General features: G+C 40.4%; 3 protein-coding genes and 1 pseudogene across 7 annotated transcripts; 3 read left to right on the forward strand and 1 right to left on the reverse strand.

Moving 5' to 3' along the window:
- Positions 1-20,874: 20,874 nt before the first annotated feature.
- LOC307109869 (heterogeneous nuclear ribonucleoprotein A1-like 2) lies at positions 20,875-22,418 on the reverse strand. The gene is given in 3 exon segments (XM_079788829.1): positions 20,875-21,220; positions 21,453-22,239; positions 22,242-22,418. Coding segments are annotated over 3 exon segments (951 nt in total). The 5' UTR covers positions 22,399-22,418; the 3' UTR covers positions 20,875-21,213.
- A 10,465-nt stretch (positions 22,419-32,883) lies between these two features.
- On the forward strand, positions 32,884-35,230 carry LOC307109313 (serine palmitoyltransferase small subunit B-like; annotated as a pseudogene). The gene is made up of 2 exons: positions 32,884-33,111; positions 35,218-35,230. The product of its transcript is annotated as a serine palmitoyltransferase small subunit B-like (transcript).
- A 235-nt stretch (positions 35,231-35,465) lies between these two features.
- On the forward strand, positions 35,466-47,859 carry PRRG4 (proline rich and Gla domain 4). Its single transcript, XM_079788985.1, has 6 exons — positions 35,466-35,884; positions 36,229-36,353; positions 39,134-39,297; positions 40,692-40,740; positions 41,615-41,747; positions 46,478-47,859. Exons 2-6 carry the CDS (start codon positions 36,251-36,253, stop codon positions 46,710-46,712), a joined length of 684 nt encoding a protein of 227 aa, XP_079645111.1. The 5' UTR covers positions 35,466-35,884; positions 36,229-36,250; the 3' UTR covers positions 46,713-47,859.
- Positions 47,860-58,904: 11,045 nt separating this feature from the next.
- On the forward strand, positions 58,905-121,543 carry QSER1 (glutamine and serine rich 1). 4 transcript variants are annotated; one of them, XM_079789312.1, is made up of 13 exons: positions 58,905-59,390; positions 71,932-72,044; positions 72,446-72,607; positions 77,606-81,304; positions 90,394-90,722; positions 91,709-91,825; positions 92,737-92,870; positions 95,697-95,911; positions 105,867-106,004; positions 109,911-110,008; positions 114,982-115,134; positions 116,136-116,231; positions 117,739-121,542. In XM_079789312.1, exons 1-13 carry the CDS (start codon positions 59,200-59,202, stop codon positions 117,877-117,879), a joined length of 5,586 nt encoding a protein of 1,861 aa, XP_079645438.1. In that variant the 5' UTR covers positions 58,905-59,199; the 3' UTR covers positions 117,880-121,542. The 4 variants fall into 4 exon arrangements, with proteins under 4 accessions (XP_079645438.1, XP_079645439.1, XP_079645440.1 ...); XM_079789313.1 differs by having other exon boundaries at positions 90,517-90,722; XM_079789314.1 differs by lacking the exon at positions 105,867-106,004 and having other exon boundaries at positions 117,739-121,543.
- Positions 121,544-133,299: the final 11,756 nt, after the last annotated feature.

Below are 133,299 nucleotides of genomic sequence, written 5' to 3' on the forward strand. Positions count from 1 at the left end.
AAGAACCAAACAGACCAAAGCCCAGACACATCACAATTAAAATGCCAAAAATTAAAGACAAAGAGAGAATCTTAATGGCAGCAAGAGAAAAGCAATTTGTTACCTACAAAGGAGCTACCATAGGCTATCAGCTGATTTCTCATCCAAAACTCTACAGGCCAGAAGGGATTGGAATGAAGTACTCAAGGTAATGAAAAGCAAGGATCTGAAACCAAGATTACTATATCCAGCAAGGCTATCATTCAAAATAGATGGTGAAATAAAGAACTTTGCAGACAAAAAAAAAAAAAAGGCTAAAGGAGTTTATTGCCAGCATTGTAAAAAATGCTAAAAGGACTGCTGTAATGAGAAGAAGAAATAGATCAAGAAACCTAGGCATACATAATTAAAATAGTGCCCTAACCAGTTTGGCTCAGTGGATAGAGTGTCGGCCTGAGGACTGAAGGGTCTTGGGTTCGATTCTGGTCAAGGGCATATGCCCCGTAGGGGGCATGCAGGAGGCAGCCAATCAATGATTCTCTCTCATCATTGACGTTTCTCTCTCTCTCTCCCTCTCCCTTCCTCTCTGAAATCAATAAAAAAATATTTTTAAAAAAAGAAAATTCGTTCTAAAAAAAATAAAATGACAAATAAATATCTATCAATAATAACTTTAAATGTAAATGGATTAAATGCTCCAATCAAAAGACATGGGGTAGCTTAATGAATAAAAAAACATGACCCAACAGTATGCTATCTACAAGAGTCTCACCTCAGAACAAAAGACTCACACAGGATGAGTGAAGGGATGGAAAAAAAATTTTCCATGCAAATGGAGACGAAAAAATCAACACCCCTGGTGTAGCAATACTCATATCTGACAAAACAGACTTTGAAATGAGGGCCATCACAAGGAACAATAAAGGACACCACATAATGCTAAAGGAAACCATCCAACAAGAGGATATAATCCTGGTAAACATATATGCACCTAATATAGGCACACCTAAATATATAAAAAAAAATCTTCTTGAGGACTTTTAGGGGAGAGATCAACAACAATAGTTCTAGTAGCGGACTTTAACACCTCACTGACTTCACTGGATAGATCTTCCAGAGGATTCGTTACAATGGCGCTCTCTTGTGGACATTCTGAGAACAGCACTTCTTTTATGCCTGACTATTAAGTGGGAGGTCTTCATTCATGATGGTCCGTTAATAGAAGCAAAGCTTTCTCCATTTAACCCATGATGTTATCAATCATGTACAGGGATAAATGAGCCTGTAAGATTTTGCCAGTGTCACAAATGACACCGTGACCTGAGGCCAGCATCTTTATTTGCTTCTTCAGAGATTCACTTCAGCAGATATTAACCAATTTTATAATCCATGAAAGGCAAAATTAAAGGATGCCATCCATAAAACAGAATAATTCCTATCAGCAACAAAGTGATGTGTGTATTACCTTATAAACTATATGGCTATATAGTGTGGTGATGAAATGAAGTAAAGATAGTAATAAGCAAAGGCCTCGGACAAACGCTAATATGCATTTAATCACACAGCATGAAGCCATTTGTAACTACAGTTGAATGCGTATGTACATAAAATACATGAGTCAGGTCCTTATTGTTATACTATAACAGCATCAATTTCACACTCTCATTTCACATAACGATCGGTGAGCTTTGACATTAGCTAAAACATCCAAAAGAGTATAAACAAAATCAACAATAGCTTTACAAATACCAAAAAAATGTATTTTTTAGTGACTAAAATATTTTCCTCAAAAATTCTGTTAAAGAGCTATAACTTCCAAGTTTCCTTTTTTTTTAATAGCCTATAAGTTGGTATCATCATATTACTTTATTCTCAGGAATACTCTTAAATCTTGAACTAAATGCTAAATCAGTCTTATAAGCATATCTCCTTCATAAGTAATTATAAATATAAAATTTAGATGTAAAATGAGTGACACTTGTCACAAAAAGTGAATCCTTGTGTGAAAATTGTATTAATGTATATGTAAGCCAGTGTATATATGTGTATGTTTTAAAATTGTGTAAATGTATTTTTAAAGTATTATATGTATACAAGCTAGTGTATATATTTCTTTAAAAGACTGAGAAAAAAATTACCAAAAAATAATCATATTCTATCTTGTATTAGCAATGGTGTGTTAACCATTATATTGTAAGTTCCTTAATTAGTGTCCAAATCTCACTCATTTTTATATCCTCACACTGCCCAATACAATAATTTACAAAAGTCGGGCACTCAATATTTGCTGCACTGAATTTAGCAGATCACTTGTATACTCTGGAAAGGTGGGGAGTAGGATACTGGGAAACTGAGTCAAATAAAGTCACATGTGTAATCAGAGTGTTTCCTGTAACTGTGATAAACTTTGATAGATATCCCAATACTAGAAAAGATCTAGAGAATAATAATTATCTAATGAGGGAAAATGGAAAAGCATCCACATATTAATTTTTCAAAATATATTTGTATTGATTTCAGAGGGAAAGGGAGAGGGAGAGACACAGAAACATCAATGATGAGAAAGAATCACTGATTGACTGCCTCCTGCATGCCCCACACTGGGGATGGAACCTGCAACTCAGGCATGTGCCCCAAACAGGAATTGAACCACAACCTCCTGGTTCACAGGTCGACACTCAACCACTGAGCCACGCTGGCCAGGCCACATATGAGTTTTTTAAATTAGACTTATTATATAGAGACAGTAAAAAAGAGAGTGACATAATTTAATAAATCTCTCTGTTCTAGAAACTGAGGTGACACAAATTTGAGTTAATGTTGTTTACCTTCAAGATTTGGAAAGATGAATAAAGCATTTATTCAAATAAGTGTAACCCCAGACATGATAACACTAAGCATGATATAAAAGACATTATAGCTAGCCCTGGATGGTGTGGCTCAGTTGGTTGACCATCATGCCATACACTGAGAGGTCACTGGTTCTATTCCGGGTAAGGGCACAAGCCCAGCTTTCAGGCTCAATCCCCAGAAAGGGGCATGTAGGAAGCAGCTAATCAATGTTTCCTCAATGTTTTCCTCTTTCTATCTCTCTCCCTTCCTCTCTCTTTCTCTAAAATCATTTTTTAAAAACACACCATAGATTTAAAAGGGGGCGCTAAGTGTTCAGAGAGTTCAAAGTACACAGTGCCAAAGCCTCATTTATGTTATCTATAAAATAAGAATGGTAAACTAAGTTTAAATTTTTATTTGTTAATTTGTAAATAAGCTCATTAACTGAAATAGTTATAAGTGCAATAGCAAATTGGAGTAAACGGTATCAAGGCTACTTGTAGCAGTATAATTCTGATCTAATTGAGCTCTGAAGAAGAATTCTTAGGCTTATGGAGTATTCAAAAAATAGTTCAAGGGGAAATCGAATTTGGCAGCAGGATAACATGGTAGTTCTTATTGACACAAATTGACCTGGAAAGTAAGAGATCCCTGATGAGCAGTTCTCACAAAATGAGATATGAAATGAAATATAGGTAGTAGTTTAAGGTTAAAAATCAAGGAAAGGTAGGAGATAAGAGAGAAATGGAAACATTAAGAAGCTAGTAAAGATCAAGTGATTAAATCTGAAAAGAGGGGTAACTGAAGAAGTGAGGTCTTGGAGTTAGGTAGAGCAGAAACACATTGTTGAATGATTAACCTTAGGAAAAAAAGGAAAGAACACACTCTTTTCTTTCTTGGAAAGTAGAGTGAAGAATAAGGTAATAGGGCCAATGTACAAAGATTGTTGAGGTTATAGAAGGGAATAGAATATTATAAAATCAAGTGTAAACCTGATATTAAATTTCAAAATACCAGAACTAAGGAGAGTCTGAAAATATTATTGTAAATAAATAAACCAAAAAAAATTTCATTCATTCAACAAACATTTGTTGAGCCCTTCTATATTCAAAACGTAATGATTTTTTTTTAAAAAAGAGACCTTGTCCTCAAGGAACTATGGTAGAAAGAGATACAAATATGTAAAGATAATTATAATACAACTAGAGGCCTGGTGCATGAATTCATGCACCAGTGGGGACCCTCAGCCTGGCCTGCGGGATTGGGCCGAAACTGGCTCTCTGGCATCCCCAGGGGGGTCCCAGATTGTGAGAGGGCACAGGCCAGGCTGAGGGACCCCACCAGTGCACAATCGGAGCCAGGGAGGGACGCGGGAGGGTGGCCAGCCAGGGAGGAACTGTGGGAGGGCTCCAGGGCATATCCGCTCAGTCCCAATTGGCCGGACCCCAGCAGCAAGCTAACCTACCGGTTGGAGCATCTGCCCCCTGGTGGTCAGTGCACGTCATAGCGACTGGTCGATTGGTTGACTGTCTGCCCCCTGGTGGTAAGTGCACGTCATAGCAAGTGGTTGAGCGGCCTTAGCATATCATTAGCATATTATGCTTTGATTGGTTAAAAGGATGACCGGACACTTAGCATATTAGGCTTTTATTATATAGTATGTGCAATGGTAGAGATCCCAGAGAGTATTATGGTAGGAAAAAGAAGGGGCTTCTAATCCAGCAAGGTTAGCAACTACCTGGAGAAAGTGACTTCTGGGCTAAAACTCTTAAAAGTTAAGAAGTTAGCAAACCGAAAAATTAGGTAAGCATATTTTAGAGTAGAAAAATAGCATAAGCAAAGGCACAGATGGAAGAAACAACATTTTAAATGAGGAATTAAAAACTGTGAGACTAAAGTCTAACAAAAGGTTGGGAGAAGATGCGATGGAGCTCACAAAGCAGGCAGGTCTTGAGGATCTGTAATGCCACATTAAAGAGCTTGAACTAGTTAATACTTATACTAGTACATTCTGCTCTCTCATATAGAATGCCTTCCTCTATCTTTGTTTAAACATATTTAAAAATCAGATCAAATTCCATCTTCTCTGTGAAGTTCTTATGAATCCAGCTCACACCAATTTCTCCTTTTCTGGACTGTACTTGTTGCCTGTACCATATGATCAGCACTTTAATGTGTATATTGCCCCATTTTCTTATTGTCTACGAAATTCTTACTGTCTACAAATTCAGGCAGGGGGGTCCCCCCAGCCTGGCCTGTGCCCTCTCACAGTGCGAGAGCCCCGCGATCGATCGCCCCAAAGAGGTAGGTCCCACCCACCCACCTGGGCTCCTCAATGGATTGCCCCAAAGAGGTAGGCCAGAGCAGGGGGTCATGCCTCCGCACAGAGCTGTGGGATCCCCAGGCCTCACTGCAGAGCCGCGGACGTTGCCTCCGCACACACAGCATCAAGCCCCCACCCACCGGCACATGCACGCAGCCCCGCCCACCTGCGCACGCCCGCTGTGCACACAGCCTCCTGGTGATCGCTCATTGTGGCATGAGGGTGTCACAGCGTGAGGGCATGACAACCACACAGGCTTTTATTAATAGGACTAGAGGCCCGGTGCATGAAATTTGTGCATGGGGGTGTGTCCCTCAGCCCAGCCTGCACCCTCTCCAATCTGGGACCCCCCCCCCCCGTTTAAACGGGCAGTCGGACATCCCTCTCACAATCCAGGACTGCTGGCTCCCAACTGCTCGCCTGCCTGCCTTCCTGATTGCCCCTAACCACTTCTGCCTGCCAGCCTGATCACCCCCTAACCACTCCCCTGGCAGCCTGATTGATGCCTAACTGCTCCCCTGCCAGCCTGATTGCCCCAACTGCCCTCCCCTGCAGGCCTGATCACCCCTAACTGCCCTCCCCTGCAGGCCTGGTCCCCCCCAACTGCTCTCCCCTGCAGGCCTGGGTGCCCCCCAACTGCCCTTCCCTGCAGGCTCGGTCGCCCCCAACTGCCCTCCCCTGCTGGCCATCTTGTGGTGGCCATATTGTGTCCACATGGGGGCAGGATCTTTGACCACATAGGGGCAGCCATCTTGTGTGTTGGAGTGATGGTCAATTTGCATATTACTCTTTTATTAGATAGGATAGAGGCCTGGTGCACAGGTGGGGGGCTGGCTGGTTTTCCCTGAAGGGTGTCCCGGATCAGGGCAAGGGTTCCCTTGGGGTGTGGGCTGGCCTCGGCGAGGGGCCTGTGGTGGTTTGCAGGCCAGCCATGCCCCCCGGCGACCCAAGCGGAGGCCCTGGGATCTGGGATTTATTTATCTTCTATAATTGAAACTTTGTAGCCTTGAACAGAGCCCAGGGCTGGCCAGAATGGGCAGAAAACTTGGCTTCCTCCATTGCCGGGGAAACCCAAGCCTCCTGCTCGCTCAGTGGCTGGCGGCCATCTTGGTTGGGTTAATTTGCATACTCTATCCTGATTGGCTGGTGAGCGTGGCTTGAGGGTGTAGGGGAGTGATGGTTAATTTGCATGTTACTCTTTTATTAGTGTAGATTACACATACTTTTGTGCTTTTTACATCAATTTATAGTGCTGCCATTAATAATGTTATTTTTTCATTTACTGTTTCATGTTTGTAGAAGGTTTATTAGGCTGCAGTGGAAAATATGCTTTGGGAACATGATATATATTGTACTAAATTATTATAAATTATGCAAAATTACTAAAACATTGAGTTTCTTGAAAGAAAATATTTTATACTATTATGAGTAAAATATTCTCTATTCACAATAAAACCTTTGCCAAATTTCTCATTTTAAAAAAGGGAATAGGGATTTTGTATACAAATTTCTAAATTTAGAAATATTTAATTCTAAAAATGAATGGTCTGAGACATGTGAAGGAAATGAGAGAAGTGGAAATTCTCTTCATAAGGATCATTATGGAACATGAAATAAACTATTAATGGTATTTTAAATTTAACTAATCTAAAGCAATACAAGAGCGATCTTTGGATCAAGTACATAAACACTAATTTTGGCCACCTTATAAATAAAATGTAGGAAAATCCTTTAAATACTTCTTAAAACAGTAATAACCTTTAAGCTAAACTCCAAACTTTTCAGGCTGATTCTAAAACAGCTGGAAATTTGTTGCTCATTGAACTTAAATTAAAACTAATAGTTTTAGTTGTGGTTTTTTAAAATATATTTCTTTATTGATTTCAGAGAGGAAGGGAGAAGGATAGATAGAAACATCAATGATGAGAGAGAATCTTTGATCAGCTACCTCCTGCATGCCCCCTACTGGGGACTGAGCCCGCAACCCAGGCATGTGCCCTTGGCCGGAATTGAACCTGGGACCCTTCAGTCTGCAGGCCGACACTCTATCCACTGAGCCAAACTGGCTAGGGCAATAGTTTTATTTATTTATTTTTTTTATATTTTATTGAATTTTTACAGAGAGGAAGGGAGAGGGATAGAGAGTTAGAAACATCAATCAGCTGCCTCCTGCACACCCCCCACTGGGGATGTGCCCGCAACCAAGGTACATGCCCTTGACTGGAATCAAACCTGGGACCCTTCAGTCCGCAGGTCGACGCTCTATCCACTGAGCCAAACCGGTTTTGGCAGCTAGGGCAATAGTTTTAGTTTTATATAAAATTAATCAGTGCCAGAGAAAGTTCATAAAGGATTTTCTTTTTTCTTTTTTAACATTTTTTTAAAATATATTTTTATTGATTTCAGAGAGAAAGGGAGAGGAAGAGAGAGACAGAAACATCAATGATGAGAGGGAATCATTGATTGGCTGCCTCCTGCATGCCCCCAACTGGGGACCGAGCCTGCAACCTGAGCATTTGCACCTGACCGGAATCGAACCCGGCACCCTTGAGTCCACAGGCTGATGCTCTATACACTGAGCCAAACTGGCTAGGGCAAGGATTTTCTTTATTTTATTTTATTTTATTTATTTATTTATATTTAAATATATTTTATTGATTTTACACAGAGAGGAAGGGAGAGGGACAGAGAGTTAGAAACATCGATGAGAGAGAAACATCGACCAGCCGCCTCCTGCACACCCCCCACTGGGGACGCGCCTGCAACCAAGGCACATGCCCCTGACCGGAATCGAACCCGGGACCCCTGAGTCTGCAGGCCAATGCTCTATCCATTGAGCCAAACCGGCCAGGGCTATTTTTTTTTTTAATATATTTTATTGATTTTCTTTTTTACAGAGAGGAAGCAAGAGGGATAGAGAGCTAGAAACATCGATGAGAGAGAAACATCGACCAGCTGCCTCCTGCACACCCTCTACCGGGGATGTGCCCGCAACCAAGGTACATGCCCTTGACCGGAATCGAACCTGGGACCTTTCAGTCCACAGGCTGACGCTCTATCCACTGAGCCAAACCGGTTTCGGCAGGATTTTCTTTATTAACAGAGAGTTTTCATTGGTCATACAAAAACTAAGAATGCTGAATGGCTTCCTGACATTCTCTATCATGTCGATATTAGCAAATAGAATAAATGAATTATGAAAATTACATGAATAATGTACAATAAAAATTTTCACCTAAAATATTCATATTATAACAAAAGAATTTTAATTACCTATATAATCATTTCCCAAAGTATATTCTAAAGGGCACAAGGTGCCCTCGCTGGTTTGGCTCAGTGGATAGAGCGTCAGCCTGCGGACTGAAGGGTCCTGGGTTCGATTCCAGTCAAGGGCACATGCCTGGGTTGCAGGCTCAATCCCCAGTGGGGGGAATGCAGGAGGCAGCCGATCAATGACTCTCTCATCATTGATGTTTCTTTCTCTCTCCCTCTTCCTTCCTCTCTGTAATCAATAAAAATATATTTAAAAAATAAATAAACAAATAAAGGGCACAAGGTCCACAAGGTACATCTCTAAAAACAGGTTCCCTGGTCAAATAAATCTGGAAAATGCTGCATACTAACTCCCCATCTTAGAGATTAACAGTACCATCAGCATAGTTAGAAGCTGTTTAACTTTAACCCAAATTTCCCAAGTTGATCTTGACCACGGAACACTTTTTTAAAAATTCATAATGCAAACTAATACTCTCAGGAACATGTGTTCCAAAGAATGTAATCTGAAAATTCTAATCTGTAATTGATAAGATGTTCTCACTTTGCTAGTGGCCTGATTTATGAAAAATAATTTCCCAATAAAAAACACTATCTCACCAAAACCGTTTTGGCTCAGTGGATAGAGCGTCGGCCTGCAGACTGAAGGGTCCCAGGTTCGATTCCAGTCAAGGGCATGTACCTTGGTTGCGGGCACATCCCCAGTGGGGGGTGTGCAGGAGGCAGCTGATCGATGTTTCTCTCTCATCGATGTTTCTGACTCTCTGTCCCTCTCCCTTCCTCTCTGTAAAAAATCAATAAAATATATTAAAAAAAAAAAAAAAAAGAAATACTATCTCGCCCTAGCCGGTTTGGCTCAGTGAATAGAGTGTCGGCCTGCGGACTGAAGGGTCCCGGGTTCGATTCCGGCCAAGGGCACATGCCTGGGTTTCGGGCTCAATTCCCAGTGAGGGGTATGCAGGAGGCAGTCAATCAATGATTCTCTCTCATTGTTGATGTTTCTATCTCTCTATCCCTCTCCCTTCCTCTCTGAAACAAATAAATAAAATAAAATGAAATAACTTTAAAAAAAAGAAACACTATCTCCATTCAACTATTACCAGGCTGATAAAGAATATTAACTTCATCAAATATATTTACCATCACATCAATCACTTCCTTCATCCATAGTCTTATACATTTACCTCAGTGTATTCCATTACTATGTGCTTCAAATAAAAAATAGGACCCAAGCCCGGCTGGTGTGGCTCAGTGGTTGAACGTCGACCCATGAACCAGGAGGTCTAGGTTCAATTCCCGGTCAGGGCACATGCTCGGGTTATAGGCTCAAGTGCAGGAGGCAGGAGGCAGCTGATCAATGATTCTCTCGCATCATTTATGTTTCTATCTCTCTCCCCCTCTCCCTTCCTCTCTGTAATCAATAAAAATATGTATTTGAAAAGAAATAGGACCCAAGGCCTAGTGCAGTAAAATTAGAGATTAGTGATCCATTTATGGTCCAAGAAATCAATGTAAAAGGTCTTTTATTTTTAAAGACTTTTTTAAAATGAAAGGCTAGGCTAGCCCTGACTGGGTAGCTCAGTTAGTTACAGTTAGTCATCCTGGTTGGATCTCTGGTCATGGTACACACAAGAAGCAACCAATGCCCGACTGGTGTGGTTCAGTGGTTGAGTGTCAACCTATGAACCAGAAGGTCACGGTTCAATTCCCGGTTGGGACACATGCCCGGGTTGCAGGCTCGATCCCCAATTGGGGTATGCAAGAGGCAGCCAATCAATGATTCTCTCTCATCTTTGATGTTTCTATCTCTCTCTCCTTCTTCCTTCCTCTCTAAAATCAATAAAAATATATATTTTTTAAAAGAAGCAACCAATGAATGCATGAATGAGTGGAACAACAAATGGATGTTTCTTTCTCTCTAAAATTAATAGAAAAAAATAAATAGAAGGCTAGGCTAGAAAAACATAAAATAGAAAACATAAGAGTAGTATGAAGGTAAGTACTGCCTCATGTGTATTTTATTTAAGTTGTATATACATATATTCACATTAGTCTGCATGTAAAATGCATTTCTTTTTTTTTCTTTTTTTTTAAATATATTTTATTGATTTTTTACAGAGAGGAAGAGAGAGGGATAGAGAGAGTTAGAAACATCAATGAGAGAGAAACATCGATCAGCTGCCTCTTGCACACCCCCTACTGGGGATGTGCCCGCAACCAAGGTACATGCCCTTGACCGGAATCGAACCTGGGACCCTTGAGTCCGCAGGCCGACGCTCTATCCACTGAGCCAAACCGGTTTCGGCAAAATGCATTTCTTAACATGGGTTGTAATCATAAAAACTTAAGAATGCACCCTAGTCGGTGGCTCAGTTGGTTGGAGCATTGGCCCTGAACACCAAAAGGCTGCTGATTTGATTCCTGGTCAAGATACCGGTTCAATCCCTGGTCAGGGTGGGTACGGGTGGCAACCAATCGATGTTTCTCTCTTACATCGATCTTTTTTTCTTTCTCTCGCTCTCTCGCTCTCTACTTCCCCTCTTCCTTCCCTCCCCGGTCCTTTCTAAAATCAATAAACATATCTTTGGGTGAGGATTAAAAAAACCTTAATGCTATGAGTTCAAAAAAAGTTGAGTTAAACAGGCTCCTTTACTGCAGGACTTCTTAGAGGCTTTAATGAATCATCAAGAGCACTTGTAACCAAAGGAACCTTTTTTTATTGAAGCATCTCACAGGACTAGTATTTCTTGGAACACAAGTTAAGAAATACTGCCTTTTGTAAACCATGCACCCCCTACTGTTTTGAGGCACATTATGTAAAACCAATATAAATTTTCACTTCTTTCAGAATATCCCCAGATTTCTCATATTAACTGCTGGTTCTTCACTAATTGGTCAAATTTACAATGACTTTAATTTGATTAGCACGAAGTAGCACCTGTGTTTTAGTTCTGGTTCTATCACTTATTGGCTTATTGGCTTTGCATTATTATTTATTCTCTTTCCCACAGCTTCCTCAACATACCTAATAAAGAGGGAATATGCTAATTGACCATCACATCCTTACGAAGATGGCAACACCCACAGCCAATGAGGAGGGGATATGCTAATTGACTGTCATGCCCTCAAAGATGGCGGCACCCAGTTCCTTCAGCCCTGCCAGGGCGGCCAGCAGGTCTGGCCACTCCGCATGCCTGCCTCCCGAGTCCCCCAATCCCTTCAGCCCCCCAGCCGCCCAGGGCCAGCCCAAGGCACAGGCAAGCCTCGGATGGTGGCTGCCCAGCCACCCAGGGCAGCCCGAGGCTCAGGTATCCAGGGTCAGCTGAGGCTTGCACTGCCGGCAGTGGCAGCAGCAGAGGTGTGATGGGGACATCGCCTTCCCCCGATTGCCAGGTCACCTGCTGCCCCTGAGGGCTCCCGGACTGAGAGAGGGGGACAGGCCAGGCTGAGGGACCCCCCGCTCCAGTGCATGAATTTTCATGGACTGGGCCTCTAGTATGGTATAAAAAGAATAATAGGAATATTTAAGTCACAGGATTGGGGATTTATTTAGAATTGAATGTGAAAATACACATAAAGGAGTTGGTCCAGCACCTGGCATGTAATAAGCATTCGACATGCGATAGATATTGATTGCTATCAGAATAACACGGCTACAGCATCAGTAATTATGAAATCCAGTGAAAGCTAAAGAAACTAAAAACACTATGCTGCCACCCAGTGGGCACTATGATATAAACATTGACAGTAGGGTCCTTCCTGATATTTTGGTATGAAGCAGTATAAAAACGAAAACATTTCCTCAAGTTACATCAGCACAATTTATAAATCACCAAAATAGTGAAGATAACGTTTAAAATTCAGTAGTACTACTCTAATCCAACCCTGAAACCAGGAAGGATTATCATAAACACTAAAATTGATTTTTTTTAATATATTTTATTGATTTTTTTACAGAGAGGAAGGGAGAGGGATAGAGAGCTAGAAACATCGAATGAGAGAGAATCATCAACCAGCTGCCTCCTGCACACCCCTTACCAGGGATGTGCCCGCAGCCAATGTACATGCCCTTGACCGGAATCGAACCTGGGACCTTTCAGTCCGCAGACCGACGCTCTATCCACTGAGCCAAACCGGTTTCGGCTAAAATTGATTTTAAAAATGGGTAGAGAAGAAAACTGAAAGGCTGCAGAAAAAATCCCACTCACATAGGTTAGACTACTGTTTCAGTAAGGATTTTTCCTCAAAAAAATAAAAAAAGTACAACACAAACACAGCCATAGGCATTTATCACAACTAAGGCAAAATAGCAAATAATCAAAAGTTAAAGGCCTTCATAGTGGAATCTTCACATTTTCTTTCTAATTGGAGTATACCTATTACAGGCACACCTCATTTAACTGACTTTTGTTTTATTGTATGTCACAGATGTTGCCGTTTTTTTATAAATTGCAGGCAAGACCCTCCACCTGCAGAAAGATCACCACTCGCTTTACCGCAGAATTCGGGCACCAAACCCCCACACCTCCGAGGTACCTCTGCCGGGGTGGGGAATGTCCCGTTAGGCCTGCGAAAGACCATTTGGCCTGGCCCTGCCAAGGCATTAGGGGTGACTTAATTAAATGTTTGACCAAATGTAGCAAGCTAATTTTTAAGTTGATAATTTCGTACGGCCGGCAAATGACGTTATAATTGTTCCAGTGGCCCTGGGCAGAAAAAAGGTTCCCCACCCCTGAAAGGCTCCCATAAATGCCTGGAGAGTCCCCCGACTGTTCCCAAAAGTAAAACAATGACAGGAATAACTGAAACCTATACTTCGGCGTTTATCAGAATTGGCGGGAAATTCCACTCCAGTTTGCTGGTGCAAGGCACTTCAGAAGGAATAAAATTACCATCAGAATAAAGACATTTTCTGGAGACACTTTCCTTGGGGATTTACACACTTCCGAGCTGCTCCTTGCTCCTGAAGAACCTGGGCCTTACACTTGAAACATCCTGCGAATTAACATCCCACAAAAGACGTCCAGATGCACACTCGCAGTTCAAAACGGTGCAAATTTGGAGCACCAGACTCGTCTGAAATTTTTCACAAGAATGGCCCACATTATTGCCTTGTATTCATAACGAAAACGCGAAGTTTCAAAATGAAACAAAACCTTAAAAAAAAAAAAAAAAGTAGAGACAGCGTCTGCGCTTCTCCCCAACTGTGTTTCTCTGTAAAGAACAGACAAGACTCACCTCCCTCAGCAGCAGCCTCCACAGCCCCGAGAAGAGCAGCCCAACCTCAGAGAGGCCTGAGGGCGGCGGCTTCTCCCGCGTCACCCAGGCGGGTGGAAGGTTCTAGACGCCCCAGTGCAACAGTCAGGAGGCTCCTGGGCAAGGAACCCGCTCAGCAGCCGGAGCGAGGCAGGGGAAGGTCGGGCCGCCACAGATGCAGGTTAGACCCTGAGAGGAGCCAGGGCGGAAAAGATCAGGACCGCTTCCAAACAGCCGGCCCTCGAGCTGCCACTGCTCAGGTACCTCAGCCAGGGGCCTCGATGGCTCCCCGGGGAGGACTTCCGGTTCACCTTCACCCACCCTCGGGCGTTTCCGGTTTCCGGGCTTAAGATCGCCAGCTGAGCGCGGGTGGGCAATCTTGGGCAGCTGGGGCAAAAGGTAATGGACTTTTTTTAAAAGATACAGGCTTCTGGGGCTGGCTTTAGCTCAGCGGTTCCTTCGAATGCAGAAGTAAAGATACAGGCTTCTGGAAAGCTGGCTCTGGATGTCGGGTGGTTTTCTTTTAAGTAAAACATTTATTGGCCTACGTGTGTGTGTGTGTGTGTGTGTGTGTGTGTGTGTTAATCTTTGGGGCCCTGGCCGGGTAGTTCAGTTGGTTACAACGTCCTCCCATAGACTAAGGTAGCAGGTTCCATCCTGGTCAGGGCACTCACAAGATTCAACCAATGAATATATCAATAAGTAGAGCAACAAATCAATGTTTCTCTCTCTCTCCCTCTCCCCTTCTCCCTCTCTCTCTAAAATCAATCAATAAAACAATAATAATAATAATTTTAAAATCTTTAAAATAATTTTTAAAAATTTGAATGTGTTACCTGTTTGTTGGGAGCAATGCAAACTGTATAGATGAGGACAGGACAGAGAAACTTCTCTACCTATTTACACTTTTTTATGTTTGAATCGTGTAAAGGTGTTATCCATGCAAAAAGGTAAATAGTGATTTTTAGGCGAAATAAATAATAAAGAGGAAACTGTAGCTATAATCATAGTGATGGCCGCACCTATTCCAACACCTAATGTAGAATGCAATATATTTCAGGTCTCCTATATAGTATTGGCTGTGTTATCAAATCTCAAAGAATTGGTCCCTGTACTCAAAAGTTTAACCAGCCGAAACCGGTTTGGCTCAGTGGATAGAACGTCGGCCTGAGGACTGAAGGGTCCCAGGTTCGATTCCGGTCGGGGGCATGTACCTTGGTTGCGGACACATCCCCAGTAGGGGGTGTGCAGGAGGTAGCTGATCGATGTTTCTAACTCTCTATCCCTCTCCCTTCCTCTCTGTAAGAAATCAATAAAATATATTTTTTTTAAAAAGTTTAACCAGCCATGGCCTGTTTTTCTCAGTGGTTAAAGCATCGACCCACGGACTGAAGGGTCTCGGGTTCAATTCTGGTCAAGGACATGTACCTCAATTGCAGGCTCCATCCAGGCCCCGGTTGGTCGGGGAGTGTGCAGGAGGCAACCAATTGATGTGTCTCTCTCACATTGAAGTTTCTCACTCTGTCTCACTCCTTTCCTTTCACCCTCTCTGTAAATCAATGGAAAAAAATCCTCAGGTGAGGATTAACGACAATGAGAAAAAGCTTAACCATATTTCCGAGTAAAAGTCTCTATTTTAACTCTGTCTTTTTACAGGTCTTTGCCCAAATGTTACCAAGTTAGTGAGACCTTCCCTGACTGCCATATATACAATAGTAATACCCACATACATACCCTACTTTACGGATTTTGCTTTATTCTCCATAACACAACCACCATCTAACATGATGTCAGATCACAACCAGAGCCCTGCACGGCACTGCTGCTCTGAGTTGATTTGAGTCCATATATTCTTCTAAATTCTCCCATTTAACTACGCCAAGCACGGGGCAGGTTCCTTTGTCAAAACCCTGCCTACTGTTCTAATTGTTGGGTCCGAGGCCCTCTGCCTAGGGACTGGACCTTCTTGGACTCTGGGTCTTAGATGGAGAAGCCATGAGAGGTTGTGGGTGTATGAGAATGAGGCTTTATTGCAGAAGCCAACGGCCATATAGCTGTCAGACGAAACAGTCCTTTACAACAAAGTCCATACAGGCAGCCGAACACCAGCTGGTAAATACATATCCTTCTCACACAGTACTAGCAGTCTCTGTACCCACAGTTATTATTTGAGCAGCCGCACACTGCCCCTGGACTTACCACCTCACATAGTAGCAGCACCTGAGCTCTCTGGCTCAGCAGCTTCACCTGTCTCCGTGTCTCCGGTAGCTACATCCTCTGTGCCTACCGCCTCTCTATACACCCTCTGCCCAGCACACTGGCTGGTCAGCATAATGAGTTTGCCGACAACTGGGGTAGGGGCTTAATCACAAGGAACAACAACAGCCTGTAATTATTGGAATCGAGAGTCTAGGTCAGTGGTCAGCAAAATCATTAGTCAACAGAGCGGCAAACCTCTCGAGCCGCGTGTGCCGACCACTGACTTAGCATATTAGCCTTTAATTTATATAGGTAAGTTATTCCTAGAAGTGTTATTTGAAATAATTTCTAGAATTTTTTTGCTAGTCTCCTTTTCTAATATATTCACAGTAGATATTTGTTGTTCAATGGAAAACACCTTGGTTTCAATTGAAAATATTTTACAATAAGAGTTTTAGTTCATCACAATAACATCATCATTATGTTAACAAGAACAGTGAAATTAAATGGATCATTTGACTCCATAATTTCATTTTTGAAAGAGCATTCCAAGAGGAATGATCAAATGGAGACAGAAGGGAGAATAACAATTCGTACAAAGATATTTATAGCAGTGCTATTTATAGTAATGAAAAAAATTTAAATAATCATCCGAAAGTAGTTGGATATGTGGAAAACAATATAGTATATCAATAAATTCATACCCTTTGTAACCTTTTAAAAATAAGTATACTGTTTCAATGAATAAAAATGCACTCTCAAATGAAAAAGATAGGACCCAAAAATGGGTACACCAATTGAAACTAAATATATCTTTGAATTCTGAAAAGGCTCATAGAAAACTTTATCATGATGTAACTTCATTTAAATTCATAGAATTCCTTTTCTATTATGAAGGTATTTAATAAAATGTGATAAGTTCTAATGCCTTATTCCTTTAAGTTATAACTATGTAGACTTGCTTTAAGCCAAAGTTGAAATTTTCTTTTATATACATTGACAGAACCCATAGAAATGACTATCCTTGTAGTTCCTCAAAGGATTGCAAATCAAAATAAACTTGAAGTACTATTCTGCTCCAATTATATAAGCGCTATTTTGTTGTTGTTGTTGAATTATAATGCTCTAGTGTTTTTATAACTGATACAACTTCTGGTGCCTTTATAATTGATACAACCTTTTTGGAAAACAATAGGGTAACACACACAAAAAAAACTATGAAAATGTTATTTTTCCCCTCTGACTCTAGGAAATTTGTACAAAGGAAATAACATGAGGAAAACAATTATGTATACTAAGATATTTATCACATTCTATAATAGAATGATATTGGAAATCGTCTAAATATAAAAATCAAAGAAGAGCCCTAGCCGGTTTGGCTCAGTGGATAAAGCGTCAGCCTGCGGACTGAAGGGTCCCAGGTTCAATTCCGGTCAAGGGCACATGCCTGGGTTGTGGGCTTGATCCCCAGTAGGGGGGATGCAGGAGGCAGCCGATCAATGATTGATCTCTCATCATTGATGTTTCAATCTCTCTCTCTCCCTCTCCCTTGCTCTCTGAGATTAAGAAAGAAATTTTAAAAATAAAAGAAAAATGATTGAGTAAATTACAGTACACTAAACTGGAATTTTAAAGATTACACAAAAAGTAATTGAAAAATTATTGTGATGGAACAAACCTCTTTTTATTGTAATAATAACACTGTTATTGTATATAATTTGTATTTATAATATGATTACCATAATTACTTAATTACTTGACTAACATATGATTACATAATGGACTCATACTAGAAACAATGCTGCCCACTCCGCTGTATCTGTCACTGATCTAATTCATGGTATTAGTCAATGATGTGGGGAAGAGGTGAAAGAAAGCCTAAAGACTAAAAGGGGAAAATACTAAAGGAGAGCTTTATTCTACCCATCTGACGCCAGCCCAGGATTTTTTATGGAAGGGCCTGTAAAACTTAGAGGACCTAAGTGAGGACTGATTTTTTAGCTAGACACCTTCCTCCAAGTAGAGATTTTTCTCTCAAGTACCTCACAGATAGAAACTTTAAGACTTCATTCTCGTTCTGTAAGATATGTTTTCCTCTCTGAACACCAGAATTTTTATTCCAGCAGCCATATAGAAACTACCTGGTCCAGATATCTATGTCCAAATACCTAAAAGATACTGTAATGCCGCATAATAAGATGGAAATTATATATTTTTAAATGTCCATATGTACAGTGGCCTAAAAGTGATATCCCCCAAGTGAAAACAATGGTTGGGTAAGTTCTCTAATTTTAAAAATTTGTATCAAAAGTTGGTACATTTTATAGTGAATTCTAATGGAATGGTTTGGCTATTTGTCTTTTAATATATTGTTAATAGAGTCATGCCCTATCTAAAAATTAATAAATATATTAAAACTGTTTAGAATTCCTTGTGTTTCTTTCACTTGCCTGCGATATCCTTATAGTCCTCCTTTTTAGATTTTCCTCCATAGTACTTCATCCCACCCAGAAGTTCCTTTAGCTTTGGCACATGATGCTTCCTCTACCTTTATTGTCACTCTACCTGCCCCCAAAAGCTTCTCTTTCTTTAAACTCCAGCTCTCCTTCTTTAAATTCCACGTCCCACTTTGAAATTTCATGAACCCTCCACTCCCACCTAAGCAGAATTCATCATTCCTCCTTGGTATAATCACTGTATTCTACAAATCTTTGTGGTAGTATTTATCACACTCCACTGCAATTATTTGCACATTCTTTCTCCTACCAAATTGTGAACTTCAGGACAAGGACTCTGGTCATGTAGACTTTTAAATCCCCAAATGCTTGCCCCGGCCGGTTGCTCAGTGGTTAGAGCGTTGGCCCATGCACCGAAGGGTCTTGGGTTCGATCCCTGGTCAAGGGCACATACCTGGGTTGCAGATTGATTCCGGCATGTGGGAGGCAGCCAATCTCTCTCTCTCTCTCATCTTCTCTATTCCACTCTCTAAAAAAAATCAATGGAAAAAATATCCTCAGGCTAACACAGTGCTGGTACACACACACAGTGGTTAAGGCATAAATGGCTTGATACAAATCCTGACTCTGCCATTCACTAGCTGATGACTTGGGGAAATGCATTTTATTTCTCTGTGCCTCAAAATCCACATCAGTAAGTAAAATAGGGATAATGATAGTACCTACTTCTACGATATACATATGATAGATAAGATGCATGAAGTGCTTAGTACTGTGCCTGACAGGTAATAAGCATTAAATGTGTGATGACTGTTATTATTCATTGTTTTTATTATTGTTGTTGTGACTGTTATTTTTAAGAACTCAAGTATTAATTAATTGAATGAATTAACGAATGAGTGAGCTATATGATAGGTGGCTATCAGGCATCTAAGTCCAAGCCCAGTTGATGGGAAGTTTTTCCTCTTTCTCTGCACTCTGTTTTCCTGTCAGCTCTGTCCTCATTTGCCTCCTCTCAATTAATCTGGTTTAACTTTACATGTATGCAAAGGAAAAGCTTTCCTCACTATGAAGTGTGTGTTCTTTTTTATGAATAGATTATGAATTTTTATTGTAATGTGGAATCATTTTTACATTTGACTTAGGTTAAGGCCTCAGAATGTCTTTTTTTTTTTTAATATATTTTATTGATTTTTCACAGAGAGGAAGGGAGAGGGATAGAGAGCTAGAAACATCGATGAGAGAGAGACATCGACCAGCTGCCTCCCGCACACCCCCCACCAGGGGATGTGCCCGCAACCAATGTACATGCCCCTGACCGGAATCGAACCCGGGACCTTCCAGTCCGCAGACCGACGCTCTATCCACTGAGCCAAACCGGTTTCAGCAGAATATCTTTTTAAAAATATATATATTTTATTGAGGAAGGAGAGAGAGAGAGAGAGAGAGAGAGAGAGAGAGAGAGAGAGAGAAACATCAATGATGAGAGAGAATCATTTGATTGGCTGCCTCTTGCACGCCCCCTACTGGGGATAGAGCCCGCAACCCAGGCATGTGCCCTTGGACGAATAGAACCTGGGACCTTCCTGTCCACAGACTGACTCTCTATCCATTGAGCCAAACCAGCTAGGGCCTCAGAATGTCTTAATCCAACTGTAGCCATAATTGCCATAGAGTGAAAGTATGCCATTTTTACTTATTATACCAGTAGTTAAGGGCGTGAGCATATTTACATGTCTCCCAAACTAAGTTCTCTGCAATCCAGTTTTCACATCCTATATTAATAGGCCTGGAGCTACTTAGAATTTGTCATGAACAAGCACAGTGACTCCCTAGGAGAATAACAGAAGATAATATCTACATTGAAGAATAATGTTATATGCATAAAGTAAATGAACAGGTTTCCACAGCGTACGTTAATGCTATAGGAAAACAAGTGCTTATAACTTGTTACAGTCATAGTACTTATCACATTTCATTATAGTTATTAGTTTCCATGCTTGTGAAAAGGGATTGTATCTTATTCATATTTATATCTGCAACCTCAGCACTGTGCTTGGCACATGATATACATTTACTAAATATTTATGGATATATACTTAAATTTAAAGTCAAAGTTATAACCCTAGCCGGTTTGGCTCAGTGGATAGAGAGTTGGCCTGCGGACCAGAGGTCCCAGGTTCAATCCTGGTCAAGGGAACGTGCCTCGATTGCAGGCTTCTCCAGCCCGGGCCCTGGTGGTGGTGGTGGTGGTGGTGGTGGTGGTGGTGGTAGGGTGTGTGTTGGGGGTGGTTTCATGCAGGAGGCAACCAATCAATGTGTGTTTCTCTTACATCGATGTTTCTCACTGTCTTTCCCTTTCTCTTCCACTATTCCAAAAAAAAACAATGGAAAAATATCCTTGGGTGAGGATTAACAAAACAAAAACATTAAAGTCAAAGTTGCATATAACTCAAAGAGGTTCATGTAATAGTTGATTGTGCCACAAATTACGGTAGAAATCTCTCTAAAATTTGCAGTAAACATATTCTTTATTTATTTATTTATTTTAAAAAGACACATTTATTCAGCGTCATGATCAGACTATTACATTTAGCAATCAACAGCATGGGTGCAAAAAAAAAAAAAAATCTACATTAAAACCCTTGGTTGGAATGCTTTACACTTTCCACAGAACAGAAACTAAAATAACCTGTTATACAATTAGTCACAAATACAGTCCTCGAGGTTTTTTTTGCCCATTCACATGAGTATTGTCTAACACATGTCTTCTTTGTAGCAGCTAGGCCCTGCCACCACTGTGCTTGGCTGAGTTCACAAATCTGTTGTAACCTGTAGCTTCCCTGTCACTTCTCTGGCTCTCCTCTCCTGCTAAGCTTTGTTTCCTGGCAGTAATTAAAACCTTCTGCCGAAACCGGTTTGGCTCAATGGATAGAGCGTCGGCCTGCGGACTGAAAGGTCCCAGGTTCGATTCCGGTCAGGGCATGTACCTTGGTTGCGGGCACATCCCCAGTAGGGGGTGTGCAAGAGGCAGCTGATCGATGTTTCTCTCTCATAGATGTTTCTAACTCTCTATCCCTCTCTCTTCCTCTCTGTAATAAATCAATAAAATATATTTAAAAAAAAAAAAAAACCTTCTGCCACTGCCATAGCTACTGCTGCTGCTGGAACCGCCATAGCCACCTTGGTTTCGTGGTTTGGCAAAGTATTGACCTCCACCACCATAAGAGCCAGAGCTTCTGCCTCCAAAGTTTCCTCCTTTCATAGGCCCAAAATTTGAAGACTGATTGTTGTAATTGCCAAAATCATTGTAGCTTCCACCACCTCCAAAATTGCTTCCATCATTACCAAATCCATTATAGCCATCCCCACTGCCACCATATCCACGGCTGCCACCAAAGCCACCTCGACCACTGAAGTTTCCTCCGTGACCGAAGTTGTCATTTCCACCAAAACCACCTCCACGACCACCTCCGAAGTTTCCAGAACCACTTGGACCTCTTTGGCTGGACGAAGCACTAGCCATCTCTTGCTTAGATAGGGCTTTCCTTACTTCACAGTTGTGGCCATTCACAGGGTGGTGTTTCTGAATGACAATCTTGTCTACAGAGTCATGGTCATCAAAGGTTACAAAAGCAAAGCCCCTCTTTTTGCCACTGCCTCGGTCAGTCATGATTTCAATCACTTCTATTTTCCCATACTGTTCAAAATAATCTCTTAGGTGATGTTCTTCAGTGTCTTCTGTAATACCACCGGCAAAAATCTTTTTCACAGTTAAGTGGGCACCAGGTCTTTGAGAATCTTCTCTTGAGACAGCCCTCTGTGGCTCCACAACTCTCCCGTCCACCTTGTGTGGCCTTGCATTCATGGCTGCATCCACCTCCTCCACAGTGGCATAGGTGACAAACCCAAAGCCTCTGAGCGCTTGGTGTTTGGATCTCTCATCCCCACACAGTCCGTGAGCGTTCCCCATGGCTCAAAATGGCTCCTCAGACTCTCATCGGTTGTTTCAAAGCTCAAACCTCCGATAAAGAGCTTCCGCAGCTGCCCCGGCTCGTTGGGAGACTCAGACTTAGACATGATGACTGCAACAGGGGACATTCCAACGATGCTTACTCCGCGGCGTTCACCAGCAGAAAGCTAAACATATTCTTTCTCTAAGACTTTCATTTTTCCCTAATATAATGGGTTTTTCTTTTAACTTTCAATTTGAATCTTAATGAAAAGCAAGAAGATAATCACAGCAAGTTTATAAATTTTATCTTCTTTGCCTCCTCAGCCAGATCCTCTTCCTGACTTCTTTAGTTAGGTTATGCTATTATTATAGACTAGTGGCCCAGTGCATGAATTCATGCACATTGAAAGGAAATTAATTAGAAGAAATATTTTAAATCGCTATTTGCCCTTTCTCTGTAATAGAAGTGTCAACCAAATTCACGATTGACAATGACAGATCGAAACACACACACGCGACTGGCATGCGCAAGTCAACTTAGCCTTTTATATGTATAGAATAAACTTAATTAGGCCTGCTTTCTGATTTAGCCAAACTTTTTCCAGCCCAGTGAAGCACCCCAACTTCTCTTTCAGGTAATTGTCAGCAGCACAGCAGTAAATATCAACACGAAGCAGATTATTATTGTAGATCACACAGGGAGAACAAAGGGTAAAATATTTAACTGCAGCAGTGTTTGACTATATTCTCCACAGTGAGAAAACCTGAAGTCATTGTCAAGTTCCACCATTTCTTACTTCTTTTCAGTCGGTTCAAGTTTGTAAGCTTTCTAAATCTCCATTTTCTGGCTAATGAAAAGAAAATTGGATTCCACCAAGTCTCCTATCTACCTACTCCAGGATTTCTCTGAGGATCAAATGAGATGAGGAACGGGAAAACACTTCACAGACATTTGGTTAAGTGTAAAATGTTTGCACCTGGCTATAAAGCACGTCGTGTTCCTGGGCTGAAGAAATTCCAAGGAGGCTAGTTCTAGGGAGAGGAAGCCGGGCATTGCTACGTGGCGTTATTACCCAGCGCCACAGCCACCGTTTCCAGGCTGGACTGGGTTGTGGGCCGCATTTTGCACCATGGGGTCTTGGCAGCGTCGGCTGCAATTTGGTGGGGTGTTGCTCCAAGGTGGTGGCGGGGCCTGTGTCCCACTTGGGGGAAGCCAAGTGTTGCTTTGTGGGCGCCAGGTTCATGGTGCTCATTTCTCTGTAAATGACCAGTGCACGTCATGGCAGCTCCTGCGATGAGCGTCTGGCCCTGGTGATCAATGCACATCATAGCGACTGGTTGGATGGTCAGACACTTAGCATATTAGCACAATACCATTTATATACCTAAAGCCTGCTTAAAAACTTTTCAAGGACACAGACTCCCTTTATTTCAATCACAGTAAATCCCTCTGACATGAATAGGAATTCCACATAAGTAGGAAAAGGATAAAAGAGCTCTATAAAATATACTCAAATGTTTGTTGGGCTCCTTTATTGATAGAGTTCAGTAAGTCAAATCAAGTGTAAGAAACTGTATCCAAAAATGTGGATCTAAGTTAAATAAAAATATAAAACACAAGGCCAACTTGAGGCAATTTTCTGAAGAAAATTCTTCTGATCAGATTTATTTAACAAATTCATATTCTGGCCAAATGTGGCTTGAAACAACTTTTCTAAGTCAGTTTTTGTTGTTGTTGTTGTTGTTGTTGTTGTTTATTAAATATATTTTGTTGATTTTTACAGAGAGGAAGGGAGAAGGATAGAAAGTTAGAAACATCAATGAGAAAGAAACATCGATCAGCTGCCTCCTGCACACTCCCTATTGGAGATTGAGCCTGCAACCAAGGTACATGCCCTTGACCAGAATTGAACCTGGAACCCTTTTTCAGTCCACGAGCCAATGATCTATCCCCACTGAACCAAACCAGTTAGGGCACTCAGTCAGTTTTTTAAAATTTCACAATGGGCCTAGCCGGTTTTGCTCAGTGGGTAGAGCGTTGGCCTGCGAACCAAAGAGTCCCTGGTAAAGGGCTTGTACCTTGGTTGCAGGCTCCTTCCCCACCCAGCCCCGTTGCAGGGGGCAACCAGTTGATGTGAGAGAAACATCAATGCTTTTCTCTGTCTTTCCCTGTCTCTGCCATTCTCTCTAAAAACCAATGGAAAAATATCCTCGGGTGAAGATTAACAACAACAAAAAGAAAATGATTTTTTAAAGGGAAAGACATTTAATATGGCCTTAATTGCAAAAGTGAAATGATTCGAGTAACTTCTATAAATCATAGTGATTACAATTTGCATGCAGAACAAACCAGATAAATGGTAATGTAATGTCCCATAGAAATTTCAAGAATAGACTAAGCCCAATTGAAACAAAACAGTTCCAACAATCTTGGGATTACACTTGGCTAAAATACACTCTAACAAAAATACTAATAGAGAACTCAAAAAGGAAGAACTATAAATATTCATTTAGTATGTAAAAAAGAAAGCTAGTTAAAACAAGAGGGTATTTTAAAACCATTTTTAAAATGTTAGTACCCACTGTTGACAAGGAGAAATTATAGTCTTGCTTGTCATTTCCCATTTTATATAGGTGGGCATATACATTTATAACCCTTTCTGGAGGTTAATTTGACAGCATGTATAATACATACATATGTGTATGTCTACTCTAGACAAAAAGCCTGAAATGATGTACTCCAAGTGGTATACTTGGAAGTGGAATTAGGTATATTTCTTCCTTGTTCTTGTTCCTTAAATTTTTCAATAAACATAAAAGGATTTCTTGAGGGCAAGGGGAACCATTTCACTTTGTTGAAGTCAACTTATTAATTTTTTAAAAAGCTTATATGAATAAACTAGAATTTGATTGAGCTTCTTAGTGGCATATCTAGAAAGTGATAAATAGATAAAATATAGAAATAGCTGAGGAGACCATTACATCTGCAATTAGAGAATGACACATGAGATCATGATCATGAGATTGACTCATGAGATAGTATCTTTACAAATCAGCAGTGCAAAAGTGCAATAGTTAGGTAAATAAAAATGGATTGGGCAATACTCGCGTGTAATGTTTAAGGACGGAATCTTTACACTTATTAAAGCGAATTGCTAAAATGCCTTTTTAAATGGTTATTACTGTAGTGAATAGAGAATGCCCTTTTTACCACCCCCTTCACAGTATTACATGTACTGAGCAAAAAATGAACCTCATTTTACTTTTCATATCTTTGATGATTAGTGAAACTGAACAATTCTGAGGCTTATTTATTGGCTGTTTGTATTTCCTCTTTTGTGCAAAGAAAACATTTGTAATATTAAATGTGTCCAAAGAGTCATTACAGCACAACAAAATTTACTATGATATAAGTATTTAAACAGTTCAGAGTTCATTAAAGAAAAGGACTGGGCTGTGTGAAAACTTATTTTAACAGCTTTCTTTTGTAAAAGGTGTTTTTTTACTAACTAAATTCTATGTTATTTGGATGTTTTACAAAGAATACGTATTGCTTTACTATTAAGTAATTACAATTTTATCTTTAAAAAAAAAAAGAAAGAAAAAGTATGTCCTTCCTTGAATGAGAGGTTGATACCACGTCAGAGTCAGATCTTGAACTTCACCTTTTCATGACTAAAAGAGAACAAAAGAAACTCTTCATAACTCATGGGGTGTGAATCATAAGTGCAATTATTAAATGACTAAATAGAAGTCTAATGCCAGTGGGGTGAAGTGGAAATCCTATTGGGTAGAAACCAGAAATCCTAGTTTTAATGTTCCCCCTGATTCCCTGATTCGCTTACTAAATTTCATGAGATAAATTGCTGAAAATTCTGCACCTATTTGTCAATGCATTAAACAAAGATCTTAGTTGTTAGAAAAAAATGGGCTTATGTGATAACATATTGAGGTATTAAAAGCAGCTTGAACTGAAAATCTTCATGGACAGTGTCAGCAATTCTAGTCATCAGCAACTCAGGAAGCCTAAAATGTTTCCACAATTATAAGTCTCCTCTCCAAGGCTCGTCTGTTATTTCAGTGTGCATAAATTCTCATAGGCCCATTGAAGGTAGAATATTGAAGGTGACCATTTGGGAGATAACAGATATTTCACATTAATGCTAATAACACTGAAATAGTAATGTATTTTAAGAAACATAACCTTCCTTCAATTTCTGCTATTTCTGAACAAACTATTTCCCTTTTAACATATTTCAGCTTTTTGAGATGATATTCTCAAAAAGATGCATGCTCCATAAATTTGTTTCCTAACATCCATGCAAATATCCTATATAATAAAAGGGTAATATGCAAATAGACCAAATGGCAGAACAACCGAACAACCAATCAAAGCGTATTATGCTAATGACTAGGGTCCCGGTGCATGAAATTCATGCGGGGGGGGGGGGCAGGGAGGGTGGTGTCCCTCAACCCAGCCTGCACCCTCTCCAATCTGAGAGGGCCTAAATGGGCAGTCGGACATTCCTCTCACAATCCAGGACTGCTGGCTCCCAACCGCTTGCTTGCCTGCCTGCCTGATTGTCCCTAACCACTTCTGCCTGCCAACCTGATCACCCCCTAACCACTCTCCTGCCAGCCCGATTGACACCTAACTGCTCCCCTGCTGGCCCGATTGCCCATAATTGCTCTCCCTGCCGGCCTGATCACCTCTAACTGCCCTCCCCTGTTGGCCGGTCGCCCCTAACTGTCCTCCCCTGCAGGCCTGATTGCCCCCAACTGCCCTCCCCTGCAGGCCTGGTGGCCCCTAACTGCCCTCCTCTGCAGGCCTGGTCCCCCACATCTGCCCTCCCTTGCAGGCCTAGTTCCCCCCAACTGCCTTCCCCTGCAGGCCTGTTCCCCCCCAACTGCCCTCCCTTGCAGGCCTGGTCCCTCCCAACTGCCCTCCCCTACCGGCCATCTTGTGGCAGCCATCTTGTGTCCACATGGGGGAAGCCATCTTTGAGCACATGGGGGCGGCCATCTTGTGTGTTGGAGTGACTTATCAATTTGCATATTACTTTTTTATTAGATAGGATATGCTAATGCTGCTCAACCACGTGCTATGATGTACACTGACCATGAGGGGAAAGACAGTCAACTGGTCGACCAGTCGCTATGACGTTCACTGACCACCAGGGGGCAGATGCTCCAACTGGTAGGTTAGCTTGCTGCTGGGATCAGGCCAATCGGGACTGAGCAAGATGGGCCAGACATGCCCTGGAGCTCTCCCACAGTCCCTCCTGAGCCAATTGTGCACGGTGGAGTCCCTCAGCCTGGCCTGCACCCTCTCGCAATCTGGGACCCCTCGGGGGATGTCAGAGAGCCGGTTTCAGCCCAATCCCACAGGCCACTCCCCTTGGGAGGGTGCCAGATGCAGGGCTCATGGCTGGTGAGCGCTGTTACGGCAGCTCGAGCATCTCCTGATCGGAACTGATTGGAGGCAAGCCCGCAGCAGGCACAGTGGGGTGGGGATGAGCGGGAGCGGCAGGTAGGAGCTGCAGACAGTGTTGGACTGCGGGTTTCAGCCTGATCCCTGCAGGCCACCCAAAGGGATCCCATCGGTGAATGAATTTGTGCATCGGGCCTCTAGTATATATAATAATAACATTGATGTGGGTAATCACATGCTTGCTCACAAGCATATCCTCAGGTTTATCTTTAGCACATTGATGAAAAGGAGTAATAGAATCAGGCAATGAGCAAATCTGATAAGGTCATTGATGATTGAAGACTTCTGAGTCTACAATTTATAAAAAGCTATCTGCCTAATGTTATCAAGGCCCTCAGAGAAACCAATGAAAAAGAGGATTTATTTATTTATTTATTTATTCAACAAATATTAATTGAGCATCTGCTAGGTGCTGTGCTGCTAAACACTGAGGAAAATTGTCAGGTTGAACCATATGAAATTGCTAATAGTTAGTATTTTTGACTTACAAAAATGGCAATTTCTTATAGTCCAACCTAAGAAAATTACAGAAATTCTTTAGAGAGGGAAAAGAAATAAAAGAGTTGAGAATCATGAAAAAAACACACAAGTTTCCAAAATGATAACTTAGAAGAAATAAGATGGAATGAAAGGAAAACAAAAAGATAGAACTGGAAAATGGGGGAAAGGGAACATATGAACAAAAATTGAATAATAAAAACATAAAAACTAATAAAGTATTAATAATTAATGTAATTCATACAATATTTATTAAATGTCCAACACTATATAGATAATTTCATAGTAGGCACAATATGTGCCTCAAAAGAAAAAAAACTTTATTCACCTTAAAGATGAAAGACAGATCAATGTTCCCTATATTTTTAAATTCTGAGGATAAAAGAGGGAAAAAAATAATGAAGCAATGGGAGAGCTAAAACAGGGAAAATAGCAGCAGATTTATATATATAAATTCAACACAAATCCAAGAAGATAGTAAAGATGGAAAGAAATAGAGTCCTAATAACAGAAAAAAGATTTTGCAGCAATGTCAATGACACAAGAATGAAAAGTATACATCAAGTTATCAGAGTAGAGAGACCAATAACGATAAATCTAAAAATGTTTAATATATCTTTTGTGACATAGAAAATTTTATTAATTTCCCATTTTGAATAATTGTGGCTGAACAAATTATAAAATACATATTTGTGTATACAGACAAATTCTAAAATTTACATTTTTTAATTTATATTTTGATATGACTTATTTCCTTTTAATTAACATCTATATATATAAAAGCCTAAACGACTGGCTGACAGGCTGACCAGCTGGTAGCTATGATGTGCACTGACCACCAGGGAGCAGACGCTTAATGCAGGAGCAGAAACCACAGGCATGGAAACATGGAACAGACTGATGAATCTCAGAGGGAAAGGGGAAGGGCGGGGGAGGGGAGAGGGCGGGAAGAGATTAACCAAAAATCTTATATGCATACTAGAGGCCTGGTGCATGGATTTGTGCAAGGGTAGGGTCCCTCAGCCTGGCTTGTGGGGATTGGGCTGAAACCAGCTCTCCAACATCCCCTAAGGGGTCCTGGATTGTGAGAGGGTGCAGGCCAGGCCGAGGGACCCCACATGCACCGGGCCTCTAATAAATTATATAATAGCAAGTAATCTAAGACTACCCAGACAGGAAAGAATAATTAGAAACTTATTTAAGTAGAGTATCTTTACTCTTCTATTATTAAGTATGGTCAAAGAACCATAGAATTTTAGCATAGGAAGGAATCTTAGGGTTTATTCAGACCAAGCCCTCAATGTTTCAGAAGAGGACGACAGAGTTCAGAGAAGTGATTTGTTCAAAGTCATCTAGCTAGAGAGAAGCAGACTCAGGACTAGAATTTATTAATTCTTGCATTCACTTAGGAAATCTTGCCATGTGCCAGGTGAGATTCGAAGACTGGTAGATTTTGTTCCTGGCTCTCAGGAAATGTCAGGGAGGCATTGTTGAAAGTGGGTAAAGGAGCGCCATAAATTTTACTAAAGCCATTAGAGTACATCCGTAAAAGAAACAATGCTTAACACCCCACATTTTATATTTCAAAACTCATGTTTCGAGAACCCTTATTTGAGAGCTTCAAACCAGAGTGATACGTAAAATAACAAAGGAGACTTGTCCGCCAAAGACGGATAAATGGAAGCCGGGCTTATACACTTCCTAACAGTTCCCCCACGTGATGTGTGCCTTTAATCCTATCAGTAATATCAACACACTGCGTTATTATCCTTCTTCCATGCAGAATTAACAAAATGCATGATTTTTCAAACCCCCGTTTCTCACGTTGTGGGTAGAACGTATAGTTTTGCAATTGATGCCAAATAAACTTATGTATGAAAATAATATCTATGTTTTCGTAGAACACCTGAACATGAGTTTCCAAAATAGAGGCCAAAAAAGTGTGTGGCAATCAGACAGTAAGACTATGATGATAAAATGAGCCTATGAGTCAAAGAATTAATTATAGTTGTAAAAATGCCAAGGCCTGAACAAAGAGTGAGAGTTCTGTGACCAATTGTGACACGAGTCCCTGTCACAGGCCCCTGTGGGCATCTCAGAACCACGGTGATTCTTATATGCTCCGTAAGGACTTTAAGGATTACTCATTTTTAAAAGCATGACACGTAGTTCTTATTATTACACAGTGTCACGTGAAACCAGATGACCCCTCACACTGTTCTTGATATTATTTGCTTTGTTATTAACAGTCATTGTTCTTAAATGAGAGAAGTCAATATGAACTCTAGTCAAAAATTCCTTTAGTGGACTTTAACCAAATGTTTAAAATAAACATTTACCTATTTGTTGAATCTGAAAATACCTGTAGACGAGCATATAATCACCCTTGAACACTAGGAGTCTTTCCTTTTCCACCTGCTGATTTTACTAGGATAAATTAAAATTGCAAACAATTAATGTTGAAATGTCAAGGCTAAAATGTCACAGAAATATCAAGTTCAGGAAAGTTGCATCTCCTGTTTCGAGTAGTTGAATGGTACAGTCATTACTGTGTCTTTAAGAATATGAATGTGCCGAAACCGGTTTGGCTCAGTGGATAGAGCATCGGCCTGTGGACTGAAGGGTCCGGGTTTGATTCCGGTCAAGGGCATGTACCTTGGTTGCGGGCACAACCCCAGTGGGGGGGTGTGCAGGAGGCAGCTGATCAATGTTTCTCTCTCATCGATGTTTCTAACACTCTATCCCCCTCTCTTCCTCTCTGTGAAAAATCAATAAAATATATTTTAAAAAAAAGAAAAAAGAATATGAATGTGCCCTAACCGGTTTGGCTCAGTGGATAGAGCGTCGGCCTGCGGACTCAAGGGTCCCAGGTTCGATTCCAGTCGGGGGCATGTGCCTTGGTTGCGGGTGCATACCCAGTAGGGAGTGTGCAGGAAGCAGCTGATCGATGTTTCTCTCTCATTGATGTTTCTAATTCTCTGTCCTTTTCCCTTCCTCTCTGTAAAAAATGAATAAAATATATATTTTAAAAAAAAGAATATAAATGTGATCTCATTCTGTAAGAGCTTCATGCCACAACCTTAACATTTCCTGTCACAGCCCTTGCGTCAACCCTCATGCCCATAGCAGGCATGAAAAGTAAAGCAAGTTTCCGTTTCATTGTTGAATTCACACAGGTAAGTGGGCAGGTTATGTGCTCAAACTCAAAGATGCATTATCACATTAACCCACATATTTTAATCTCATTGCTCTGGGGTTTTTTTTTGGTTTTTTTTCTTATTTCTTTTTAAATTAAATAATTCTTTACCTAGTGCCCTCCATTGCTTGGTAATAACTCAAAAAAAGTACTGAAAAGAGTCAAGAGCCAGGCTCCTACTTGGCCAATGACCATCCAAGACCTTTTATTTCATGCTCTCTCTTTGTAAAGTAAGAATCATAATATCTGGCCCAACTCCACAGATGGCCAGAATATGAGCACTTAAAATGCTTTGGAAGAAAGGCATAAGAATATTGTGACTTTAACAAGCAAATGGTACAAAATAAGAAAATAAATACTGCAAGTAAATAGAAGAAATCAACCATCTTGGACAATGTTGTTTCTGACTATGCTCTTCTCTTTGCTATCTACTCTCAATGATATCTACTTGCAGTTCCATAGTGGCTGAAGTTTATGTGCATATTGCCAAATGCTATAATATTCTGTGGGATCCAATATTACAGGGAAACATTCAGGGATGTACTTCACTACTGAGAAACAGACTCATTTCTATATCTGCCTCCCCTCTCAGACTATAAACTCTGATATTTCACATGAACACAAAGCCTCATTTATTTTGGTCCAAATATCCAGATATGTGGGTGGATGCCTTCTACCGAGGAATGTCATTGAAGTGCATATCTGCTGATTCCCCAGCATGAGGCATCTGACCATTTGCCACTCCCAAAATAGTGTAAAGTACTTTTCCCAACTGAAAATAAATGGCTTCCACCCAAAAAAATATATTGAGCACAAACAACATAAAAGGCACTCTGGCCTAAGTGGTTTGGCTCAGTGGATGGAGCGTTGGCCTGTGGACTGAAGGGTCCCGGGTTTGATTCCTGTCAAGGGCATGTACCTTGGTTGTAGTCATATCCTCAGTGAGGGGTGTGCAGGAGGCAGCTGATCGATGTTTCTCTCTCATCGATGTTTCTAACTCTCAATCCCTCTCTCTTCCTCTCTGTAAAAAACCAATAAAATATATTTTATTTATTTATTTTCTTAATATATTTTATTGATTTTTTACAGAGAGGAAGGGAGAGGGATAGAGAGTTAGAAACATCGATAAGAGAGAAACATCGATCAGCTGCCTACTGCACACCCGCCACTGGGGATGTGCCCGCAACCAAGGTACATGCCCTTGACCGGAATCGAACCTGGGACCCTTCAGTCCACAGGCCGACGCTCTATCCACTGAGCCAAACCCGTTTCGGCTAAAATATATTTTTTAAAAACACACACAAAAAAACAGCAACTCAGAGAGGAAAAGTAACCTAGGATCAGCCTGTGCAAAAACAAGGACAAGAATCCAGTCCTGGACCCTTCTCAGCAAGACAGACTTTCCGCAGTTTGAAGGAGCCAACCATGGATTTCAGGTGTGTTAAGGACTCTTTCTCCTGGCTCTACTACCAATACCAGATCATCAGCTGCTGCAGGGCCCTGCAGCCATGGGAGTGATCCAAGTTCAATTCCATCGTACTAACCATCTTTGTTATGATGGTCTATATTGCCTAAGTTTATCTCAATCCACATCTGCCTGGCTTGGGAATCTTTCTCCAAAATGTGTGGCTATCACAGTACACTTTTTAATGGGTGTTGTTTACATTCTATGAATTGGCATTGTATACGTATATGTTGCTTACAACTTATTGTTTGAGATGAATACTGTGTCTTCTTTCACTATCTGATCTAAAAAGCTCTCACTTCTCTATGCACTCTTATATCCTGCCTGAAATTTGAGATAGATGTCTGTTTAGGTTCTTTTATACATCTTACATTGTGCATCAGCTCATAGATAATACAATGACCTTAATCTCACATACCACATTTTCTCAACTTAAATCTATGACTTTAGATTTTTTTAAATCAGGAAATTTCATATAAACTTTTTCTGGAAAGTAGGCTCATAAGAGACTTACTAGAATCATGTTTAAAATGCTCCCTTGTTTTGACCAGTGTGGCTCAGTTGGTTGAGCATCATTCCATGCACAAAGTTTGCTGGTTCAATTCCAGGTCAGGGCACATGCCCACGTTGCAGGCTTGATCCCCAGTAGGGGTTGTGCAGGAGGCAGCCTGTGAATGTTTCTCTCTCACATTAATGGTTCTCTCTCCCTCTCCCTCTCCTTTCCTCTCTTTCTAAAATCAATAAAAAATATTTAAAAATGAAATAAAATAAAATGCTCCCTTGATCCCTATTCTACACTAAAGAATATATTTTTTAAAAAAGTTTGTAGACTGTCAAAAGTATTATATCCTTGTTAATAATGTAAAGATGTGAATAAAAAATATGGGCCCCCTAAAGTTTTGTTTCTTATTCAACTACTGACACCTAAAATTCTTTTACTTTGAGGCAATTATCTCCTTTCAGACATGGTTCCTGAATTGTTTCAAATGCCTCTAAAACTCTGGTTTTATAACAATTTAGTACCATCAATGTTGGTTTTAGATAACTCAGTATTATAATACAAAATAATCCTATATAATAAAGAGGTAATATGCAAATTGACCATCACTCCAGCACAAGATGGCTGCCCCAATGTGGTCAAAGATGGCTGCCACAAGATGGCCGGCAGGGGAGGGCAGTTGTGGGCGATCAGGCCTGCAGGGGAGGGCAGTTGGGGGCGACCAGGCCTGCAGGGGAGGGCAGTGGGGGCGACCAGGCCGGCAGGGGAGGGCAGTTAGCGGCAATCAGGACAGCAGGGGAGCAGTTAGGCGTCAATTAGGCTGGCAGGGGAGTGGTTAGGGGGTGATCAGGCTGGCAGGTAGAAGTGGTTAGGGGCAATCAAGCAGGCAGGCAGGCGAGCAGTTGGGAGCCAGCAGTCCTGGATTGTGAGAGGGATGGGATTGGGTCTAAACGGGCAGTCAGACATCCCTTGAGGGATCCCAGATTGGAGAGGATGCAGACTGGGCTAAGGGACACACACACACACACTTCCGTGCATGAATTTCATGCACAGGGCCTCTAGTTTTAAGTATAAGAAGTAAAATATAATCAAAGTAAATTCAGATGTTGTGACTTGTGATGTTGTCTTCCCTTGCATGATTCTAGGAGTGGGGAGGGAAGAAGAAATAAATTGCTTTTTTTCTGTACTTTCATTCAGTGGAGGGAGGGGAGCATATATGGGACTACAGGAAGAAAAGCTAATAAATAGGTTGGAAGTAATATTCTACCAGCAGGAACTTGATAGATCCAGGTAAATGCTTTGGTATAGTGGCTCCTTTGAAGAGCAAAAACAAGATTTATTAAATTTCCTTCAAAGTGTTTATCTTAAAAACAATTACAAGTTTTTAATTATACTGCCAATTACCAAAGATCAAGCAATGCAGTTTTTCTTTCCTCTCAATGAATACTAATGTTAGTAAAACTTGAAGTTTGGCATGCCAAATAAACTGGCATGTTTGTAAAAAAAAAAGAACACGTGGTTTGAAGACAAACCAGATCTGAATATGTATTTGTTGATTTTTTGCAAAATAAAATTAAGCTTAATTTTATAAATTAAGAAAATGAAAAAGGCAAATTGTCTTATTATCCTAATGGAAATAGTTTTGATCTCGGAGAGTCCTTGAAAAGATCTTGGAGACATCCCAGATCTAGCGAGTTGGAGAACCAATGCCATCGAATAATTTCAATGTCACTTCCCATTTCATATTATTAATAAAGTGAATTTTCTCTGATGCAGATTTTGTTCTTATTCCCAGATCACCCTTTTAGGAATGTTGAGTCAAGGTAACCACAAGCCCCCCCGCCCCGCCCCCAGCCTAGTGGATCCCAAACCCGAAAACCTCCGGACGCCCCGAGGGCGCTCCGCTGACCACTGAGAACTGAAAATACCCCCTCGCAGCCCCCCACCCCACCCCACCCCACCCCACCCCCCGCTGAAGTCGCAGAAAAAGCCGGTCTAGAACCGAGATAAACCAGCCACCCACGCGCTCAGGCGGGGCCAGAACCGGAGGCCGGGTTCGCCGTGGGCTCAGGACCGAAGGTTCACGACTAAGAAAGCGCAGCGCGAGCTCCCGGGAGACGCCCGCCAATCGGCCGCCCGCCGCAGGTAGGCGGCCCCGGGGGAGGAGCGGCGCCGCCAGGTGCTCCCAGGTAGCCGCCGCCCTCCGCTCCCGCAGACCGGCTTCGCGGCCTCCCGGGATCCAGGCAGGAAGTTCCGTCGCGCGCGTCCCCGTGCGGGTCAGGGCACTTCTTCGCGGACCCCAGGCGCTTCCTCGGCCCAAGCGCTGGGGCCACCCCGTCCTGCAGAGAGCGTTGCCAAGATTTGGGGGGGCGCGCAGAGACGGAGGGTCTGGCGGCCGCAGACACTACCCTACGACGGGGCTCCGGCCCGGGAGCGGCGGGAACATGCGCCCGGAGCTGCAGGTGCGCTGCCCCGCGCTGGCCCTGGCCCTGGCCCTGGCGGGGGTGGGTTTCTCGGAGCGGCCACCCCGCAGATCGGGTCCGATTGCAACTGGAGGCGGAGGGTCGGCCGTGGCGGCAGGTGCCTGCCCGGGCGTCGGCCGGGCTCGGGGCGCGGCGCTTGTCCCCAGGCACTTTCGCGGCCGCTTTCAGGGCGCGGGTTGGACCCGGGTGACCGAAACCGCGCGCGGGGCAACAATGGTCCGGTGGCTTTGAGCACGACAGGTCCGTGACTCAGGCCCTACAGAAACTCAAAATGCTGAGCCAGGGGCTTTTTCGACGTGTGTTTCTGTTCGTTTCTGTTTTAGTTTGTTTGGCCGTTGCTGGACTATGTTTACGCTTCTGATTCTACTCTGCCAACTGCCTGTAGCTACCATCGCGTTTCCTCTTTGTACCAGAGGTCCAGAGGAGCCTGGGCCTGCGGGGGGAGAAGGTGAGCATGGCTTCAGTTTCCCAGAAAACCCTCTGGGAGCCCCAAGCCGCCTATTACAGATCTCAAATTAGAAAGCGTAGCATTTGAAATGACATGCCCTCGTCAATCATAGGAGCACTAAAATATTCTTTAGTTTAATTTGTGGTTTATTTGGTAATGTTGTGGTTTGTTAAATGCAATGTATACAAACTGATTTTGAGTTACTTTTGATTATATACATACATACATACACACACACACACACACACACACACACACACACACATTTAAGATCTGGTTTGTGGTGAACCTGAATGGAGAACCTATTTCAACTTCTAAAATCAGTGAGTGCCATTTTTCTTTTCTTTTTCTTTTTTAATTACATGAGGCTATGTGGTAATTATAATGAGCATAATGACTTGTTCTTCCTGGAAAGATAGAGAGTTCAAGATCTGGTCTGGATTTGTTGAGACCCGAGGCAAGTAACGTGATGCATTTTGGCTTGAATTTCTTCATCTGTAAAGTCATGGCGGTGAGGAGTGGAATGATCTCTGAGGTCCTTTTTGATTGTCAAATCTCTGGATATAGTCCGATGGTTGTGAGATTAGGTTTGGGGCTTCCTAACCTGTATTTTCACACCTTGTGGGTTCCAGGTCATAAATAGACTGGCTCTTAAAGCCTAACATAGGGAAAGAAGAAAAAAAAAAGGGGGGGGGGATGCTTTGGCTCTCAGCATCCTTCTCCCTGCCTTGTCATTGTGCTTCCCTACCCAGCCCTAGTACTTTGGATCTGCTTCCCCACACATTCCTGTCCCTTCTCCCTTCTCATCAGATCCTACTCTCAGCTCATTTTCATTTGGGAAGGATCTGTTACACTAATACTCCTGGATGACTTATTAATGATTAATACAGCTTAGTGCGTTAAACCGTCTGGGGGCGGGAGAGAGAGAGAGAGAGAGAACCCTGATGACAGAATTCTAGGCAATTGGATAGGCTAGCTCGTGGTAAAAGGTCAGATTTTGGAAGGAGATCCTTCTTGGAATCTCCCAAGTTGTACCATATATGTACTGGTAAGTTCACTCATACATGAGGTTGGTGATCCATTCTCAGTGGGAACAGATGCTGATCCCCAGAAGCCTTGTGAATGTATTCATCTATGCACACAATAACAGTCAAAAGGACACTCTCAAAAATATCACAAACTCTGGAAGGAATTTAGAGATCATACTTGAATGCAAAAGGCTGACGATATCTGTGGGAAATGTAAAAAGAGGAATCCTCTATGCTTAAAAAGCCAACTTGTTCAGTTATTAACCACTTTGTTAACACTTACTCTGTGCCAGGCCCTATGCTAGGTACTGGAGATGTAGAAATGAAAGACTGTAATCCTTGCCCTGGAGGGCCTCTTCATTGATCTGGGAGGCAGGGTGTAAACAGGAAGTCTCCATAAACTCGGAGGTAGTACCGAGACCTGCAGAGTAGAGGAAAGTGTGTAGCAATAACTCTGTCTTAGGAGAGTTGTATGGCACAGAAGCCAATGCTCTCTATATGCAAATAAGATATATGAAAAGATATATAATAAATGGGAATATGAAAAGTAACTAGGAAAACCTACAGCTAAATTCTGATAAAGGCCAGTGACTTAAAAGGAATTTAGAAAACATGGGGGACCCTGACTGGTTTGGCTCAGTGGATAGAGCGTCAGCCTGTGGACTGAAGGGTCCCTCCCGGGTTCGATTCCGGTCAAGGGCATGTACCTTGGTTGCGGGCACATCCCCAGTGGGGAGTGTGCAGGAGGCAGCTGATCGATGTTTCTAACTCTCTATCCCTCTCCTTCTCCCTTCCTCTCTGTAAAAAATCGATAAAATATATTTTAAAAAAAGAAAAGAAAACGTGGGGGGACAGGAGAGAGGAAGAGAATGAAATATTTGGATTGGTGCGTCTGAAATGGTGAAATGCACAGAGAGCCTCCAGGAATGGTCGAAGGCAGGAGAAATGGAGATGGATAGAGAATCTGAGGAGGCAGATCCAAAGTGCAAAGACCAGAGGGAAAATAGAATCTCTCGTGGAAGTTCAGGATGATCCAGAGCAAGGAAGTTTGCTTCTTTCAAGTATAAGCACTTTCAGGGTTACTTAGAACCCAAACAATAAAAGGCAGTATTGCTCCTAAGACTTAAGGGAGGCAGGGAAAAGTCTGATAAGGCACCGACCGAATTGGAACTTTCACACTCAGGGAAGTGGCAAGCAGCCTCTGGGTGAGGATTTGTACTGGCATAAATATCACTTCAGGAACAATAAAACACGTTTATGCCTCTCTTGTATTCCTTTCAAGTTGAAAGTAGCCTTGCTGAGTGCCATTCGGAAGGTAGGGATATTTTTATAACTCAGCCTATTCAAACAGAAGACTGACAATGAGAAATTTGGCACCGCTTTTTAGTCAATAAAATGTGAAGATCTGGGCAAATCTGAGAAGTAGCAATACAGAAGCAGATTTCTGATTCTCCTTTCTGAAACTAGATTTCATGTAGCTATAGCTAAGTTAGGCAGGCTTTGAGGTACTGCATTGCTGGCTTAGTATTTTAAACCCATGTCAAGCTGAGTAAACCAGACTATATCTATCAATTGCTTCAACTGATAGAATTATTTTTACTGATATTTCTTTTTGGCAACTTTGAAAACCACACAAGAAAGTTTGGTCTAATTTAGCTACATCAAGAGAACTATTCACTCTTTTCATAATTTAAATAGGAATTTTCTTTCTTATTGTTATCAGTATTTGAAATCTTTCTATTTCTTTATTAGTATTTACATCAAAAGAAGAAGCAAACTCTTTCATACATAGACACCTGCTATATAATAGGTTTGATTTGGAGCTCTTCACGCCAGGTGACCTAGAAAGAGAGTGCAACGAAGAACTCTGCAATTATGAGGAAGCCAGAGAGATTTTTGTGGATGAAGATAAAACGGTAATTCGGTTAATGATGTTAATTGTCTGGAAACTTATTAAATCGTACTTAAGAAAATGGCACTTGCAGTCATTAGAGATTTAATGCTTTAAATAAAATTAGGATTCTGTATCTGTTACCTCTTTTCTACTTTCTTAAAAATCGAGTTAGCTTTTACTTTAGACTTGGCTTTATGCTTAATTAACTGGGCTTAGAGTAGTCAGCAAACGATCGATTATGCTGTCATTTTGTGTGTTTAATGTTTATTATCTTCAAAAACAATCATGAAGCAGAATGAATTAAGCTTCAGGATATAATTTGAGTGAGTTCTCTGACACAGGCTTCAACCCAAGACTCTGAGCAGGGTTTTCTGACAGTGGCCTAACCTTTTGGATGACTATTTATATTTCAAGCATTGGCAATTTACTACGTGCCAAGTGCTCTGCTAGAGCCTGAAGGTACAAAATAGATAGTCCCCGCACCCAGGAGTTTATTGTTTGGCATAACTGTGTAAATGTAAGGGCGAAACTTTTAGACGTTCTCCCTTAAAATATAATTAAATCCAGTCTGTTAATCTCGTAAAGGCACAAAACAGAGACAGAACTGGCCTTGTTATAATCTGGCATATTCTTGAAGAATGTTAAATGACCCAAATTCTTTACTTTTGTAGATTAAATAACCCCAGTGCCTTTTTCCCTTCCTCAAAAGTTCCATATTACTCTTTGGTCAATAAGAACCTCACTTGGTATCCTTCAAATGCAGGTTTTAATGGAATGTAGTTCTTTTTCCCCAAAACTGTGCCCAGCCTCCGCGCTAATATCTGCCGCCTGTATTAGAGAAGGAAAACAAAGCCTGCACTTTCTAAGGGTGCCTGTTGAGATTTTATTCTGTTTTTCACAAACCCATTTTGTAATTTTATCATGGTTCCTTAAAATCGCTCCCATTCTCTCATGTAACACTGAACTTAAACAGCCTTGGGGATGTCTTTCTAAATCATTAAATACCTTGCAATAAAACCTAGCAAGCCGAGGGCCCACTTAGCGTCGAAAAATTCAGACTCCTTTTCAAAAATGAGTCTCCTGCCTCAGCTTCTCCCTTTGGTACTTTCACCGACTCTGCAATGCAGTGGTTTCCCTGAGGCCTGAGTGGGAGCTCTGGGCAGGTGAAGGGAGAATCGCAGGGTATAGCGGTGGAGAGGAGGCACTGGCCATAATCCCCTGACCATTCCAGAGCTGGGAGAAACCGTAGTGCGTGGTAGTGCTTTAATTAGAGTGAATCACACCCTTTAGCTTGAATGAACTGGCATCCTACCTGCGGTACATGCCAAAAACTTACCGCCCCTCGTCTAGGTCATTGGGGACCAAATAAAATGACAATGAAATGAAATTGACTTGGAAAATTTATCTTTCTCTTAGCTGGCATTTTGGCAGGACTATTCAATTAAAGGACCAAACACAAAATCAGGTAAGACAAGAATTGATTAAATAATGTTTTTCCCACACCCTTTTTTTTAATAATACATTTAGTTTCATTATTTGAGTTTGGTTGTTGCTCAACATACTTACCTTGTAAATTCAAGGAAAATTTCTCAATTATACACTGGGCTATCTAAGATAGAAAGGCCCCATTCAACTATTTATACAGTGAAAATCAAGTTTGGTGAGATACTCAGGAAATGAGATAATAGGCTTAAAGCTGCTTTAAACAGCTTAGCTAAGTCAAGACTTGCACAGAATTAAAGTTGTACTCCATTGCTTTCAAGTAGTTAAACTGTTTTAATTGTTTTGTCTTTTTTTTTTTTTTACCATTACAAGTGAATGGAAAGCGTATGTTACTAGGTAAGTTAAGATGGTTAGGTAAAATGAAGTAACTTCTAGAGAGGGACGATCCTGCCTTTACCTACTAGTATATTGATCATCTCTAGTTGACTTTTAGTCAGGTAGGTTTTTTGCCAGCTAGCCTTTCATTCCTCTTGCGTAGGGCCCAAGCTTATAGGAAGACTATATTACACAGCTACACTAGAGTTGCTCAATACATTTATCTTAGTAGTTAATATCAAAGTGTGCCTAGTGGAACAAAGTTTATGTTTATCCTGCTTAGTCTTGAATATTATTCATGTAATATGACCTATTTAAAAGAAACAAAACCATAACTAGGGCTTTCATGAAGTGTTGTTTAAAATTCTTTAGGTCATATGTTTAGCACAAATATTTTTTAAAAAGTAATATTAATTATTTGATGCTTAATACTGTGCTTAGACCCAGGGTTAAATTTATTGAAATCACAAATAGGGCTTTTCAGTTGTTATATTTATGTTATTTTAATGATTTTTCTTAAGGTGGTAACAGAGAGAAAATTGACGTTTTGGGCCTTCTGACTGGACTAATTGCTGCTGGAGTATTTTTGGTTATTTTTGGATTACTTGGTTACTATCTTTGTATCACTAAGTGTAACCGGCAAGGGCATCCAGGGTAAGTACCAAGTGAAAATATTTAATTCACTATTACACATTCTGTACTGTTATTTTTAAGTGGATTTAAAATGGCTGCCTGTTTTTTAAATAAACTTTTTATTTTGGAACAATTTTAGATATACAGGAGAGTGACAAAGATAGTTCAAAGAAGTACCATATATCTTTCACCCAGTTCCCCTCATTGTTAACAGCTTACGTTATCGTAGTACATTTGTAAAACTAATAAAACAACATTGGGCCCTGGCCGGATTGGCTCAGTGGATAGAGCAGGGGTCCTCAAACTTTTTAAACAGGGGCCAGTTCACTGTCCCTCAGACCGTTGGAGGGCCGGACTATAGTTTAAAAAAAAAACTATGAACAAATTCCTATGCACACTGCACATATCTTATTTTGAAGTAAAAAAACAAAGCGGGAAAAACACCCGCATGTGGCCCGCGGGCCGTAGTTTGAGGATGCCTGGGATAGAGCATCGGCCTGCAGACCAAAAGGTCCCGGGTTTGATTCTGGTCAAGGGCACGTACCTCGGATGCAGGATGCAGGTTCCTTCCTGGCCTGGGCCCGGGTTGGGGCACGTGCAGGAGGGAACTAATTGATGTGCTTCTCTCACTTCGATGTTTCTCTCTATCTTTCCTTCTCTATTCCACTCTCTCTAAAAGATCAATGGAAAAATATCCTCGGGTGAGCATTAACAAAATAAAAAAAAGTTTAAAAAAACAACATTGGTCCATTAATATTAACTAAATTCCAGACCTTATTTAGATTTCACCAATTTTTCCATTATTGTCCTCTTTTTGCTCTAGGAGCCAACCAAGATAGTACATTGCATTTAGTTGTCATGTGTCCCCAGTTTCCTCTGGTATGATAGTTGTTTGGTTGCCTAATTTAACACAAATAAAAAACTTTAAAATGCTGTGTCTCAGGTCCTTCAAGAGAATACAAGAAAATTCACAAATGTCAGCTTAAATTTTCAATGTTTCCTTTTTTAAAAAAAAAATTTTACTTGATTTTAGAGAGGAAGACAGGGATAGAAACATCAATGATAAGAGAGAATTATTGATCGATTGCCTCCTGCACATCCCACACTGGGGATCGAGCCCGCAACCTGGGCATGTGTCCTGACAGGAATCAAACCCTGACCTCCATAGGTCGATGCTCAACCACTGAACCACGCTGCAGGCCGGGCAATGTTTCCTTCTTGAGCAGGAGGCAGATACCAGTGTCCCCACATTCTTTCCAGAGGCAAGAAGTCCCATAGTTTACTCTGAGTCACAGTGATAATCAGATCTAGCCATGTGGCTACCCAAATAGAAAAAGAATAACTAGCTTTTAAATTCAATTATTTTTACTGATACTTTAAATCAAATACAAATTAATAAAATAAAATGGTTACCACTTGAAGATAATAGCACATTAATAAAGTTTCATGAATATTCATAAAAGCAGTACTTGTTTACATAATAGAACCTCAACGTACTTATAGGAATAAAAAGTTATTAGCTTCTATATTATCTTCTCAGTAAATATAGATGAGTAAGCATAGAATAATGTTAATTTAAAGAGCACCAGATACTAAGCAGACTATTCCAAATTGGTGCTTATATATCCCTATTTACACTTTCAAATGAAGTGAACAAACGCATGATGGTGACCAGATGATGAAAAGGTTATGGATATTAGATAATGGTGATGATTACAGAACATTGTGAATATAATTAATACTGCTGAATTATATACGTAAAAATGGCTAATATAGCAAATTTTGAGTTATATGTATTTTATCACAATAAAATTCTTTTCTGTATTGTTAAGGTCAGAGTTTAGGACAACAGATGTAGAATTAGGATTCATCTGTTGGAGGACCAAAGCTGAAGCCATGAGACTAGGCAAGTTCTGAGTGAGATGAAAGAACAGAGGCAAAGGCCTGGGCCTGTAAGGATGACCACAGGAAGGGTGCAGACAGGAGACATGCCAGCAAAGAGGGCAGAGGACAGGGGCAACATAAATTGTAATTCTGTCCCCAAACTGGACTTCCCAAAAAGCTCCCTGAGGCCTTCATGTGACCTGTGGGCATGGACTAAGGAGTGTGTCAGACAGACTTCTGTAAATCCTGCAAATATCTGAGCAGTGAGAGAATGTAAGGAGAATTGGTTTAATTTTTCTTAAGCCACTATCTTTTATGCTGTATGACGTCTATTAATTTCCCTTACTTAACAGACAGAAAGTATTTCCAAGTATTAAAATTAAAAATTAAAAACCCTGGTCCTTCAAAAGAATACAAGAAGGCTCACAAATGTCAGCTTTTTAAAAAAATAGTTACACTTAATGTTAGTTCAGTATAGTGCTGTACAGTTCACAGATCATTTTTACATCTGTTGTCTCACTTTAACCCTCACAGCGACCCTCTGCATTTTAGGGGACTAAATTTTAGGTTTACCAAGTATTCTCCTTTGTTGGGATTAACTTTCAGACACTTACTAAAGTACATTTCATCTGTTGTCCCAAGAAATTCTTCCAGCAGAGTTATTTGTTTTCTTTCTATATTTTGCAAGTCTGAAATGGGGGAAGGGTGAGGAAATATTTGAAAAAGAAAGGAGTGAAAAATAAGATCCTTGTCAGAAAAGTTTGTCTCATTCCTCTGTAAAAACATGCCAAGAAATTGGAAACAAGATCTTTTCATTTCTTAGTTTCTTATTTTATGGAGTAAAATAGGTGTAATATGATGTCCATTTATTTGAGATGTTATTGGTGCATACTTTCTGATTTCACTCATCTAAGATGTATGTAAGAAATAGCTGTGTAGATATTTAATGGCTTTGATGCAGTTACTATATTGTTTCTATATCTCAAGTTTTCAAAGTTGATGTGGAAAAATTTATTTGTTCAAATAAAACATCTGTTCCCTATAAGCAAACAAATAGAACTTTTCCTTACAAGCTAGTGAATGTGGCAAGTGACTAGCCTACCATGAAAACATTCCAGATTTCTGACAGAGGAGGAATTGTGTTTAGCCCTCTAAGTAAACGTGTAATGATCTCAGTCACCTCTCAATTATTGAAGGGCTGATTATCCAGTTTCTAGATTTACACAGATCTTTTTCTTCTCTCCTTCCCTCCAATTTCAGATCTCATTCTTAACTCTGAAGGAAATGGTGTTTTAAGGTGCAAATTGACTTACTTAGTTTGGAAAAGTCTACAGAATTTTGAGTCTGCTAAACTGTCTCGTTGGGAAGGATATTGTAAATATTGACTAGAGGTTGGGGATTACCTATGAATTTCAATTATCTTGTGAGCCATAACTGTAGGAGGTTAATTTATGCATAGATTAGCCAGCTTCACAGTCTAAACAGATCCATTTACTAATGTTTAAATTACCATTTTGTAATTTACAAGTGAGGAGGGAAAAGGTAGGTTCAAAACATCAGTACCATATTGCATTTCAGTTTTCATTGGCTGGTGTAGCTGACAAAGTTTTGTGAAAATGGTGGGTCTAGAACTAGGCCATATATGTATTTTTTAATTGTTGGGCTTAGATCAATGGAGTGGGAAAAAGACGTAATCTGAGGAAGGGAACCATACCAGTGAAAGCACAGAGGTGGGACAGAATTCATTGCACATCCTGAGGAGTGTTAAAGAGGCTACCTTGGCAAGAGCAGAGAGCTATAAAAAACAGGACGAGGCCAGAATAGGGAGGCTTTGAAAAGGAGGCACTTATGTGAGAACTCGATTCAATGGAAAGAACGCTGCAGGTTAGACTTTCGCAGAGAAGAGTGATGTGATGAAAGAACTGTTTAGAAGGGATCTTACCCATCAGGCAGCAGGACTGCGGGAGGGGGACAAAGGAGAGAGACAGACAGCAGCTGTTGTGATTATCGGTGGCATTGGTTTCCTTGACTTGGCGTTGAGCTGCCTTTCAACAAAACCTGGGTTTGGTTTCACACCATACTTTGAGAAAGTTTTCATCCAGGGAAATTAGCATATCTTGAGTCCTTATGTAGAGGTAGCTATTATTATTCCCCCTTTACAGAGGAGGAGACTGAGTTAGGTTAATTTGCCTTTGGTCACATGACTAAGAAATGACAGGATCCAGCTTCATACCCATGTCTGACTTTAAAGCTCTTGATCTTTCCACTAGACCAAGAAAGACTCTTTCTGTTGTTAGAAATCTTTTGTTATATTAATAAACTAGAGGCCCGGTGCACGAAATTCATGCACTTTGGTGTGGGGGCGGGGGTCCTTCAGTCTGGTCTGTGCCCTCTCGCAGTCTGGGAGCCCCGCGATTGATCGCCCCACAGAGGGAGGCCCCACCCACCACTGCTGGCCGGGTAGCGTGGGCCTCCCTCTTTGGGGCAATCACAGAGCCCCCGGACAGTGGCCTGGGCCTCCCTCAGCGGGGCGATCGTGGGGCAATAGTGGGGCCCCCTGACCAATCGCATCACACCCGCCTTGGCGGCGGCAGTCAGTGCTGGGTCGTTGTGGCACCTGCAACCCAGGAGGGACCGAGAGGTCAGCAGTTCAGCCCGCTTGCCAGTCCCCACCCACCCGAGCCTGCTGCGCGCGAAGCCTGGCGTTGAGTCGTCCGTTGGGTCGTTTTGGACGTTACGGACCCTGGCTCTTTATATGTTAGGATTAGGTTCAACTTTTATAAAATTAGTCAGTTGATTTTTAAATGTTGCCATCTTAAACTAAAACTGCTGCCTTTTCTAGACATAAATGCTGTATCTCTGTTTAGTTCTTCAGCTACCTACGTAAGAAGAGGAAGGCAGACTCCCTCCATCATTTTCAGAAGACCTGAGGAGGATGTCTTGTTTCCATCACCACCTCCAGTGGAGGACACAGGATTACCTTCTTATGAACAGGCAGTGGCACTGACCAGAAAACACAGTATTTCGCCACCCCCGCCATATTCTGGGCCAACAAAAGGGCTTAGGGTATTTAAAAAGTCTCTGTCACTCCCATCTCACTAAGCTCACTTTGCCATCTTGGTGGTATAGGAGATTCATGTTACTTGAATGGTTCATTTTTCCTGAACCATAAAGACACGTCAGTTCAGCCCTTTATGACAAACTGCAAGAAGCAAAGGAGGAATAAGCATGAGTACTACACCACAGAAGTTCTGTTGGCATCTTGAACCTGAACCTGATCATTATCGACCTGATAAGAAGCTTGGACTCCATATCTTTGCAGTTAAGAAGAGAGCACTTTTTTCTTGTTTATATTAATGGTTCCAAAAGAAATTTGTAGTATGGATGTCATAAGTAGAACTGATGAAATATCTGTATCCTTTGTGTAGATAAAGGTTGTAGGTTTTTTTGTGTTGAATATTTTAAAAGAATTCGTAATCATTAGATTATCTTGTCATAATATTGGGCCCACTCTTTATTAGGCTTTCTTGTTGGTTGCAAAACTTCAAAGAATTTTGATTATTTCATTATAAATTGATGGCCTTAATATAATCACTTGGTTTTATATTTTAAATTATAAAATGGCATTCACCATATTTTGCCGGTTTTAGTTGTTAATTCTTGCTATCAGTCATGTTTCATTATGAGTGGTATCAGTAATTTTCTCTAAAAAAAACAAACACTTGCTAGGGAGTTAGATCTTTAGAGGATTGTAATAGCAAGGATTTGCAAGAGTTGTTATACTAACAAATAAATAAACAGGCCTCAAATCTAGGAGTGGCTAGAATTTGATAAAGTTGCCCATGTTACTAAGTAGATTACTAACCTATTTTATTGTTAAACTAGAGGCCCAGTGCATGAAATTCGTACACTGGTAGGGTCCCTATCGGCTGCCGGCTGCTGACCTGGGCCTCCCTCCCTTTCCCCGGCCGGCCCGCCCCCTGGTCAAACTCCCAGAAGAACTCCGGTTGAGGGGACAATTTGCATACTATGCTTTTATTATATAGGATTATCTATATATAACTATATATAATTATTTATCTTGAAAATGTGTTGATTTTTCTAAATAATAGCTTGAGAACCTAGAAAAAGTTATTTACTTTTCTGCTATCCTATCTAATAATAGAGTAACATGTAAATTACCATCACTCCGCTATGCCCACGATTGGGCGGCGGGAGGCTGGGGGGCGGGACTCGGGGTGGCCTATCCGGCCATTGAGAGGCACGGATCCGCTGCCACTGAGGGGGGCTACCCTGCTGTTGAGAGGCACAGGGGGTGGGAGTCCCGCCCCCTGCGCCTCTCAACAGCAGGGTAGCCCCCCTCAGCGGCCGCGGACCATCAAAAGCGTGGGAGCTGGGTGCCTGTCTGCTCCGGCACCAGGCCTTTCAGAAGCCTCCACCGCGCCGGAGGCTTCTGAAAGGCCTGGTGCACCAGCGGACAGGCACCCAGCTTCACCGCGAAAAGCGAAAGCGTGTAGGGGACCCTACACGTGCATGATTCAATCATGCACTGGGCCTCTAGTTAAAATATAATATTGGTTAAAGTTACCAGCAACCCCTTGTATCTCTTAATGTCTGGACACAAAACACCATCTGTAACCATTTTAACTTATACTTTATCTCTCCTTCTAATCCTATTTGTGACCAGTCTCTCCTTAAGAATGTAGTAGAGTTGCCTCAGCCGGTTTGGCTCAGTGGTTAGAGTGTTGGCCCGCAGACTGAAGGGTCCTAAGTTTGATTCCAGTCAAGGCCATGTACTTCGGTTGCAGGCTCAATCCCCAGCCCTGGTCGGGGTGCGTGCGGGAGGCAACCAATTGATGTGTCTCTTTCACATCAATGTTTCTGTCTTTCCCCCTCCCACTCTCTAAAAATCAATAGAAACAAATCCTTGGGTGAGGATTAACAAACAAACAAAAAAGAATGTAGTAGAGTATAAGCTATAAACGTCTGGAGTTCATCTGTGTGCACAAATGTATGTAGGTTGGTGTGTATGTATGTATAATTTGTTTCCTCCTTGCAGGAGCTCAAGAAATACAACTCTTACATGTAATAAAGAGATCCAGAATCACACACCTAAAAAAGAAAGACAAAGAAAAGAAATATAACATACTCCTGAGAAATAGAAAACTCTGTTCTTTATGTTTTTACCAGGCATTGCAGTTTTCTATTAAAGATCATTTGTAAAATTGTATTTTGTTTTATAATTTTTACAGAGGTGAGACTAAAACTCACATGACTTGGATAATTCCTTCCAAATTGAATGTTTAGAAAGTATAAGTCATGTTACCATATGTGTATGTGTCTCTCCTTTAAGACAGCATGATCTTAAGGCACATAAAAGCAATACCTTCACCATTACAGACTACCAAATGCATTATCCTTTTTAGATTCTTGTGTCTCTTGGTTTGCTTGTCTGTCACAAAGAAATAATCTAGTAAAATTACATATAATTAGGAAAAGTGGTCCTTATAAAGCCTCCTATATTACCTATAAAAATTTCACTATTAGTCATAACTTGGCTTTTACAAATAAGCACTTTTTCTCATGTAACTTTGCACCTTGCACTTTGCACTTACTTTTAACAGGTCAGAGGCAAACTCTACTTGTTGCTCACTTTGTAACAGTCAGACTAAGGCATAGGCTAACTTGCCCAAAATCTAACATATTGGTGAGAGCTAGGTTTAGAACGAGCAAGCACACTTTTCTAGGCCCAACTTGAAACTATAGAATTAGACTGTCTCAAACTATGAAATCCATGGATCTTGTTGCTTAATTCTAAATCTACGTGAGGAATTTATAAGCATTTGTCATAGATCTTGTTGCTTAATTCTAAATCTACGTGAGGAATTTATAAGCATTTGTCATATGTAATATATGTACCTATATATAAAAGTATATACTAGTATATGAGCCCTAGCTGGTTTGGCTCAGTGGATAGAGCGTCGGCCATAATGGACAAACGCTTATAATGTTTGAAAGGAAAATATCTCAATGTAAAATTATTGACGTACATTTCTGACATATATCCACCCTTTCCTACCCCTGTGGTATTTTTGGTGGATATTTTTGTTTGATCAATCTGTTCTGTTTGTGCTTCTCCCCTAGGTAACTGATTAGTGTTAACCCTTAAATCTACTTTTGACACAAAGTTTTAGGTTTAATTAGGTGTATTCCCCTCTATTCCAATCAGGAAATGAATGGAATATGGGTATAAAAAAGGAAATTGTACTAGAAAAAGAGAAATACACATTTATAATTTTATACCTTCAGTAGATAGATAATTCTACATGGAATATTCTCTTTTCAAAATGAAAAAAAATTAAAGAGAGCACAAAACCTGACTATGTGAAAGTTTTACATCTGTTAATAATATTCCCTCTGTGTAAAAACAGGGTGGGTGAAAACTGTCAGAACAATTAAGAAGTAGAACAAAAGTGTCCTCTGTGTCTTTGGTTTCCCCTTGGCCTGTAAAATTCTAATCATTTTTTTCTCTTTATCAGATACTTTCTGTGTGTGTACACTTTTCCCGTGTGTACAAGAGAATCTTTAACAAGAAAAGGTTTATTAGTGCTGTTCAAAAGCTCAATTTCATATCATTCATATTGTTTTTGGTCTAATGGAATGTGAATTAATTGTTATTAGCTTGATTTGAAATGTTGCATATAGTGCTTACACTATTAAAAGAGTGTCTAGAATTTCTGTATTTTTTAAACTAGATTCTTTTGTAGATTGCCAGTATGACATTTTGGAACATGTATGACTGATGCCTTCAATCTTCTGAATTGTGTGATTTCTCCACCATTTTTTGTTTTTTAAAAATGTTTTCCTATAGGTTAAGAACTTAAGGCAACCCAGTACAAATGTATCAGTATTTTCATTATCTGGAAAAAGAAATCCATTTTTTAAATGAACATTTTCCCCACAGCCTTGATTATGTTTTGGTTTTAATGGATTTCCTATTACAGACACTTTTCAAACATGTGAATGAACTTTATACTAAGTAAATATTTATTGCTTGTTTTAATTAAATATACTTTTTCCTCACTTAGTGGCATATAACTATATAAATTAAATGTGAACAACACAATGCGTGTTTTCAAAACAGCCCTGACCGGTTTGGCTCAGTGTATAGAGCGTCGGCCTGCGGACTCAAGGGTCCCAGGTTCGATTCCAGTCAAGGGCATGTACCTTGGTTGTGGGCACATACCCAGTAGGGAGTGTGCAGGAGGCAGCTGATCGATGTTTCTCTCTCATCGATGTTTCTAACTCTCTATCCCTCTCCCTTCCTCTCTGTAAAATATCAATAAAATATATTTAAAAAACAAAACAAAACAACGTTTACAGCATGGTGTTGCTGTATATATCTTTCACCCAGTGGGGCCAGCATTCTGTTAAACAATTTAGTTGCGGTTGTGAAAGTGCTATTCTCTTTAACTTGGTTTTAATATTTAATTTATTGTTTGAGGCAATTTTATTATATATTACTCCTTAAAACTGAATTTATTTCTGAGGCCTATGTCTATACATAATTTAAAAATCAAAAGAGACTATAGTAATGTCATACTATAGTGTAGCAAAAAAATAAAAGATAAATTATAGCATAGAAGTACTTCTAGCTTAAGAGAAATACATTAAAAAAAAGAGAGAAATACATTAAGTAATATTAGGTACCAATCACATAGAATAAACCCTGATTATTATTAAATATTACTTCATGTTATACATTTAAATTACCTTAAGTTTTTTTGGATCCAATACAATTATGCATATAAAATTACTTTAATCAAGGGAATGAGAAAACAAGCTAGTGACTAAGAGGAAATATTTGCAAACGATATCTGATAAAGAAGGCCTGTTACCCAAATTACACAAGGAACTCTTAAAACTCAACAATAAGAAAACAACCCCATTTTTAAAATGGGCAACAGATCTGGACAGACACCTCCCCAAAGACAGGGCAAGAGGACAAGGCAAAGGGTATTTTATCAAAGTTGTTGGCAACAAGGGCTCACTCCTGTGAGGACCACTGAAAGAGGTGCTAAATGCCTCCCATAGCAACCCACCTGGGAGCGAGGAGGCTGGGGTGTTTACCCACTGACTTCCCTTCTCTGTTGGATGAGGGTTTCTCCTGATGGGGAGATGCAAACTCCCTTGAGTTTCCAGGTGATTCAGGGGAGTCACAGAAAGCAGGGCGCAGAAAGACCCAGGACATGGAAGTAAGTCAGAACTGCCTCGCAGGTAAGCCCGGGGGTGGGATGTGGGCACCAGAGGGGTGTGCTGCCACCTGACACAAGCAATGTTTCCTCTGAGTTCCTAACGTTCTGAGTGAGCAGCCATATTCCATGAGCAGCAGAAAAATGAATATATGTAAGTATAATAAAGCTGGTATAATGAATAGTCCAGTGCTTAGGTTGTTACTTTCGTAAATGTTCCATATGAGTGGGTTTTGTGTGTGGAACTCTATGAAGAGACTGAATTTCAGCCTCTCTCCTGAAAAGAGAAAGCACGCCTGGAAGTCGAAGAAACTTGGAAGACATGTTGAGCAAGAGACTAAGTTTCTCCAGAGTTTGCAGAAATTTGGGAGAGGGTTTTTTGTGGTTTTTTTTTTTACTTTCACAAGATGTTTGAGACTACCTTATCCTGAACTTAAGAAACTAAGAAATCCATATGACAAAACTGAATCTAATACCAATTCATGACATGCTTAGTACTTAGTATATTTATAACATTAACATGGACACTAATTAGGGGAAGCCTAAATCTTTTCCAACAAGCATCCTTTACCGAGGCCATAACTGGGGCTTTGGGATAAAGGGAACAGAGAAATAAGAGAAAGGAGAGGATATAAACCAGCAGAGTGTGCTTTACACCTAGGCCAGTGATGGCGAACCTATGACACGCGTGTCAGCACTGACACGCATAGTCATTTCTGATGACACGCGGCCGCATGCCGAGGATGAAACATTTGCTGCTCCTGAGGATGAAACATTTGCGACTAGAGTCTTGGAGTTAGTTTTTTCCTCAAAGTGACACACTACCCGAGTTATGCTCAGTTTTTTGGCGAAGTTTGACACACCAAGCTCAAAAGGTTGCCCATCACTGACCTAGGCCATAGCTGGGAGAAGCTAGAGGCTCAGAACACATGCTCTATCACCCTTGGTTTGAGGTTCAGTCCTCCAGCAGTAAAACCAATGCAAAATATTTGCTTCAAGTGTTTGCAGGCAACCAGGACTAATGTGACTTTCCTCAATAGTGAAATGTTTGTATTTTTTTTGGTGTGTTTTTTCCCCAAAGTTTAGCGAAGCGTTTAGACGGTATTTGTTTATTTATTTATCTATTTATTTACTATTAGTGTCCCCATGCACGGATTCATGCACATTGAAAGGAAATTAATTAGAAAAATTTTTTAATATCGCTATTCACCTTTTCTCTATAATAGAAGTGTCAAACAAATTCATGATCGACAATGACAGATTGAAACACATGCATGCGATTGGCACCAGCGAGAGCTTTATATGTATCGCACATGTGCGAGTCAGCCTTTTATATATATAGAATAAATTTGCTTAATTAGACCTGCTTTCTGATTTAGCTAAACTTTTTCCAGCCCAGTGAAGCACCCCAATTTCTCTTTCAGGTAATTGTCAGCAGCACAGCAGTAAATATCAACACGAAGCAGATTATTATTGTAGATCATTCAGGGAGAACAAAAGGTAAAATATTTAACTGTAGCAGTATTTGACTATATTCTGCGCAGTGAGAAAACCTGAAGTCATTTTCAAGTTCCACCATTTCTTACTTCTTTTCAGTCGGGTCAAGTTTGTAAACTTTCTAAATCTCCGTTGTCTTGCTAATGAAAAGAAAATAGGATTCCACTGAGTCTCCTATCTACCTACTCCAGGACTTCTGTGAGGATCAAATGAGATGAGGCAAGTGAAAATGCTTCACAAACATTTGGTTAAACTGTAAAATGTTTGCACCTGGCTATAAAGCAAGTCATGTTCCTGGGCTGAAGAAACTCCAAGGAGGCTAGTCGCTAGGGAGAGGAAGCCAGGCATTGCTACGGAAGCCTGGCGTGCTAGGTGAAGTAATTACCCAGCACCCATAGCGACTGTTTCTGGGCTGGGCCACATTTTGCACCATGAAGTCTTGGCAGCGTTGGCAGATTTGGTGGGGTGTTACTCCGAGGTGGTGGTGAGGCCTGTGTCCCACCTGCAGGAAGCCGAGTGTTGGGTTGTTGGGGCCAGGTCCACGGTGCCGTTTATTTTTAAATGGCCAGTGCACGTCATGGCAGCTCCTGCATCGAGTGTCTGCCCCCTGGTGGTCAGTGTTCGACATAGCTATCAGTCGGACGGCCAGACACTTAGCCTGACTGGGGATCGAACCTACAATCGGAATGATGCTCTAATCAACTGAGCTACCCAGCCAGGGCCTGTTTTTTTCTTTTCTTGTTGTTATTGTTGGTATGTGTGTGTGTGTGTGTGTGTGTGTGTGTGTGTGTGTAAACCTGTGAAGGAACTGTGCTTCTATCAGAACCAATGTTCTATCCAGGCTGAAGATGTAGACTACGGTGGAACATTAGGATGGGCAAGGGAATGTTTTCCATGGCTTTGATCATGTCACTCCCTGCTTTAAAGTTTCTCCTGGCTCCTTATTGGGAGGACGTATACTAAAGTAATCAAATGTGTGGATATCGAGCCAAATATGGACTATTTGAACATCAAAATAAATAATTTTGGTAATGGATTATAATCCTGTGTTCAAGGACCCCCCAATGCCACTCTCACTTTCAATGATTTGCTATAAAGACCCACAGGTTAAGGAAGTTGTGCTGGGGATTACAGTTTGTTACTGTGAAAGAATACAGATCAAAATCAGCAATGGAAAAAGGCACACAGTGTAGAGAATACGGAAAACCAGGGGCAAGTGTGCAGTTGTCCTCTCCCAGTGGAGTCCCGTGGACACTGATCACGTGAAGTACTGCCAACCAGGGAAGCTCACCTCAGCTTTGGTGTCCGGGGTTTTTATTGGTGGTCAGTCACATAGGCATGGCTGACTGCGCTGGTGGCTGAACTTAATTCTCTAGCCTCTTTAGAGATCAAAAGATACTGTGTGGTCCAAAACCCTCACCATAAATCACCATGTTAGTATAAACTATCTGGTGCGGGCCAAGGCCTCAGGTAAACAAAGATACTCTTAACAGGAACGATATTCAAAGTACTTAAAACTTACTGTCCTGGAGTTTGGCAAGGGACAAACCTTTCTTTGGAATGTACAGGGTTTGGACAACCTGTATCTGCTGAGTTAACCTTTCAGCACAAACCCATTGAATAAGAATCCATGAGTCTATATTGAAATAAATAAATAGATAGATAGATGATAAGAAAAAGTTCCCTCTTGTCCAAGAATGATTATAGGAGGGATAATAGATTAGAAAAATCACTATTTGGTTACCATGATAATACTTACTTCAAGCAATAATTATTAATGGATGCTCTAGTGAGTTGATTAGTGGTTGCCCAAAAGGTATGTCCATGTTCTAATTTTCAGAACATGGGAATGTGACTTTATTTGGAAAAAGGGTCTTTGCAAGATGTAATTAAATTAAGTAACTTGAGATGAGATCATCATGAATTACTTAGGTGGGTCCTAAATCCAATGACTATAAGAGATACTTAATGCTTTTCTCTTATAAAAGACAGAGCAGCAGACAGATATACAGAAAAGAAGGAAATGTGAGACAGAGACAGAGCAGAGATTAATGTGGCCACAAACCAACGAATGAATGCCACCAGAAGCCGGAATCGGCCAGGAAGAATTCTCCCCTGGAGTCTCCAGGGAAAACACAGCCCTGCAGACATCTTGACTTCGGACTTCTGGCCTCCAGAACTGACAATAAATTTCTGTTGTTTTAAGCCATCTAGTTTGTAAGAATTTGTTGCAGCAGCCACAGGAAACTAATACAGATGCTAAAACCATTGGTGAAAAAGAGGGATGCCTCAGGAATTTACAAATTCTTAAAGTACCCACAAAATTCGTACTCATTATAAAGAAAAATATAGTAACTCCTCAGTGGAAAAGTAGGCAATAGTCCTTATTGCTGGTCAAACATAGCTGGTTTGAAATTCTACCTGCATTATTATCAATTTATATTAGCTCAAATGACTTTAGGAGTTACTTAATTTCATTAAGCCTCAATTTTCTATAAAATGGAAATATTAATCACCAATACCCATATCTTAAGGACATTTTGAGGATTAAATGAGACAATCCATGTAAAGCCCGTAACACAGAACATATGTATTATTAAAATACACATTGGTTGTTCTGGTGAGAATAGCTATCATCTACAGAATGAAGTTTAAAGTTCCTGTCATATGCCCTGGTCGGGTAGCCCAATTGGTTAGAGTGTCATCCCAATACTCCAAGGTTGCAGGTTCCATCCTGGGTCAGGATACATACAAGGATCAACCAATGAATGCATGACTAAGTGTAACAACAAATGGATGTTTCTCTCTCTCCCTTAAATCAATTAAAATATTTTCTTTTAAGTTCCAGAGAGATAAAAGCTATACTCATTGAAAGACTTTATGATCAGGCCACACCCCTATCTTTACAGCTACTACTTAGATTGTGTTTCATTCCCCGGCCTCCTGGTCCAATCATTCAACCTTGTTCCTTCCAGAGCAGCGATCAGCTAAGCCATTCACCAGAGCCCTGAAGTCCATCCATACCAATAGCTCAGACCACTCCTTCGATATACAAAATTGATGACCAAATATGCTTCTTGAAGCTCTGCTCACTGGGAGGAGTATCTCTTCACGGTCTTCCATTGACACTTCCCAGTGAGACTGTGGCTTCCAAAGAAGCAGGCTTAACCACAGCTCTTTGGACTCCATTGCTGTTTCCCAGGGGGGATGGCAGGCAGCCAGTCAAAGATGAGTTCGGTTAAGGAACTCATCTGTGAGGGAAAGTGGCAGATACAATTGTAATGAACATGATAGTGTTAAGTGTAATATAATAAGCACCACAGGGCAACTGAAAAGGAAGCAATTGGTTTTGCTTTGGGAAGTTGGGGGAATGTCATGGAGGACAGAACGTTTGATCTGGATTCTTGAACAATGAGTAGAAGTTCCACAGGCAAAGAATGGAATAACCATTTTTATTTAAAGCAAGAACAAGGCTCTCTTTTGACACTATCTAGCACAGACTTAAAGCAGCTTAGGTGCGGATTATTTAAAAGAGATAATGAAACGTTTGCAGCATTGGGAGTATATTTCCAGTAGGGAAGAAGACATTCTTCAGATATCCATTTAACAAAAAAGATTTAATGATGTTATTTGTTGGCATGTAACATTGGACATATATGTGTATTGGTTTAAAGTAAACTAAGGAAATTGGTGACAGAGTAATATTATTTTTAAAATACTCATTGAAAAATTTGCTTAATTTTTCCCCTCTGATTTATGTGATATAAACAAACTACATAATGGTAGGAGGGACTATAAAGATTTTATTGCCACTTGTTTGGTATTGACTGCATAACTCACTCTGAGTAACAGTTGTGGGTATCTCAAACTAAGTGCCATAAAACATTTATAGCATGCCTCTCCACTTCCGATACCTCCTCCACAGAGACAACACTTTAGTGCTCAGAAAAATACACATAAACGTAATAGTGAAAACTTTTTTGGTTTATTTAGATTACAGACCTCCACTATGCAGTAAGAAAAATAAATGTTGCAAGGAAGATCCTACTTCTCTGCAGGATCTCAGATTTTCTGGCAAATTCTTTCCCCAAGGAAAACCACTTTTCAAAGATATCCTCAGTAACTTGCATACTGGAATTAACATAAAATTGCACGTTTCAATTCATTTGTAAATAACCACTACTCACTTCCTTGCTTCCCCACCCCAGGACAGGACTCCGAGCATCACAGGTGACTAAAGACTTACAAAAAGGAATGAATAGGAACAAAGGGATGTAGGCGCCAGGAGGAAAACAATCTCTCCGGACAAAATTAATCTCCAAAGAAATAGCTAACCCAATACCGGGTATTACCAAACTTTAAACTGCCTTTAAAATGGTCATCAGAGATAGTGTATCAAGTTTATCGGGTCTTCTACTATGCCTGCCTGATTTGCTTAAACTTTTATGTTAGGCTTATCTCGGGGATAGATTTCTGTGCTTAAGCACATAATAGGTGTTAAACCAGTATTGATTTTTAAGGGCGATGGCCAATAAATATAAACTTTACTCTTATTTTTAACTTTTACTTTATGCCTTCACGACCGAACGATGTTTTCTATGTTCCCTAAATCTCACAAACACAACTCATGCACAATAGACGAACCTCAAATAATAATGAAATTACCGTGCACCAAACAGATAGTAAATGCTTGGGTAAAGAGTCCTGCTGAGGTCCCAAGTCTCAAACAAACTCCAACACAAAATGTGCATAGGGAGTTTAAATTCATTGTCATTACAGTCATCCAGAAGGTAGCTGGATTAATTAATGAAGAGGCACTATTTACCTTGGGATAGAAGATTCTAAAACCCAGAATGAGAAAATCCCCGAGGTGGGGGGTGGGGACAGTTAATAAGAACCCCTGGGAAAGGTCCTTTCATGGAGGATTGAAAATAAAGAATACATTTGAATTTGAATCTCTTTAAATAGAAATCCCCCCCCCACCCCCCGCCCCGAACAGCAGGAAAAGGGTCCCCTAACCCAGCAGCTCGGGGCAGGAAGGGAGTGAACGGAACTGCACAACAGCCCACTCAGCTGTGTCTGGTCTGGGACCGGGCGCAGGGAGAGCAGTCGCGATGTGGGAACTGAGTATCGGGGTCACTCAAAATAATTCGAGGGGCCAGACAACGACCTCCAGGCAACGCGTGACCGGGTTCCCCCCTTCGCAGCCCCCTACCCTGTTTCCCCTCAACCCCCCTCCCTCGCGCAGCGCGACCATCGGGCGCGGCCCCTTCCCACGCGGGGCGCGGCGAGCGGACAGCCTTCCCCGGAGCAGCCGGCGGCGGGGAGTTCGCGGCCCGCGGGCTACGGCTGGCGGGCGCCCCTCCGGGCCCCCCCGGAGCTGGCTGGGCTGGGGAGGCCTCGAGCCTTCACCCCCACGTTAGCCTTCGAGAGGCGGCCGGCGGCGGCAGAGGCCTCGCGGGCAGCCCGCTCGGCCGAGAGCGGCGGGCGCGGGGCGCCGGAGGGGGGAGGCGGGGCGGAGGGGCGGGAGGTGCATCCTGGGAAATCCACCAACATGGGGCGAAGCCGCCGCCGCCGCCGCCAGCCCGGGCCGCGGATGCCGCCGCTTCCCTGACACCCCGCGGGGGCCTCGCCGCGCGCCGCGGCCCAGGATCCCCAGGCACCCACCGGCCCGCGCGACCTCCGCCCGCCCGCCGCCGGGGCCATGTGAGGGGGCAGCTCCCTCCGCCGCCGCCTCCCTCTCTTCTTCCTCCCCCACCCCCTCCACCCCTCCCACTCCCCTCACACGGGGCCCTGGAGGAGCCCCCGCTGCTGCCCGCCCTTCCTCCGCCACCCTCACGATGGACAGGAACTACGCGACCTCCGGCTTCGCCGACCCGCCGCCGCCGCCGCCGCCCGCGCCCCCCGCCGCCCCCGCTTCCAGCGCCCCCGCCCCACCCCCCGCCCCCGCCTGGGCCTACGAACCCCGAGCCGCGGCGGCCGCCGCCGGCAGCAGCGGCAGCAGTTGCAGCAGCCCCAGCCTCAAGGCCAGGTAGGGAGGGTGGGCGGCGGGGTACTGGTGGGCCAGGCAAGGCCGGGGATGCGTTTGGGGCCTTCGCCCTCTGCAGCACCGCCCAAGGGTCCGGGCCGGGTGGGGAGCCCTCCCCTCGCCTCCCCCCCTCCCCCCCGCCGGAGAGGCGGCTGAGGACTCCTCTGCGGGGGTCTTGGGGTGGGCGGGGGCGCCCCGTGCGGGGTTCGCGCCTGGGACTAGTGGGGGACGGTGGGTAGAAGGGAGGGCTGGGCGGGATTCGTGGGTTCCGTCGTCCCCTCCCGGGTCCTGGGCTCTCACATGGTGAAGTTTGGGTTCGTGGCTGAACTGGGCTCTCACGGAGACCCGAGAGTGCCTCCGCGGGGAGGGGGGAGGGGGGGCTCCGAGGAGCTCGGGGCTGTGACATTCCATTGTATTAGAACCGACAATGTGGTCCTGGGGGGCCTGGCAGTGTGAGGGTGGGGGAGACCGGGGAGGAAGAGGCGCCGAGCCGGGTCGCTGACTTTGGGGGACCCAGGAGGGTTGGGCTGCGGGAGAAGCCCTGCGGCGTGGGGCCCCAGGAGGGGTCCCGGTGGCGCGCGAACGCCGCGCCGCGCCGGGTGACATATGTTTGCGGTGCTGGCCAAGATCACGCTCCTTCTCTTCCACGCGTTCAAAGTTACTCTTCCGTCTTCTTCCCTTTCCACGGCAGCAGAAGTAAGGAATCTCTCGGGGTCTCGGGGAGACTCAAAGTTGGGGAGGAATGGGAGGGGGGCTTCCGTGCAGGCCGTAAAGGTGGAAGAACAGGAGCGTGCTTCTCCATTTCGGCCTCTGGAGCTCTGGCCCTTATGGTAGCGCGGGGTTCAAGAGTTCATCGTTGCTCTCTGGCATAACCGAGGGAATCTGAAATATTGACTCTTATTAGATATTGAAGCTCCCGGGAGACGCGTGGTAGTGCCACTTTGTGAAACGGTCATTTGAATGATAACTGGAAGGCGTGGCCTGGTTGGGGCGCTCGGTGAGCGGGGTGTTTTGAAAGCACCTCTGCGAACAATGCTGGGTCTGGGGGGTAGGGGCAGCTTCTGCTGACCGGGATCGGGAATCCTGGGTCGCTAATGACTTCATCCTCAACTACCGACAGGAAGCTTCGTGGCTTTGTCTCATCAGATTTCTTCATTATTGTCAAGACAGAAGTGAACTTTTTTTTTTTTTACTTTACATATTACAGTGTTCTAGGTTATCTTTGTTTTTATGAAAATTCCACGTTCACGATTTGGAAAATAGGTCTGAAGATCAGCTGATCTTTGTCTTTAGATAGTACCTTGGGATGATTATGAGAAATTGAGAAAAATCTGGTTCAAGAAAAGGGAAATAAGCTTCCTTAGAAAATTTTAGGGCCTTTGCTTAAAAGAACTGAGATTTAAAAAAAAAAAAAAAGTGATGTGCCAATTTGGAGATAAATACTTAAATGCTGAAAAAAATAGTCACAAGCAGTCATAACTTTGTATTATATACAATTAAACCATTTTAAGGAGTTTTATGAGAGATGTTTGGTGCCTTTCCCATTACTATTATTATTTTGGTGGTAATTTGACTTATCATTTTTCAAGTAGCTTTTGCATTGAAAATGATAATTTACAAATTAAAATTACTTTCTCTTCAGTGGACAGCAATGATAGGTATTTGTGCAGCATTTTTAATGTTTTAAATGAAAAAATGTTTTATTAGGTAAATGCTACCTAGTTATTTCTGTTATTTCTTTTAGCAGAATACTTCTGAGGCAAGAAACTAAATCTACTTGTCATATTTTCCAAATGTTGTTTATCAAAATAACAAAGAATGACTTCCCAAACACATTTGAAAACAGTAAGTAGATTCATTTGGAACACATAATCTAAAATAAATTTATTTTCTGTTCATTGGAAGTTACTGATTTTTAAATGCTAAGTCCCCCCCCCCCCCCCTTAAAATATATTCTGGGGATGGGGTCAGCAAAATTATAGCATAGAAAATGCAGGCTTTCCCCCTCCCCCACCAACTTGCTTTGTTAACATCTTGTGTTAGGATCAGGCCATCTGTACAGGGCTACACACACTTCTTCATTGTACCTCGTTTTATTCCTCAAACTGTGCAGTGCCCTCTTTCATTTCAGTTATATAGAAAATACTAAATCTGAAATAATGCTCGTAAGTCTTTCAGTATTCTGCATTTTCTGAAGCCTGTTCATATTTTTATAACAGTTTAAAGAGCTTTCTCATAATTCAAGTTATCAGTTGAATGTTTTTGTTTCCCTTTGTGGCACTTTCTTCTTGAAGGTTCAAATGAGTATTAGTTGTGATGATGTAATGTGGATACATATCCATAAAGAATTAGCTTGTCTGCCACCTTGTTTCCAGTAACCTATTCAGAAGCTTACAGATGATAATGACATTCAGTTGTTACTGGCATAGGATCTAACATCCTACTTTCTGTCTGCTTGGTCCTGAAATGGAACATTTTCATCATTGATAGGGAAAAGCATGGTAAATAATTTTTCATGAGTTTAAAGTAATGCTTTTTTGATATAGCCGCTCCATCAGACATAGGTATTTCTGTTGTTTTAACCATTGAAAAATAAAGAGCTAATGGGAAACACCAGCACTTTACCTTAAAATAGGGTGTAAATAGAGATTTCTGAATATTTCTAAAACAATACAGGCTAGGTACATGGAAGTTCAGGGGTAAGGACTGGTCATATTAGTCTCGATTTATTTGTGCTTTTCTCAGTTGGTTTTAGGAACCAAATGAGCATATTTTTGCCTATCACTATGGAATTGGAAGTATTTTTTGTGGGACTATTTTAGATACTATAAACACCTTCGCATGCTTTTGGAAATAAGATGACATCAGGAAACTGCAGGCCTGCTGCCTTTTCTCTATTATTTATATTTTGTACTGAACAGGAAGAGATAGCAGTTTTATCATGGTGATGATAGATGTTTGTATTTGAATATGCACCAGAAAGTGACTAAACGGAAATATTTTGTTTTACAATGATTTATATTTGTATTTTTGCCTTTCTAACTTGAAACAGTCCAGGGGTTTTTTTTTGCCACCAGTTTTTAGAATTTCCTAGTAAGTTCTTTCTGATTATAGCACGTGTAGTGAGTGTGATAATGATTAGCTTCTCTAAAAATTGTCAGCTACTACATTAAGGACTTTTTGAGTAAGCTTTAAAGCTAGAATTTCCCTCAGGCTTTTGAAAAAGACCTTGTAAGATCACAATTTATGAGGAGTAAGGACAATCCCAAATTACTAAGGTTATTTTAAATAAACTTCTGTTCAGAAAGTGTTTTCCATAGAAATAATGTTGTAAGTAATAGGAACTATCATTTACTGAGCAACTAATGTGTGCTAGCTACTGACTGTTTTAAGTGATGTACTAGTACACACATGCACACAACTTAATCCTCCAGCAATCTTTTGAGGAACGTATTATTTTTACTTTCTTTTAGTGACAATAGAAGCCGAGGCATAGAGACATAGCTAGTAAGTAGTGGATCTGGAGCCTGCATGTTTAATTACTGTACTTAACTACTTCATGGTAAATGAGCTTTTGTAGCTGGCCTGGAAACCTAACCATTATTAATATATTTACTTCGCTGTTCTTTGTCACCATTACCTTCCCCCCCCCCCCGCACCCTCCCCCCCCCAATTGAAACAAGCTTCCTTTCATTTCCATAGCACTGTATTTTCCTCTCTGGTCCATTGCTTTTCCCTGTTCTTCGTTAGTCCTTACTATTTTAATCTCTACATGTTGTCATTTCCTCAGGACTTGGGACTGATACGATTTCTTGTTCATTCTGTGCTTTCTCCTAAGGACATAACATCCATGCTTATGGCTTTAAATATCATCTCTGGGGATACATGTGGCTAAAGCCCAGACCTCTTCTGAGCACCCAATCCATATCCAGTTACCTCTCTCCGAGCTTTTACTTGAGTATGTAATGGGCATTTAGTAAAGAGCTCATGCTTCCCCCCCACCCACCTCTTCTTTGTATAGTGAGGTCCATCTCAGTCACACCTCTCGCCCTCGTTGCTCAGGCCAGAACCTGGGAGTTGTGTGTGCTACTACTTTTTTATCTCTTAAATATATATTGAAATTGTCTACTTTTTTTCTGTTCCCACTACTCCACCCTGATTCAAGGTACTGTTATTTTTCACTTGGATAACTATGGTAGCCTCCTAAGTCATCCTAAGTGAAGCTACCCTGTATATCAAATGACTTTCAAATTTATATCTCTAGATTCATACCTAGTTGCTTACTATTATCTCCACATGAATATTGAAGAGGTATTTAACACAAATATGTCCAAAACATGGATATCACCCTAATCACCAACCTGGTTCTCTAATCTTTCCCACCTCAGTAAATATCACCTTTTATTGCGTCTCAAGCCTAAAAGGTGGGAGCCATCTATGATTCATTTCTTTCCTTCCATATCCACTCCCTTAGTAAATCCTGCTGATCTGATCTCCATGTCCATGGTTTCCCACATGGATTATTTCAGTTGCCTCCTTTTGCTTTTCTTGCTTCTACCTTAGCTTTTCTAGAGTTTATTAAGCATGCAACAGTCAGGTTTAATATTTCAAAATATAAATCAGGTGGTGTCATTACCCTGCTTAAAACCTCCCAATGTTTCTCCAGAGGAAAATCTCAAGTCCTTGTCATGGACTTTATATAATACACATACACACCTCTTACAAACCAATTAGACAGATAACCACCACTTTTTTTTTTTTAGAGTAAACAATTTAAACAAACTTCACAAGAGAAACTAAAAGAATAGCCTATAAAAATATAAAAAGATGCTCCTCAGCATTTGTTATTAGGGAAATGCAAATTAAACCACAATGAGATACCTCTACCTACTTAAAATGTCTAAAATTAAGAAGACTGAAAAGTTCAAATGGTCAAAAGAATATAAAACAGAAATGGAATATTCACTCATCATTCATTATTAATGGTAATGTGAAATAAATAGTACATGCACTTACCTTCTCACCTAGTAATCCCACTCCAAATATTTAACTTAGAGAAATGAAAACGTATGTCCACAAAAAACTTGTATATATACAAATGTTCAAAGCAGGTTTATTTATTCATAGTAGTCCTTAACTGGAAACAACCCAAATGTCCATCAGGTGACTAGATAAACATGTTATGATATACTAGTATTCATACAACTCATTGAAAAGGAATGAATTATTCATGTATGCAACACCATGAATTTATCTCAAAAACATGTTGAATGAAAAGAGCCAGACACAAAAGAATATAGGCATTAGGTTTATCAGTGGCTGTCTGGGGATGAGATGGAAAAGGTATTGATTGCAAATAGTCATGAGAAACCTTTTGTTGTGAAGGAAAAGTTGGTTAGGATTGTGATTATATTGGTGTATGTATTTATCAAAATAAGTGATAAAATGGGTGTACTTGCCCTGGTCAGGTGGCTCAGTTAGTTAGAGCATTACCCATACACCAAAAGGTTGTGGGTTCGATTCTGGTCAGGGCACATACCTAGGTTGGCGGTACAGGAGGCAGCCGATCTATGGATGTTTCTGTCTCACATCAGTGTGTCTCTCTCTCTCCTTTCCCCTTCCTCTCTCCCTAAAATCAATAAAAACATATCCTCAGGTGAAGATTTTAAAAAATGGGTGTACTTGATTGTGTGTAAATTATACTTTAATAAAATTTATTTTTAAAGTTAAAAAAAGATTTTTATGCCCTAGCTGGTTTGGCTCAATGGATGGAGTGTTGGCTTGCAGATTGAAGGGTCCTGAGTTCGATTCTGGTCAAGGGCGTGTACCTTGGTTGCAGGCTCAATCCCCAGCCCTGGTCAGGGCGTGTGTGGGAGGCAACCAATTGATGTGTTTCTCTCACATTGATGCTTCTCTCTCTCTGTCTCTCCTCTTCCCTGGGAAAAATATCCTCGGGTGATGATTAACAACAACAAAAAAGATCCTACCTAATAATAGACAAATATGCAAATTGACCGTACCTTTGCTATGCCCGCAATTGGCCAGGAGGCGCGGGGGGGGGGGGGCGGGACTCGGGGTGGCCGGGGTGGCCGATTGGGCTGGCGGGACGCTGAGCTCGAGCCGCCGCTGGCGACGCGAGCTCAGCGTCTGCGCCATGGCTGTGCTGCGGCACAGAAGGGGCCTCTGGGGCAGCGAGCTCACGTCCCACCGCGGACCATCAAAAGCGGGGGAGCTGGGTGCCTGTCCGCTCAGGCACCCAGCTCCCCCGTGATCGAAAGCGAAAGTGTGTAGGGGACCCTACACGTGCATGATTTAAAAAGATTTTAAAATAATCCTAAAATTGAATCTTCAAACAAACAAAATGTAATTCCTACAAGTAATTTATAAGGTAGCCATAACAGTAATATATTACTTTTGAATCAGTATTCTAACTATATACACTTAGTGGGATATAATCTTGGGACAGAAAGCACTATGAAGAAATACTGACCTTTACTTAGTAGATTTGTTTTTGGTAGAGGTTACATTATAGTATTTTCAAATAGAGCTAGTGAGAAATATATTGATGTAGTTGTGAATTAGGATTCCAACCTTAGAAAAGGGAGATACATATGTGAAATCAGGGAAGATGAGGAATACTATATTAGGTTTGAATGAGAGTTGTCAGTATGAACTCATGTATTTTAAAAGACTAGCTTTGTCCACCAAAAGGGCCTAAAAGCAAATGAAACCTCAGGCATCAAACACACCTTACACTCAGATCTTGATTTCTAAATGCCAATGCCCACTAAAAAGGCTCCTAGTAGAAATGATTGATTTCAGGTCTGGTACAGGAAAAATAAGGTGAGCCTAAAATTTCTTTTTTTTTTAATATATTTTATTGATTTTTTTACAGAGAGGAAGGAAGAGGGATAGAGAGCTAGAAACATCGATGAGAGAGAAACATCGACCAGCTGCCTCCTGCACACCCCCTACCAGGGATGTGCCCGCAACCAATGTACATGCCCTTGACCGGAATCAAACCCAGGACCTTTCAGTCCGCAGACTGACACTCTATCCACTGAGCCAAACCGGTTTCGGCCTAAAATTTCTTGTGTTAGAAGGATGTGTTTGAGCCTAACAGAGTACCTCCCACCACCTCCTGTCTCTGGGAATCACTCACAACCACTCCTCCAGGATCTGGAAACTACCCCTGGAGATTTTCGGGTAATTGAACAGGGACAAGGACAATCTTGTCATCAGATTCAGTCCTGGCCAGGCCATGAGTAGGGTGCTAAGGGGATGGAGCCCAGTTCTGTCCTGGGCCCACAGAGCATTGCCTGGCCTGGACCCTGGACCAAGCCAGCAGAAGTTCCCACGCCAGTCAAGATGAGTTGTGTTCTCCCACATGGTTCTTGAGAACTTGAGTGGGGCTCCCTGCCTTTTCCAGCAGCTCCTTCCTGCCACCCTCCAAGGCTCCATCTTCATTTATTCTCTCTATTCCTGCCATTTAAACTCTGTTCAGAGTCCAGATGCTCTGGGCACTTTCCTCTCTCCCACTGTAGTGTGGCCTTTAAAGCATCCCTAATCCAAACACATCAGAGTTAGTCATTCAGAAATACTTATGAAACACACATGAGGCGCCAGACAGTTCTGGGCAGTGGAAAGCCAGCAGGGACCAGGACAGGCAAAGTCCTGGCCTCCCCAAGCTGACATTCTAGGGACTTTCACGAAAGGAGAGTTCGACTTCACACAGAGAGGCCAGTCTGGGTGGGGAGAGACAGGAAAAATCACCCCATATAAGGTCAGTAATTCATCCTTTTGCTTTGAACCACAGCCAGCCAGGGTCACTGAAGCCCAGTTAAGGGACACTGTCCCTGCTGTTGAACAATGGCCTGGGGCAAGTTTGAGCTCTCAGCTGTGATGACTGGGCCCTTTTCATGCAACCTGGGAATTCACCTACAGACCTCACCTGAGGCAGGAATGTGGTCTGTGCTGGATTCTGTCACCACCACCTGCCCAGACTCTCCTGGTCGAGGATTCAGGGGAAGCGAAAGTTGCTACATCCACCCAAGGTGCTTTCTACTGCTCTGTCCCCCGTTTGTGTTTGCAACAATCACTGTGTGGACCTTGGCAGGTGCTATCCACACGCTCTGGGACTACCTGTGGCATGCAGCCCGGGTCCGTGCACAACTGCTTTATGTGGACAACGTGCTGAGGGGGGGTGGGGGTGGGGGTGGGGTTAAATCATTTAACTAGAAAGTAGGAAAAATATCAGAAATATCAGTTATATGTGAAGAAAAAAATGTTAGGAAATAGAATGAAAAGTTCCCATGAATTCCAAAGTTGAAGATGGGAAGTCAAGTCTATTTCAGCTCCTTGGGTGGTGGCTTTAGTCCTTGTGCTCCAGTCCTATGGGGGAGTGGGGTTTGCCTCTCCTCCACCCTGCCTCATGTCCTGGTTTGAAAGGCTCTGGTTTAAGATCTGCCCTCTGAGGGGGCCTTTGCTTGGTGATACCTTCTCCCAAGTGTTCTCCAAGCAGGAAGGCAAGTATAGATGCTGAAGAGGAGATTCATTTGCCTGTTAGCAGGATTCGATAACAGCAACCCAACCAAGTGGCCCTGGGCAACAGGGATAAATCATTCCCTCTCACAATAAGAGCTTCCAAAGTAGAAATGATCCAAGATTACTTACATGAGCAGCTGAAAAATGTCTTTGAGGACTCAGGTTCTCTCTATTTTCTCCCTCTGCCATTCCCGTTTGCTCACAGTATCCTGTCTCATGTCCCTCATCAGATGTCTCCCAGGTTTCATTGGCCAGAATCAGCACAACCCACCCACACTTAACAATCTCCAGGTAAGACGAGGCCCCCACAATGGCCTACACTAGCAAAGAGTCGGCCAGCAAAGAGCTGGGTGGAGCCCACGGTCCTAAAAAGGACATAACCCTAAGAAGAGGGCAACCCAATCAAGGCTCTGCCACCCAGGTAGCAAGGAGGAAATGGCTCCCTAGTGGGCAGCCCACAGGTCTGCAACAGGTGGTGGCCCCATTGACCTCTCTAAGGAAGGAATGGTAAAATGATCCTGATTTTATGCTCAAACTATTCTAAGGCAAGAATCCTGCTTACTTAGAGCTGCCATCAGGTTGAAGAGAGAAAGCCCCCTTGACAGTGTTGACTCATCGGCTCCCACCGCAACTTTCTAGCAGGCCTACAGGTGCATAGGACATAGAATTTCCTGCTGGTACTGAGTCAATGTCAGGATCAAAACAGTGATGCTTGGCTTCAGTTTCTGTCTATGTAATAAAACTGACCAGTGTCCCTTGTCTGGAGAACACTCACTCTCATGGATAAAAAATACCACTCCATTGGAGATTTTGCTAGGGCTTTGTAAAGGTTCTTTTCAAAAAACTGAAACTCTTCTAATTCCTTGTGAAAAAATATAGCACTTTTACAAAGAGAAAGAGGTCAGGAATCTATTTGTCCTGAAGACCTGACTAAGTTCTCCCTGCAATTCTGTGAAATACACCCTTGATGCTCACGAGTCCCTTCACTGCCGCTCACCACTCACTCACTGACTTGGGTTGGCTGTCTCTCTTTGATTCATGCCAGGTCCACAAGTGCTGAAAACTCAGGTCTCCATCCTGGTTTTCTCAGAAGAGCGAGAGGGAGCAAAGGGCACGCCCCTGGAGCCTCCTGGTTCTCCTCCCTCTCCAGGAAGTCCTCCCCGTTGAGAGTATCCTCTTCCCACAGTAGGCCTTCCTTCCACCTGATATATGAAAAGCAAGGCTCAGATTCTTCAGTGATGAACCCACACTGTCCACATTGTGAAACCTCTTCTTCTCTGACTGCTTCTGAGAGAGGGCTGGGTGTGTTCTGTCTCCGGCAACAGGAGCAGGTTTCTTCTGGAACAGTCGAAAGCACAGTGTCCGCTGTTGTGCCTGTTTGAGATCCAGGCTCCCACCTGTCAGTGGGATCTGGCTCCATGGAGAGTCCATTGTCTCTTGGGCCCGGGCAGAGTGGACTGGGACTGTGTTAATAAGAAGACAGGTTTGGGGGATCTGGGGTTGGAGCTTGGAGGGCAACCACCACGGTTTCCTGTGCTGAGTCATTCTCACACACTGCAGAGGACATCTTTCTCCAGTGAACCTCTGCTATCCAGAAAAGGCTCATTTAAAAAATATATATATATATATATATATGTGTGTGTGTGTGTGTGTGTGTGTGTGTGTATGTAGGTATTGACTTCAGAGAGGAAGGGAAAGGGGAGGGGGGGAGAGAGAGAGAGAACATCAATGATGAGAGAGAATCATTGGTGCCTCCTGCATGCCCCCCACTGGGGATCAAGCCCACAACCTGACCGGGAATGGAACCGTGACCTCCTGGTTTCCTGGTTCATAGGTTGAAGCTCAAACATTGAGCCATGCTGGCTGGGCAGAAAAGGCTCATTTTTATTTTACAGAAGAATGCTAACTTTTAAATGTGAAATAATGGTATAATTAGAAACTTACCATTTCTAATCTTCAATGCAATAATTGAGTTAAAGATCATGAGTGAATGATAACTAAACCATTGCTGTTGGGATCAAGGTATTTACACAGCCTTAAAATAATACCTCAAAATTGCATATGATGGAGAGATCTGACTACCTTTCAGTTTAGCATCACCTATAATGAGACAAATTGACATTGTGTGTTTTCTCATGTTATTTGATAATTAAAAAACATCACTATGTACTTCTCATGAGGTAGCAATCAGACCAATCCAGAATTTGGGATAGCATACATACAGTTCAAGTACTCTGTGTCATGAAATTAAGACAGCGGGATCTGGGATTAAGGATAGGGTGAAGCACTGTTCTAAATTTAAAGAGAGATGCCCGGCCAGCTTGGCTCAATGGTTGAGCATCAACCTATGAACCAGGAGGTCACAGTTTGATTCCAGGTCAGGGCAAATACCCAGGTTGCAGGCTTGATCCCCAGTAGGAGGTGTACAGAAGTCAGCCAATCAATGATTCTCATCATTGATGTTTCTCTCTCCCTCTGAAATCAATAAAAAATCTTATATAATAAAAGGCTAATATGTAGATTGACCAAACGGCGGAATGACTGATTGCTGTGATGCACACTGACCACCGGGGGCAGATGCTCATGCAGGAGCTGTCTCTGGTGAGCGCAACAATGGTGGCGGGAGCCTCTCCCGCCTCTGCAGCAGCGCTAAGGATGTCTGACTGTCGGCTTAGTTCCTAAGCCATCAGTGGGACATCCCCCAAGGGCTCATGGATTGCGAGAGGACGCAGGCTGGGCTGAGGGACCCCCGTGCACCGGGTCTCTAGTGTATGTATGTATATATGTATGTATATGTGTGTGTGTGTATATATATTTAAACTAAATGTAAAGAGGTACAACCAAATGCCATTCTTGAATTTGATTGGATCCTACATTGAAAAAGCTTTAAAATTTCCAAATATTTTGCTAATAATTAGGGGAAATTATGACCTCTGTATTACATGCTATTATTGACTTAATGTTAAAGTTCTTCAAGTCTACTACTGGTTATATAGGAGAATATTCTATTCCTAGGACAGTGATGGGCAACCTTTTGAGCTTGATGTGTCAAACTTCACCAAAAAACTGAGCATAACTCGGGTAGTGTGTCACTTTGAGGAAAAAACATTATTTCGCAAATGTTTCATCCTCAGGAGCAGCAAATGTTTTATCCTCGGCATGTGGCCGCCTCAGCGGCCGTGTGTCATAGGTTCGCCATCACTGTCCTAGGAGATACAACTGAAGGAATTAAGGATATAGTGTCGTGATGTCTGCAAGTTATTTTCAAGTTAAGTAAAAAAAAAAAGTGTGTGTGTGTGTGTGTGTGTGTGTGTGTGTGTGTAGTGAAAGATAACAAAATGTTAACAATTGTTGAATCTTAGGTGACAGGTGTGTGGGTTATTCATTATACTATTTTAATTTTTTCTCTGGGTTTAAAATATTGAAAATAAAAATCAAGGGAAGAAAACATCTTTTTCTAAATGACTCAAAATGTAATTTCAAGCTTTTGGGAAATAATATTAATGATCAATTTATTTGAATGATCTGATATTATATAGAATGTTAAAATTAGAGGGACCTTGGAAATTATCTTATCTAGTCCCTTAGTCATACAGATGAGGAGATTAGTCTGACAGTAATTGAATCACTTGTTGAAGTCACACTGTAAGCCAGTAGTAGAGCTTGGACAATGAATTCAGCTGTCCTGTTTTGTGGGATATTGCTCTTCCCACTGTACCATGTTTTACCTCTCCCAGTAAAAGGACTTTGTAGGTGGTAAAAGTTGAGTTAAAGAAAATATTATGTGTCATTTTTCTTCCTTGTATATCTTCAATGTGCTTTCCCCATTTTGACATTATTGTCAGACTGTGCTTGATCTATTGGTCTATAGAACAGGAATTTATAGTCAAAGACCTGCTACCTTTGACAATTGCTCTTTTAGAAATTTTTTTTCTAGAAATTTTTTGATCATATGGTTTGAGCATTGTGTTTTTAGTCACTTATTTTTATTATCCTCTAGTTTAAGCTTTGAAGAAGGACATCCCTCACTCTCTGAAACAAATCGCCTTCAGAAACAGACTTTTGCAGCCTCTCATCAACTTCCTGGATATCCTACCACACCTCAGCCAACCGGTAAAAATTCTCTTGTGAAATATAACATGAATCTGGGTACATTTAGTGAATAAGGAAAAAAATCAGTTTTCACATGTTGGGTTATGAATATGTACACAGGACATAACAGTGTCATGGGAAATTTTAAAATAAAAATAAGATTAAAAGTTATGTCTTTTATTGATAAGGAATATAAACATAACTAATTAGTTGGGAGATCTTTTTCATGCATCTTTATAGATTTTAAATTATAACTATGCGTAGTCAAATTAATATTTGTTTGCTATTTCAAAATAACACAGTTTAGGATTGTAGAACTTTTGGCCTCAAATTTCAGAGAGTCCTTTTTAAAATATGATCAGAAATATAATTTTAAATTAATAATATCTTTACTTTGGGATATATTTTATCTTCAAATGTAGGTCTTTCTGGAATATTTGATACTGGTGTGAACAGTGCCAGCACTAACACTAAGGAATCTTCAGTAATGAACTTTCTCTCTTCTGTTGAATCTCAAACAGCTCAGGCTGTTTCTTCAGGAACTACTCTTTTACCACAATTCAGGGCTCCATCCTGGCAGACAGGTGATTCTTTGTTTCAGAATTTTTAAGTCTTGTAAAAATATACTTTGTATGGACCTTGTCATTATGGTAGTGTGGCTGAGAGTGAAGTTAATTATTGATTTTCCAGTGAACTTTAAAACCTGGAATTTTTCACAATTTTAAGGTGGACAAAATTCAATAAATTTCACTAGCAGAAATTCAGTTTTAGCACTCTGATAAAAACCAACAAGTTGAAGAAAGAAGATAATTATTAAAGATAAACCCTAGAAATAAAGTTTTTATCTGGCAACTTAAGTACAGTTGACCCTTGAAAAATGGGTGTTAGGGGTGTGTTGACCCCTGCATAGTTGAAAATCCACATATAACTTTTTTTAAGAGCAAAATTTACTTTTTTCCCCAATTACAGTTGACATTCAATATTATTGTATATTAGTTTCAAGAGTATACAACATGTGATTAGACATTTATATAATTTGCAAAGTGATCACTTTAATAATTCTAGTGCTCATCTGGCATCATACATAGTTATTACAATATTCATTATATTTGCTATGTTGCAAATACTTTTTTTAAAATACATTTTTTTTAATTGATTTTAGAGAGGAAGGGAGAGGGATAGAGAGATAGAAACATCAATGATGAGAATCATTGATCAGCTGCCTCCTGCACACCCCCCACCGGGGATCGAGCCCGCAACCCAGGCATGTGCCCTTGGCCGGAATCAAACCTGGGACCCTTCAGTCCGTAGGCTGACGTTCTACCCACTGAGCCAAACAAGCTAGGGCGCAAATAACTTTTTAAAAAATATATTTTTATTGATTTCAGACAGAAAGGGAGAGGGAAAGAGAGATTGAAACATCAATGATGAGAGAGAATCATCAATCAGGTGCCTCCTACACGTTCCCCACTGGGGATTGAGCCCACCCAGGCATGTGCCCTGACTGGAATTGAACCATGACTTCCTGGTTCATAGGTCGATGTTCAACCATTGAACCATATCAGCTGGGCATGCACTTTTGATTCCCCTAAAACCTAACTTTTAACAACCTACTGTGGACTGGAAGCCATACCAATAAAGTAAGCAGTCAATTAAACATTTTGTATGTTTATATGTATTATGTGCTACATTAAAAGAAAGTAAGCTAGAGAAAAGAAGGTGTTATTAAGATGTTATTAAATCATAAGGAAGAGAAAATACATTTACAGTATTTATTTTTAAAAATCGTATGTAAGTGAACCAATGTAGTTTAAACCTGTGTGTCTAAGGGCTAACAGTAGTTCTTGTCTACTTGAGAGGAGCAGAGATTAGATTTCTTTTTTTTAATTTTAGCTTTACTGAATATAAAATTATAAGATATTGAAAATATACCTTGTAATGATTTTATATACATTTACATTGTGAATGAATTCCCCCTCATTTAGTAAATTTACATTCATCACTTTTTATTTTTACTTTTGGTGTTTTTTATTTTTTGGTGAAAGATTAAATTTCACTTATGTCAGCAACTGCAAGCTGGGTAGCTGATATGATAAAATAAAATCATAGGACTGATTTCATCATTAAAGTTATATAAATTTATCCTTAATTAAACAGATTGAATCATTATTTAATAAAAATCATACAAGGTGGGACAAAAGTAGGTATTATAATTGTTTGTATGGAAAATAATACAATAATTAATCCTAATATATAAAAAGCCAGTGGCCGTCACGACCTAAATGACCAGAGGGATTACTGAATAGCAGGCTGTGTGGGGTGACCAAGGCTGGCAGGGGGGTTAGTGAGGGATGACCAAACAACTGAACAGCAGGCTACATGGGGCGACCAGGTCGGCGGGGGGCGGGGGGGCAGTTGGGGGCCACCAGGCCGGCGGGGGGGGGGCAGTAAGGGGTGACCAGGTCGGTGGGGGGGACAGTTAGGGGCAGGCAGGCAGTCAGGTGAGCAGTTAAGGAGCCAGTGGTCCAGATTGTGAGAGAGATATCTGACTGCTGGGATAGGGCCTAAACTGGCAGTAAGACATCCCCCAAGAGGTCCCAAATTGGAGAGGGTGCAGGCTGGGCTGAGGTGACCCCTCCCCACCCCCAGTGCACAAATTTCATGAACCAGGCCTCTAGTAAATAATAATACAAGAATAAACGTTCACATACAACTATAAACCTACTTTTGCCCCACTCTTATTGTGTTTGTTTATATGTACTTTTAACCCTTTGCACTCGCTTGCTTTTTTCTCGATTCCTTTATTCTAATGCTAACCGTTTCACGTCACACTCGACATCCGAGTGCAAAAGGTTAAATTTTATTTTCATTATTTTATTTTTCAACTGTTTCTCACCCCCAGTTATTTGTATGTTTTTATTTTTTGCAGGATAACGGGAAGGTTCGTTTTTAAGGTTTTATTTTAAAGAATAAGAAATGTCATAGCATATTTGAGAAAACATTTGTAAATGATAGCTATAGGAAACTATTTTATTCTGATGTAAATTACATTAATAGAGCTTCTTAATATGCCTCAGCAATGTCTTTTCTGCTTCCAAGGAGGTAACGTTTAGTGCAGTGATGGCGAACCTATGACACGCGTGTCAGCACTGACACGCGTAGCCATTTCTGATGACATGCGGCCGCATGCCGAGGATGAAACGTTTGCTGCTCCTGAGGATGAAACATTTGCGACTAGAGTCTTGGAGTTAGTTTTTTCCTCAAAGTGACACACTACCCGAGTTATGCATAGTTTTTTGGCGAAGTATGACACACCAAGCTCAAAAGGTTGCCCATCACTGGTTTAGTGTAAAATAAAACAGAATATTAAAAAACACAATAGCTTCATCTTTTGTTTCCTGGAATAACTTTACATATTCAGTTAGTCTTTCTATTCTAGTTCCTATGGTAATATTATTTTAACCACTAATTATAAATGTTATTTATTCTTTTAAGTGTAACTAGATATTTTCTGTCCTTGTAGTAGTAATACTTTTTTGACATTTAATGGAAAGAAGTAAGAGAAGAATGTTTTTGAAAGGGCTAGAGAATCTGTTTTCCCCAATTTTTCCAAAGTGGAAAAAATATTTTTAATGGAAACTTACTAAAAAGCATGTAAACAATGCAAGTATAGCCGAAACCAGTTTGGCTCAGTGGATAGAGCGTCGGCCTGCGGACTGAAAGGCCCCAGGTTCGATTCCGGTCAAAAGCACGTACTTTGGTTGCGGGCACCTCCCCAGTAGGGGGTGTGCAGGAGGCAGCTGATCGATGTTTTTCTCTCATCAATGTTTCTAACTCTATCCCTCTCCCTTCCTCTCTGTAAAAAAAAATCAATAAAATATATTTAAAAAAAACAACACAATGCATGGATATATAAAATGGAAAGTGATAGTTTCTAACAACAATCCCACTTTTTAGAGAAGATTTAACAGTTTGGTATTTACCCTTTTTTTATATCTTTGTATATCAAAACATATATCCACCTATCAATGTTTACAGCAATAATATTATTAGGATATGCCATCATTATTTGATCAATCCCCTGTTGATGGACATTTGGTTGTTTCTACTCATTATGTACAATAACTGTAATGAATATCTTGTACAGATTTCTTTGTGTCCACTTATTTCTATAGGATAAATTTCTAGAAGTGGAACTTTTGGATGAGAAGGGCATATACTTTTTTACTTTAGCTGTGTATGGCTGAAATGCTGTCCTGAAATGTTAACAATTTCTTCTTGACAGTACTTTATTAATTTCTGATTAGCCTTTTATGATAAACATGCATCTGTTGTTACTAGAAATTGTTCATAGGGCATCAAAACTTGAATTGCAAGAGATTTTTAAAGTGCATATATTTTGATAAGAGAAACTTTGCAGTATTAACCTTACTGTAATTGTGAGATTTATTTATCATGTTAAATGTAGAAAATTTAGTTTCAATTTTAATGTTATGAATATTTTAGTTTGTGCATTATTATTTTGCATTGGGTAAATTGATCACTAGAGATTGTGCATTTTTATAGTTTGTTTTTGTTAATACTCAAGGGTATTTTTTTCAATGATTTTTAGAGATTGTGGAAAGGAGTGGGGTCGGGGTGGGGAAAGAAAGGGGGAGATCGATTTGTTGTTGTACTTATTTATGTATTCATTGGTTCCTTCCTGTATGTGCCCTGACTGGGGATTGAACCCACAACCTTGGCATATTGGGATGATGCTCTAACCCAGTGCTCGTCAAACCGCGGCTCGCGAGCCACATGCGGCTCTTTGGCCCCTTGAGTGTTCTAACGCCACTTCTTCAAAATAGACTTGCCTAGGCTGAAAACCGACTTCTCCGCATGGGCCACGAAGTTTCAATCGCACTGTATGTGCGCGCCCACCTGTGGTATTTTGTGGAAGAGCCACACTCAAGGGGCAAAAGAGCCGCATGTGGCTCACGAGCCGCAGTTTGCCCACCACTGCTCTAACCAATTGAGCCATCTAGCCAGGACTCATTTTTACTGGTTTCTTTTTTATTTTTTTAAATATATTTTTATTGATTTCAGAGAGGAAGGGTGAGGGATAGAGAGATAGAAACATCAATGATGAGAGAGAATCATTGATTGGCTGCCTCCTGCATGTCCCCAACTGGGGACCGAGCCGCAACCCGAGTATGTGCCCTTGACCAGAATCGAACCTGGGACCCTTCAGTCCGGAGGCCGACACTCTATCCACTGAGCCAAACCAGCTAGGGCTACTGGTTTCTTAATTGGCCTTGTCTAACTATTTATAATCACATTTATATAACAATTATAGGTATAAGTTGCTGATAAATGTAATTTTGTTTTGCTTTAAGAAAGCTAGCTATTTGAAAATGTAATTTTCAGAATCTTCTCTAAAAAGTAGAACTGTTGTTAGAAACTATCACTTTCCATTTTATATACCCTTGTATTGTTTACATGCTTTTTAGTGAGCAAATGTTATATATGTATCTACTATAAAAACAAATATATGTGTATTTTTGTAGTAATTGCATAAATATCTTCACGTATTCTCTTCATAGGTATGCATTCCTCAGCAGCAACTGAGCTGTTCGTTACTGGACCTTTGCCAACCACTGGAACACTTTCACCTTCTGCCCTCTCTGCTTATCAGCATCCCACCACCTTCAACAATAGAAACTTTGCTACCACCTCACCTTTGGTGCTTCAGGATTCAAGTTTTAACACTACATCAAATGGAATTCTAAATCCTCATGACCCTTTGCTACAAATCAAAACTTCCCAGGGAACTGTTCCAACTGCTTTGGCATTTGAGCGCCTGGGCAGTTCTGTGTTATGTAATAGCGTACCACCTCAGTCCTCAACATATCGCTCAGCTCAAGAATCTGCACCCCATCTTTTACAACCTCAGTTCAGTTTGTTGCCTTCAGCACTTGGGGGAACCCAGCAAATGCCTCAAGCCTACAGTTCAACTCTTTTTACTAATTCTACTGCTTCCATTGAAAGAGCTCTTCGAGAATGTAGTGTTATTAAACACCATCAGCGGCCTTCAGGTACCCAGTCTATTCAGGCACAACTGACTGGTTCACAGCATTCCTTACATAGTTATCTATCAAATGCAAATGTAGTTAATTTTCAGGAAACAAGCAGGCAGTCATCTTTATCCTGTAGCCCAGTTGGAGAGTCCACTCCGGTGAGCAATGGAGGACTGCAGCAGAAGACCTCCCAGGTATCAGTGGAACTTGCTCAATCTTATTCATCTGTAATTCCATCATCAGGGTATCCTCCTTCCACTATACTAGTAAAAAGCTGTTCTGCAAAGCAACCACTCACATCAACTAAGAACCCCAAACCTCAAAGTATAATTCCTCCTGTGCAAACACTAAGCTATTCCAAACCTTTACATAACCAGAGTTCTGTAATATCAGGCCAAGCACAAATTTATTCTACAGCACAACTACCAAGCCTTTTATCAGTTAGTCAGTCCCAAAATTATGGTTTAGTACAACCACATAATGTGCCATCTATTGTCCATTCACAGGTTTATAGATCCAGCAAAGTTGAAAAGTTGCCATCCTTATATAAAACAATGACTTTTTCTGGTTCATCTCAGACTGTAACTTCTGAAAATCAGACACTTAATTATTCTTCTAATCAGCAAGAGGTATTATCCTCAGTTACAAATGAGAATTACCCTGCTCAAACAAGAGATCTATCTTCAGTTAGCCAGTCTCAAAGTTACTCATCTGGTCATTCTCAGGGTTTATCACCAGCTAGCCAGACACAGGTTAATTATTCATCTCAATCACAAGGTTTGTCCGTTGTTAGTCCTTCAGAAAACTATGCATCGGGGCAGTCCCTAACATTAACAGCTCCTTCTCTTTCTTATTCTTCCGCCTCTCGGGCTCAGAGTTTGCCAGAATCTAGCACAACCCAGAATTTTATTTCTATGCACTCTTCCCAAAATGCTCAAGCTCAAGGGTCATCATCTCCCCAGTCCCAAAAGTTTTTGCCTGCCATCCAGTCATCATCTTTTACGTCCTCTACTCATTGTCAGACATTACAGAATAGCATACCTTCCCCTGATCCAAAGTCTTATGCTGAAAGGAAACTTGACTCAAATGTGTATACATCTTCAAAGCAAAAAGAAGATTTTCCAATGCAAGAATTACAGGTATTACAGCCACAAGTATCTCTTGAGTCATCAACCCAAAGACTATCTGATGGGGAAATTAATGTTCAAGAATCAACTTATAAGGTGTCAAAGGCAGATGACAGATACTCTCAGAGCGTAATCAGAAGTAATTCCCATCTTGAAGATCACATTGTTGGGATTGCTCTACAAAGTTCAAAAAAAGAAGAAAGTATGGTTGGTTCAGTGGCACAACTTAACCAACAAATTGGCCAAGTCAGTAGTGCAGCAGCCCTTGATATTAAGAAGGCAACTGATTTAATGCAAACTCCACAAATAACATTGAATACTAAAGACCTAAACCAGCAGGTCTCTCAGCAGCATTCTCTTATACATAAGGTACATGATGTCAAAGTCCAGGAGCAGCATGATCAAATAATTAATGCATCATCTCAGATTCAAATTCCAAATCATACTTTAGGGCAGGGCCATCAGGCATCTCTTCCTAATACACAGATCCTTTTAGATTCTACCTGTGATTTACAAATTCTTCAGCAGTCAATGCTGCAGGCAGGTTTAGGACAGGTAAAGGCGTCTTTACATCATGTTCCAAGTCCTCAACAAATAGTGCATCCTTTTCTTCAAATGGATAGTCATATTATTCAGAGCAATGGTGATCATTCTCAGCAGCAACTCCATACTCAAAATTCTGAAATTATGAAAATGGACCTCTCTGAGTCTTCAAAACCTTTACAACAACATCTAACAACAAAGGGCCATTTTAGTGAAACAAATCAACATGATTCAAAGAATCATTTTGTTTCCCTTGGATCAATATGTTTCCCAGAGGCAATTCTTCTCAATGATGAAAGAAATATTTTATCAAATGTGGATGATATCTTAGCAGCTACAGCAGCAGCTTGTGGGGTTACACCTGATTTTTCCAAGTCAACTTCAAATGAAACCATTCCAACTGTTGAAGATGGTGATTCTAAATCTCATTTTCAGCAGTCATTAGATGTCGGGCATGTAAGTTCAGATTTTAACTCTATAACAGCTACAGTAGGAAAGCCACAGAATATAAATGATATTTCCTTAAATGGAAGTCAAGTTACAGTAAACCTTTCACCAGTACCTACCCTTCAGTCAAAAATGACTCTTGATCAACAGCACATTGAAACACCAGGTCAAAATAAAGCATCTAAACTAACTTCACCAGTGACTGGACCAAGTCATGAAGTCCAGGAGCAAAGGTCTGGCCCATTCAAGAAACAGCCTGCTACCAATCATGACTTTGAAGATGATTGTGAAGTTCCTGTTGATAGTTCATTAAATAATAACAGAAACCAAGAGTTCGTTTCCAGTAGTAGAAGTATAAGTGGAGAGAGTGCTACATCGGAGAGTGAATTCACTGTAGGGGGTGATGACAGTGGTGTGTCAGTGAATCTGACAAGGAGTGCACTTGCACTGTTGGCCATGGCCCAACCTGGGGAGGCTATCAGTGTCAAGATTGAAGAAGAAAACCAAGATTTAATGCATTTTAACCTTCAGAAGAAAAAAACTAAAGGGAAAGGGCAAACTAAAGAGGAAGAGAACAGTAATCTGAAACAGCTGAAAAGACCTATCCAAGGAAAACGCCAAAATTCAAGGGGAACAGATATATATTTGCCATATACTCCTCCTCCCTCAGAAGGCTGCCATGATGTTTATCAGCATCAAGAAAAAATGAGACAGAAGATCAAAGAAGTAGAGGAAAAACAGCCAGAAGTCAAAACAGGATTTATTGCGTCTTTCTTAGATTTTTTGAAATCTGGGCCCAAGCAGCAGTTTTCCACTCTTGCTGTACGAATGCCTAACAGGACTCGACGACCAGGGACCCAGATTGTCCGTACACTTTGTCCCCCACCATTTCCAAAGACTTCATCTACAATACCCACACCTTTAGTGTCTGAAACAGGGGGTAACAGTCCATCAGAAAAAGCTGATAATGAACTTAAAAACTTAGAACATTTATCTTCATTCTCATCTGATGAAGATGATTCTGGAGCATGCAGTAATGATATTTATAAAAACACCTCTACTACCTTAACTACTTTGGATGCTACTTCTGATAATAAAAAGGAAACAGGTAAAGTTTTAAAATTTAGATTTCATAATTATGGCTTTACACTATTATTTTTCTGGCTGTAAGACTGGCTTTGAAGCTTTTTTCGCTTGAAGCAGGTCTGCAAGTTAATTTTCAGGACAAAATGCACAGGTAGGTACCTTAATTTTTTTTCCAGTGTTCCTTGACTGTAGGAATTTCTAGATTTCTGATGGAGTAGTTTTGTTTTTTCCTTGACTTTTTACCACATGCAACTCAACTTACATGGTATGCTATCCAGACTTGTCTAATCTAAGATACCCTGAGGTGTGCTTATGAATATGAGGCATTGTATCGAGGGCCCTGTTGTAGTATAAACTGGCATATTATTTTGGTATGCCAATTTTACCTGAAGATTAACATTTTACTATTAAATATGGTTATATTGTATGCAGCATATACAACTAATATAAGATAAAATTTTCAGCTGGCTCCAGACTATGTCCAGATCACTTTAAGGGAACATTTAGAACTATTTTAAGAAACACTATCTTATGTAAGTAATTGACGAGTATAAATACTACTATTTTAAAGAATATACTAAGGAAAAAATATTTAAAATAGTAAAATAGCTCCCATCTCTGTGCCAGGAACCTAGTAGCAATGGTGGGAGATATGCATTGTAACCTCCAATCCTATCTAATAATAGACAAATATGCAAATTGACCATACCTCCGCCACGCCCACCACCCTATCAGAGCGAGTATGCAAATTAACCCAAACCAAGATGGCTACAGCCACAGAGAGCAAGGTTTCCTAGGTAACAGAGGAAGCCAAGCTTTCCATACCGTTGCAGGCCTTAGCCTCCACTCAAGCTACAAAGTTTCAATTATAGAAGGTAAACAAATTCAAACAAATGGCGGCAGAATGGAGCTTGAGAGAGCAAGCCAGGGTTGCTGCCGGCAACAGGGGAAGCAAAGCTTTCTGCACACCCTGGCTGGGCCCACCCGCTTAAGGCAACAAGTTTCAATTATAACCCCAACACAAATGGCTGCTGGCCTCGGAGGGAGCCCCAGGCTTGGCTCCTCTCCAGGCTACAAAGTTTCAATTGTAGAAGGAAAATAAATTCCAGATACCAGGGCCTCTGCTTGGGTTGCCAGGGGGCGTGGCCGGCCTGCAAATCACCACAGGCCCCTCGCTCAGGCTGCCCCACACCCCAAGGGAACCCCCACCTGATCCGGGACGCCCTTCAGGGCAAACCAGCTGGCCCCCACCCTTGTACCAGGCCTCTATCCTATCTAATAAAAGAGTAATATGCAGATTGATTATCACTGCAACACACGATATAGCTGCCCCCATGTGGTCAAAGATCCTGCCCCCATGTGGACAGAAGATGGCCACCACAGATGGCCAGCAGGAGAGGGCAGTTGGGAGGCACCCGGCCTGCAAGGGAGGGCAGTTGAGAGGGACCAGGCCTGCAAGGGAGGGCAGTTGGAGGTGATCAACCCTGCAGGAGAGGGCAGTTAGGAGTGACCAGGCCGGCAGAGGAGGTAAGTTGGGGGCAAACAGGCTGGCAGCGGAGTGGTTAGGGGGTGATCAGGCTGGCAGGCAGAAGCGGTTAGGGGCAATTAGGAAGGCAGGCAGGCAAGCAGTTGGGAGCCAGCAGTCCTGGATTGTGAGAGTGATGTCCGACTGCCCATTTAGGCCCGATCCCACTGGGGATCGGGCCTAAATGGGCAGTCGGACATCACTCTGGTCTTGGCCTCCCTCTGCGGGGCTATCGTGGGGTGATGGCAGGGCCCCCCGACCAATCTCATTGCACCCTCCTTGGCTGGCCTGGTGCTAGTGCATGTCATAGCGTGGTTGTCCAGAAGGTCGTCTGGATAGTAGTTCTGCTGTTCGGTCATTCGGTTGATTTGCATATTATGCTTTTATTATTATAGATTTGAAATCCTGTGAATATGCACAACTTATTTATTCTAGGATTTTTTTATTCCATAGGATTTTCTATGTAGAAAATGATGGCATCTGCAAATAGAGATAATTTATTTTTCCTTTTCCAATCTTATGCCCTTTTTATCCCTGTCTTAACATACATGCTAGGATTTCTCATATAATGCTTAATGAGAGTGGTGAGTTGGACATCTTGATTATGTTCTTAATCTTTGGCAGAAAGGACTCAATCTCGCCATTAAGTATGATGTTAACCGTATGTTTTTTGTAGATGTCTTTTATCACATTAAAGAAGTTCCATACATTTCTTAGATTGCTGACAGTTTTTACAATGAATGAAGGTTGAATTTTGTCAAATACTTTTTCATCTGTTGAAATGTTCATGCAATTTTCTTGTTTTAAAATTCTTTTCAAAAACTTCTATTGATTGATTTTAGAGAGAGAAACATTGATTTGTTGTTTCACTTATATGTGCATTCATTGGCTGATACTTATATGTGCCCTGACCAGCAATCAAACCTGCAACCTTGGAGTATTAGGACCATCCTCTAAACCAGCAATCACCAACCGGTAGTCCGCGGATCACTGGTGGTCCGTGAGGTTTGAAAGGTTGGCAACTGCTGCTCTAAACAACTGCGCTACCAGGCCAGGACTTCATGCAGTTTTCTTATTTAGTCTGTCAATATGGGGAGTTACATTGATTTTAAAATATATTCGTGGCCTTGCATTCCCAGGATAAACCCCACTGACTTTTACCTTTTTTTAATACATTAATCGATTCAACTTTCTAATTTTTTTTTTTTTGCATCTATGTTTGCAATCGATATTCATATATAGTTTCCTTTTTGTAATACCTTTGTCTGGTTTTGGTATCTGGTTATTGCTGACTTCGTAAATGAATTGGGTAGTGTTCCCTTCTTTTGTATTTTCTGTAAAAGATTTGGTAGTATTATTTCTTCCACAAATGTTTGGCTGAATTTGCTAGTGAAGCCATCTAGATCTAGAGTTTTCTTTGTCAGAAAGTTTTTTAACTATGAATTCAATTTATTTCTTTTTTTCCTTTTTTTTTTGGTTAATCCTCACCCAGGGATATTTTCCATTGATTTTTAGAGAGAATGGAAGGGAGGGGCATAGACAGAGAGAAACATTGATGTGAAATAGACACATGGATTGGTTGCCTCCCGCACACACCCAGACCAAGGGCTGGGGATAGAGCCTGCAACTGAGGAATGTGCCCTTGACTGGAATGGAACCCAGGATCCTTCAGTCCACAGTCCAACACTATCCACTGAGACAAACCGGCTACGGCTCAGTTGATTTCTTAATGTTAAATCCTTTTTTTAAAAAAATTTTACCATTTACTCTACTTGGTCATGATGAAATTTTTTAACCCATTGTAAGATTTAAGTTGCTAGTATTTTATTTGGTAACTAGAGGCCTGGTGTACGAAATTCGTGCACTGGGGACGGGAGAGGCTCCCGCCATCGCCGTTGCACTCATCAGCCGTGAGCCTGGCTTCTGGCTGAGAGGTGCTCCCTCTGTGGGAGCGCACTGACCAACAGGGGGCAGCTCCTGCGTTGTGCAGGATCAGGCTGAAACGGGCTCTCCAACATCTCCAGAGGGGTCCTGGATTGCAAGAGGGCACAAGCCAGTCCGGCCCCCACTGGTGCACGATCAGGGCCAGGGAGGGACGCAGGAGGTTGGCCAGCCACGAGGGACTGCGGGAGGACGCAGGACATGTCCAGCTCATCTCACTCAGTCCTGATCAGCGGGACCCCAGGAGTAAGCTAACCTGCCGGTCAGAGCGTCTGCCCCCTCCTGGTGGTTAGTGCACATCATAGCGAGCCGTTGATGGCCTTAGCATATCATTAACATATTACGCTTTGATTGGTTGAACGGGTGACCGGACGACTGGACACTTGGCATATTAGGCTTTTATTATATAGGACTAGAGGCCTGATGCATGAAATTTGTGCAAGAGTAGGCCTTCCTTTCCCCGACTGCCAGCACTGGCTTCCCCTAGGCACCCAGGACCTGGGTTTCTCTCCGGCCACTGGCAGGCACTGGACCCCAGCTTCCCTCCGGCTGCCTGCACGCACCCAGGAGCTGGGCTTCCCTTGCAGCCCTGGCTTTGTCTAGTCTAATTAGCATATTATGCTTTTATTACTATAGATTTTAGGCCTAGATTCATAAATGAGATTAGTTTGTACTGGTTTTCTTTTGTCTTATTCTTGTTTGTATTCAGGAATATTTTGAAGTTTACCACATATAGGGATTTGGTTAAACTTTCTAAGAATATATCTGGGACTTTGCATTTTCCTGAGGTAGTTTGATCTATCTGGGTCAATTTAAGAAAGGTATATTTTCTGGTAAAATTATCCCTTTTGCTTAATTTTAAAGTTTGTTATAAAGTTGTACATAGTATTCCCTTATACATTTAAAAAATATTTTTTTATTGATTTAAGAGAGGAAAGGAAGAGTGTAAGAGAGAAACATCAATAATAAGAGAATTATTGATTGGCTGCCCCCTACACACTCCACACAGGGATCAAGCCTGCAACCTGGGCATGTGCCCTGACCGGGAATCAAACTGTGACCTCCTCGTTCTCAGATCAGTGCTCAACCACTGAGCCACGCCAGCTGGGCCCTCATCCATTTTTTTTTTTAATTTTATTTATTGATTTTTAGAGAGAGAGAGAGAGAGAAGCATTGATTTGTTGTTCCACTTTTTTATGCATTCATTGATTGCTTCTTATATGTGCTCTGACTGTGGCTCAAACCCACAACCTTGGTGTATTAGGACAAAGCTCTAACCTACCGAGCAACTAGCCAGGCCTTCCCTTATAAGTTTTTACTCTCCTCTATTTCTGTAATTATGTTCTTTTTTGCTCCAAATTATTATTTGAATCTTTTTGTTGATCGGTCTGTGAAAAGTTTACCTATTTAATGAGTGTTTTCAAGAAACCTAACTACTTTTTTTATTCTGTTATCATTTTTACTCACTTTTTCTTAATTTTTGCTTTTATCAGTTCTTTTCCCCTACGTTCTCTGGGTTCAATTTAATATTCTCTCTTTGGCTTCTTGAGTATAATACTTCATGTTTGTATTTGCTCACTCTCTAACTATTGGCATTAAAGTGTTAGTTTTCTTATTTGCACAACACTGACTGTATCCCTCTGGTTTCAATTTGTAATGCTCTCACTGTCCCTTCTAAATGGTTTGTCATTATAGTTTTAATTTCCTTTTTAACCCAAAAGTTATTAAGGATAGTGGGGTTTTTTTGCCTGTTTCCTAGTAGGTTTTGGTGTTTGTTGTTGTTAGTGGTATTCTTTTGTTACTAATTTGTGGCCCTGTTGTATTGTCATCAAGGAAATATGGCTTAAATGATGTCTGCATCTTTAAATGTATGGAAATTTTATTAGTAGCTGGGAAATGGTCAGTTTTTATAAATTCCATGAGTAACAAGTGGTAATAGGTTTCATTAAACCCTTTATATCTTATTTTTCACTTAATGTAATAAATGACATTAGGTTCTATAAGAAAGTGTATATGTTGGTCTAGAACTTACCTTAAAGTATCCCAGCACATATTAAATGTGTGATGAATGGGTAGATGAAAGAAGTATACCAAAAAAAAAAAAAGAAGTATACCAAACTGTTCGTGGTGGTTACCACTGAGTTATGGTACCATAAGGGTTTGTATTTTCTACTTTTGTGTATGTTTGAAATGTTTAATAATAAATTTTTAAAAATCTTCCCTATCCTTATTTGTTTTTAGATTGCTTGATCTGTTGATTCCTGAAAAAGGTGTGTTAAAGTTTCCAACGACATTTAATTAATTATTTATCTAATACTATTGACTTGATATGTTTTGAACCTATGTAATCAGGTGCATACAGTTTTACTATAGTTAAATTTATTTTATCATAATAAAATATCTCTTCTCCCCGTTTAATTTCCCATTTCTGTTTTTAATATTGCCGTGCTAATTTTATTGTTATTGGTAGCATATTTAGTGTACTTTTCCATATCTCTGTTTTCTTTCTTTCAGAACATTTTTCTTATGAAATAAAACTCACATATGGACTATAACACACAAAGGGAAAACACAAATAAGAATTTCCATAAATTTGAAAATGCAGACATTATTTAAGCCATATTTCCTGACCATATGCAGTAATTTCATTGTGTACAGTATTGTATATTTTTCCCTCAACTAATTTGGAAGTTATATAGTCTTTTAAAAAATATTTGCTTAACTTTTAATTATGGAAATTTTCAAACAAACAAAAGTACAGTGATTGGCATAATTAAACCAATTTATGTATCAATCAGTAAGTTTTTATTTAAAAACTTCTAAATAACTTGATACGACTTCTAAAAGGCTTAACCATAACTGAAGTGACAAACCACTTAGAAAGGACTGTGGAGCATTGTATTTTAAAACCAATGGGATGTACCAAGAATGTGGAGCAAAGAAGAAAACTTATGATGTTAAATTCTACACATAAGAAAGTACAAAAATAAATTGAGTATTAAATTAAACCCAACTCATAACCTCTAGAATTAATCACTGAGTTGGATGGTAATCACTTACTTGCTTTTTTTCTATCATTTTACCACCTGTGTATGCATCCCTAAACACTATACTTTTGTTTTGGCTTGTTTTAAAACTTCATATAAAGAAACCAATTTATGTAATCAACCAACTGAGCCATACCAGCCAGTCTTAAATAATAAGACTGAAAGTCAGAATTATTCCTTTACCAATAAGCATGATGTTAACTGTTTTTTGTTTGTTTTTTATATTTTTATTGATTTCAGAGAGGAAGGGGGAGGAAGAGAGAGAGAGAAACATCAATTATAAGAGAGAATCATTGATTGGCTGCCTCCTGCATGCCCCCTACTGGGGATCAAGCCCACAACGTGGGCATGTGCCCTTGACCAGAATCAAACCCAGGACCCTTCAGTCCACAGGCCGATGCTCTATCCACTGAGCCAAACCAGCTAGGGCAACTGGGTTTTTTATAGATAGATGCCCTTCATCAGGTTGAAGACGGTTCCTTCTATTTTTAGGTTGTGAGTATTTGTATCATGAAAGTGCTTATTCACGATACTGAATTTTGTCAAATGCTTTTTCTGTGCTCATTGAGATGATCCTTGGTTTTTGTACTTTGTTATTTTAATATGATGATTGATTGATTTTCAGATGTTAAACTAAGCATGCATTCCTAGGATAAAACCCACTTGGGTCATTCTTTTTTATGTTGGTAGATTTTCTCATATTTTTTTCGGGGGATTTTTCATGAGGGATACTGATCTATAGTTTTTGTTTATTTGTTTTTTTCATGGTATTTTTGTCTGGTTTAGGTATTGGAATAATACCAGTCTCATAAAATGAGTCTGGAAGTACTGCCTCCTATATTTTAGAGTTTAGCAGGGATTAGTATTGAACCCATTTAGGCATGTGCATATCTTTATCTTTGTACGGTATTTTAAAATATATATACTTTATTGATTTTTTTACATAGAGGAAGGGGGAGGGATAGAGAGCCAGAAACATCAGATGAGAGAGAAACATCGATCAGCTGCCTCCTGCACATCCCCTACTGGGGATGTACCCGCAACCAAGGTACATGCCCTTGAATGGAATCGAACCTTGGACCCTTCAGTCTGCAGGCCGATGCTCTATCCACTGAGCCAAACCGACCAAAGCTCTTTGTAGGGTGTTTTAAAATTTATTTTACTCTTTATTTGTTATTGGTCTATTCCAGCAATTTTCAACCTTTTTCATCTCATGGCACACATAAACTAATTACTTAAATTCTGTGGCACACCAAAAAGTATATTTCTTGCTGATCTGACAAAAAAAATAGGTATAGCCGAAACCGGTTTGGCTCAGTGGATAGAGCGTCGGCATGCGGACTGAAAGGTCCCAGGTTCGATTCTGGTCAAGGGCACGTACATTATTGGTTGTGGGCACATCCCCAGTGAGGGGTGTGCAGGAGGCAGCTGGTTGATATTTCTCTCTCATCGATGTTTCTAGCTCTCTATCCCTCTCCCTTCCTCTCTGTGAAAAATCAATAAAATATATTTTTTAAAAAAGGTATAATTTTGATTCATTCACACCGATGGCTATTGTCATTTTAAAAAACATTTTTATTAATTTGAAAGAGAGAGGAAGGGAGAGGGAGAGAGCGAAAATCATCAACATTGATTGGCTACCTCCTGCATACCCCCTACTGAGGATCAAGCCCACAACCTAGGCATGTGCCCTAACGAGGAATCAAACTGGTGACCTCTTAGTGCATAGGGTGAAGCTCAACCCGCTGAGTAACACTGGCTAGGGCAGCTGTTGTCATTTTTAAATTTGATAATCTAAGGGAAAAGAGGTCAGTGCCCCTAACTAAATACAGCGTATTTTCAAAATTCTTATGGCACAGCAGTTGAAAATCACTGGTCTATCCAGATGGTCATTTTTTTCTTGAGTCTATTTTTGTAGTTTGTGTCTTTCTAGGAAATGTGTCCATTTTATGTAAATTATTTGTTAGCATACAATTTTTCATATTATTACATTATAATTCTTTTTATTTTATAGCTTCTAGTGCTGATTCAGAATATTTTGGGGTTGTTGTTTTCCTTTCCTACATACAATTGGCTGTTCTTCTAGGAATATTTCACAACTTTGGTCAGCTGACCCTTACTTAACTTGCATCATTTTCGTGTCTCTGTTCTTTTTAAAATATCTTTATGTTACTTAAGTGGACTTAGGGTCATTGTAGGTCAGTGGAGATTCTCAGTCTGTAATGCTCACCACTTTGATTATTGAAAATTAACAACCATTCTTTAATTTCTTACTGCACTTTTTGATTGTTTCAAGTAATTTTTTAAATATATTTTTTATTGATTTCAGAGAGGAAGGGAGGAGAGATGGAAACATCAATGATGAGAGAATCATTGATCAGCTGCCTCATGCATGCCCCCTACTGGGGATTGAGCTCACAACCCAGAAATGTGCCCCCACCGGGAATCGAACCTTGACTTCCTTGTTCATAGGTCGATGCTCAATCACTGAGCCACACAGGCCAGGCGTTTCAAATAATTAATGGCAAAAATAATTGTTTCTTTTTAAACTGTTATGTTTAATTATTTGTATTATTTATTTGTATTTGCTTGATCTAGTTTCAGAAGCCCTACAGGTGGTAACTACTAGCCTAACTGCCAATACTACTGGTACTGCTACTACTTCATCCACCTCTGTGGGTACAATTAAGCAAGAACCTCTCTACTCTACTTCATCTGCAGTAAATATCCTGGAAAATAAAGGCTCTACAGAACTCTCAAAGCCAATCGAATTTGATGGTCTTCCTTCAAACCAATTTGCAAAAGGACAAGATACTATTGCCATAGAAGGTTTTACAGATGATGAGAACACAGAAAGTGGAGGAGAAGGCCAATACAGAGAGCGTGATGAGTTTGTGGTAAAGATAGAAGACATAGAGACTTTTAAGGTGATGTGAATGTTCACAAGTATAAAGACTGTATAGTTTAGTGGGAATGTACTATGATAGCCTTCATGATGACTTCAATAGTATGCACCTAGCTTGAAATGCTTAAAGTTATATTTTCACAATTATTCTTTATAATTGTTCAATAATTATAAAATCATTAGTATATACCAGATATTATATAAAGGAAAATAACTTAAAATAATTTTAACTTATATCTGAGTCTTATGTATTTCTGACTAGTCAATATGTTGCATTTATGTACTAGTGATTAGAGCAGTTTTGTTGTGTGTTTTTTTCTTGTTTTTTTTTTCTTTTTGTTAGAGCAGTTTTGAAATGTTAATTTTTTTTTTCAAGGATCTCAACAAATTGTATACTATTAGGAGGTTGAGAAAATGGTTATCTAATTTTAAAGTTTAAAGAAAATAACAGGAATATCATGTAAAAGTAGAATTAGAAGACTTACTTTTATAATTTCAAATTATAGAACCATGAGTAGAACTTTACAATTTCACACAAAATTTTATCTATGTTTAAGAAAACTTACGTTTGTTTGTTTTGGTTTTATTTTTTAATTGGGGTGGAAAGAAATAGCTTTAAAAAGTACATTGAGTACAAAATTCAAATGATCTCCATTCACAATTAACTGTTGTTAATATTTCAGCATATTTGTTTATTGTCTTTTTGAATATGTATCTACTGTTATAAAATTGCATAAGTAATACATGAAAATATCATCAGAGAAAAATTTTCCAATAGCTATACAAAGGAGTAATGGGCTACTTTGCATGTTGGTGTGCTCCTTATATCTGGAAGAATTTAAGCAGAGACTGAATAGCTCGCTTATAAGAATTATTATAAAAGTTCAGCTAGGTAAAAGATAAAAGTTGAGCTAGATAGGTTTTTAATATTCCTTTTAGCGCTAAGATTCTATAAATCTAGAATATGTTGCTAGTGTTTATAAATGTAATTAAGTCTGCTTTTTATAGGAGGCTTTAAAAACAGGAAAAGAACCACCAGCTATTTGGAAAGTACAAAAAGCTTTATTACAGAAGTTTGTTCCTGAAATTCGAGTTGGGCAAAGAGAATTTGCTGCTACAAATAGTGTAAGCAAAATGTTTGTTTATATTAGCCTTCCTATTTTTTTTTAATAGTGATCATGTGGAAAATATAGAATGATTTAAATGTAAACATATTTTATATTGAGCGTTTATAATATAAAACTAGAGGCCCAGTGCATGAAATTCATGCACTCGGGGAGGGGGCGTCCCTCAGTCCAGCCTGCACCCTCTCGCAGTCTGGGAGCCCACAGGGGATGTCCGACTGACAGCTTAGGGGCAATCAGACATCCTTAGTTCTGCTGTGGAGGCGGGAGAGGCTCCTGCCACCGCCGCTGAACTCACCAGCCGTGAGCCTGGCTCAGGGCTTCTGGCTGAGCTGTGCTTCCCCCTGTGGGAGCACAATGACCACCAGGGGGCAGCTCCTGCATTGAGCGTCTGCCCCTTCGTGGTCATTGCACGTCATAGCAACCGGTCGTTCCACCGTTTGGTCAATTTGCATATTAGCCTTTTATTATATAGGATTGCATTAAAATTTGAATAACAGAGTACAGGCATACCTCGGAGATATTGCAGCTTCAGTTTTAGAACACCACAATAAAGTGAGTTATAATCTTTTTGTTGGTGGAAGGTAAGAGTTCAGATGGGCTCAGAGTCTCCTAATGTTGATTAGCCCACTTTACCAGAAGATTTACAGAGGTTATTCTTTTGTACTTATGTGTACTTATTTAATAGCATTGAGTAAGTAAACATCTAATAATTAACCAAATGAAATTGCTTCTATGTATGAGCCTGCAGTTAAGAATTAGCCTACGATCATTTTTATTGAGGGTGAAATTAGCCTGCCCAGAGTTGCATTTTGAAAAACATTAAGGATGGTTATATGACATACAAGCTGACAAATATTCTATGTACAGAATGTATAATTATGTAATTCAAAATGTTATTTTTTTCCTTAGTACCTTGGATATTTTGGAGACGCAAAGAGTAAATACAAAAGGATATATGTGAAGTTCATTGAAAACACAAACAAAAAGGAATATGTCAGAGTGTGTTCCAAAAAGCCAAGAAGTAAGCCTTCACAAACTAGCAGGTATTTTTTTTTTTATGTAATAGTAGAGGCCCGGTGCATGAAATTTGTGCATGGGTACAGTCCTAGGCCTGGCCTGCAATCGAAGCTGAGTGTCTGGTATGGAACGGCAGGTCCCAGCTGACCTCTGGGCCCTGGGCAGCGCCTGGGCAGCTCCCCACATGCTCCACTCCTCCTGAGTCTCGGCGCCCGAGTCCCCATGCAGAGATGCGGTGAATGTGGCCAGATGCCGTGGGCCAGGGTATAGCGTGAGCCTCTGGGCCACCCAGCAGTGCCACCCAGAAGCCGGGCGGGCAGCGCACTCTCTCCTGGTCGGCCTCGCAGACCGGCTCCTGCACAAACTCACGGAGAACCCAACTGGCCCCTGTGGTCCCGGTGGCTGCAGCCCAGCTCACCTGGAAGATGCTGCACGGGTGCCAGGCAGGCTCCTCGCGGGTCTCTGGCACCTGAGTGTAGGGGCTTCCCCGGTGTGTGAGCCCTGGCGTCCCAGGGGAGGGTAGGAGGGGGAGTGAGAGCGAGCTCGGCAGACACCCTGCATTCTCACCACATCTCCATCTCAGTCACCTCTGCCCCCAGGTAGCCAGTGAGAGGTCGCAGTGTGTGACAGACCCCCGCCATGTTACCCGCCACCCCCTGGTGGTCAGCACATGTCATAGTGAGCAATCGAACTCCCATTCTCCCAGTGGAACTCCTGAGGGAACACTTTGCATATTAGCCTCTTATATAGAGAGACTAGAGGCCCAATGCACAAAATTCATACAAGAGTAGGCCTTCCTCCCCCCAGCTGCTGGCACCATCTTCCCTCCGGGACCCGGGCTTCCCTCCGGTCGCCAGCAGGCACCTGGGACCTGGGCTTCTCTTGCAGCTCCGGCTTCATCTGGAAAGTTGTCCGGAAGGATGTCCGGTCTAATTAGCATATTACGCTTTTATTATTATCATAGATGTTTGTGTAGTACAGGCAGTCCTCAGGTTATGTTGGAGATCTGTTCCTACGGCGCGACGTAACTCGATTTTCGCCATAAGTCAGAACCTACCTACATAAGCACCTATGTCACTCACATGGAGCATATACACAGCAGTATTGAAGTGAAACAGTAAAAAAAATTTAAAAGAAAGATAACAATTCCTGACCTTTACTTATGGTAAATAAGTAATAAAAAACATAAAGCACATATGTACATACGTCGAAATGACGGAACTTTTTTTTAATATAAATACTGTAAATGGGAGATGGCGACGTAACCACAAAACGACATAAGTCAAGTCTGACATAACCCGAGGACTGCCTGTAATTATTGGAGAGCTTATTATTGGTGATGTCTTGTACAAAGAATTATATCAATTAAAGAGACTGGTTTTTCCCCCCATTATATACAAGTGTAAAAATTCAGCCCTAGGGAATAATTGATTCTTTTTGAAGTAATGAGACAGGAATTGTGAAGCTCATGGCTGTTTGGGGTGGCATGGGTACCCTTTTCTTTCTCTGAGTATTTTTGGTGTCACCCTAATATAGTGAGAAGAAAAAGAATTTGTAGTCAAGGTTTGAGTCCAGAGTTTTGTGACCTAGAGTAAGACAATCTTTTGTATACATAAAGTGAAAATGATAATGGTGTGTCAAATTTGAAATGAAATAAATTTTGAAAAAAAGATCTTTAAGCCCTATACATTACTAAGCATTATTAATACCATCATATTAATGTAACTGAGTTGTCGGCAGCGTGAATCTGGAAGAAAACTGACCTAGCCACGTTCCCTGTGGTCTGTATGGGAAAGGAGATATACTAGTTATTCTCAATCTAATGCTAGGAAGGTCTAGTTTGATTAAAATTCCAACTTATTGGAAACAGCCCACTTTATTTTTATAATGGAATTTGATCTATTCAAATCTCTAGCATATAGCAGATCTCCTTTTTAATATATTTTTATTGATTTCAGAGAGGAAGGGAGAGGGAGAGAGAGATAGAAACATCAATGATGAGAGAGAATCATTGATTGGCTGCTTCCTACATGCCCCCTCCTGGGGATCGAGCCCAGAGACCGGGTATGTGTCCTTGACCATAATCGAACCTAGGACCCTTCAGTCCACAGGCTGTTGCTCTATCCACTGAACAAAACTGGCTTGGGCTATAGCAGATCTTCTTAACTGGCTCCAGGACAGATGCAGTTGGGTCTTCACATCAAAACCTGCACCACATGTGAGAGTTTTTTTATGTTCACAGCTAGATGTGGCTTTGAAGGGTTTATCATGTATTACTTCCCAAAGCCCACTATCATCTCCTATACAGCCTCATATTTGGGGAAATGAGGTCATAAAGGGAGGGGGTAGTGAAGAGAGAGAAATAGGGACTGAATTAATAGTCCCTTAGTGCCCTGGCCGGTTTGGCTCAGTGGATAGAGCGTCGACCTGCGGACTGAAGGGTCCCAGGTTCGATTCCGGTCAAGGGCATGTACCTTGGTTGCGGGCACATCCCCAGTAGAGAGTGTGCAGGAGGCAGCTGATTGATGTTTCTCTCCCATCAATGTTTCTGACTCTCTATCCCTCTCCCTTCCTCTCTGTAAAAAATCAATAAAAATACATTTTTTAAAAAATAGTCCCTTAGTAACTGAATATTGAATGTCAGTAGTTAAAGAATGCATTTCAAGAGAATTTGGGGGATTCATCATTGGAGAGGTATAGGACTTGGACTTTATTTTGGAGCTATTGTTGAGGCAGTTAAAGGTTTCTTCTCCAAAGTTTCTCTCTTTTGGTTTTGTTTTTTCTTTTGGTCTAATTTATTTTAATTTGACAAGATTTCAGTGTGTTAATGAAGTTTGTTTATAACATTACAGAACTGTTCAGGCGAAGCCTAGTAATAGCAGTAAAACTTCTGATCCTCCAACACCCAAAACTACGACTACAAAAGCCTCTTCCATGAAACCCAAAGGTAAACAGCTAAAAGTAAAGGCTGAGCCACCACCAAAGAAACGGAAGAAATGGAAAGAAGAATTTTCATCATCCCAGTCTGACTCATCTCCTGAGGTCCATTCTAGTAGTAATGATGAGGGTGAGTTCTCCATGATATGAGTACCTTAATTACTTTATATTTTCTACATAAATGGGGAGAAGCAATGATGTAGAAGATTCAATATTTATTATCTTTAGGGGGTTTAGCTACCTAATTAGACTTTTATAAAAATAAATTCACTTTCCCTGAGCAGTTTGCCCACACATACCATATAGCCTTGTGAAGTAGAAAAAGCAATGAACTGAAGAATACCTTAGTAATGCCAATTCTCAGATGATTTACTAATAATCCTCTAGTTCTAAATTTTTGAGTTTGTGTTTATGCTAGAAGAGTAAAATAAGCCTAAGCAGCAACTCTGAAACTCTATATAGTTTTAAATATATATTTATTTATTTATTTATTTATTTATTTATTTATTTATTTAATGAATATATATATATATTCATATTCATATACATGGAATGTTTATCAATTATATAATGCATACTACTATACTATCCTATCTAATAAAGAGGGAATATGCAAATTTTCCATCACACTGTCACAAGATGGCGGTGTCCACAGCAGGGGCAGGGAGCGGGCTCGATGGGCTGCCTTCACCCAGAACTGCTGACCCCCGCCTACCACCCGCCGCCTCCCCACTTGCCCCAGCCTCCCTGCCACTCGCCTCGCCCGGCAGTCCATCCGCAGTCTGCGGGGCCCTAGGCAGGCAGTGCCCAGCGGAGTCCGTGCTGAGGTGGGTAAGGCAGGTGTGTGGGCTGCGGCAGTCCCTGCAGCGTGGGGACGGACTAATTTCAGGTGACTTGCCCACAGCTTCCGGGTGTCGCTGGGCTGGGCTCGGGGTGGGGAGGGTTAGAGTGAGGTGGGTGGGGGCAAAGCCTCACTGCAGGCCGTCGGCGGGGATGCGGGCTGAGGTTTAGTGCCAGAGATGGGGAGGGGCGTGGCCTACAGAGGGCGTTGTCCGTCTGGGAGTCCCCTAGCGGCAGGGCACCACCAGGAGGTGCGGGGCAGGTCCAGGCAGGTGGAGAAGGTGCCCAGGAGCCCAGCATGGGACCGGCTGGACCCGCCTGTGACAGATGTGTTTGGTGGAATTTTATGGTCACCCTGCACTTCACTTAGTATTTTCAAAACTGGCGTGATGCACCCAAGCAGGAGTCCTGTACGGTAGGGAGTGTACGTTAGGAGTGGCAGCGAGAGGAAGCCTGGGGCGCAGGGGGTCATGGAAGCGGGCCCCAAAGACTGACCGCCTGCCTGGGTAGGAGGACGGGCTGAGGTGAGAAGATCTGTGGACAGGAAGGAGTAGGGAGCAGGCAGCAAGCATGTCTCACACAAATCCCAGTCGCTTTGTGGTAATTGCCATGACTGGAGTAGTGTGTAAACCCTGGAGAGAAATGTATAGGTCATTTTGGCTTTTATCTCTTAAAAACGGGATTTTTAAACTGCAGCTCCGTTTAACATACTAAAGTAAGGCCCCGTATTTCTTATGAAGTGATGTGACCTAACATGGCAGTCATGTCAGGATTAATGATATATCACTTAAATTGATACCATGTAGTTAAAAAATAGGACTTTGTCTAAGTCAACTGGTAAATTCCTATTTAAAATTCCCTATATGAAAATAAAAACAGAGGAACTGTTGCCTTTCTGGAAAGATGTACATATCCTTTTGGAAAATGAATTAAGAAATAGCTTTGCTTTAATTGTCATGATACTCTTATGACAATTTTCTGACTTTTCTGGGAGGGGTCTATAGTTACAATTTTGGTCACATTTTTAGATTAATGCGATTCTTCTCCCCCCCGCCCCCCAAGCCATATATTTCTGTTGTAACTATAAGATTGATCTAATTTTGCATTCTTATATATGCTAATATTTCTTTACAGGTGACTTTGGGGAGGGGCACAAAAGTCTTCTTTGAAGAGCTTTGTACAGTTACTGAAGGATGTCAGAAGCATTGTTGATTGATCTATTTGGTTTGACATTGAACTCTCAGAAAAACTATCAGACATTACTGAAAACATTGAATGCTGTTAGGTACCACCATGCTGCCAAGGCCAAGTTCCTTTGCATAATGTGTTGAACCGGCAGTCGGACATCCCCCAAGGGGTCCCAGATTGGAGAGTGCAGGCCGGACTGAGGGAGCCCCCCAACCCCCACCATGCACGAATTCCATGCAACAGGCCTCTAGTATATTATATACTACTAGAGGCCCATTGCACGAATCTTCGTGCAATGGGCCTTCCTTCCCCTGGCTGCCAGCACCGGTTTTCCTCCGGCACCCAGGACCCAGGCCTTCACTCTGACCACCGCCTTCAGTCTTCTCCGCTCCAGCCAGAGTGCCACTACTGTAGCTCCCTCCGCCCCTCGCCCTTCCCCTCATAGCAGGTGTCCTGCCCCACCGGCCGCTCCGCGCCTATGTATGCAAATTAACCCGCCATCTTTGTTGGGTTAATTTGCATACTCTTGATTGGCTGTAGTGTCACAGAGGTGCATCAATTTGCATATTTCTCTTTTGTTAGTGTAGATAATGCATACTGGCACCAGCCAACCAGTTGCCCATGGCTAAGTTAGGTAACCTCTCTGTACTTTACTTCTCTTGTATAACATGAAACAATTGAAATACATCAGCAGTTACCCATTTTATTTTACCTAAGAACCCTTGTACACTCTTAAAAACTGTTGGAGACACCAAAGAGCATTTATGTATGTTATACATAAATATTAAAAGACAGAACGGACATCATCCAGAGCCACAGGAAAGCTGGCTGAGTGGAAATTCTACAACTAGAAGAAAAGAAAAGCTCACGGAATATCAGAGGAGCAGCAAAGGGCTGAGGTATGGAGACACGCGCACAGAGAGGAAGGGCGGCTGAGTGCCTGTCGGGCTTTCTCTGGCAGGAGGGAGAAGGAAGCTCCCGATTGCACTGAACCCCAGTTCCGGGCAAGCCCCTGGGGACCCATGCTCTTGCAGGGGGAATCTGGACTGTGGAGCGGAAACTCAGGAGAGCTGTGAAAGGCAGAGGTCTAGAGGTGTGCGCGCAAGTGCACGAAGAGAGGACTGACTGCTGACTGTGCCGCTGGCTGGAGGGAACTGGAAGCTCCCCACTGCTCTGAACTCCAGTTTCAGGCGAGAATCTGGGAATCCAGATTCATTGGGGGAGAAACTGGACTGCCTGGCAGCGGGCGAAACTCGACGGCAGCTTTCTCTCAGAGGTGCTTGCAGCAAATACCAAGGGACACTGAGACCCAGGGGCCTCATAGGGAAGGGCTGATGGGAAGCCAAGACTGTCTGCTCAGCCCTGAGACTCCGCCCCATCCAAGCCTAGCACAGAGGCTTTTGCAATTTTGCAAGTCTGGTCCCATAAGGCTGTCTTCAGCACAGAAGTTCTCCCAGCGTAGACACTGCTGATCCTCACAGCCAGTTGGCCTGGAGGTCAGTTCCTCCCAGTGATACCAACAACAATCAAGACTTAACTACAACAAGGCTGTACACACAGTCCACAAAGGGGTGCACCAAGAGTGTCCATCTCAGGTAACTGGGGAGGCCAACCCACTGGGCCATATAGGACACCTGCACACAAAGCTACCCTACCAACTCATGGAAGCAGCGAAAATGCGGAGACAAAGAAACAGATCACAAACGGAGGAAAACAAACGACTAGATATAGAATTCAAAACCACGGTTATAAGGTTTTTCAAGAATTTCTTAGAAAAGGCCGATAAATTTAGCGAGACCCTCGAGGATATGAAAAAGGACCTACTAGAAATTAAACATACACTGACTGAAATAAAAAATATTATAGAGACCCAACAGCAGACTAGAGGATCACAAGAATCAAGTCAAAGATTTGAAAAACAAAGAAGCAAAAAACACTCAACTGGAAAAGCAAAAAGAAAAAAGAATCCAAAAAGTTGAAGATAGTGTAAGAAGCCTCTGGGACAACTTCAAGCATACCAACATCAGAATTATGGGGGTGCCAGAAGAAGAGAGAAAGCAAGATACTGAAAACCTATTTGAAGAAATAATGACTGAAAACTTCCCCTACCTGGTGAAAGAAATAGACTTACAAGTCCAGGAAGCGCACAGAACCCCAAACAAAAGGAATCCAAAGAGGACCACACCAAGATACATCATAATTAAAATGCCAAGAGCAAAAGACAAAGAGAATATTAAAAGCTGCAAGAGAAAAACAGTTAATTACCTACAAGGGAGCACCCATACGATTGTCAGTTAATTTCTCAACAGAAACTATGCAGGCCAGACGGGAGTGGCAAGAAATATTCAAATTGATGAATAGCAAGAACCTACAACCAAGATTACTCTACCCGGCAAAGTTATCATTCAGAATTGAAGGTCAGATAAAGAGCTTCACAGGTAAGAAAAAGCTAAAGGAGTTCATCACCACCAAACCAGTATTATATGAAATGCTGAAAGGTATTCTTTAAGAAGAGGAAGAAGGAAAAAGTATAGATAAAAATTATGAGCACCAAATACATACCTATCAACAAGTGAACCTAAAAATCAAGTGAATTAAATATCTGAGGAATAGAATAAACTGGTGAATATAATAGAATCAGGGGCATAGAAAGGGAGTGGACTGATAATTCTCAGGGGGAAAGGGGTATGAGGGTTGCAGGAAGAGACTGGGCAAAAATCATACACCTATGGATGAGGACAGTGCGGGGGAGGTAAGGGCACAGGGTGGGGTGGGAACCAGGTGGAGGGGAGCTATGGGGGGGAAAAAGAGAAACAATTGTAATAATCTGAACAATAAAGATTTATTAAATAAATAAAAAAATGTCAGTACACATTTCATTAGCCATCCAACTTATTGTATAATTACGATAGGCAAGAAATTTCAAATGGTTCAGTAGTCTAGAGCAGAGGTAGCAAACTCTGGACAGTGAGCCAAATAGGATCTGCAACCTATTCTATAAGGAACGTTTTATTGGCATACTGTTTCATTTGCATATTTCATAACGTTGCTTTCCAACCACAGATTTAAGTAGTTATTACAGAGAGCATATGACCATTAAAGCTTCAATATTCACCATCTGGCCCTTTACAGAAAAGGTTTGCTGATCCTTCTAGATTAGAGCATAAAGTTGAAGGTAGGAAGGAAAAGATGAAAGGTTGATGGAACACCATGTATGCCATGCTAAAGCTAAAAACTTGGGATCCTGTAAACAAAGGAGAGTCCTTGGAGGGATTTAAGTAGGAAACAACATGAGAACTTTGAAATTGAATTACAAAACATCATATTTTAGGTATAAATTGAAAATCTGAACCTAAGTTGTGGCAGCAGGGATGCAGGGAAGAGAGGAGACACATTTGAGAAATTTAGTTTGTAATCTTGGCAGAACTTGAATGATGAAATGGAGCGGGGGGTACTGTTTGATGTCCAGAATGATTTCTGACATAACAAGTATCATTGCTTGGGAGCTAATCTTTGAGATTATTTGAATTGAAATAGAATCATCATAAAAATTCTCAGTGCAAAAGTTGACTTAAAATGTACTGTTTTTAAAAGCTACTTAGTAATGGTTGTTTAGAAGTGTGCATATCCGAATTTAAAAAGGAACTCGGTGCTTTGAGTGTGTATGGAAGGCATACATAATTTTTGCAGTTAGCATTCCTACTTACTTTTTTGTTGTTGTTAATGCTCCCCCAGGGACATTTTTTCCATTGATTTTTTTTTTTTTTTAAGAGAGAGAGTGAATTGGAGGGAGAGGGGAAGTGGGAGAGATAAAGAAACATTGATGTGAGAGAGACACATTGATTGGTTGCCTCCTGCACTCTCCCGGCTGGGGTGGTGATCTGACACATTCTAACCACTTAGCAACACTGGCCAGGCCTACTTTTTAGAATACAGAGGTTTGGGTTCTGATCATACACTAAATTTGCCAAAAGACAATCACAACAAAATTTTTCTTTCATTGAGTAACCACTAGGTGTCACTTAAAGTTAGGCAAACATTTTTAGTACTACTTAAAAAGAAGGCAAATATATGTAGTTAGTCCTCATCTGAGGATATTTTCCCATTGACTTTTTTTTTTAGAGAGAAGGTGTAAGGGAGGGGGAGAGACAGAGAGAAACGTTGATGTGAGAGACACATCTATTGGTTGCCTCCCGCCCCAACCAGGGATCGAGCCTGGGGAACCTGCAACCCAGGTACATGCCCTTGACCGATAATTCAAGACCCTTCAGTCTGTGGGGCAACACTAACCACTGAGTCAAACTGGCCAGGGCAAGAAGGCAAATATTAATAATAAATGTAAATTTACAGACTTAAGGTTTCCAACCTATTTATTTCAAAGCTTCTTAATAACCTTTAGATATAGTGAGGATTCCAAAATACTTAGGTTTTATATTTACCAAATATCAGTTAAAACAAATTTTAAAAATATTTCTTTAAAATAAACCAATTAAATATTAACAAGATTTTTAACAACTGTATTTTCCTAAGTTAACAGTATTTAGAAGAGTAGCATTTTCATATTTCCTTCTACATTGTTTGTTATTATATACTAGTGGCCCTGCACACGGGTAGCTGGCCACCCTGCCCACCGCTGCTGTAGCTCTCTGCTGCTCGGAGCTCACTGCCCCGCCCTCCTGTAGCTCTCCACCGCTCATAGCTTGTTGTCCCACCCTCCTGGTGATCTGTTGTTACTTGTCTCGGAATAATGACCATTTGCATATTACCTCTTTATTATATAGGATTATTTTGGTTAAAGTATATGAAGAAAGCTCAGCCTTACATAGATAAGTAGTTGGAAGAGGGAGGAGTATTTTAATTACCTTTTCAGATAATTATGGATATTTTTATTTGTTACTCAAGGAAATTTTTTATTTGATAAACTTGAGAAGTAGTAGTTTCTTCAACTTTTCATTCCTGTTATATTAAGATCTATTGGTTCATCTTACTTTTTTAATGTATCTTTCATCCATGAATGATTTTATAACTTTAATTGGTCATGTGAAGATGCTTATTTGCTCAATGATGTACATATTCTATTTCATTTTCATCATATTTTAAAAAGTTTTGGTAAAGTAGAACAAAACTTGCTATTTTAACAATTTTTAAGTATACAAATCAGTAGCATTAATTATATTCACATTATTATGCAACTATCACAACTATTTCCAAAACTTGCATCACCCCAAACAGACGATTTGTAACTATAAGCATTAACTCCCCTTCCCTCAGCTGCTGGTAATCTCTAATCTACTTTCTGTTTGCATGAATTTGCCTATTCTAAATATCTCATATAAGTGTATCTGGCTTATTCATTTAGCATAATGTTTTCAAGGTTCATCCATATTATAGCATGTATTGGAACTTCATTCCTTTTTATGGTCCAATACTATCCCATTGTAAGTTTATCTACTGTATATACATTTTGCTTATTTTTTTAATCTCTTTTTTTTGTTTTACATTCTTTTTTTTTCTATTTTTTTAATCTCTTGATAGACACTTGGATTGTTTCCCTCTCTGCATGAACATTGGCATACAAATATCTGTTTGTGTCCTTGTTTTCCATTCTTTGGAGTATATACCTAGGAGTGGAATTGCTGAGTCATGTGACAATTGTATGTTTAGTTTTTTGAGAAATCGCCAAGCTGTTTTTCACTATAGTTGCCCCATTTTACATTCCTACCAGCAGTGTATGGGGGGGTTCCAATTTCTTCACATCCTTACCAACAATTGTTATTTATAGTGGTACCTCACTGTGGTTTTGATTTCTATTTTCCTAACCTCTAATTGTGTTTAGCATCTTTTTATGTACTTGCCATTTGCTTATTTATGCAGAAATATCTATTCAGATCCTTTGAACATTTTTAAATTGGGTCATTTTTCCTTTTGTTTTTGAGTTGTGGGTGTTTTTTATGTAGATATTTAACACTTATCAGATATATGATTTATAAACATTTTCTTCCAATTTATAGGTTGACATTTCGCTTTTTTTTATTACTGATTTCAGAGAGGAAGGGAGAGAGAAAAACATCAATGATGAGAGGGAATCATTGATTGGCTGCATCCTGCACGTTGGATCCAGCCCGAAACCCAGGCATGTGCCCTTGACCAGATCAAACCTGGGACCCTTCGGTCTGCAGGGCAACACTATCCACTGAGCCAAACTGGATAGGGCAACATTTCATTTTTTAAATAATGTCCTTTAATGCACAAAAGTTTGAAATTCTAATGAAGCCGCCCTGGCCGGCTTGGCTCAGTGGATAGAGCATTGGACTGCGGACTGAAGGGTCCCAGGTTCAATTCCAGCCAAGGGCACATGCCTGGGTTGCGGGCTCGATCCCCAGTACGGGGCATGCAGGAGGAGGCCAACCAGTGATTCTCTCACATCAGTGATGTTTCTCTCTCTCCTTCTCCCTTCCTCTCTGAAATCAATAAAGAAATATTAAAAAAAAAAAAAAGAAATTCTAATGAAGCCAAATTTTTTTTAATTGCTCCTGCTTTCAGTGTTATATTTAGAATCCATTACCAAATCCCAGGTCATGAATATTCCTATATTTTCTTAACAGTTTTATGGTTTTACCTCTTACATTATGTCATTTTTATAGTATCAAAAATAACATTTATTAATACCACCTCTGTTCTCATTGATGAAGTCTTTAAGTATTGGGACAGTGGTAGATATAATTTTTCCAGAATTCTAATTTTTACTTGAAACCTCAAATTTTATTATTGGCAATAAATACCATTAGTTGTTTTCCTTGAAGTGATAGATTTACTTCATTACATTTTTTTTAATCCTCACTCTATGATGTTTTTCCATTGATTTTTAGAGAGAGTGGGAGGAAGAGGGAGAGACAGAGAGAAACACCGATGTGAGAGAGACACATCAATTGGTTGCCACCTGCAACCGAGGTAACATGTCCTTGACCAGAATCGAGTCCACAGGCTAACGCTCTATCCACTGAACCAAACCGGCTAAAGCCACCGCATTGATTTTTAACCTTTTGCACTCGGATGTCGAGTGTGACTCGACACGGTTAGCATCGGTAGCAGCTCGTATGTATTTGAAATATAAAAAAATCCAAATAAATAAGTTTGTATGAAAAGAAACTCCAGTTTTTTATTCTACTGCCACACTTTGTAAAATCTGGGGTATTTAAAAAATTAAATCCCGAGTAGAATAAAGGAATCGAGAAAAAAGCAAGCGAGTGCAAAGGGTTAAGAAAATGTCTGCTGCATACTCAAGTCTGAATAGGCATGCTGTGTCTGTCAGTCATTCTTTTAGATAAAAATGGTGTCCCACTTTAGCTGGTGTGGCTCAGTTGATTGGGCGTCATCCCATGCACCAGGAGGTTGCTGGTTCTATTCCTGATCAGAGCATATGTCAGGATTATGGGCTCTATCCCCAGTAGGAGTCATGCAGGAGGCAGCCAATTAATGTTGCACTCTCACATTGATGTTTATCTCTCCTTCCCCCTTCCGCTTCCCCTCTCTCTAAAAATCAATACACTATTCTTTTTTTAATAATGGTGTCCCAAAGGGAAAACGTGTCTATTTTATGACTCAAACAGTTATATAGATGATCTTCCTGGAGATAACCATCACACTTCATAGCAGAAGCTATGTACTTCTGTCTGTGGTAGGGCCCAGGGAGAAGAAATAGATTCTGATGAGCCTGGACTGGTGTTGGGCTTCAGAGTCACCTAGGAACCTTTTATAAAGTATAATTAAGCTTCATTGCAACTTCCATCCCTTGTCAAAAGATCATGTTTTAATAAGTCTAGCAATCTGTGCGGGGGTTTTTGTTTTGCTTTAAAAGCTCTCCAATGATTGAGCTGCAAACCAGCTTTCAAATTCTCTCACCTGGATGTTTTTAAAAGCAGAGTGGGAGAACCATTTTAATTTGAGAAATTTTATCTACAACCTTTCATCTCTTTATACAGTCTTGTTACAGAGAAACCTGTTTTTTAAAGTTGTCAGGAAAGAATATTTAATGTTTCATCTTTTCTCCCTCCCAGAATTTGATCCTCCAGCTCCCTTTGTCACTCGTTTTTTGAACACAAGAGCAATGAAGGAAACCTTTAAGAGTTACATGGAATTGCTTGTTAGCATTGCTTTGGACCCTGACACAATGCAAGCCTTAGAGAAGAGCAATGGTACAGTCTGCTAAGTAGTACTCTTTTGGTAGTACTTTATGGATCTATTTTATTCTTGTCTTTTAGTTATGTGTTTAATATATGGTTTTTGTAACATACCTATACTTTGTTAACAAATCAATGATATGATACATAGCCCATGGACACAGACAATAGTGTGGTGAAGGCCTGGGAGGGGCAGTTACAGGGTGGGAGGAGGTCAATGAGAAAGAAAGGGGGAGGACATCTGTAATACTTTCAACAATAAAGATAAATTTAAAAATAATAATTATTAAAAATAATAATTATTAATTGAAAAAAACAAATCCATGATATGTATTTGTTGTGTAAACTGGTAATATCTTTTCATGACTTTTCTGAATATTTGAACAACTTTATATTGGATGCACTTTTATTGATTTCTACTCATGGTAAAATTATGTAACTAACCAATAGTTTCTTTCAACTGTAGAATCTTTATCATCCTCATAATATTTCATGTATATCATGAAAGATCCAGATACCAATAATAATTGGAAAGATGAATCAGATAATGATATAAAAATTAAAACTGTATACTTGTGTCCAGTCAAAGATACATCACAGAGTAATTATTTTCTAATCTATTAGTAATAAAACTGTATATGCATTGGGTTACATTCATTAATATTTCTTTATACTTTTTCTTTAGTAATTTTTTATTATAATAAAATAGGGATAAAATTGATATATGAAATAAACTTGTAATTCACATAGCTAATGTTGCTCACTAATATTTAGCCTTCAGCTACTTTAGTTTTACCAGGGACAACTAAAAGAAGGAATGAGCCCTGCTGGTGTGACTCAGTGGTTGAGCATCAACCCATGAACCAGGAGGTCATGGTTCAATTCCTGGTCAGGGCACATGCCCAGATTGTGGGCTGGATCTCCAGTGTTGGGTGTGTGGAGGCAGTCAAAGATTCTCTCTCATCATTGATGTTTCTATCTCTCTCTCCTCCCTTCCTCTCTCTGAAAGCAATACTTTTTTTTTTTAAGAAGGAATGAAAGGATTAATTAGTTTTCATTACCCTTATATCAAAATGAACTGAACGGTATAAGATTAAAAGATAATCAGATATTTCAACACTAATGCCTAATAATATATATTGTTTTATTATTTCCACATACTTTGCCACGCTATTCCATTTCAATCCCAGAAGAACCTGGACATCCATTTTGGTGGATAAAGACAGTGAGGCTCAGGTTAAGTGACTTGCCTAAGGGCCCACAACGTGCAAGTAGCAAAGGATTAAGACAGTGTTCGGCAAACCGTGGCTCTCGAGCCACATGCGGCTCTTTGGCCCCTTGAGTGTGGCTCTTCCACAAAATACCACGTGCGGGCGCGCACGTACAGTGCGATTGAAACTTCATGGCCCATGCGCAGAAGTCGGTTTTCGGCCTGGGCGAGTCTATTTTGAAGAAGTGGTTCTAAAGCCGAGCCACACTCAAGGGGCCAAAGAGCTGCATGTGGCTCTCGAGCCTCCGTTTGCCGACCACTGGATTAAGATCAAAGGTATTCTAATTTCTGGTCCATTGCTTTTTGACCATCTGATATAATAATCTGTACATCATTTTAGAGTCAGAGATTGAAAGGTTCAAAAAGATTAAATGTATTTCCTAAAGTTAACAAGTTAGTGGTAGGTGAACCATGATTAAAACCCCATAGTTACACTAGCTGGTTTGGCTCATTGGATAAACTGTCAGCCCATGGACTGAAGGGTCCTGGGTTCCATTGCGGTCAAGGTCATGTACCTTGGTTGCAGGCTCAATCCCTGAGGGAGGCAACCAATCAATGTGTGTCTCTCACATAGATGTTTCTCTTTTTCCTCCCCCCCCCCCCCTCCCCCTGCCACCTTCTACTCTAAAAATCAATGGAAAAATATCCTTGGGTGGGACTAACAACAAAAAAACCGTAATTTCTGGGTTGGTATTTTTGCCATTAAATGTTTTTCTCTCTCAAAACTTCTTGCATCATAAAAATACACATCTCTTAGCAGTGGTCATTTCTCAACAGTTGTATTTTAAATGATTTTTTAATATTGCTTATTTTCTTATTTTTCTCCATTTAATATGAGGGGGAAAGATTTTAATGGTTATATTTAAAAATTATTCACAAATACGTAAAACTTGTTTTTGTTTAATGTAATTCTCATAGTATTTGAATAGAATTAATCACTACTAGAAAGATAAAAGAAAACTATCAGGTGTGTTATAGTGTGACCTTAAAAAGTGTTCCTCACTAAGGACTTTTTCTTTAATTAGAGGAAGTGTTCTTTCACTGGTCACTGTGCTTGTGTTTGTATTTTAAATATATAAAGAGTGGTTTTATTCATCTCTGAAATTAGAAACTAGATCCTGAGGATTATATATACGTTTTCAGAAAGGTCATTAAAGATGACAAAACATCATCGTCTAGCCTTGTCCCAGTGGCTTAGTTGGCTGGAGCATTATCCTGTACACCTAAAGATTGCAGGTTCGATCCCCAGTTGGGGCAGTAAAGGAGGCATCTGATCTATGTTTCTCTCTCACATTGATGTTTCTCCCTCTCTCTTCCTCTCTCTAAAAAAAAAAATCAATAAAAACATGTCTTCAGATGAGGATTAGAAAGAAAAAGAAATAATCTAATAACCTAAAATATTTAATACACCAAAAGTAATTAAACTTATATTCTGAAGGTGCTTTTCTTAAAAGACCTTAACATTTTAGAGGGGTGGAGAAGAAAGCAAAATGTTTTCGGTAGGAATCCTTGTTATACTTTTACTCTCTCCTTTTTTAAAATAACTATGTTGACTCTTCTCTTGTGTTTTAAAACTGGATTTCAATCATTTTTCTTCCCCTACTTTTTTTTAAGTTAACTAATTATTTTAATCCTCACCTGAGGACATGCTTTTTTATTGATTGAGAGGGTGGTGAAGGGAGAGAGAGAGAAAGAGAAACATTAATGGTTGCCTCTTTCACATGCTCTAACTGGGGATTGAACCCATAACCCTCTGGTATACAGGATGACACTACAACCAACCAAACAATCAAGACAGGGCCTTTCCCTACTTTTTCTTTGCCCCAAACTACAGTGAATTAAGAATATCATACTCAGTATTTTAGAAAATTTTATAATCCTATATAATAAAAGCCCAATATGCTAAGCAGCTGGTCAGTTGGCCATTCAACCAATCAAAGTATAATATGCTAATGATATGCTAAGGCCGCTCAACTGCTCATTATGATGTGCACTGACCACCAGGGGGCAGACGCTCCAACCGGTAGGTTAGCTTGCTGCTGGGGTCCAGCAGATGGGAACTGAGCAAGATGGGCCAGACACACCCTGGAGCCCTCCCACAGTCCCTCCTCCAGCTGGCCAACCTCCCACGTTCCTTCCCAGCCCTGATCATGCACCGGTGGGTCCATCGCCTGGCCTGTGCTCTCTCAAATCCAGGACCCCTCAGGATGCCAGAGAGCCGGTTTCGGCCCAATCCCGCAGGCCAGGCCGAGGGGCCCCACTGGTGCAGGGTCTCTAGTGTTACATAAATTTCCAATAATTATAATACTATTATTGTTCAGATGGTAAATGAGGTCTGGAGAAATCAGACAGCTTGCCTACTTGTCAAATCACTGCTATCAATCAATTCTGGTGGCAGAGAAGTGTAAAACCTAGGACTTTTAATCCTTTCATACTAGGATCATGCTTTTTTCTCACTTGGCTATTGTAAACCTATTTTTCAAGTTAGCTTTTGTTCAGAAAACTTCATGTCCTAATTTTCAAAAGCATTACATTATATAAGCCAATTAATTTAATGTCTTGATATATTAATGATTTGAAAAAAGTTGGATTTTAACAGGTTTTTGTGTTGATAGTTTATCCTGTTATAATAAATTTTTATCTTGTTTTAGATGAGCTACTTTTGCCTCATATGAAAAAAATAGATAGCATGCTGAATGATAACCGAAAGAGACTTCTTTTGAATCTTCATTTGGATCAATCATTCAAGGTATTTTCTTCAGATGATTTATTAGCAACTCAGTGTGAATCGTAGTCTTAAATACAATAGGAAGGAAATTTATGACAGTCATTTTCCATTTTATATAATTTCCTTACCCAATAAAAATTTGATTTTTATTCATTGAGTCTTTAGCTTGTCTTTATTATTAAGCATATTTTTTTAAAGAAATTCTTTATTGTTGAAAATATTACATATGTCTCCTTTTTCCCCCCATTGACCTCTCCCAGCCTGCTCCCACCCCCCAGTACAGGCCCTCATCCCCTATTGTGTGTGTCCATTGGTTATGCTTACATGCATGCATATAAATTCTTTGGTTGATCTCTTACCCCCCGACACCCTCCCCTACCTTCCCTCTGAGGTTTGACGGTCTGTTTGATCCTTCTATATCTCTGGATCTATTTTTGTTCATCAGTTTATGTTGCTCATTATATTCCTATTAAAACATATTCTTAATGTTAATTGTTTGCTTTTCTTTGCTTAAATTAATTTTTAGGCTTATATATTTATCTAGTATTCCTTCTATAAAATAATTCCCAAATGTTTTAAAAATACTTCCTTTAAACTGACACTGTATACCAATCTTTTTTACTTTTAAACTTTTTCAAATTTTTCACATTTCATCTATAGTTAGAATTAGCATTTTCTTAGCATGGTCATCAAAATTCCCTTTACTTGCCTTATTTAGCCAATATCTGAGGAAAATTAATCCTCACATAATGTTAGGAAATATTTCTAATTATATCTGTTAATATATCTTGCCACTGTAAGTTGTTTTTAGTGTTATCAGAAATATAAAGCAACAATAAGTTAATCTAAACTCAGAAAATTTATCACAGAAGCTACCTAGTTGTCAAAAACTCTCCAGCTCTTCTCATTCAGAGTATAACATAGAACATCTAAAAGCATTTGAGTCTATCTTCAGAGAATTTTTTTTGCATATTTGTATGGCTTTGCTTTTTATTAAGTTTATTTTTTATAGAAGTTTCACAGCAAAATTGAGTTTCCATATGCCCCACCCCCCACGCACACATGAACAACCTCCCCAGTTATCAACATCTCCTACCAGAATGATACATTTCTTATTATTGATGAACCTACATTGACATATCATTATAACCCAAACTCCATAGTTGACATTATGATGTTGCCCATTTTATGGGTTTGGATGTGTATCCACTATTATAGTTTCATATAGAGTAGTTTCACTGCCCTAAAAATCCTCTGTGCTCTGTCAAGTCACCTCTCCCCCCATCCTCTGGCAACCACTGATATTTTTACTCTCTTTTTACCTTTTCCAGAATGTCATATTGTTGAAGCCATATAGTACATAGCCTTTTAAGATTGGCTTCTTGCATTTAGTAATATGCATTTAAGGTACTACCATGTCTTTTCATAACTTAATAGTTCATTTCTATTTACCACTGAATAATATTCCATTGTCTGAATGTACCAGTTTGTTCACCTACTGAATGATATCTTGGTTGCTTCCTAATCCTGGCAATTATCAATAAAGCTACTATATACATCCATGTGCAGATTTTTGTGTGGACTTCAATTTTCAATTTCTTTAGGTAATTTGTATAGCTTTTTCACATCACTGTTTTATCTGAACTCCACATAAAAGTGAAAATTTGTTTTATTTTAGCTAGGTGAAAATTAAGGCTCTGACACTGAGTTCAAAATTAATTGACACTAAACTCTACCAGTAGTCCTATATTCTTCACTGACATGTACTTGTAGGGAAAAAATGTCAGAAGCTGGTAAGAAGCTCATTACTAAGAATTTGGTCTACTGACTCCTAGTCAAGTATTTTCCACTTAACTGTTCTTCAAGTGAAATATACTTTGGGAAATACCATGTTTTTAGAAACAAGAGAATATTCTTAGATGTGTGTTTTCTAAAGATTTATTAAATCTTAATAGTGATCAGTTTTGGCTAACCATGTTTTAAATATCAAACCAGTTCTCTAATAACTTGCATTAAAATAAAGCTACCACTTGGAATTTAATAGATTTAGTAGATATTTAAAGCTTATGTAATAGTTTATGATAAACAAGTGAAAAATTAGCTTTGATATTCTTATTTTCACAGAAAAAAACAAAATTTTTAATTTTTGAAATTAGTTAATTTTGATAATTTTCATTTATAACAATTTGCATTTCTAAGCTATAATTCACAAACAGTACTAAAATTTAGAATGATTTGATATAAAATATTACAAACAGATTATAAAATATTTTCTGTTCTTTAGACATAATTAACACTACTTCCCATGATGATCCTGGTAATTTTAGGAATCCTAAAGGCTTTTGAAGTTAATGATCTATTTTCCTCTGAATCCTATTTACTTCCAGTCATCTTTAGCATCTTGCGCTTATTAGAAAGAACAATAAGTTTTCTCCTTTCATCTCCACACTGACCTAGTCATTGTTCCCAAATGTAAAATCCATTTATTTTTTATTTTTTGGTCTTTAAATTCCATTTGTTATAAAGAGTAATTCAAGCCTGGGCATATTTTATAAGGAAAACACCAAAGTATATAATAGCACAAATAATCTAAGAAAATGAAGCTAGAAATTAGTGATAGCTCACTCTGGTAGGAAATAGTAAAAATTCTATTGTGTCTATTAAATGAAACTTAGTTCCCTCCTACACTTACATATAAAAACATTAGGTTGTCTGTTTAAAAATGCGTTTTGGGGTCACAATACCAGGTGTTTGGGAACTCACATGGGGTTTGAAAAGAGTGGCCTTGAAGGTTGTGACTGTTTATAAAACAGTTGAGTTTATCAAATGAGAAGTACAATCTATATACATAAAAGCCTAAGTGACCATTAAGATGGAACCGAACAACCAATGCTATGACGTGCACTGACCACCAGGGGGCAGATGCTCAATGCAGGAGCTGCTCCCTGATGGTCCGTGTGCTCCCACAGCCAATCTCCTGCGGCTAGCCAACCTCCCGCAGTACCTCCTGGTCAGCTGGCCAGGCCAAGGGACCCCACCCATGTATGAATTTGTGCACCGGGCCTCTAGTTTGTATAATAAATATACTGGGGGAAATAAAGATAATGTGAACACTTGAACCCTTTTAGTATCAAAATGTGAAACAATACTATTAGTTCAATTTTTAAAAACTATTCAAACTAGTTAAATTTAGCTACAAATATTCAATTATTTTTTAAAATATATTTTTATTGATTTCAGAGAGGAAGGGAGAGGGAGAGAGCACTAGAAATATCAATGATGAGAGAGAATCATTGATCGGCTGTCTCCTGCACACCCCACACTGGGGATTGAACCTGTACCCTGGGCATGTGCCGTAACTGGGAATCGAACCCTGGCCTCCTGATTCATAGGTCGATGCTTAACCACTGAGCCCACTGCGGCCAGGCTTCAATTATTGTTTGTAGCTTTTCATGTCAGGATGATTTGCCAAGTAGGTAAGGGCATAAATATGCCAGTGACTTAAAGAATGGACTAGAATTGGTTCTGCCACATGGCCACTAAATTATCAGTGATAACTATTATATCGTTGTGGTCAGAAAACTCATCAAACTCTGTTTTACACTCGTATATCACAACTGCGTTTCCTATAGTCAAAAGAAGCAAGAGAAATAGTAAAGCCAGAGGAACATTACAACGCTTATTTCTCTCCCATGATCCAGGACTTGACCAAGTTTCAGAGTGTTAACAGTGGTTCAATTGGTAGAGCTTTGAAGAAACTTATGACAATGTTTTTACTTTAAGATGGTGTAAAATATATATGAATTCAGTAGAAGCTATACTTCAAGTTTTGAATTTTGACCTTTTCTTGGGCTACAATATGTGGTATGATACTCTCTTGTAATGCCGGGCAGCAGCAGGGACCCACAAATTCCACTTAGCCTCGTGATCACAAGATTAAACAACAATGCTCTCTGTAGTGTAGTGGTAAATGCATTTTCAACTTACAATATTTTCAACTTAGCATGGGTTTATCAGAATATAACCCCATTATAAATGAAAAGCATTTGTATATGTCCCTCTTTCCCCTACATTGAAGCCAGAAAGGCATTGCAAAGAACTTTCTGCCTCATTCAGGAGTTCCCACAGTGTCATGTGCTGTTGCTTAAAAGCATGTCATAAGGTTGACCCAGATTCAAGGAATGGGGAAATAGAATCTACATTTTTTTCATTGGGGTATAATTGCATACAACATTATATTAGTTTAATGTGTATAGCAATGATTCAACATTTGTCTATACTGCAAAATGATCACAATAAATATAGTTCAGATTCCCATCCTTTTTTAAAAAATATATATTTTTATTGATTTCAGAGAGGAAGGGAGAGGGAGAGAGAGATAGAAACATCAATGATGAGAGAACTATTGATCGGCTGCCTCCTGTACGTCCCCCACTGGGGATCGAGCCCGCAACCCGGGCATGTGCCCTTGACCGGAATAGAACGCGGGACCCCTCAGTCCACAGGCCAATGCTCTAGCCACTAAGCCAGTGGTCGGCAAACTCATTAGTCAACAGAGCCAAATAACAGTACAACGATTGAAATTTCTTTTGAGAGCCAAATTTTTTAAACTTCTTCTAACGCCACTTCTTCAAAATAGACTCGCCCAGGCCGTGGTATTTTGTGGAAGAGCCACTCTCAAGGGGCCAAAGAGCCGCATGTGGCTCGCGAGCCGCAGTTTGACGACCACAGCACTAAGCCAAACTGGCTAGGGCAAGTTAAGATTCCCATCTTGATGGGAGGAGCTGCAAAGAATTTGGCCATGTTTTAACACTCCATGTATGTATGTATTTGAATATTACATATACCACACCCAATCAGTGTTCCCACATAAAGATTTGTGTGTATATGTACATGTATGTAAACGTTTCTTTTTTTAAAAATAAATTTGAGTAGCTGTAAGTAGTATAAATTAGTTTTCTTCTGATGTCAATTATTTTTGCTTTATTTTAAAGAATGCTTTGGAACGTTTTCCTGAACTAACAATAATTACCCGAGACTCTAAAGCAAAAAGTGGGGGGTCTGCTGTTTCTAAAATCAAAATGAATGGCAAAGCTTATAATAAGAAAACTCTAAGGACCTCTAAAACAACCATTAAATCTGCACAAGTAAGTGTATATTGATTGATGTTATACCTCTCCTAGTTGTTAATATAATTCTAATTAAAACATTGAGGCAAGCAAATATTTTACTATATTGTTGTTAAATTTGAATTATTTTCAGGTAGGAATGAGCCGCTCTGGCCTAAAGAGCAGGGATTCAGTCTTATTCTTTGTTTCTCTCATTACCTAGCACAGTATCTGGCATATAGTAAGTGCTCAAAAAATTTTTAAATAGCCTAGTAAGCAAGGAAACATACCATGCTTGTATGTATATTTTATAGTTTTTTTTTTGTCATTGGATACAAATGCATACAGATAAATGAGCATGCACACCTTTAATAAGATTCAATGTTGACCACATATCTGCAACTGTTAAAATTGATTCATTTTCAAGCATGGTCTAAATTAATGCCCATTCAGAAAAAGAAATGATAGATTCATTCATGCTTTCAATAAATTTTTTTTTAGTGCTTGTAGTGTGCAAAATACAGTTCTAAGTACTGAGAATACAACAGTGAAAAAGGGTCAAAATTTCCTGCCCCCATTTAATTTATATTGGGGGTGGTGTATGTAATAAATAGATATCCATGTTTTAGTTAGGCTAAAAAAGAAGTTATAGAAATATATGTTATACATGGAGGAAAACATGGGAAATATATAACATTTTGTTAACCTTGTTTATCTCTGAACCAAGAAATTATAGGATTCTTTTACTTTATAAATCATCTTATATGTTCACTGTTTAAACTTTTCTATAATGGTTAAATATTTTGAAATAGTGTATATTTATGTTCAGGAAAAAAGTGAAGGTTTAAAAATACAATTTAAATTCTTATTTTGAATAAGCCTCTTATTAATAACAGCTTATTAATATGAGCTAATACCTAGCCATACAAGTCACTTTTAATATATCCTTTGAAACTTTTGGTCTAGTATTTTTGTAAAAGTATTCTTAACTCAGATGCTCCATGAAATAAATATATCTCTAAACTGTTTTCTTGTTACAGGAGTTTGCTGTTGATCCAGAGAAAATACAACTATATTCTTTGTATCATTCACTCCATCATTATAAATATCATGTTTATCTGATATGTAAAGATGAGGTAATTATTTTTTCATTTATTTAAAAAAGAAATGTATGTTTTTCCAAGCTTTAAGGAGACTGTAGCTATAGTATTTTTAATGTGTTAAAGAGAATTGCTTAAAAATGTATGTCTCTATATTCTCCTGTAAATAATGACTAGAAGATTGCTCCTAGCCTCCCTGTTATGTGTTGTGCTCAGATTAATCTGAGGCTCACCGCCTCTCAAAGGAGCTATAAGTGGTAATGTTATAGAGAAATGGGGTTTTGTTCCTTGGCATGAAGAAATGATAGTTAAAATTTAATTGTAGCTTTTGAGTATCATAATTTAAGTTGCTTAGAAATTATATATGACAATAGTACCACTTTGTGGATGGGATATAAGGATTAATTCCCACGGGTTTAAAATGTAGATGGTACTTTCAGGTGTTTTTTTTGTTTTTGTTTTTTAATTTAAAAGGGTTAAGTTTATTCACAGTTACATGTAATGTATTTTATAATGGTCTGGTTTCGAAAGATGTTCTAAATCTAACCTCTGTTTAGCAAAGGAGAAAGTAAAGGTGGTCATGAAAAATAGGTTGACTATTTTTACAGTATCTTAAAGGAAGAATTGACCTCAAATTTTGTCATTCTGCTTTTAACACAACTGAAAGGAATTTAAAAAGTTTGAACCACTTTTCCTGACCTTCTTCCTTGTTCCCGTGGAGCCAAAAATGATAGGATTAGACTTCATTCAAATGTATATGAAATAATTATTCTCCGTGGAAGGGTTTTTCAAAAAAAAAATCAGTACTTATAGGTGAATTAATAAATCCTCTTTCAGGATGTAGAAATAGTAAGTCCTTATGAAGATCTTATAAAGTGACTAGAGGCCCAGTGCATGAATTCCTTTGGCCGGGCCCCAGTTGCGGTGGATTGGGGCTGGGCCTCTCGGGAGGAGGAGACAGCGGAAGGTTGGCTGGCTGGCCTGCCCCAATCGGGGTCTGATCAGGGACGGGCTGGCTGAGGGGAGGAGCTGTGGGCAATTGGCATGCAGGCCCTGCCCCCAATTGGGGTGGAGGGGCTGATTGGGGGTCAGCGGCCAGGGAAGGGGTCATGGGAGGTTGGCCAGCCAGCCCCATCCCTGATTGGTGTAGAGGGGTGATCGGGGGCGGGGCAGGCCAATCAGGGTGGTGGGGGCCCACCGGGGGTGGGGCCAGCCAGGGAGAGAGGCCGTGGGTGGCCAGCCCCGCCCCCTATTGGGGTGAAGGGGCGATCAGGGGCAGGGCTGGATGGATGGAAGGGCCATGGGGGGGTTGGCCAGCCGCCTCGCCCCCAATCTGGGTGGGAGAGGCCCATCAGGGGTGGGGCCGGCTGGGGGAGGGGCCGAGAGAGGTTGGCCGGCTGGCCCCATCCCCTGATGGGGCCGGTTAGCTGGCCGAAGTGGGTGTCATAGCAACTGGTCCTTCCAGTCCTTTCGGCGGTCCGGTCGCTGGCTTTTTATATATATAGATAAATATAAGCTAATGTGGCAATTCTCTTTATTTTAGATCTCTTCTGTGCAGAAGAAAAATGAAGATTTAGGACAAGAAGAAATTGTTCAACTTTGTATGAAAAATGTAAAATGGGTAGAAGACCTATTTGAAAAATTTGGAGAACTTCTAAATCATGTACAGCAGAAATGCTCCTAACATTTCCAGAAATTTTTTGTCTATTTTGTAGCACTAATGAAATGGTGGAGGGAGTGATCAAAGTGGGTCTAGAGCCTTGGCTAATCAAATGTCAAGCAGTGGTCTCCTGCAGGCACACCTGCTCTAGCCATAGAACTTGCTTGCATCCTGACCTCTGCTGAAGGACAGTGGTGCTGCCAAGGAAGTCAGTCCTTCGAAAATGGACCTACATCCCACCACATTTTTATCCTAATGAATGATCTTTCTATTTTATAAACCATTTGGTAACTGAGTTTTATTTTCAGAAATGTTTTTTGACAAATGATGAAGCATGCACTAAATATAATTTTTCTTTATTGTTAGATAACACTTAAGTAGCTTGATTGTTTTTTTCCTGACTCTGACTAAACACCAGAATGAAAGAAAGGTGGCAGAAATCATATGTTTGTATTCATGTCTGGCCACAAAACAGAAAGTATTATACATGTGTAAACAGATCTGGTGTGCTATGACATTCTGTATGAGAATATCAATTTAAAATATAAAATTCAGAAACTGCATTCTGCTTTACAAACTCCTTTTACTCTTAACATATTCAGGAAACTGGATGTGGAATTGGTGCAATTCTATGACTGCTTTTTGTGTCAAATTATATTGTGATGAAAAAAAAACAATGACATACTATTTTCCTTATCTTGAAGAAAAGAATTTTCTTTTATACTGTTTTTTTCCTTTGGAAAAAATTTCAATTGTACAATTTATTTCACTAATAGTTGTATTTTTCACAAGGAAAATGTTGTGATTATAATTGTTTGATGTATCTGTACTACACTTCATTTTCAGTAAATCTTATTTAGTTATATATTGAATTTCAATTGTGAATTCTATCTTGAGGTAACCTTTTTTGTTTATACAGATTTGCTTCAGTGTTTTCCAGAATATGCATTCAGTACTAGAATTAGTTTAGCTTTATAATGGGGTTGTGTTAGACACTGCTGTAATTTTCTGATTCATGAAAATAAATTTCTTACTAAACTAGCATTTGATTAACTGATTTGTTGAAACAAAAATTAACCACATTATACATTTTACAGAGTGAAATTTATAATTAGACTACATGCATGCAGTGTTAAACACAGCTCACCTGACTCTGAGAACTGGAAGTGGTAGAGCTCTCCTTTTGGTGCCTTTCCAACCTTATACATGCTATGTAGCTAATTTGTCAATTTGTCAAGTACTTTAGCTGAGAGACAGTGAATGTATTAGGTTCAACATGACCTTGTGTTTTTTGTGTTTGCCAACAGGATGCCTTATTTGTTTGAGAAAAAGATTTAATAGTGTCCTTCTAAATGATCTCCTTTTTTAGGATTCTAAAGAAGTTGTTAATCATCATACTTTTGTTTATTTTACCACCATTTAGTGCCTTAAGTCCTATCAAGAAAGCAGTGTTTACTGCTCAATGCCCAAATAAGAGGTGCTTATGTAGCTATTGCTATTGTCTTCATTTTGAGTTAACAGGCTAACTTCTTATAATTAAAAACCTAAGTAAACTGGCCAAGAATTGAAGGTAACATGTAACTTGATTTGAGAATAAAACATTGTAGCATTGAGTGAAAAATGAGTATTTGAGTTAACGTTACATATTTATTTCTGATGGTTATCTTTAAAGCAATAATACTTAATTCAACAATCTTTGTACCTGCCATTAGACAAGATACTCAATATCAAAGTTTCTCTCAAGGGTTAAATGTTTCATTTCTGAAAGTTTTATAAAAACAACACCGGTTTAGGCAGCTTATTTTGAAAATAAAAATAACCTAGATTCATTTTGATAGTTCAAATAAGAGACTATCCGCAAGTGAAAGCATCATAAAATTAATTTTGTTATATAGAAAAGTAGGAAGCAGCCATATCTCTTTCTGGTACTGACTCTGGACAGAATTGGTTTCTTTCATTTCAAAGTATAGAGTAGGAAACTACATCTCCTAATGTAGTGTTTAAGTATACATCTTTACTCCCCCAGCTTTCTTGCCTGAATCACTGATGATTTATATTTTTTTAGAAGCTGTGTTGCATTTAGGTAACTTGAAGTACATGTTTGAAATCACTAGCCACATTTTCTTCATAAGGCCCATGGAAAACAGATGTTTCCTATAGAAAATCACCCATTTTCTTTTCAACTGCAGTTACCCTCAAACTGTTTGCAGTTGTATTCATTTTAATAAAACAAGTGTTTTCAATAACATCAGAGGCCAACTCTATAATACGGCCTGGAGGAGATCCCCTTGTTTTGTACCATTTTTTTCCTCATGTAATTCATATTACATGAGATTACATCAAACTTGGACCTTAGGGGAAAGTGGGACAATTATTATGGGACATAAGTCCTTTAAGAAGCTGAATAAAGATCTAGCTGGGTAGCATTCACATTCCTTGCCAGGGAGTTTAAAATTTATAATAGAGAAAAAATAACTTTAGGTTGTAGATTGAGTTAAAGAGGGTAAAGCACATGTTGCCACAACCTAGGAAAACATGTTTAAGAAAGATCTGATTTTTTTTACCTACAGATATCTGGAAACAATTTAATATAAAAAATCATATGTTGGTGTTTATTTATAGTGCAGATTAGTGGTTGGGGAAGTGGCCTAGAAAACAGTATGATGGAAAATACCTTAAAATTTTAAATGGCTTAGAAAATGTTCAGATTACCTTCAAATTTCTGAAATTTAAAAATGAAAATTATAAATGACTCATACATTACTACTATTTTCAAAGCGTTCCTCACATTTTTTAGTCTCACTTTCCTTTTACTATACATACTTATTTTCATTAGAGCAGCTATTTTCCAATCTATGACTTTGGAGATATACCAATGTAGCAGCAGGGTTATTAAATCAGCTTTGGGTCCCAAAAGTTTCTTCAGCTGTACAAGTTGTGAATTTTATTGTATTTGTAGAATACAGTTTTTGTTTTAAACTGTAGTTTCATTTGTTGCTCAATAATGTATTTTAAGTAGAGTGAAATATCCCAGGATAACTGCTTCTGCGTCAGTTGCATTTTACACACAAACTGCACAAATGAACAATGTACACTACTGGTTGTACATTAACTTCCATGTGCAACTTTTAGCATCTGTGTTCTCAAATGCATGTTTTTGTAAACCCCTTTTTTTTATAAGTGGCAATAATTGAAGTTAAGGATACAAAGAAACCTGCATTTGCAATCCAGAGTTTTAAGCGGTCCATAATACAATGTATGGAAATGTGAAAAGACAATTTTGTATATTTGTTTGTTACTAACTCAGATCATTAAAATGAAAACAATTTTTTAAACAACAAAATCAGAATGTTTTGGGATTTGGTCTATTTTTTAATATTTGAAAACAGGTATTGTATTATACAAAAGCATCATCATGTTACAGATTTCTCATACAACACGTATCATGTAGAGTCCTAAACAAAGTTATTAGGTACTAGTAGCCCTGCGCACAAATCCATGCGCCAGTAGCTCTCTGCGGGGCCTGGCCGCTCTGTGCCTGCTGCCCAGGGGCTCTCCGAGGCACAGAGGCCCATCTGCGGCTGATGCGGAATGTTTGCCTCATCGCCACGGCGACGAAGCAAGCATTCCGCCAGGCCACTCACAGTGCCTGCTCTCAGCAGCCGCCCCCCGCCCCCCCCAGGACTGGAGGACTCAGGCGGGGCTGAGAGGACTGGGTGCCGCCATCTTGTGGCTATGGGCACCACCATCTTTGTGACAGAGTGACAGTTAATTTGAATATTACCCTTTTATTAGATAGTATAGGTGGTATATGATCCACCCATGATTTTCTAAAATTAAGTTGATATTGATTAATTATATACTACCTCAGCTGACAATATCAGAAAATAACTGGGTTTGTGTTAAGGTAGAACTCCTTTAGCCCTTTTCTACCTATAAAGGTATATGAATCCATTAATTCACCTAATTTTTTATTTGAAAATAAAGCAAAGATAAAAGTAACTGCTACCCTCACAATATTTCTTTATCTCTATTAAAAGGTAAAAAAAGAAATGTGTCCTGACTGATCCTTTAATTTTCAGAATAAGATTCTGCCTTAACCTTCAAATAATATTTTAAAACTAGAGGCCCGGTGCACGATATTCGTGCATGGGGTGGGGTATGTGTCCCTCAGCCCAGCCTGCACCCTCTCCAATCTGTGACCCCTTGAGGGATGTCCGACTGCCCGTTTAGGCCCGATCCCTCTCACAATCCAGGACTGCTGGCTCCCAACCGCTCGCCTGCCTGCCTTCCTGATTGCCCCTAACCACTTCTGCCTGCCAGCCTGATCACCCCAACCACTCCCCTGCCAGCCTGATTGACGCCTAACTGCTCCCGTGCCGGGCTGATTGACCCAAACTGCACTCCTCTGCCAGCCTGGTCACCCCTAACTGCCCTCCTTTGCCAGCCTGGTCGCCCCCAACTGCCCTCCCCTGCTGACCTGGTCCCCCCGGAACTGCCCTCCCCTGCTGGCCTGGTCCCCCCCAACTGTCCTCCCCTGCAGGCCTGGTCACCCCCAACTGCCCTCCCCTGCAGGCCTGGTCCCCCCAACTGCCCTCCCCTGTAGGCCTGGTCCTCCCCAACTGCCCTCCCCTGCTGGCCTGGTCCCCCCAACTGTCCTCCCCTGCAGGCCTGGTCCCCCGCAACTGTCCTCCCGTGCAGGCCTGGTCACCCCTAACTGCCCTGCCCTGCAGGCCTGATCACCCACCACTGCCCTCCCCTGCCAGCCATCTTGTGGTGGCCATCTTGTGTCCACATGGGGGCGGCCATCTTGTGTGTTGGAGTGATGGTCAATTTGCATATTACCCTTTTATTAGATAGGATACTAAATATTTCAAGCAAAAATATTGTCAGCATTTTTGCTATTTTAGTTTTGGTTATATAAGAACTTATTCCCTGATTTATTTTACACAGTTCAAAACTAAAACTTTAATGTAATCAATGATCTCTATCAAAAAGTATTTTAAAATTCTGTAACATATCTCCATTTGGTTGCTGACATTGCTGTTCATTTTAGTATTTTCCACAAAATATTTTAGAATACAGCCACTATTCAAAACTATATATTCACATACAAAATTAAATGATAGAAATTAATACTACACTGCTTTGTTAATGTCTTGTAGTTCTTTTTTAAAAAATATTTTTTATTGATTTCAGAGAGGAAGGGAGAGGGAGAGAGAGATAGAAACATCATTGATTGGCTTCCTCCTGTACGAACCCTACTGGGGATCGAGCCCGCAACCTGGGCATGTGTCCCTGACCAGAATCGAACCCGTGACTCTTCAGTCCACAGGCCGACGCTCTATCCACTGAGCCAAACTGGCTAGGGCTTATATTCTTTTTTATTAGTATTTTAAAAAACACTTTGTAGCCAGGCTGGTGTGGCTCAGTGGTTAAGCATCGACCCATGAACCAGGAGGTCCAGGTTCAATTCCCTGTCAGGGCACATGCCCAAGTTGAGGGCTTGATTCCCCAGGAGGGAGCATGCAGAAGGCAGCCAATCAATGGTTTTCATCATTGTTTCTATCCCTCCCTTTCCTTGCTCTGAAATCAATAAAAACATTTAAAAAATTTTTTATATCTCAATGAAAATCAGTTATTTAACCTGACTCTCTCAGGGAAGATTTGAAAGGGAATACTGCTACTCTCTGTTTTCCATGTGGAAATATTTTTATTAGCAGAAAAATAATAAAACTACTGATAATTTTTGTTCTTAAAGTCAAAGAAAAATGAACTTGTAAAAAAAAATTACAAACCATTCTCTACTAGGACTTTGACATCAGCCTAACACACACTTTCAGTTCCCAATATGGGGATAAATCGCAAGATTACGTATTTATGGATTTGTCCTTTTCTGTAGTGTGGCTTTAAATAAATTCCTAGATTTTAGAGATACCATGTTTAAATGAAAATTAAAAAGGACATTCCAAAGTGGAATAGAAACTAGATTATTGATCATTTTAGTTTATGTACATATCTGTTCTTCAGTTAAAATGAATAATTTAGAACTGACTGGTTTCAAATAAAAGGAAGATACAATTACCTGTTAGTCCATTGTTAAACCTTATCTATTTTGTGATGTTAATCGGGAGTCAAGAAGTTACTTCGCAAAAATAACTGAAGTTTTACATATAATTTACCTGTGATACATGGAGAGTTTACTGTTTATACCCAAACTAAATATAGGTGTTCTTTTAATTTAGTTCCTTAAAGTATTTAGAATAAGGCAACAATGAAAATCAGTTAAAACATAGAATAGGAAATAATGGACGTAAATAGAAATTGTTTTCTTAAATTGTAGCCAAAATTACTTTTTTTTCCTGCCCTGCCCTTCTTCACAACCTTCCCATGGCCTTTTTTCATTGCCTTTAACCCAAACTCTATCACAATTTACAAAGCCCTTAAGCACCGTCCTCTTTACTGCCCTTCCTTTATGTGGCCCAGGCTTAATAAACTTTAAGTTCCTTAAATGTGTATGTTTTTTCTTGCCGCCAGTCCTTCCTGCTCCCTCAACTGAACTATTCTTCCTCCATCTCTTAATTCTTCAGATTTCACTTTAACATCACTTCCGTTAGCCAGATTAGATTTTAACCCTCTGGACTAGATTAGATGAGCATTCACCACACTGTGTGGTTGCTTGATTGGTGCTCTCTCTTGTGCTCCATCCTAGCAGCCTTCGATGATAGGACCCATGTGTGTTTTGCTCACTATTGCATTCCCAGTGTCTAGTGCAGTATCTGGTTTCATTAAATATTTGATGAATAACTGAATATATGAATGGAAAGTTACAGGGAGCATTAATAAGGTAAAAACAGTTAAGTATTCACTGGGATTTTGCAATAAGAGCATTAATGACCTTAGTGAGCAATAATAATTGCAACATCGGGAGAAAATGTCAATACCAGGCGTTTATATAATACAAGAATGCTGGTATTTTATGAAAAAGTGAAATGTAGTAGGCATCGTATTTTACATTTTGTCCTCATGAAGAGAGAGCGCAGGGACCAGGATTTCACATTCCTGTCTTTTGGGTTTTCAGACTCTTCAGATAGAATAATTAGGAGGAAAAGTCCCGGTAAAAGTAAATGAAAGTTTCTGGTAGATGCACTCTCTGTGAGCAACATTCTTGGGGGAAGAGTTCGTTTACTTGGGGAAGTCAGGGAAGGCTTCATGGAAGCAGTAATGATGAAACCTACCCTCAGGTTGGAAGGACTTAAACAGCTGGTTAAGAAAGACCACATGATAGTTTGTATTCAGGAGAATGTTTTCTGCTTCAGTTGCCACTAAACTAGTTCTACTCTTGGCATGTCATGTGATATTAGTCAGTCTGGATGTTTTTCTCTTCCTCAAAATTAGGCAAGTCTTCAGCTATTAATGTTCTTGGTAGACTGGAATGTTAGGAGAAATGCAAAGTGGTTCAGTTTGGCAGCACCAAAAGAGGTACAGCAAAATAGTAAGAATGGAAAGGCCTTACCACATTACTTTACTATCTTTTACTAACTTGGGAGACTCTCAAAATCATTAAGCAGCTAATTTTACACACGTACAAAGCCATCAGTATTTAGTTCATCTTGTGACACTAGTATAAGATTAATTAGAAACATGTTTGATATCAGCAGTTAATTATGGAGTACTTAAGGTCTGTATTCAATTAGTCCTCTATCTCCATTAGCATGTCTTTTACACAATAGGCACTTAATAGCAATGTGTTGGATAGATGGGTTAATATATAAATGAGAGTTTATTTGGAATCAGTTTGGTGTTTTCAAGGTGGCCTCAGAGTAGTTAAAAATGGAAACTATCTCTTAAAATTTTTTCTTTTTTGTTAATCCTCACCCGAGGATATTTTTTCCATTGATTTCTTATTATTATAATTTTTTATTTTTTTTTTTAGAGAGAGAGAGTGGAAGGGAAGGGGAAAGACAGAGAGAGAAACATCGATGTGAGTGAGACACGCTGATTAGTTGCCTCCTGCACGCGCCCAGACCAGGGCTGGGGATTGAGCCTGCAATCGAGGTACGTGCCCTTGACCAGAATTGAACCAGAGACCCTTCAGTCCGTAAGCCGATGCTTTATACTGAGCCAAACCAGCTAGGAACTGTCTCTATCTTTAAAAGAAAATATCTCTTGCCGAAACCGGTTTGGCTCAGTGGATAGAGCGTTGGCCTGTGGACTGAAAGGTCCCGGGTTCGATTCCGGTCAAGGGCATGTACCTTGGTTGCGGGCACGTCCCCAGTGGGGGCTGTGCAGGAGGCAGCTGATCGATGTATCTCTCTCATCGATGTTTCTAGCTCTCTATCTCTCTCTCTTCCTCTCTGTAAAAAAAAAAAAAAAAAAAAAAAAAAAATCTCTTATACTACCCATCTTTTACATATCACTCTCTTAGTTCTCACTGTGCTTCTCCACAGACCAGAGTCTATTCTCTTGTCATATTTAATTTCCATTTACTCTATGGAAGCGAATGGGCTATCATCAGAGAGCAGGTGTCTTTAAGCAGTGAAGCAAGAGAATTCAAAACACTAGCAACAGCCTAACAGAAAGAACCTGGCTTCAGAATGAATTAGAACCTGGCTTCAGATGAATTTTTAAAATTAGCTTTGTTTACATGCACTCTATCAATGACTTAAAAACTGTAAATGGGCCAATCAGTATAAAGTCTTTTAAATGCCAGTCCTCCATCAAGTTTATTATAAGATAATGTTATTTGACTTAAGTAGAAGTCAGGATGTTAGGGCTTTTCACAGCCAATGCTAATGCAAATGCATTAACTTTATCATAGGAGTTTGCAAACAATCCACTATCAAAAAGATTATGCATTAAAGCACCATTCACAAAGCACTGCAAAGCAAAAACCTGCTTGTTTTGATAAGTATGTCCATACTACTCAAGAACAAACACTGCCATTCAATGAGAAAGATGAAAAATCATCACTGTAACTGGTACTTGAGCACCACTATATTAGCTGCTATAACAAAATGGAATAGACTGGATGGCTTAAACAACAAAAAAATTATTTTCTCACAGATCTAGAGGCTAGATTTCCTAGATCAAGATTCCTGGCTTGTAGACAGGCTGCTTTCTTGCTGTGTCCTCAAATGGCAATGATAGCAAGCTCTCTAGTGACTCTCCCCACACTAATGACCTTATTTAACCCTAATTACCTCTCAGTTTCCATCTCCAAATACCACCACATTGAGGGTTAGGATTTCAAAAATTAATTTGGTGGGACAAAAATATTCAATGCATGACAACCACTGAGGTGTCAACTATGGCATAGAAAAACTGAAAGCTAGCCCTGAACATAGTCATCATGGATTGGCTTAAAATGATCTCTGGTCTATCAAGAGGCAAGAACAGAATACACACCTCCCTTCTCCATTATTTCTTCAAACATTTTTTTTTTTGCTCTTTTCTATCTCTCCTTCTGGTACTCCCATTACACATATGTTTGTTGTGCTAGGGTGTCCCACATTTCTTCTGAAACTTTCCTTATTTCTATTCATTCCTTTTTTTTTTTTCCTTCTGTTCCTGAGTTTGCATAATCTCTTGATCTATCTTCAAGATTGTTTATTATTTCTTCTGTCAGTTCAAAATCATACTGAGCTCCTCTCATGACTTTATTAATTCACTTACTGAACTTTTCAACTTCAGAGTTTGTTTCCTGATCACCAAAGACCCCTCATGACGTAGCCACCTTAGGTTTCTCACCTAACTTCTTCAGTTCTCCCATCTCTACCTTTATGGACTCTACTCCATAGCCACACAGCTTTTTATTGCTGAGCATGCCATTTTAGACATGTTTTTTCATGCTTTTACTTATGATATTTCTTCTGCCTGTCTGGAAGTGCTCTACTTCCTCATCTTCCTCCTCTGTGTGGTAAACATCCTCTAATGCTCAACTTTAACACAGACCCCCCCTAGACAGAGTATGACCATCCTTCTTATGATCCCAGAGTATTCTAAAAATGCTGCCTCTGTGACAAAACTTACATGGTCTGAGAGACTGAATCAGGTCAAATAAAGATAAGTCCTGTGAATGCAGCTTTTTGGAGAGCTGCTATGCAGGCTAAATAGTGACAATTCTCAGACAGTGGGACTTTCTGAGGTGCTCCAAACCTGTTCAACCCTGTCCCGCGGCTGCTTTGCTGCTATTTTATAGATACTGCTTTGGTTTTTGAGGCTACTGCAGAGCTAGGGAGAGTGTGATAGGAATAGAGCAAAAAATTTTTTAAATATATTTTATTGATTTTTTACAGAGAGGAAGGGAGAGGGATAGAGAGTTAGAAACATCAATAAGAGAGAAACATCGATCAGCTGCCTCCTGCACACCTCCTACTGGGGATGTGCCCGCAACCAAGGTACATGCCATTGACCGGGAACCTGGGACCCTACGCTCCATCCACTGAGCCAAACCGGTTAGGGCAGAGAGCAAATTTTTTAAACACATTTTTTATTGATTTCAGAGAGGAAGGAAGAGGGAGAGAGAGATAAACATCAACGATGAGAGAGAATCATTGATTGGCTGCCTTCCACATACCCCACACTGGGGATCAAGCCCACAACCCGGGCATGTGCCCTGGAAATAGACCTCCTGGTTCACAGGTCGATGCTCAACCTCTGAGCCATGCTGGCAGGGTGGAACAAAGCAATTTAAACATCACAAGTCTCAGCCCTGGCCAGGCAGCTCAGTTTGTTAGAGCACTGTCCCCTTCCACCAAGGCTGTGGATTTGATCCCTGGTTAGGGCACATACAAGAATCAACCAATGAATGATAAATAAGTGGAACAACAAATTGATTTCTTTCTTTTTCTCTTCATTCCTCTCTGTAAAATCAATCAATAAAAAATAATAATAAACATCACAAATCTCACTGTTCTGAGATTCAGCCATTTTTCTTGAATCAACAGTCCTCAGGTCGTTGCAAGGCTTTGGTTACTTTCTAGAATTCTGAAAAAGTTGAGCTAGATAATTATTGCCAGTTATTTCACTGCTTTATGGAGGAGCAGATTTTTGGAAATCCTTACTCTGCCACTGTAGAAGTATTTCCCAATAAATGTTTATTTAATTAAGAAGAATCACATTATATGATTACACACACACACAGCCTCATGACACATACCAAGAAAATAAGATTTATAAAAGAAGCAAAACTGTAATTCCAAATCAAATCTAAGTCCTAATTTATGTTTCCTTTTATTTTTTTCATTATTTTTAAAAATATATTTTTATTGATTTCAGAGAGTAAGGGAGAGGGGGAGAGAGAGAAACATCAATGATGAGAGAGAATCATTGATCGGCTGCCTCCTGCATGCCCCCTACTGGGGATCGAGCCCAAAACCCAAGTATGTGCCCTTGACCAGAATCAAACTTGGGACCCTTCAGTCTGCAGGCCGACGCTCTATCCACTGAGCCAAACCAGCTAGGGCTTATGTTTCCTTTTAATATTTACTTTTAATAGGCTACCTTAGTTAATATTTATCCCATTATTTAAAGTCTCACTATTATAGACAACTAGTAGCCCGTTTGCACGAAGATTCGTGCAATAGACCTTCATTCACCTGGCTGTCTGCACCAGTTTTCTGCCGGCACCAGGGACCCAGGCCTTGGCTGTGGCCACCGCCTTCTGCCTTTTTCAGGGTCGGGGCTTGGCCCCAGGAGGTGGCCTTGGGCTCGGCGGCACCCAACATCCTTGCTAAGGATCGCAGGAGCCGACCCCCAGTGGTTTCTTGCGATCCATGCAGGCTGCCCACTGGTGCCCAAGGCCGGGAAAGCCTCTGCCCCAGGCTTTCCTGGCCTTGGGCTCGCCGCACCCAGCGTCCCTGCTACCAATCACAGGAGCCGACCCCCAGTGGTTTCCTGCGATCGGTGCAGGCTCCCCGCTGGTGCCCAAGGCCCAGAAAGCCTCGGCCCCTGGGACCCCCGGGAGGGGCGGGAGGGGCCGGGCCGCCCCCCCCCCAGGTGGCCGATCGACCCCCGGACCCCCGGGAGGGGCAGGAGGGGCAGGACCACGCCCTCCCAGGTGGACGATCAACCCCGGGACCCCCGGGAGGGGCGGGAGGGGTGGGAGGGGCCCGGCCACGCCCCCCGGGGTGCCGATCACCCCAGGCACCCCTGGGAGCGGCGGCATGGGCCCGGCCACGCCCCCCGGGGTGCCGATCGCCCCAGGCACCCCCGGGAGCGGCAGCATGGGCCCGGCCATTTGGCACCGCCATCTTGAACTTCTCAATGGCCGATATGCCACCCGGAGTCCTGCCCCCAGCCTCCTGCCGGCCCAATCATGGGCATAGCGGAGGTGCGGTCAATTTGCATGTTTCTCTATTATAAGGTAAGATTGCAAGGCCTTAGGAGAAAACATAGGAAGAATGACTGGTTTCAAACTTCCAAATGACGCTTTATTTTTAAGGGCCTTATCAAATAGTTCAGTCAATGTCCCAAAGAAATATAAACTAAAAGTAACATGCATTAACTGGGTAGCTCAGTTGGTTAGAGAGTTGTCCTGATATGCCTCAGTTTTGGGTTCGATCTCTGATCAGAGCACATACAAGAAGCAACTAATGAATGCATAAATACAGTAAGTAGAACAATAAATTGAGGTCTCTCTCTCTCAAGCCAATAAATAAAATAATTAAAATTAAAAAAATAATAAATGCCACAAAAGGCAAAATATAAGAGTTACCATGAATAAAGTTTTTTAAATGATTTCAATTGGAAAAAAAAAACTATAAATTTTATAATGAAATGGTTAAGTGAATGCTGATATATTTATACAGTAAGAGTATGTAGACTATAAAATGTTTATGATGGGTTTGTAATATGTTCTAGTGTTAAGTAAAATATGCAAATGCAAAATTTTACATACAGTAGGATCTCAGATAAAATATGTGCATTGTTTTTATTTGTTTTTGTGGTTTTTTATTTTTTATTTTTTAAATATATTTTATTGATTTTTCACAGAGAGGAAGAGAGAGGGATAGAGAGTTAGAAACATCGATGAGAGAGAAACATCGATCAGCTGCCTCTTGCACACCCCCCACTGGGGATGTGCCCGCAACCAAGGTACATGCCCTTGACCGGAATCGAACCTGGGACCCTTGAGTCCGCAGGCCGACGCTCTATCCACTGAGCCAAACCGGTTAGGGCTGTGCATTGTTTTTAAAAAATGTTTAGTGCTGGTGAGGATGCGGAGAAAAAGGAACCCTCGTGCACTGCTGGTGGGAATGCAGACTAGTGCAGCCACTATGGAAAACAGTATGAAATTTCCTGAAAAAATTAAAAATGGAACTTCCATTTGACCCAGTAATCCCACTCCTAGGAAGATATCCCAAGAAAACAGAAACACCAGTCAGAAAGGATATATGCACCCCTATGCTCATAGCAGCATAATTTACAATAGTTAAGATTTGGAAACAGCCTAAGTGCCCATCAGTAGATGAGTGGATTAAAAAACTGTGGTACATCTACACAATGGAATACTACGCTGCTGTATAAAGGAAGGAATTCTTACCATTTGCAACAGCATGGATGGAACTGGAGAGCATTATGCTAAGCAAAATAAGCCAGCCAGAGAAAGATAAATATCACATGATCTCACTCATTTGTGGAATATAATGAACAACATAAACTGATGAACAAAAATAGAACCAGAGACAGCAGCATTGAACAGCTATGAGGGAAGATGGGGGGTGAGGAGGTAAGAGATCAACCAAAGGACTTGTATGCATGCATATCAGCATAACCAATGGACACAGACAATAGGGGGGTGAGGGCATGTGCTGAGGGGTTGGGAGCTGCCGGGGAGAGGTCAATGAGAAAAAAAAGGAGACTATTCTGATGTAATACTTTAAACAATAAAGAATTTAAATTTTAAAAAATGTTTAAATGCCTCAAATGTTAACAGTGATTACTTCTGGAGTGTAGAATTTTTAAAATGCATTTCTTTAATTTCAAATATTCTCCAGTGTGCAATTATTTCTATTTTAAGCAATGAAAAGTAAACTGCTTTAAACACAACTTCTTTCTTCATCCAACTTGGAATCATAATGCTGGACTTAGCTATTGGCTGATAATGAAGAGCTGGAGAGAGTGTCTACCAAGTTGCAATTTGTTAATGACAGAGCCAGGACTAGAAACAAGTTCTCCTACCTTGAAGTCTTCATACTTCTCTGAGTAGAGGGAGCAAGCTTTTGTTGGGGCTCTTTTGTCTGTACACATTGGTGTATCCAGGTTGCTGGCTTCTTTAGCTCTAACTTTGGAATATATGAGGCAAAAAAGAGAACTTGTTATCATGCCAGGTAAAAGGAAACTTTATGAGGTATAATTCTCAAAATGTGGTTCTCTGACATTCTGCATTATAATTATCAGTGGTAAATGTTAAAAATGATGATGCCCAGCCAGCGTGGCTCAGTGGTTGAGTGTTGACCTGTGAACCAGGAGGTCACGGTTCAATTCCTGGTCAGGGCACATGCCCAGGCTGCGGGCTCAATACCCAGTGTAGAGCATGTAGGAGGCAGCCGATCAGTGATTCTCTCTCATCATTGATGTTTCTATCTCTCTTTCCCTCTCCCTTCCTCTCTGAAATAAATAAAAATATATTTTAAAAATAAATTAAGATTACCATGGAAAGAACCCTGGAAAAGGTAAAATACTAACCAGTTCACACAAAATTTACCAATTATGTATCAGATCCTTTCCAGAAAATAAGTTTTAATTCCCTTTTTTTTAGTATCCTCATTTTCATTTTCCCCTAGCACTTGGCCCCATCAAAAAGTGAGAATGAATATGGGATAAATTTCCTAAACACAAATAGTCTACTACAAATTTTGGTAAGGTAAACTTGGTTAAGATATAAACCTGAAATGTGGTTTGCCAAAATTTGAAGTGTAAAATTAAAAATCATATTTTCAATGTTTTAATAGTAAAAAGATGGCAGATTACCACCTTACTAAAATTTTAACCCTTTGCATTCGCTTGCTTTTTTCTCGATTCCTTTATTCTACTCGGGATTTAATTTTTTAAATACCCCAGATTTTACAAAGCGCGGCAGTAGAATAAAAAACTGGAGTTTCTTTTCATACAAACTTATTTATTTGGATTTTTTTAAATTTCAAATTATTGATACATTCAAAGAGTATAAAAAGAGCTGCTACCGATGCTAAAGGTTAAAAAACTCCAAAAGATTTTTCTCATCATTGGTTTACATTGCTAGAGAAATCAGAGGTGTTGGTTGGTTGTTTTGTTTGTTTGTTTATAATATTTTAAAAAATATGTCTTGATTGATTTTAGAGAGAGGGAATGGGAGAGGTTGAGAGAAACATTAATGCGAGAGAAACGTGGATCAGCTGCCTTCTACACACCCTGTACTGGGGAATGAGCCAGCAACTCAGGCATGTGCCTTGATCAGGA

The sequence above is a fragment of the Cnephaeus nilssonii genome (genome assembly GCF_951640355.1).
Source record: "Cnephaeus nilssonii genome assembly, chromosome: 13".
NCBI lineage: Eukaryota > Metazoa > Chordata > Mammalia > Chiroptera > Vespertilionidae > Cnephaeus > Cnephaeus nilssonii.

Excerpts from the sequence above, each read along its gene's own strand:
- PRRG4 (XM_079788985.1), top strand. The coding sequence starts at position 36,251 with ATGTTTACGCTTCTGATTCTACTCTGCCAACTGCCTGTAGCTACCATC. Across the intron at positions 36,354-39,133 it reads TGGGCCTGCGGGGGGAGAAG|TATTTACATCAAAAGAAGAA; the intron begins GTGAGCATGGCT and ends TTTCTTTATTAG. Across the intron at positions 40,741-41,614 it reads AGGACCAAACACAAAATCAG|GTGGTAACAGAGAGAAAATT; the intron begins GTAAGACAAGAA and ends ATTTTTCTTAAG.
- QSER1 (XM_079789312.1), top strand. The coding sequence starts at position 59,200 with ATGGACAGGAACTACGCGACCTCCGGCTTCGCCGACCCGCCGCCGCCG. Across the intron at positions 92,871-95,696 it reads AAGCCTTCACAAACTAGCAG|AACTGTTCAGGCGAAGCCTA; the intron begins GTATTTTTTTTT and ends ATAACATTACAG. Across the intron at positions 110,009-114,981 it reads ATTTGGATCAATCATTCAAG|AATGCTTTGGAACGTTTTCC; the intron begins GTATTTTCTTCA and ends TTTATTTTAAAG.